The 144,179-nt window shown below is 42.4% G+C and overlaps 1 protein-coding gene and 1 non-coding gene across 6 annotated transcripts; both read left to right on the top strand.

Annotated features, from left to right (window-relative positions):
• The first annotated feature begins 37,763 nt into the window (after positions 1–37,763).
• OTUD7A (OTU deubiquitinase 7A) lies at positions 37,764–140,187 on the top strand. 5 transcript variants are annotated; one of them, XM_088656602.1, is made up of 16 exons: positions 37,764–37,904; positions 55,374–55,485; positions 65,663–65,794; positions 72,087–72,337; positions 78,504–78,674; positions 85,972–86,126; positions 92,847–93,032; positions 97,406–97,624; positions 101,504–101,605; positions 102,397–102,524; positions 103,958–104,070; positions 109,523–109,650; positions 110,449–110,598; positions 121,799–121,913; positions 122,843–122,927; positions 124,992–140,187. In XM_088656602.1, the coding sequence occupies exons 6-16, from the start codon at positions 85,976–85,978 to the stop codon at positions 126,414–126,416; spliced, it is 2,802 nt and encodes a 933-aa protein (XP_088512728.1). In that variant the 5' UTR covers positions 37,764–37,904; positions 55,374–55,485; positions 65,663–65,794; positions 72,087–72,337; positions 78,504–78,674; positions 85,972–85,975; the 3' UTR covers positions 126,417–140,187. The 5 variants fall into 5 exon arrangements, with proteins under 5 accessions (XP_088512728.1, XP_088512726.1, XP_088512729.1 ...); XM_088656600.1 differs by lacking the exon at positions 78,504–78,674; XM_088656601.1 differs by lacking the exons at positions 37,764–37,904; positions 78,504–78,674 and adding an exon at positions 38,115–38,556.
• Positions 90,204–90,315, top strand: LOC118093325 (U6 spliceosomal RNA). Its single transcript, XR_015946945.1, has one exon. It is a non-coding gene; the product is annotated as a U6 spliceosomal RNA (small nuclear RNA).
• Positions 140,188–144,179: the final 3,992 nt, after the last annotated feature.

Raw genomic sequence — 144,179 nt, 5'->3', positions numbered from 1 at the left:
ACCTCCTTTAAGCCTCCGGGTATACGACAGTATATAAATTCAATAAATAAATAAAAATAAATAAGCAAAGGGGTGGGATTGGCCAAATAGGCAGACAAGCTGCAATCTACTTTCCGAGTCTGGGTGAAGCTAAAAAGAGTTCACCCAAGCCCAGGAAAACCCCTTGCCTCCAGCATGATGGCTGGATCCAGGAGAGGTCCCACAACGGCACCCAACCTGGTGGTAAGTGTCATTTAGGGACGCGGGTGGCACTGTGGTCTAAACCACTGAGCCTCTTGGGCTTGCCAATTGGAAGCTCAGTGGTTCAAATCCGTGCAATGGGGTGAGCTCCCATTGCTCTGTCCCAGTTCCTGCCAACCTAGCGGTTCAAAAGCACCCCGGTGCAAGTAGATAAACAGGTACCGCTGTGGCGGGAAGGTAAACGGCGTTTCCATGCGCTCTGGCTTCCGTCACGGTGTTCCGTTGCGCCAGAAGTGGTTTAGTCATGTTGGCCACATGACCCAGAAAGCTGTCTGTGGACAAACACCAGCTCCCTTGGCCTGAAAGCAAGATGAATGTCACAACCCCAAAGTCACCTTTGACGGGACTTCATTGTCCAGGGGTCCTTTACCTTTACCTTTTAAATGTCATTACATAACAGATGAAACATGCACAATTTTTCAAAATTGTCTTCTCTTCTCTTCTTTATGCTTCCACCGCCCCCTTATTTTTATTCAACACCCCCCCCCATTGCACTGGAGGCTTCAATCGCCCCCCTGGATCATTCCAGTACTCCCCAGGGGGCAGAATCACCCACTTTGGAAAACACTATTAGAAGATAATAATGATACACTTTTGAGAGAAAAGGCCAGCAGGAATCACAATGGAACATTTGCTGCTTTAACTGAACAAAAACTGATTGTACAACCTAAAAAACATTATTAACTCTAGTAAAACCCCAAATCTGCTGTGAGAAGAAAGGAAACACCAGAAAAGAATTTTAACTGGAAAAGAAAGAAACAGAGCTCGAATGGAAGCAGTAATTTAAATGCATCTACTCTTGAGTTTGAGATTAATGAAGTTGAGTTTGAGAAAATGAAGACCTTGATTGGGTGATCTTTGTTGATCTTGAGAGCAAAGGACCACATTACTTCAGTCTGTTAGATGATGATGATGATTCCATAGAAGATTAAGGAGCAGTGTAAAAAGTCACCATAATTAAAATGGAGTCAAAAGCAGAGAATAGTTTTTGCATCACTTTCATCACTGTTGAAAGGCACTGTCAGAGGTTGTTACGGCTACTCTTGAGTAACGACTTTCCACATACTTGTCTTTAAAAGAGTCTTTATTGGTGCACGTTATTTACAGTGTGGTGAGCTGTCGGTTTCATGTCCGCTTATTCTGTGTCAGAATCCGGCACTGCCCCCTTTCGGGACCTGGACCAACAGAAGAGTCGCGGGACAGCGAATCTCCTCCCCTTTCTCCTCCTCCTTAATTCTGGTGCCGGGTGAAAGGGTCTGCGCTCCGTCTTTTCCCTCTCCCCCCTTTCCATCTCCTTCTCTTCCCGCCTGTGGAGCAGAGGCTCTCCCATGCTGCCGGAGACCTGGCTCTCTCTCTCTCGCCGCCTCCTGACTAGCCCCTTCAGACCCCGCACTTTCCTGGCTGCTTGGGGACGAACTGCTCCTGATGAGAGGGGGAGGTTCTCTGTAATCTCTCCCCCTTACAGGCACCCTGCTCCTTCTTTCAGTGGTCTTTTCAGATTTGCTCTTCAGGAAATGTTGCTGGGAACAGGCTTTTCCTACTCTCACCTTCCTGATTGGTTAAGATTATCCATATGGCCAACCTTAAGAACATTGGAAGAGCCTGCTGGATCAGGCCAATGCCCATCTATCCAGCCCTACATCCTATTCTCACAGTGGCCGACCAGATACCTGTGGGAAATTTGCAAGCAGGACTCAGTACAGAGCACTCTCTGCTTCTGTAGTTTCCAGAACTGGTATTCAGAAGCATTAAAGCCTCTGATTGTGGAGGCAGAGCAGAGCCATCAAGGCTAAAGGTAAACATAAATGTCACAGGGGATGCGTTGCGACTACTCTAGAGTAACGACTCTCCAGACCTTTGCCTTTTCATGCTTTTATTAAGTGCAGGCTATTTACAGTTCTAGAGCTATACAGGATACATCCTCTCAGTCTGACCCAGAACCCTGGAATGGCGCGCTCCGCGTCTTCTTCCAACATAAGAGTCTGAGCACCCCAAATCTCCTCCCGTGTTTCCTCCTGCGTAATTCCAGAACCGGAGGGGAAAAGGGTCTCCTTTCCACGTTTTCCTTCTCCCCCTCTTCCCCCTCTCTCTCTTCCTCTCCCAAGTGCAGTAGGAGCTCTGCTATCCTGCCAGAGCCCCGTCTCCTTCTTCCTCCTTCCTCACTGGACTCTTCCCCCTCCCCGCTGGCGCCGCTGCTGGTGGAGGAGCTGCTCCTCAGGATGGGGGGGGCTCTCTGTACTCTTTCCCCCTCACAATAAAGGACCTCTAAGAGTTACCGTAAGTCCAGTCGCGATAACCCTTTCTTCCATGAATTTGCCTAATCCTCTTTTAAAGCCATGCAAGTTGCTTTTTGAAGATGCATACAAGTATGCTGCCACAGATGGGGCCAGTGTGGTGAGTGTAGAATCACAGAATCATAGAGCTGGAAGGTAACTTAAGGTTCATCAAGTCCAACCCCTCCCCCTGCAGTGCAGGAATCACAGCTAAAGAGTCCATGACAGACAGCCATCTAAGTTCTGTTTAAAAACCTCCAATGAAGCGTAGCACCTCAGAGCCATTTTCTTGATGCTGACATCGCTGCAGGTTACCTGTGTAGCTCCTGGGCAGGGCAGGGCACTTGCAAATTTAAAGCTATACCTGTGGTGCACCAGCAGACCTGGCCCTTCACCTGAGGCATTCATGCAGCCCTGCCCTGTCCCAGCGCCATCACCAGGGTGAGGAAAGTGGCTCTGTAGCATTGCCCCACCCCACCAGCTCTACGGTGCTGCTGGAGTTGCTCACCTACTCTGGGCCAGCAGCTGAACTCCAAGTAAAATTCCACACAGGGGAACATGAGCAGCTGTGTTTAATGAAGCGGCTTGTTTATTCTATTAATGAATTACCAAATATGAACAAGTGATCGAAATCAGTTTCTTTCCCTAGGTACATTATTTGTTTCTTTTAAAATGCATCCTAGTTTACAACATCAAGTTCCAGTAGGGAACATCTAGCATTGATTAAACACCAAAAAAATGACTCAGGGTAGATTGATAAAAGCCCTATTGAGAAAACAGAATAAGTTAATAGCATCGAAGTAAAATTAAATTCTAATTAAGTACTCAGTTCAGTTTTTATTACAGCAAAAGCCAGCAATACAGAATAACATTATTCCAAACGAAAGAAAATCAGCAATAACATCACAAGAAATAAAACAATTACACAAAAGGGATTTGCAATGTGTCATTCAATAGAAGGGATTTACATTTCTTGATAGCTAAAGTGCAGAATTTAGCCACGTCAAATGACACTGGGCTTGAGGAATATTCCAGAAGGAATTTTCATAAGGGTTCAGGGGGATATTCCAAATAATATTGCAAGGGTGTAAATTTTGATAAAAGGGGTAAAATAAGTCGAGCTCATTCTTCACTATAAAATTCACAAAATAAAAGAATGTGAGTCACAGATTCTACCTTGTTAGACATGCAAGGGCAAAGGCGCTCATGAATTGGTACCCGCATAAATTTGCCGTACAGCACCGCTGAGGGCATTGCCTTAAAGCGGGCTCTAGAGAAGGCCCATCTATAAGCTCCGTTAGTAGTGTTAGATAAGTAAGGGGCAGCTGTAAAATTAGGCCACAATTTTAGACATCTATAATTCTCCGGGAGTAAGGCATCTTCTTGTTGTAATTCAACATCGTGAAGTCTCTGAGTAATAATTATTTTTGCCTTGTTCAGAGTTCCATTAAAAAGATCTTCAGGATTTAGGCCAATTTGTTTGATCTTATTAGTTATTTGCGTAAGCCAGGGACAGATAGGGAACTGCAGCCAGGAAGTGAGGTAACATTCCCTTTGGATTGCAATGGATTTTCAACCAGAGGGATATTGCTTGCTCCCAGACTTTTAATTCCACTCTGGGGAGTCCTGCCTCTTGCCTTAACACTGCATTAGGTGTGCTCTTTGGGGTACCGAATAGTGATCTAAATTTTTTTGATTGTACTGTTTCAAGGGTCTTAAGATTGGCAGAAGGTCCAATTTGAGAGCCATACAGGAGCTGGGCTAAAGATTTTGCCTGAAAGACTTTTAGGGCCATAGGAAGGAAGCCGGCGCCTTTCCTTCTGAATAATCTAAGGATGGCATTTGCACTTCTTCATGCTGAAGTAGCTGATGCGGTCAAGTGTGTTGACAATTATGGCGTTTCCCTTTATACTCCAATTGTCCTTCATTAGAGGTCTGGAGGGCGGCAATGAGAACCGGGCCTTTTCTGCAGTGGCTCCTCATTGTGGAATGCTCTCTCTGGCACCTTCACTACATATATTTAGGCACCAGGCAGAAACTTCCCTTTATATCCAAGCCTTTGTGGGATTTTTTTTTAAAAAAATGTATTTTTCTTTCCTCTTGGTTTTAATGTATCTATGTGGGATACATATGGGTTTTATTGTCTGTCTGTCTGTCTGTCTGTCTGTCTGTCTGTCTGTCTGTCACTTTGGGTTGCCTCAGACAAGATGAAATGACTAATGAAGGTAATAAATAAATGAGAGGTTTATGATACATGACAACAAAATAGCTCAGGGCACCCCCAGAACATAGCAAAGAAGTTGGTTTAACAAATCTAAAGGCATTGCTCTTTCTTAAACTGCTTCTGCATACTTCAAGGAGTGTCTTCTTCAACAGCGTTTCTCAACCGCTGTTCCGCGGCACACTAGTGTGCCGCGAGACGCTGGCTGGTGTGCTGCGACGTGCGGCGACGAGAAGGGCGATTTGCATTGTCACGTGCCTGGCGGCCGCCAATAACAAACACTGACCCGCCGGAAAGGAAGCCGGCTGGGTCACGACGCGGGGCGAGCGCAGCTCTCAACAGCCACCACCACGGGAGGGTGGTTTTAGACAAACTTAAAGAAGCTGGCTGGATGAGCTCAACCTGAAACTTGCTGAGCAAAGGATTGTGCTGGCAGAGAAATCAGCGGCTTGTGAAGCCTTATTACAGGAGATTGCAACCAACACAGCAATTGGCAAGTGTTTCTTACAGTCATAATTATATAGTCAATATAGGGCGGCACAGAGTTAATTTTTTTACTTTTTTAATGGTGGTGTGCCTCGTGATTTTTTTCATGGAACAAGTGTGCCTTGACCCAAAAAAGGTTGAGAAACACTGTTCTTCAACACATTCCTGCCCATTCAGCTTGGGGAGGCTTTTGTTGAGATCCACTCCTTTCAGGAGGAGTTAAATCTGGGGTTGCTAGCATGGAAACCACAAGCACAATGGTACCCTCTGTTCCTTCCCCTGGTACCCCCAAATCACCTGAGTCCCTCTCTTCCCCTGGTTGCAAGGTAGTAAAGGAGGTTACCATTTTCTTCCTCGAAAAGGACATAGAGCTGAAAGAGGAAGTGGGAAGGAGCTATTTCGCTCTTTCAGCTCTATGGGTTTTTCAAGGCTCAGATTGTTTCTACTCAATCAGACTCCCCCCCCCACACACACACACATTCCTTGGAAAACATGCACACATGTTCTCATTTTCTGTTTCTCAGGAAGGACTGATCTGGTGAAAGAGGAAAGGAAGTAATCAGATGGGGTGGTGATTCTAGCACTCATTCAAAAATCCATATTTGCCCACAGTACAAAACTTGATGGGAAACCCCCAGGGTAAATCAATTATCAGGTACAGTAGGGCCAGATCCAAAAGGAGAAATGGTTCTGTATTTGCGGGTACAAATATAGGGCACTCTGGACGACCAATTCATGGAGGAAAAGTCTATAGAAGGTTACTAGACACAATGGGTATGCTCTGCCTTTAGGTCATGAGAGTGCTCTTGTGCTTGGGTTCTGCTTGTGGGTTGCTCACAGGAATCTAGTTGGCCACTGGGAGAACAGGTTGTTGGGCTAGATAGGTCATTGGCCTGATCCTGCAGGTTCTTCTTATGTTCTCAGAGCCCCTCATCCAGCAGGTCTTGATGTCTTTTCAGCATCAGGCATAGGCTTTTTTTCTTTAGCTCTGGTGTCTATCCAGCATGTTTTATATCTGGCCTTAGTTCTATTTTTAGGGTTGCCTTCTGCTGGGTTTTGCTAACCTGTTTTATGGATGCTGCTTCTGTGATTTTTGTGTCAGCATTATGGTCCATTTTTCTTTTTGGTGCTCAGGTTGGGAGTGCCATTGATTAGGCAACCAAAATGGTAGTTTCCATGTGCATGAAGCTCAGTCAGCAAAAGTACTACAATGCCTTGCTCTGGTCCCATGAAGGCAAGCGAGGCCAGTTGTCTCAGCACCAAGGAGAGCTCCTAATGAGCCGCTTGCTCTGATGCAGGTCAGAAATGAACCAGGCCTTCTGAACCTTTGCCTCCCTCCTAGGCTCTGCCCTCCTTTGCAAACTAGAGTGTCTTAAAAAACTTGATCCTCTAGACCAGGCATGTCAAACCTGCGGCCCTCCAGATGTTTTGGACTACAATCCCCATCTTCCCCAACCACTGGTCCTGCTAGCTAGGGATCATGGGAGTTGTAGGCCAAAACATCTGGAGGGCCGCAGGTTTGACATGCCTGCTCTAGACTGAGGGTGTGTGTGTAAATTTCTTTTCTCCATGGCCTTCCACCTGGAGCGCTCTCTGCACCATTGCACTGGTGAGACACTCCATACCTCAACCCAAGGGTAGCCACCCATGATTATCCTGGCTCTGGTTCCATGGGCCCTGGTACTCTGGGATCTAGTTCAGCCAGCTCCAGCTAGCTAGTGGTCCCCAATCACCGCCATTGAGCCAGGAACCAAGTCTGCCTTTTTTTCCCACTGTAATTTCTAGTTTGGTGTCCTGATCACATCATGCTTCAGGGAAAAAATGTCTTTAGAAATTGGGGTTATGTGGATCCAAAAGCAGCCTAATGAGGACTGACTGTGGATCAATGGGCAAGGAATCCTGATTGGCTGTTGAGGAGGGGCACCTTATGAGACATGGAATGGAGTGTCCTGGATGACAGCATGACTGGCTGGCAAGCAGCCTGAACAGAAACACTCCACACTGCCAGTTTGTGCTGGTCCCATCTGTTGTTATCTTCTTTTATTTTCCTTGCAGAGTTTTATTGCATTTGTTTCAAATTGCGTCACACTCTAGGTGTATTGTTCTGAAGGATGGCTTATAAACCACCAAAGAAATATATAAAAACCATGTTCCAACCTCCCTCTATTCATTTCCAACAGCAAGTTGAGGCTAATCTGACTTCCTTAGGGCCCGGGACCTCTAGGGTGTTGCTATTTATGGACCTTAAGGTCCTCCGCGGGGCTTACCAGGATAGGCGGTGCCGTAGGTACCAGCACAGATTGCTGGGAACTTCCATTTGTGTATAGCTTTCACTTTTGAGACTCTCTCTGAGAAGACGAATGAGAGACGACATGTTTTCTTTGTCCTGATTTATGTTTAATAAATCTGCTTCTTGTTATGCTTTCACAAGCCTCCTCACGCTGCTCATGTTAATATAGTGTACTCAGACTTTTGAAGTCTGGGTCGCCGGTATATGTCCACCAGAGATCGGGGGGTCATCCAGCATGTCGGCTGGAAGGGCATGATCCAGCTGGGCACTAGTCAGCTGGCTTCTCGACCCCCTCTGGATGCTGACAGTACTACAGTGGTACCTCGGGTTAAGAACTTAATTCATTCTGGTGGTCCGGTTCTTAACCTGAAACTGTTCTTAACCTGAAGCACCACTTTAGCTAATGGGGCCTCCTGCTGTCGCTGCGCCGCCAGAGCACGATTTCTGTTCTCACCCTGAAGCAAAGTTCTTAACCTGAGGTACTATTTCTGGGTTAGCGGAGTTTGCAGTGGAAGAAGAAGAAGAAGAGTTTGGATTTGATATCCCACTTTATTACTACCTGAAGGAGTCTCAAAGTGGCTAACAATCTCCTTTCCCTTCCTCCCCCACAACAAACACCCTGTGAGGTGAGTGGGGCTGAGAGACTTCAAAGAAGTGTGACTAGCCCAAGGTCGCTCAGCAGCTGCATATGGAGGAGTGGAGACACGAACCCGGTTCCCCAGATTACAAGTCTACCGCTCTTAACCACTACACCACACTGGCTCTCTGTAACCTGAAGCGTTTGTAACCTGAAGGGTTTGTAACCCGAGGTACCACTGTATGAGTGCTTCATGATGTTACTGTGCTTTTATGGTTGTGATACAATAACTTTGAGGATTATATAGCAGAAACTGACAAAGAAATATCCACCCATACCAGTAAATGACTGGAGGCAGGGCAGTGTGCAGCACTCTGGGGTGTGCTGGGAGCCACAGAACGTAAGAGTAAATCAGAACCATGGGGAAGCCAGGAGTCAGGACCAAAGAACAACCAAAGGTTGCCAGAAGACCCTGCTACTTAAAGAATCATACAACTGTAGAATAGGAAAGGACTCCAAGGATCATCTAGTTCAACCCCTTGAAATGCAGGAATCACGGCTAAAGAATCGTTGACAGGTGGCCATCCAGCCTCTGTTTAAAAACATGAAATGAGAGAGTCCACCACCCTTCCATGTAGTCCATTCCACTGTTGAACAGCTCCTAATGTTCTTCCTCATGTTCCTCAATCTCCTTTCTTGACATTTGAATCCATTGGTTGGGATTCTACCAGCTGGAGCATGTGGCAGCCCTTTGGATAGTTGAAGATGGCTATCCTTTCACCTCTCAGTCTTCTCTTCTACCCGACTCCCTCAACTGCTCTTCACAAGGCTTGCTTTCCAAACCTTTTATCATCTTGGTCACCCTCCACTGATACATTCCAGCTGCAACCCTGGGAGATGGTTATGCAAGATCTCATGGAACGCAGATGGCCCTGCAAGCTCTCACAAGATCTTATGAGAACATCCCAGAGTCTGTGTGCTAAGTGGGCCTTAAAAGCTCTCCACCTTGCTGTCCGGGCAAAGCCTGCTCAGTGCACTGGCTGCAGAATCCGAAGGATGTTCATGTGTGGGTGGTTCCAAGGGTTTGAATATATGTGTCTTCGTGGAACTGAACCCCCGCATAAGATTCCACTGTACTGTACAGTATGTGCAACTTGGATGCTAGGCTAGGCTTGGTAAGGTTCTTCTAACTTGCATTCTGTTACCACATCAGGATTTCCTTTGCGTACTGCAGGTGTCCATGCAGTCTGCATACGAAGGAAGGAAAGGCATGCTGTTTCCACCAATGTGTTGTGTGCTAGAAGAATCTGGACACACAGCTGTGTGACTCATGCTATACTGTATAAGCAAGGAATAAGTGATTCATTATTGGCACATGGGGTGTGGAGGAGAGTATTTCTTCTTAGATACCCTATCTTAACGAGTACATTATGATCCAACCTGATAAGCCTCCCGGTAACCTCCTCACAGCTATTTTCTACTTCCTGCATGCTCTTGCGTTATAAATAAGAATCCCCATTTAACCAAACACAAAAGCCCTTTGGTTTGAGAGTGCTGTGATCCCAAATACATGGTGAACATTCACATTTCAAGGGTTCACAGCTTTTTGTTTCTTTTTTAAAAAAATCATTGTTGATTTATTAATCACCTTCCAAACAGGCTCCCCAATAAGACTGACACATAATATTAAAAACTGTTATTAAAAAAAACCCAGATGCCTTTAAAACAAGACTAAAACAATTCTAAAAAGCAGCCACACTCATGGTAAAAAGATCCATTTATCCAGCTTTTTAACTTGTTCTCTAGATCATTGAAGAGTTCCATTAACGCAGGTGTCTTCAACCTTTTCAGGTCCAGGACCCACTTTTCAACCCAAACATGCATTTGGGGAACAATTTATTCATATCTTACCAGATATTTGCATGGTGACTGTGCTCCTGGTGTGACCCACTTTGCATTAGGCTGAGTCCTGACCCTCTAGCTGAAGACCAGTGCATTAACAGTCCCTTTTTATCCATGGCTCCTTGGGCCAGTGAGCCAGCTTTGACTGATGAGTGTGGCTACTCACTTATCAATCCCTTGAAAAGTGATCGACATCTGTCAAAGTTCAAAGGAGGCTGCTGTTACCACCAATCAGCTGATCAAGTGGTCCAATAAAGTCCATTTGGAAGAAGCAACTTCAAAGTGGACTAAACAGCAGCCCCACCTTGGCTGGGCTTTAGCTGTAGATTGCAATTTCTCACAGTCCACAGCTTTCACCCCTACCAGCCAGCCACATGTCTCTGGCTCCCTGGCACCCTTGGGTGGCTTTCTAAACATGGCTCCTCATTGTTCATTGTCATCATGGTCCTATACAACAAATACTCCTATTAATCTTGGCTGTGTGTGCATGTTTGGTGGTGCAAAAAGGTGTGCCAGCTTCGCAGGGAGATCTGTGTCTGCTAGGCAGTTCCTGGAATCTCAGCAGGTAATGGCTCGCTACCACCACCCGCCCCACCCATTCTTTCTCATAAGCTAGCATGGTGCTAGCTTAACAAGGGGATGGGAAGGGAGGTGGTGAGTTGGGCATCCATTAGCTGCGGTTAGTTCAGAATGCTCCAGCAAGATTGCTGGCAGGAGGGAGACCTTGTCAGCATGTGACACCAATGCTTCGAGATCTGCAATAGTTACTGATTTGCTGCTGGGCCAAGTTGAAGGTGTTACTATTAGCATATGAAGCCCTGAACAACTTGGGACCAGATCACTGACTTGGGCCCAGTAAGTATGGGCTTACTCAATACTTACTACCGGTAATAACCTAGACTAGTGAAATTGGCAGTATTACAGATGCCACATTTTGCACATGTAAGAACTCGATCTTTTAGTGTGGCAGCACCAACACTTTGGTACTCCCTGCCTTTTGGTACTAAGTAGGTGCCTTCACTGTGCTCTTTTCAGCTCCGGCTGAAAATATTTTTGTTTAGGCAAGCCTATCCAGATGCTTAGAAACTTGATGCAAGTTCTCATTTGGTTTTGGTCTATTGTTATTTTAACTTTTATTTTTACTTTTGGTATGGCTTAAATTATTGTTAATTTTTGTTACTGATAATTTCATTGTTTTATCTTTTTTGTAAACTGCCTTGAGGTTTGTTGACAATCAAGCAGTGTGTAAATTATATTAAATAAACAAACAAACAAACAAATGCCACTCTTTTGAATTGTGTCCACTCCAAAAGGAAGTGTGAATGGAAAACCTAGCATCCGGTCAGAACATGTCTGAAAAAGGTTTGTTTTCTTTCTGTTTTTGACGGAGGGGGAGTTTGTACAGATGCGTGGATGAGAGGGGTCATAGTGACAAACCTCAAGAGAAGGGCAGGAAACCTTTGCCTTAGCCCTAGAGTGGTGTACCTCCACGAGCAACTTTCAGGCAGCCACATACCAGAAGGAGGCTGAGTGCCACATGGGAGACCAGCGTTTGAATCCCTGCTCAGCCTTGAAGCTCCCTGGGTGCCATCTTGGGCCAGTCATGGCCTCTTAGCCTGACCTACCTCACAAGGTTGTTGTGAGGATTAAATGAGGCGGGGCGAACCATGTACACCACCTTGAGCTCTTTGAAGAAAAAGGTAGGATACAAATGCTATGAATGCAATTAATAAATTTTTAAAATGCAGGTTGTTTATTCTGCCACCTGCACCCATACACCATCCTGCCTGGACCTTAAGATCTATTTCGAGGGCCCACCTCCTAGGAACGCGTCAGAGGAACAGGTGGGATTGGAGGTTGGTTAAGCAGACTCCCTGCCTGCTCCTCAGCAAGGCCTCTCCTCTGTTCATTGATTGCTCTGCAAAGGGACATAAGAACAGAGGAAGCTGCTTTCTAGCGAGTTGATCTTTGGTCCATCTAGCTCAGCATTGCCAACTTGAGGGTCTTTTCCAGCCTTACCTAGAGATGCCAGGATTTAAACCTTGGATGGCTGCATGCAAAGCAGATATTCTACCACTGGCCACAGTCATTCCTCACATCAATGATAGATAGTTGTAGTACCGGTAGTATTATGACATCCTTCCCTACTCCCCTTTTTAGTTTTCTGTGTAGAACATTTTCTGTGGAATTGCACCATCTGGTGGTGGAAGAAATATTTTCATGTTGCAGTCAGAGATGCAAAAATTGATAAAATCATAGAATTTTAGAACTCTAGAGTTGCAAGGGAGCACAAGGGTCCAAACCCCCTGCAGCGCAAGGATCTTTTGCCTAACGTGGGGCTCAAGACCACAACCTTGAGATTAAGAGTCTATTGACTGAGGTATCTTAGGGCTGATATATTTGGCACAAGGTCACCTTTTCTTGGTCTAGGAGAATGTTTTTTAAAAGATATGGATGTGGCAAGGGTTACTTTCCAGTTGAGGCAGCATGGGATGTATAAGAAGTTGATGTATTCAAAAGTAAACCATGTTGCATGGATTTCTTTGTTTCTTTCCAAAGTAATCATAGATGCAGAGTTAAAATTGTCTTAAGTTGGGAGGAATGGCCTGACTCTGTATAGGGAAGCTTCATATGTTCCATGATCTCTTGACCATGGCAACCTAGGATAAGCAACCTATCCTTGCCTCCTCAGGCAGCAAATTTTGGGTGTCATGAGAAGCATGCGAAAGGTTAGTTAATTCATTTATTATTGTGTGTTGATTTGACAAGCTTTGTATTGCACAACTTGACCTTGAGACAGGCACTATTTGTGCCCCAGGCCCCAAAAGGTCTTGGGCTGGTCCTGTGGAGAGTGTCAGAATAGCACTTTGCAAGGCCTGCTACAGAAAATAATAATACAATAAAATCCAAAACAGTAACAATTAATTAATTAATGATTAACAATTAATAAAATCTATCCATTCTGAAGGAAATCAGCCCTGAGTGCTCACTGGAAGGACAGATCGTGAAGCTGAGGCTCCAATACTTTGGCCACCTCATGAGAAGAGAAGAATCCTTGGAAAAGACCTTGATGTTGGGAAAGATGGAGGGCACTAGGAGAAGAGGACGACAGAGGACGAGATGGTTGGACAGTGTTCTCGAAGCTACGAACATGAGTTTGACCACACTGCAGAAGGCAGTGCAAGACAGGAGTGCCTGGCGTGCTATGGTCCATGGGGTCACGAAGAGTCGGACACGACTGAACGACTAAACAACAACAACAATTAATTAATTGCACATTTATTCAAAATCCAGTTAAAACTATTTCATTGAATCATAGACATACACAGTTGGAAGGGACCCCAAGGGTCATCTAGTCCAGGCCCTGAAATCCAAGAATCACTGCTAAGGAATTTCTGAGCTCTGTTTAAAAACCGCCAGTGAAGGAGAGTCTACCATCTTTTGTCAAACAGCCCTACCAGCAGAAAATTATTCCTAATGTGTAGTCAGACTCTCTTTCCATCTTCCATGTGACAGCCCTTGAGATATTTGCAGATGGCTATCATATCTCCTCTCAGTCTCCTCTTCTCCACAACTCCCTCAACCATTCGTCATAAGGCTTGGTTTCCAGACCCTTGATCATCTTGGTTACCCTCCTCTGCACATGTTCCAGCTTGTTAATATCCCTATTCTGGTGCCCAGAAGTGGTCACAGGACTGCAGGTGTGGTCTGACCAAGGCAGATTAGAGTGACATTATTATCACACCTTTGAGTTGCATTAAGCTTCGGTGTACTAGACTTCCGCCCAGGCGCCGTAGAAGATGGCTGACAATAACATCTCTCCAGCCCCCATGGGGTAATTAATGAGGCTGTAATGGGAGTATGCAGCCTCCCAAAATCTTCCCAGGGGGTACGGGAAGACGCAGTCTCATCCACAGATGCCCACCACCAGCTTCGACTTCGGAAGGAAGGAGGGGCTGGGGGCACTGGATGGAAAGCCCCTGTGGGAGTCTGGATCTCCTGGACGCTGATTCTACGAGCGAACCAGGCTCCATGACTTAAGAGAGAAATTGGATATGAGTTGTGGACATGCTTCAGACAAGGAAGGAGATTTATTCTGCAAAGCACAGCCACTGAGGAAACAAAAGATAACTGAGGAATGTTTTTCACCAGGGCAAGAAATGGTATGTGACGAAGCAGCAGGGGGGAGGCTAGAACTCTATAATTGTGTTTTATTGTTTACTTAACAAACCTCCCTCTGGAGGAGCTGTATACAGCATTTATAAAGCAAGCGAGATTGGATTGTTGGAAATTTATTGAGATAATATGGTTTTTTAAATACAGTATATAGACTGTGTGAATTGAAAATATAAATAATTAAAGTTTGTAATTTGGGACTTGCCTGGAATGTGGCTAAAGACTCCCTAAATTTATTGACATCAGAGAGAAGCAAGCTCATTAGCAGCTGGAAACTTGTCAAGAAATTTCTGAGTATGACGCAGTTACAAAAACAGCTTCTGCCATCTTGGAGACAGCTGGCAACAGAGCTGACAACAACTGTCAAAGGGGGAGGGAGCCATAAATAATGGTTGTGACCTGGCAAAACCTCCCCTGAAAAGGCTGCTTCTAGTAGTGGCTTGGAGAAAATCATCACAGAGGCTTGAAGATCTGATTTATTGGGATTTTTTGAAGATCGTGGCTGACAGCTGTGAAAAGGATTTCTGGATTTCTAGACGGACTTGGCAAGATACCAGCGTGTGAGGAGACAGTGCTAAATTTATAAAAGGGAATTATGGCAAAAATTCACACAGAATCATATATAGTTTGATTAAACTTGCTTGCCATTAAACATGCTTTCAAACTGCTAGGTTGGCAGGAGCTGGGACCGAGCAATGGGAGTTCACCCCGTCGCGGTGATTCGAACCACCCACCTTCTGATCGGCAAGCCCAAGAGGCTCAGTGGTTAGACCACAGCACCACTCACGCAGTGATGGAGCTTCATGCCCCAGCACCGGGGGGCGGAGAGCAGGCGAGGACAGGGTTGGCGCACGTCCTGGGGGCATGGCATGCCACCTGCAGGGGCATGGTGCCCAGCATGGGCAGGGGAGCAGCTGTGATGGCACCCCACTGGGATCGCACTGCCAGGGGCGGTGTGCTCCCCCCACTCCTCTTCCTCCACCAGTGCACCCGCGTCCCATATAAAACAAATAATAAACCATGAACAGTAAAACTACAATGCTCCTTATATACTACAATGAAATCTTAGAAAGGCAACAACATAGCAGCAGGATTGGTGCTTCTACAGAATCAATCTTTTAGTGTGGCAGCACCAACCCTTTGGAACTTCCTGCCTATTGGCAGTAAGCAGATGCCTTCGCTGGACTCTTTTTGGCACTAGACAAGCCTATACAGATATATAGAATGCTGGTGTGTGCTTTAAACTGTTTTTTAAAAGCACGTCAAAGTGCAAGTAGATAAATAGGTACTGCTCTGGCGGGAAGGTAAACGGTGTTTCCGTGCGCTGCTCTGGTTTGCCAGAAGCGGCTTAATCATGCTGGCCACATGACCTGGAAGCTGTACATCGGCTCCCTCGGCCAGTAAAGCGAGATAAGCGCTGCAACCCCAGAGTCATCTGGACTGGACTGGACCTAACAGTCAGGGGTCCCTTTACCTTTACCTTTAACATCCAACATTTCACCAGTGAAATTATGATGTTTTCGTAACTTCATTTTATTTGCAGGTGTATAGTCTGGGTAAAGGAGAGTGGGCAAGGATTTGGTGGGTCAGGGCTGGTCTGTCAAGTGGCATCAGCCCATCAGCATCCCCTCCCCACTCCTTTCTGCCAGGCTGCTGGACCCATTCAGGTTTCTGCCTCCTTCACTGGCTCCCCTTTTCAACTGCTAAAACATTTCTTTGCAGCTGGGCAAGCCCCATATCCAAGCAGGTGCACTGTGATATTTCCTTGATAATGTCTTGAAAATTTGCCCCTGAAACTGCCTTTTCTCCTCTTCCCTCTTTAACCCTTTTTTCCCATTTGTGTCGTGTCTTTGGCATATGCCCCAAGTCCCCCCCTTGCAACCATTTTATGCCTATATCTATAGGCATAATTTATAGGCATATCTATAGGCATCTATAGGCATCATTTTATGCCTATATCTATATCTCCACAACAGATATGTGAGATAAATTGTGCTGAGAGTTGCAGAAAGTCAGCAAAAACAATTACGATTTGAGGCAGTTTAAAACTTGGAATTGCACATTCTTTCTTGTTTAACAATGTGGGCAAAATGTCTTTACGTTTTATGGGAAATTGCAAAACTGCATGTTTTTGTCAGCCATCAAAGCTTATGCTGTAATTCACTAGTTTCTAAGGTATCACACGGCTAATTTGGTGGTATCTTGTTTCAAGTGTTCCTTTTGGATTGGGGGGGGGGATCCTACTTTGGGATCTCCACCAGGGACCCCAGCCATGTTAATTCAGCCTTGCCTGATCTTCTTCCTGACCCCATCCCAGGTTCTAGCATTTTTTAAATCCAAAGTTGCTGGCATGCATTCCAGGATGAATGGAGCAAAACACAGCAGCATATCCTGCACTAACTTAACATGTCCCTATTACTGGCTTAAAACACAAACTGCCAAGGGGATGCGCAAATGCCCTCATGGTCAGGGCATGCCCCCCTGAGCATCTTAATTTGCAGAAATTTGCTGATGCAAATGCACTCTTGGCATCCATCCAGAATATATTTATTGGTGCACTTCCCGAGCTCTGCTCCAGCTTGCCTAAGGTCTGCCTAGTCATTAGTTCATCATTAAAGCATGATGAGGCCTTGCTAATGGGTTTTTCCTGTTCCAGCTGCTGCGCTGAGAGCTTCTGGCTAGGTTTTGCTCTTTCCACATCTACGACTGATGTGGCAATGCTCGAGGTTGAGAGGGAATGTTCAAAGGGAACCAGTAGTCTTTCTTCTCCACTTTCCCCCATGCAATAATCATCAGAGCCAGCAAAAGACAGGAAGATGTGAGCACTTTCCTTTGACATTAGCAAAATGATGGGTTCAGCTTGTCCTGGCATCCCATTGGCAAAGTCCCACTGGCTGAGCCAAAAGGGGGTTGCGGCTGATCCCTGCCACTGCTGAGTCCTGTGCAAAGGGCATCTGTCAGAGATTTGACCTCTGACATACATTAAAAACCCTTTATGCCAGAACTTGTGAGCCCCCCTCCTCTAAAACAGATTTCTAATAGTTATAAAAGTTATACTTGAACAAAATAAGGTTCAGGGGTCTATTCCCTACTCAGCCATGACCGCGAGCCAGTCACTGCCTCTCAGTCTAACCTACCTTGCAGGGTTGCTGTGAGGATAAAATGGGGAGAGGGAAAAACATGTATGCTACCATGAGCAAAGTCACAGAATCATAGAGTTGGAAGGTACCCCCAAGGGTCATCTAGTCTAGCCCCCTGCAATGCAGTCACAGGATCCCAAGCCCCCTTGTTCCCTGGACACAATCACGCATGTACAAAAGGCCCTCAACGATGCCAGCTGGAATCACTTTTGGGCACAGGCAGGGGCAGAGGAAAACATTGCTCCCTCAACCTTGTAACAGCCGCTATGAGCAGGCAGAGTGGTGTCTGTTTCCTAAAGGGTGGTGCCTTCCTATAGGGGTGTCTGTTTCCTAAAGGGTTGGATTGCTCTGTTACTGAGCATTTGTGGAGTGGCATACAAATGCTGCAAATAAAAAAACCGGATGACATCCAGGGCCATCTTAACCATAGGCACCAGGGGTTGGGGCACCTGGGTGCTGGGCTCTCAGGGGTGCCAGGCCAAGAGTCTGGGGCCCAAGTCCAGGGAAGAGTCCACCTGTTGGTCGGTCGGAGTGCCACAGCAGGCTCTTCTACTGTGGGCAGCTCTACACTGCAAATTCAGGGGTGAGTGAGCCAGCAAGGTGCTGAGGCGGCCAGCCAGCTCCACTCTCCTGTGTGCCTGGGATTGGTGTAGGGTCGTGGAGAGGCCTGCCCAGTGCACACTGCTTACACCACGAGGTGCCCAGCTTTGCTCAGTCACCGACGCTGATGCCCTGGGCTGGTTTGTTGTGTTGGGCTCCATATGTTTTCTTTTTCTGAGCAGAGATAAGCGGGGTGTCAGCTCCTTGAAAAAAGGTCGACAACTCTGGGGAATGTTTATGATGTTCTATTATATCATGTTATTGTTACTTACTGTTTCTAAGCTGCTTTAGGATTCATTTGAATGAAAAGCAGCTTTAAAATATAATCAATCAATCACCCCCAGGTAACTATAAAGAGTCTGTTAAACCCATATAAGTAAATGGTTGTCATTCATGAGGCTTGGGTGTGTGTGTGTGTGTGTGTGTGTGTGAGAGAGAGAGAGAGAGAGAGAGAGAGAGAGAGAGAGAGAGAGAGAGAGAGAGAAAGACAGTTTGTGTGCATACATACAATCTCATTTTCAGAGATAAAACCTTTGCACTGCAGCTTGCATTGGTGATGGGAATCCCATGGCAACCTTGTTCGTGTTCTCCTATGATGTTTTCCTTTAAGCAGAATGTAGTGGTTAAATATAGCTTGATAGTCACCTGACATTTTAATGTTCCAAAGTTGTTCATTGCCAGGGAGATAAATATATATGAATTTTAAAAAAGGTCTGGAATACAACCCTGACACACTTAATGACTCCCCTTTGCTGGTGCCTCCTTTGATTGCCTTCTGTGTTGGAAAGGACTTGACTTTTCATTCCTGATTTCACTGCACCTCCACTACTGTGGTAAATTTCAGGTTCTTTTGATCCCTCCCAGCTGAGACTGTTCCCACTTCTCCCGAGGGTCAGAAAGGACAGACACTAAGCAGGTGAGATGATTGCTGCTTTCATGGAGGCGATGCCTGTGGGTGAACATTAACAGGAGGGCTTCCATGTTCTGTCTGCGCCAATTTTGGTCAACCTAAAAGAGGGAGTGGAAAGTAGAAAGAGGCAACCAATGGCAGAGGGCGTGGCCTGGCTCCTGGGTGCCTCTTGTATGGTCTTCTGCAGGCACAGGAAAACTCGGCCCTCCAGATGTTTTGTGACCACAACTCCCATCACCCTAGCTAACAGGATTAATGGTCAGGGATGATGGGAGTTGTAGTTCCAAAAACATCAGGAGGGCTGAGTTTGCCTATGCCTGGTCTTCTGCATAGCCCCATATCTGCTATGTTTTGTTAGGAAAGGAGCTTATGTTGTGGTCCATCACAGCCTTCCCCAACTTGTGTCCTCCACAACTTTTGTCCTCCAATGGCCATACAATACTGGAGCTGATGGGAGTTTTAGCCCCAAACTCTGGAGGACACAAGGCTGGCAAAGGCTGGCCTCGGACTGTGAGCAAAACGAAACTTTCAGAAGAGTTGGGGTGCTCCTAGGCAGGTGTTTATTGTGGAATCCGTACTGCCATTGAAAGCAGTTGATACACTGTTGGTACTCCAGAAAAATGGCTTCCCAATGTGAAAGCACCATAAGACTGCATCCATTGTGCCATACAGAATGCGATGATCTGGCAGCACCTCATTAGCACAGAATCACCTCCACTTGCAGTTTAAGTGACTGCATAGTCAGTGGCTTAACAGCCTTCTAAAGGTGAACCCTTATGATTCAAGAAGTAGCATGGGAGCTGCTTCTGTAGGCTCTTCCACATTGATCCAGAAATATTTGGACACATGAAGCACATAGGCAAGACCAAGAACATAGATGCCTATGACGTGATTTTTACTGGGATGAAAGTGATGTCTAGGTGATAAGAAAGAATTTCAAGAGTTGTCAGTCACAAAGAAACTCAGGAAAAAGTGAAACCTCAACAGCACTTCAAAAAACTTTATTTTCCATGGCAGGGACAAGAAATCATTTGGTATTGGCTGCGTGTGAGTGCTGTTTTTTTCTTTTTCTCTACTTAATCTCCAGAGAAACTCTGCAATGTTAAAGCCTATGATCATCAGGATCTCACAAAGACTGCAGGTGAAACTCTGTGTGGTCCCTCTCCCCCTTTTTAGCCCTGAGCGTCTAAGAAAAAGGAAAGAAAGGAACCCCTGCTGACAAAACTACAAAACTTCTGGTTTTCAGTTTTAAGAAAGAGATGGAAATGAAATAACGTTGAGAAGTGAGTCATCAGTGAAGCATGAAGCACCGTGGAATTTAACAGTCAGGCTTAACACTTTTTGCTTTTTGAGTTATTGGGAAACTGTTATTTTTAGCTATCACTGATGGGGATGTCAGAAAAGTTGGCTTGCAGATGACTAGATGAAAAGGAAACTTTTGTCAAAAGACAACACACCTGCTTAGAAACTCATTTGTGTTGACTTCTATATTCATTCATTTCCACAACACCAGCCAAAAAATATAAGGCTGGCTCAATATATTTTGCTGCCTGAGGCAGGGTGGCAAATGGTCACCCAAGGTCAGCAAAGTTATTAAAAACTTAGCAGGGTGTAATAACAATATTTAATATTTATATTTAATATTTATTTTGGAAACAACCTACCCAACTTTTCTGCCAGCATTTCTGCCAGTGGCTTACAACACAAACATCAAAGCAGTAAAAACAAAACAAAAAGGAGGAGGGAAAACCAGTGGCCCTCCAGATCATAGAATCATAGAGTTGGAAGGGACCACAAGGGCCATCCAGTCCAACCCCTCCAACTCCCATCAGCTCCAGGAAGCAGAGCCGGTGGCAAAGGAGGATGGAAATTGAAGTCTTGCAATAGCAGGAGAGATGCAGGTTGTGGAACAGTGCTGTGGAAGGGTAGGCCTGTTTCGTGATTAGCCATGTATGGAGGCAGTATATCTCAGGAACAGGCAACAAGCAGTGACTGCCACTTTCATCCACTGTTTGTGAGCATCTGTCTAGCCATTGCTTGATACAGAAGGTTGGGCTAGATCAGGCAGGGGAACCTGGTGCCCTCCCATCAGATTCAGCCAGCATGGTTGATGGTATCAAGAGATTATGGGAGTTGTGGTGCAGCAACACCTGGAGGGAACATATACATATAGCGTCTCTGCTTTCGGTTCCTAGAGTCCTTTCTACAAGTCAGTTATATTTGATGGGAGACACTAATGTTTTGGACAAGATAAGGTTGGGAAGGAAGAGAGGTGGGCAGAGAGAATGGGAGAGGGGTCGTGAACATTCATTATTTTCATTCTTAATGTATTGTCAGTGTCACATTGTGCGGTGCTCTTTCTATTCATTTATTAGTTTTCCTTGGCAGTGAGGTTGTTGGGTCAAGTTAGCCATATCAATTTATATGCTGTGGGTGGGTTCTTGTTGTTTTGTTCAGCTGTAAAAAGGAGGCATCCTCTTTTGTTTGTCCCATGCTAGTTTCAGTTTGTTGGTTAGCTTTTCTAGTAAGGCTGTTTCCCTTACAGTCTCCACTCCTGACAGGTCCCTCCATTGTCTAGATATGATGCTCCTGGCTGCTGAGAGTAGGTGGCTTATGAGTTCTTTGCAGTGTGAGTGTGAGTGTGAGTGTATGCTATTGTATTGGAAAATATTCAATAGGACTAGCTCTAGGGTGGCTTCTAATACCTGTTTTGCTATTTTGCATATTTCTTGTACCGTAGGACCTCTATCCAAAAGGTTTGGATTTGGGGGCAATCCCACCACAAGTGAAGGTATGTGCCTGTAGAGGTGCAACCTCTCCAACATTTCGGTGATGTTCCTGGGTGTATCAGTGTCCAATTCTGTGGTGTTAGGTAATGTCCATAGATAAGTTTCAAGGTGAGTTCCCTTCTTTTGGCTGAGATGGATTTCAAGGGAGGTTTAGACCAGTTTAGACCAGGGTAGGGTTTATTTCGTAGCCTATGTCATGCTCCCATTGTTTTTCGATTGAGATGAGAGGGGTTATGGGATTCTGGAGCAGTATTTTGTATATTGTGGATACCATCCACTTGCCATGTCCCTTTGGTGCCAGGAAAAGGTTTTCAAAGGTGGTCAGGGGCCTAGTGGCTGCTGTTCATACTGCTGGGTTGTTTAAGAAGGCATACAGTTGGTAGTGTAAATCAAGATCAAGCAAGCTTTTGCCCTTTGCTCCACAGGAGGTTTCTGTCCTTCCTGAGCTCGCCTAAGGACACCTGCATTATGGTTTGACAGGTGTGCCGCCCCAGTAAAACTCCCCACCTGATGCTGTCCCTGGAGTGGGTCACGCCTGGCATATGCTGGGCACTTGCAGCCAGAACATCATCGGTAGGGTAAAACTAAATTGTCTCCCCACGGAGCAGTTGGTAGTGTTTAACCAGGGTATTTGGGTGTCCCCTAGTTTGTCTTGTGTGAACCTGTTTAGCATTGTGGGGATTTTCCTTAGTTTGTTTTAGAGGAATGGGTGTGCTGTGATGGGTTTTTTCCCCCAATTGTGTCTATGTCCAAGTCCATTGTTCCGTCTTGTCTTCTAGCATGTATGGGATTATGTGGTGTACTTGGCCGGCGATGTAGTACAGTTCAATGTTGGGAATTGTCAGTGGAGACTAAGGTGCATAGGATACATGGTTTTATTTGCACATGTATACAACCTGAGCAATGGACGCGGGTGGCACTGTGGGTTAAACCACAGAGCCTAGGGCTTGCTGATCAGAAGGTTGGCGGTTCGAATCCCCACGATGGGGTGAGCTCCTGTTGTTCGGTCCCTGCTCCTGCCACCCTAGCAGTTCAAAAGCACATCAAAGTGCAAGTAGATAAATAGGTACCGCTCCAAGAGGGAAGGTAAACGGCGTTTCCATGCGCTGATCTGGTTCACCAGAAGCAGCTTAGTCATGCTGGCCACATGACCCTTTACCTTTTTACAACCTGAGCATAGGATGGAGAGGGGCTCACAGCATTAACACCCCAATAGATATTCCTTTCCTATTTAGTTTCCAGGGAAGCCCCCAAGCCACAGTGTCGGAGTCCAGCACACAGCAAGATAAGTCTGTCTCCCAAACTTCCAGCATCAGCAAAACTCCCCCCCAGCCCAATTCTTCCCCCTCCAACCTAGGATGACACAACACCCAGCCAGGTGAGGTGAAAAAAGCCCCCCCATTTGTCTCTATAAAGGTAAAGGTAAAGGACCCCTGACAGTTAAGTCCAGTCACGAATGACTCTGGGGTTGCGGTGCTCATCTTGCTTTACAGGCCAAGGGAGCCAGCGTTTGCCGGCAGACAGTTTTTATGGGTCATGTGGCCAGCGCAACGGAACACGGAAACCAGAGCAGCACACTGAAATGTCTCTATAGTGAATGGTAAATGGCAGAACTTAGCTGGGCAACCAACCTTCATGAAGGAACTGGTTTGGTTGGTTTCCTCTAATAGAGTTTAACCTCACATACACAAGATCACAGGTTTGGGAGGCTCCCGCGGGTATCATCTAGACTGACACACACACACCCCAACTCATAACAATAGCTTGGAGGATATGGTCTCTGTTGTAGATGGGGTGGATGCTGTTCAAGGGCTGTGATATGAATGTTGCCTTATTTTTATGGCACAAATGAAATGTAGCATGATAGAGTCACAGCAAGATTCTGTTGGGAAAAGTAAGCACATTAAATGAATTGATTAGAATACTTTATTTTAGCTAAGTGGGACCGATAATGTGCAGAAACTCTCAGTCTGTGCAAGCTGTTAGGAAGACAAACATTTTGGTAATTAAATATTGTGTTGCGGTAATTGATTTTCTGATAACTGTGCCGTGCAAGATAAATTTGGAAATATAGAACCTTAAGACTATTTGCATGGGATGTGGGAGAAGGATATTTATGGTTTGTGGGTTTTGTTTTGCTGCTTAAAACTTTTCAGTGAGGTTTGCATATTAAAGCTTCCCACCCCACCTACACACTCCCAAATTTAGATGAAGACATTATGAACACTGTTGCCTCAAAGGCATAAGCAAGGATAATTAACTATGAACCCCAACATTTAGGTTCCCTTCCAAACCTGTGCCAAAGGTTTGCAGCTGTTTTGCAGAATTTTGCAGTGAAAACTCCGTGTTTTGTGGTAATTGACCAGAGAGATATTGCTTGCTCCCAGACTTTTAATTCCACTCTGGGGGGTCCTGCCTCTTGCCTTAACACTGCATTAGATGTACTATTTGGGGCACCAAACAGAGATCTTAAAAATTTTGATTGTACTGTTTCAAGGGTCTTAGGATTGGCAGAAAGTCCGATTTGTGAGCCATACAAGAGCTGGGCTAAAGATTTTGCCTGAAAAATTTTTAAGGCCATATGTCCAGATGTAAAACCTGCTTGTTCAATTTCTAATAAATCATTATGGTCCAACCATTCACACAATTTTAGACACAGATGTTTTGTATATAGTTTACAGATCACATTCAGAAGACTGATTAGTCTGTAATTAGATGAATCAGAGGGATTACCCTTTTTAAATATAGGAACAATTATAGCCAGTCCCCAATCTTTAGGAATTTGAGCTGTCATGTCTATATATGAAAATAGATTTGCAAAAACTGGGGCCCACCAATTTATTTGCGCTTTCAAAAGTTCAACAACAATGAAATCACTTCATGGGGCTTTACCATATTTCATTTGTAAAATTAACGAAGTGATTTCGGATTCAGAAATTGGGGGCTATGGTGCAGCATTATCTAAAGAAATGTCAAGAGGCACGGGATGCCATTGATCCCTAAACAACACTTTATAGTGCTCTTCCCATATATCTGCAGGGATTCTTGTGCCCTCATTATGTGATTTGGTTTGGCTAGAAATAATTTTCCAAAAATTAACATTGTCTTTTTCTATGGAGGCTTTGATGAGGGCCTCTCTCTTTTTTGGTTTTTAATAGCTCTTTGTAATTCTTTTTTTTTAGTTGTAATTCAAATTTAGTAATTGGATTAGGATTTTGCTGGAAGACCTTAAAGCATTCGCTGAGTGTAAGTATTGCTTGGATACATTCGCGATCAAACCATTTTTTGTTAGTAAGGTACTCATCATGGTTAGAGCTGCTAGGTCTCGAAAATAGCGATGAAGTTTTAGGGTTAATAAATTATATTGATTAATTGGAGAGGTCTCTTTGGCATTGTTGGAGGTCAGATTATTTCAGAGGAGCTGACCTGCTGATTGTGTCCAAAGGCTAAAACTGTTATTGACATGAGGGGACCATTTGATTCTGGTTCTACCTCTTTGTTGTAAATCGTTAGATTCGAGTGCCTGTGGTCCCCAAAATTCAGTCCTTTTAAGATTTAGGGGTAAATGGTCACTTTCGGTTCTTATATCTACCATAAATTTGATATGTTCGTCAAAAAGATCTTGTGAGATAAGAATATAATCAATAACAGAATGCCTCAAACCTGACCAATAAGTAAATTGACCTGGGCAATCACCCAATGAGAGGCCATTTAAAATAACAAGGTTTAGTCTAAATGCCATTTGAACAAGGCATGCACCAGCAAGATTAGCAACTGGATCAAGTGATCGATGCCTGAAGAGGGGCCAAGATTCATCATTTGCATTTAAGGCACCTATTCTGCATTCATTAATCAACTGTTCGTCTGAATGGCCTAACCTTGCATTAAAATCCCCACCAATAATTAAAGAGGCTGAGGGAAACTTGTCTATGACAAAAAGGATGCTGTCTTCCAGCTCGTTCCAAACATTTTTGAGATCGGATTGTTTCATAAATGGATGAATATATACATTGATGCACATGATCTTATAGTGGGCAGAGAATATCTTGACCGCCAAAGTCCATTTTTTATCAATTTTCAATTGTCTAGGGGAAGTTCCTAAGTCTGTCAACACAAAGGTGCTCAAGCCTCCAGCAGGTCTTCCTCCTTTCGGACTGATTGAAGCACAGGAATGGAAAGCAAAATAATTATGAAGTTCAAACGGGTTTTGCATCCAGGTTTCTTGGAGCAGGATGATCTTAAACTGTGACACGTAGTTAATAAAATCTTTATCCATTGTTTTCGATCATTAGTCATTAGTTAGATTAATGGTCTTTAAGAAGCTTAATTAGCTAAAATAGTGACCTGTTTCAAGGCAGATTTTTTTAAAAAATGATGGAATGCAATGGAATGCAAGTGCTTGTAAAACTGCAGATACTTAAAAGAGGCACAACCTCATTCTAAGACATGCATATTTAGCATCTAAAAATAAAGTATGTTTCTTGCTTCAGAACTATTGTTTTTAACCATATCAAAATTTCATTTATAATCAATTAAGTGGCTAAAGATGCAATCTTATACTAAAGAACTACCAAAGTTGATGGGACTTACTTCTCCGTATTCTTGAACAGAGCTACACGGTATGGTGGTAACCCTATAACGCTTTCCTTGGAGTAAGTGGAACTCGATGAAAGGACTATGAGTTCAGTTCTGGTACTAGGTCCAAGGGTGCTTCCAGACTGTTGTCATGGGGGGGGGGAGGTCAGAATCAAACACATACTGGCAATTTTAAGCTGCATAATTAAAGTTGATTTGGTGTTCTTGTATAGCAAACCTGCTCCCCCGGCTTAAACTTTCTGTCATAAGGAAAATGAGAATAAAATGCACGACAAAGCATGGGATAACAATTTCTTGAGGCACTATCATGTAACCTCCCAAACCAATATGTAGCTGCTGTCATCTAGCCTCCTCCAAACTCTATGCTAACAGATTATTATTATTTATTTCATTTAATAAGATTTATATACTGCTTGATTGCAAAACAACAACCTCAAAGCAGTTTACAAAAAGAAGAAAACAATAAAATTATATCAGTAAAAACAAGTTATTCAACGATAAACTGAAAGCAGATTAAAACGTGTATCAACATCCTGCACATCTGGGGAGGCTTGCCCCAGCCGAAAAAGCTCAACAAGAACTTTGCTCAAAACAAGAAAGTTTGCTCAAAGAAACAGTGAACGAATGGTGTGTCCTCCCCACTGAGTGTGTGTCCTCCCCACCTGCAGCTCGCGTGGCTCTCGCGGGGGCCCTTCCTGGATCTCGGTATGATCATACTGTGTTTTAGGAAGCAATTAGGCAGGCAAGGAGCACTCTTGACTCGAGATGCATCATGGGCCTGACAATAAAATTCACAATCACTTTGTGGAGCTGCCAACATTTTGGAAAACAACTCTTTCAAGAAGGGGAATAAAAATATGGAGTTGGGAAGCTTCTTATTAATAGACGTTTCTGCACAAGTCTGCTGAATTGTGAAAGCAAGGCACCTGCTTTCTTAACATGGTAGCTGAAATGTATGTGGGTTTCTACAAGATCAGATGTAGCGATTACAGCAAGAGACTGTATTGCGCCGATGGCGAACTGAACTGAACTGAACTGAACTGCCAAACAGGGGCAATGCAGCTGCTTTTATGCATTTCTGAAGGCCTGGGCCACTCCCACTCTCAATGTGACTGGCTGTCGAAGACCCCTTGCTGTGAATCATAACCCAGAGTTTAAGAGCCTATGCCAGTAGCCAAAGCCATGACAATACTATGTGATTGGATATCTTTTACTGATTGGATATCCTTTACTGAACCAAACACAGGGCTCAGGATCCTACTCCAGACTCCGGCTCAGGCAAACACAGAAGACTGCCTACATAGCAGTAGCCACACATTTTGAAGGACGGGATCACCAAGGCTCTACCCCCTCTGCTTTCCATCAGCTGCTTTCCCCCAGCACAAGCTCTTTGCCATGCTTGCCTGGCAAGAACTGAACTTGTCCAGGCCCTCTGTGCCCAGACACCTTTCTTGCCCTCTGCTTACTGCTGCAGGCAGTGCTCTGAGAAGGAGCCAGAGGAGGGGATATAGTGACTGAGGAAGGGGGGGGAGATGAGCTCAATTATTTCCCCCCCCCAAAAAAGATTAAGGAAACGGGGCCTGATCTGGGGGCCACAGGTCAATGCATACCCTCCAAGTCTCCCTATTTTCCAGGCACAGTGCTGGAATTGCAAAAGCCACCCCGGCTTATGATTTGATCCCGGAATGTCCCTACTGTATTTCGCTCGCCAGCGCTGCTGGGCTTGGGGAGCAGGATGAGCCAGCGTTTGTCCTGAGTGACAGCAAAGGAGCATGGTGTTGCCTCTCCATGGCTTCTCCATGACTGCCACTGCCAGCCTCCTCCCTTGGCAGCAAAGATCCCCTGTGTTGTGAACAGAAAAATCTAGCAACCTAAAAGCAACACGACAGGCTAATAATTTGATTACAACACTTTATATAGCTACAAAATATCTTCATTCATTGTCAAGTGGCATACAATATAGACAAGGTAACACCAACTAATGTGACTTCAGAGAATTTCCCAAAAGTAGGACCTCTTATTTGCTGAGGAAAAAAGTTTGAAACAGCCAGTTATCCAGGAAGGACCGTCCTGCTGCTGCCTCTGGATCACTAACTTCTTTCATTGTGTTCACTGCTAAATATATGAATAAGTCATGAATATAACCCATGCTGGGGTTGAGACTTTATACTTATTTTGGAAGGCATGTTGCCTCAAGCTTGAATCATTCTGTTTGATACACCATTGAAAAAATCCCCTACTTTGGGAAATTCTCTGAAGTCACATTAGTTGGTGTTACCTTGTACAGAATGTGTGTGTGTGTGTGTGTGTGTGTGTGTGTGTGTGTGTGTGTGTGTACACAGTGGAACCTCGGTTTACGAATTTTCGGTTTACGAATGCCGCGGACCCATCTGGAACGGATTAATTCACTTTCCATTACTTTCAATGGGAAAGTTCACTTCAGTTTATGAACGCTTCAGTTTAAGTACTCCGTGGACCGCCTGGAACAGATTAATCCACTTTCCATTACTTTCAATGGGAAAGTTCGCTTCAGTTTATGAACAGACTTCCGGAACCAATTACACCCATGCTTCGGGTTAAGTACGCTTCAGGTTGAGTACTCCGCGGACCCGTCTGGAACAGATTATTCCACTTTCCATTAATTTCAATGGGAAAGTTCGCTTCAGTTTATGAACGCTTCAGTTTATGAACGGACTTCCGGAACCAATTGTGTTCATAAACCGAGGTACCACTCTATATATATACTGTATATACACATACAATTCCAGGCCTGTGCCTGGAAAATAGGGACATTTGGAGCCTGTCGTGTTGCTTTTAGGTTGCCAGGCCTCCTCCCTTGGGCAGTTCATAGTGGCTGCTGGAGAGCAGGCGATGAAATGGGGAGGCTGCCACCACAAGGCCCAGCCCTACGTGATGCACCAGCTCTGAGGGGCAGGCAAAGGGAAGGGCTGCCCTGGGCAGGAAGAAAGGAGAAGCAGAGGGGAGCACAAGGAGTCTTGATTTGCTTTGTGCATCTGCGTCTAATCTTGTCCCTTTCTAAAATGTATTTATTGATGTGTGGTTTTCTTTTTGTAAATCTACAAAGAGTAAAACAAACTCTGATCTGGATTAAGGGGTTTTCTCTGGGCAAGGGAGGGTCTGTGTGCTGTGTTCCGTCCTGTGGGTGTAGGGGTGGTAGAAATGCTCTGGGGTTGAGGTGGGGACAAAAATGTGGTCGAGGAGGGTGAGTTGTGGGGGAGCGGGAAATGTCCCTATTTTCATCTGAGGAATGTTGGAGGGTAAGGCACAGGGTTGCTTGAGGGAGGAGGAGTCTATGTGCACAGCGCTATTGAGAATTGGGAATAATGCTGGCAAATGCTGCTTTTGTATTATGTGACTAATTCAAATGGATCTGGATGCACTTTCTCTGTTTCCTTAAAATATGTGATAGCAGCCTGCTTTTTTTTAATAAAAAAAATGCACTGGAGATGCAAACCCTGGGATGTGTGTGAGTGAGTGAGTTTGTGTGTGAGAGTGTGAGTGTGTGTGTGTGTGTGAGAGAGAGAGAGAGAGAGAGAGAGAGAGAGTCCTTGAGGCTCTGCTTTGAATGAAAGATGTTTCAGTATTTAGGGATTAGGCCTTCATCTTTGCCAGGTATGAATTCTAAAACAGCAAGGCTTAAAAAGAAAAGACAAAAACACTTCCTTCCTCCCCTGCATGGACTAGTTCTGCTACTTTAAATGCAGAGAATTGTCACAGAATATGTTCACATGGTTCCAGTGCAATAATGGGGAAATGGCCTGTTCATTCATATAATTGCATTCTACCTCTGTGTAGCATCTCTGCACTCCATTCGCCACCTGAGGTTTTGCACTGGGCTCCCCTGTCTAATGAGGTCTGGCAGGTAGGCACAAAGGGCAGAATGAAAACTCTCTGGAATTTTATTTTATTTGCCATCCCCCTGGCCTCAACATTTACAGACCACTTTTCTTTCTTCATTTATTAAATATATAGCCAGCTCTTCTCCCAAAGAATCCCAGCAAAAAACAAGGATAAAACAATAAATAAAAGTAAGTTGCTTGGAATTAAGAGTAATGGCTTTCCGGAAATTTATGCTAGAAATTTAACACTGTATGTCATTTGCCATTTAACTGTACAGGTGCTATTAATTGGCTGAAAACCTCTTCGTTCTGCTTAGTTTAGAGGGCATTCTTTTCCTTGCTAGGGCAGGGCAGACACCATGGACGGCTGGTGTCCATTGCTGCGGGGATGGGGGAGGGAGGTCAGAAGGCAAGGATGGAGGCCAACACTAGGTGGAGCCAGAGACAATGATAAGCAGAGCCAACCAATTCTAGTTTTGCACCCATCCTCATCCAACCCTTGCTGAGTTCTGCAAGTGACAACAACCTGACACTACCAAGGAGGAAATGGATCATCAGTCCTGCCCACTGGCCTGGCTGTAAGTAAGTAAGAAGGCAGGCAGGTGGGGGCTGGTTGACAGTACACTGAGCTTGGTGGGGCGGTACCCCACTTGCCCTAATAGTCTAGGCTCCATTAGTTAACACTGTTGCTGGGCTACAGCTCTCATCATCCCTAGCTGTTGACCATGAATAGGGTTTCCGCAGAAGAACTTTCTGGTGGCTTGTGCCCTGCTAACTTTCTAGGCTGGTGGAAAGATTGTAGTTGTAATGATGAAACTGCAAAATTAGTGTTTAGAGACTCCAACTGCTTTTTAAGGGAAAGCATTAGTCAGCCTACTGAGAGGATGCACAGTCCACTTGATTGAACTGGATTCTTTTGGCTTTGTTCATCCTTATCTCCTCAGAACAGCATGGAGAATCCACACTCTACCTGCCCTCTTTGCACCAAAATGCATACATTTTTATTTTTTATTTTGCACAACTACTTACTGTTTCTCTCTCTCTCTACATCAAAGCTTCTGGGATGACAGAGCTCAATTTGCTATGCAAGGATGTATTTATTCATCAGCTCTGCAGCTTTTCCCTTGGGGTCCATTTAAGGGTCCCTTCCACTATCTTTCTGTGGGCACCCCTTTCTGCTGCTTACCTCATGGAATGAATATTAATCTCAAAATGCTGCCTGTGGGCTTGAATCTTGCCTCACTTGGGGCAAGAGTACAAAAAATACCATTTTACAGCAGCACTATTCTTGACATTTGATCCATTTTTTGGATCCCTTAGAGTGGCAGCAATTTGACATCTGTGCAGGCAAGGAGATTCCCACCCCCCAACTCCTATCTTTCAGGGCTGCAACACACTGTGGATTCGTGTTCAGCTTGTAGTCCACCAAGACCCCTAGATGCTTTTCACATGTACTGCTAGTAAGACAGGTGTCCCCTATCCTATATTTGTGCAGCTGGTTCTTCCTGCCTAAGTGCAGAACCTTACCTTTGTCCCTATTGAAATTCATTTTGTTAGTTGGGACCCAGCTCTCCAATATGAAATTCATTTTGCTAGTTGGGACCCAGCTCTCCAATATGTTAAGGTCATTTTGAATTCTGATTCTGTCCTTTGCGGCATTAGCTACCCCTCCCAGTTTGGTGTCATCTGCATATTGGATGAGCATCCCCTCAATTCCTTCATCCAAGATGAAGGCCAAGTTTACCAGCTTCCTCACTTTACCAGCTTCCTCACAAGAATATCATGGGGGACTTTGTCAAAGCCTTACTGAAACCAAGATACATTCTGCTGATCCACCAAGCTTGTAACTCCATCCATGAAAGAAAGAAAGAAAGAAAGAAAGAAAGAAAGAAAGAAAGAAAGAAAGAAAGAAAGAAAGAAAGAAAGAAAGAAATGAGATTAGTTTGGCATGACTTGTTTTTGAGAAACCCATGCTATTTCTTGGTAATCACAGCATCCTTTTTTTTCTAATTGATCACAGGCCAGCTGTTGAATTATCTGTTCTAGTACCTTTCTCAGAATCAATATCAAGCTCACTGGTCAATAGTTACCTGGGTCTCCCCCCCCTTTTGAAGATGGGGACATTTTTCCATCTCCAGTCTACAGAACCTCACGTGTTCTCCAATAATTCTCAAAGATTATAGAGAAAGATTACAACCTCAAGCTCCTTTAGTACCCTTGGATGCAGCTCATCAGGCCCTGGATATTTGAATTCATTTAAAGTACCTAGATGTTTCCTTCCTATCCCTTTTCCTATCTTGGGCTGCAGCTCCCGCCTTACATCATTTATTCTGTTATCACCAGGTTGGGCATCACTTTCCTTTCAGGTGAAGACAGAGGCAAAGTAGGTGTTGAGTAGTTCTGTTTTCTCTCTATCACCCAATAGCATTTCTCTGTGTTCCCCATGCAGAGGACCTCCCACTTGCTTGTTCTTCCCCTCACTTCGAACACAGCCAAAGAAACGTTTATTATTGTTTTAACCCAAACCCTCTCTTGCAAGCCTGAGCTCATTCTGAGCTTTAGCCAGCCTGACTTCCCCCCTGCAACTGTTGACTACTTGTGTATACTCCTCCTTTGTGATTTCCCATTTCTTCCAATTATTATACATACCCTTCTTAGCTCATCTGTAAGCTCCTTATGCAGCCACACTGGTTTCCTTAGATGCCTCCCACTTTTCTTTCTTGTTGATATTGTTTGCATTTGGACCTTCAATGTTTCTCCTTGGATTCCCTTCCCTTTTAGTATTTCTGACCATGGGATCTCACCCAGTAGCTCCTTCAGGTTTTTGTTTTTTGAAATGTTGAAACCTTCTTAAAGTCCAAGAGTGCATGTCCGACTACATTCAGCTTTTCCTTTTTTTTAATTAATTTTTTATTGATTTTGCATAATAAAATTTTACATTATAACAAAGACCATACACATACATAACATATTTTTCACATTCTCCTACCCCCCCTCCCAGAGCTCTCTCCTCCCACAAGAGAACCCCCCGAGAGGAAGGCAATCCAATGTGGTTCATTTTATAGTTGGGTCTCTATCCACCTCCCCTGAACCTCCCTCTGCCACCAAGAGGTCCCAGGATGGCAAGGATAGGAACAGGCGAATATCCACCCAGCTGTTGTCTAACTTTAACATTCAAAAACGATAAGGAAAAAGAAAAAATAAAATAAAAATAATGACAAAAAAAACAGAAGGAAAAAAAACCACAACGTATGATAAAAATAAAAACAAAACACATAACATCAAAAATTCAAATCTTATCTAATTTCCTAAACATTATCTATTTGGCTTCCCCAGACCACCCCCCCTTTGTTGATTTTCATTTGCCAACTCCATCTTTACAGTTTTCACTATTTACCAACCATTCTAATCTCATTTAATTTAAAATTGTCCATTTAGCCAATTAATCAAATTATCAATAATTTTTATTTATTTATTTACTTATATATCTCCTTCCATTCCCCTCCTTCTCCCCACACCCCAGAACTCTCCCTGCCACTGAGAGCCTCCAGGGTACGGAAGATAGGAAGAGATGGCTCTTTTTGCAGCTGGTTCTCCCCCTCCCCCCCTCCCCCCCATTCCAGGAGTCCCCCTCTGCCACCAGGGAACCCCAGAACGGAGACGACCACGGGAGGAGGATTAGAGAACCCCGCTATCCCATTATTCATTCTTCCCAGCTATACTAATAATCTTCTTTCAAATCTAAAAAGAAAAACACACACATCTCTATTCTACTTTCCCTCCCTTGCCTGAATTTTCCTGCAAGAACTTTCATACTTTCATACTTTTATAAAATCTATATATCATTTTCTTATTCCATTTTAAATCTTATCTTCTAATTTTAGCCTCTTCCCCCCCTGTTCACGGCACCTCCCTTCTCGGATCAACAAATTCCATGGTCCAAAAACCAGTTTCAAACCGTTTTAGCCAGCCTTTAAACAAGAAACCTTTTTCCATTTACCCCACTCCCTTTCTGCGAAATTTTACATGTCCAAATTTTCCATTCCCTCGCTGTTGCCCCTTTATTGTTTGTATCATCCACTCAATGTAGGTAATCCTCTCCCACGGTCTTTGTTCCCTATGGGTATTCTGAAGTCCAGACATAGTTTCTGCTCCCCCTTCCATGGGAGCGTCATTCCCCTGATTCACGTGCTCAAAAACTTTTTCCTCTTTCTTCTCATTGCAGACTTCCTCTTGATCCAAAAGCTGACATGTTTCTCGCTTTCCTTCTGTTTCTTGTTTATTCTCTTGTTCCAACGTTTTTTGTCCCTTGTCCCCTTGAAGAAGTCGATTTGTTTCCTCTAATTGAGCAATCTGTTTATGTGTTCCAATAGTAAGTTCCCATAAGAGTTTCAGAGTTTTTTCTTTAAATCCAACTGTGTAATCGTATGTTGACATTTTTGTACTCCTCTCAAGGACACAGTGCAATCCCAGAGCACAGGAAGTGTTAGCATTTTTCATTCGATCGCCATTTTTTCAAACTGGTTACAATATATTCAGAAATTAAAATCCATTACTTGTTTCTAAATTGTAATCCAAGGGAGTTTTCGTAAGCAACTTTTACAGCTCAGTTTATCAACATTGTTTCAAAACTCCCTATTACACAAATCTTGCTGAATCCGTCAGGACCGCTGATTCCAGCGGTAGTAAGAGACTCTTCTCTCTTATTAAATCTCACACTCTCCCCTCTACCTTGTCACCAAGGGGGATTTCAGCACAGTTCTTGCAGATGCATAGATACATTCAGCTTTTCCTTGCCTGTGTATCATGAAATCCAAGCTTCTGAGTACGTCCACTTCATCATCCTCCCTGTTGGTGAGGACCAGGTCAACCACAGTTCCACAACTCTGCCACCTACATTTTTTATTTCTTCTACCTCATCAGCCCACCCACTATACATCCTGGCAACCCATATGTTATTTCATAGTTGAAGTAACTATGTATATCTTAAGAAGATGTGCCTTCCCAGCCTCAAGCCAGATAAGATCAACTGGTGACATGAAAGACTCCTGCAATGCTAGGGAGCTGTTCATGGTGCTGGAATAAGATGCTTTCAGCTTTCATTGCCAGTTTACTAGGTCCATCTTGCTCTATGACACCATGGTTTCTTTTCTCTGGCTATCAGTTATTTATTCATTCAAGTGCTTATATACCACTTAATATAGCAGTGAACTGTAAGGCAGACACAGAGATCTAAATGGAGACCATTATTTGTGGTGCGACACCCCTTTGGCTTGTATTTATTTGTATTTATTTTTGATTCTGAATTGTCATGTCCAATGGCTAGTACGTACAATAAAGTCATTTTGATTGCATTTATATCCCACTTTTCAAGGCAAAAGACTTCACAAAGTAGCTTAGTATAGCTTAAATCCCATCCATAAATAATATTCAGTAAAATCAGCCTTTACTTAAACATAACCTCAATGCAATTTTATATATATATATAAAGTTTAAAATAATACAAACCTGACACAACACTTTACGAACAGGCGAAAACCCAGCACAGCATCTGAAGTAGGCCAAGGTGTTCAGCTTTGAACATACAGTATAGGAAAAGCAGGCCGCAGCCTTCCTTAGACTTTAAATAATGATGATAATATTGAAAACCATCTGACTTCCCTGTGAAATTTCCCCTAAAATGCAGCCAGAAACTGCTGGCTTTCATAACTACTGGCACAACAGCACTACAGATTTAAGCCATTATCAGACTGATTTTCTGTCAGGACTTGCTTCTCAGCTCATGAGAATGAGCCCCAGGAGCACGATTTCAGGTTTAGGTAAAAGGGTATGAAGAAAAGATTAACGGAAACCAACTCAGGGATCCATTCAAGATGAAACTGCAACATAATCATGTGTATTTTTAAGAGCATTTGTTGCATTTGCATTTTAATATTTCATTATCAGCACAGGTCACACAGCAGCCCCCCCCTCCCCTCTGCTTGTTTGTTTTAAAATACTGTAAAAGGATTCATGCCTTTGGCATTCATATGTAGGTAGTTCATAAGCCCCTCCAATGTTTATAACAGTTAGGAGAATGATTGACTTGAGCAGAGAGAGAGATGCTTCTGAGAAACAAACACAGCTGGTCTAAAACATTTTTGAGGGGGGGTTCCCCCTACTCTTCCTAAATGGCACCCCTTGTTCTGTTTCTTTTTTCCCATTTTGCTTATTCACACAGCCACTTTTAGGACTTCCTCTGCATCTATTCAGATTACGCAAATGCACATACAATTTGAAAAGCTCTGTCTGCCAGATGAGTAAATACATGTGAACAATTTTTACCATGGCATTGAAAACTGCTAGAACTGGGGCAGTGCACAGAAAATTTGTGTGCTGCCAGCAATAGCCCTATCATGAGATAGTGTGAGTTGGATCAGGGGGTGGATTTGTGGCACCATTTATGGGGGCCAACTTGGAAACAAACAATTTACTACTGGGATGTTCTCCTGTCCAAACCTTGCTAAAGTGAATGGGAGGCAACTTAAGAGTACAGCGAGCCGTCAAACCCATTTCTCTTCTTTCAAGTGTTCACTCTCCAACATCCTACCTTGCAGGGGTGACATGCCACAATGGAATGTAAAAGATCAAAGTTCAAATTCCTGCTCAGACAGTGCACAACTGCCAATGCCACTGATGCAGGATGGAGTAAACTGCCACCCACAAGTGTGTATTGACATATCAAATCAGAGTTTGTAGTCAGCATTATTGTATCGCCTATAAAACCTCTGCCAAATGGTGCCCCCCCCCCATTTTGTGCCATTAACCCTGGGTTTCTGACACCACCAGCAAGCATGCATCCAGTTCTCACCAGGGCAAACCAGATAACCTGTGGGAAACTATCAAGCAGGATTCATGCACAAGAACCTTCTCCCCTCCTATGGCTTCCAGCCACTGACATTCAGAAGCATGGCTGCCTCTGACTGTGGAGGCAGAGCAGAGCCACCCTGGCAGGTATCCCTTGATAGCCCTCTCCTCCTCCATGAATTCATCAAACCCTCCTTTTAAAGCCATCCAAGCTGGTGGCCATCACTGCCTCCTGGGGGAGAGGAACTGTCAGCAACATCACCGCAAGCGAGTTTGTACAACAGGTAAAACCGTCAAGCTCCCTTGTTGTTTTTGCCATTGCCGGGTGCAATGCTGCTGAATTAATCTTGTTACATTTACATCCCTCTCTTTTTTTCCCCACCAAGGAGCTATAATTACATCTTAATGGTTGCCTTTTCCAATTTTTTTAAAAAAAGCCTTCCCCCTATTTTATGTGTACACATTACATTGCATTACATGGTTGCCCTTTCCATGTACCTTTTCCCAATTTTGTGTGTAAGCCGCCTTGAGTCCCGGACTGGAGAGAGAGGGGGGTGGAAATAAATATTTCTGTCGGCCGCCTTGGGCGCCCCTCCCTGCCTCCCCCCTCCGCACGAGGCGCCTCCACCTGCGCCCCCTCCCCGCCTCCCCTCGGGCGCCGCCTCAGACCCCGCGCCTTCCCCGTCCTTGGGGTGTCCCGGCCGGCCGGTAGGCAGGCAGCGGGCCACGTCTGGCGCCGGCGAAGGCGGCGAGGCGAGGAGGAGCCCGCCGCCCCATCGCCTCGGCGGGGCGTCGTGGAGAGCGGGAGGCGGCGGCGGCGGCGGCGGGTGGGCCGGGCCTGGCTGGTGCGCCGCGGCGGCGGGCGGGCGGCGACTTGATGGGGACGGCGGCGGCGGCGGCTGGCAGCGGCGGGGGCGAGAGCTGGGCGGAGGCGCCCGCAGCAGCCTCGTCGTGACCGGTGGAGCCCTGGGCGGCCCGCGGCGTGGAGGCGGCAGCAGGTGAGGAGGGGCGCCTCCTCGGCTTCTGCTCTCCGGCTGGAGGCAGGTGACTGGGTGGCGGCGGCGGCGGCGGCGGCGCGTCTCCTCCCCTGGGCGCCGCTCCTTGGGCGCAGCCTGCAGGGTCGTCCCCGCCGCCGGCCTTCCTTCGCGGCCGAGCCCAGGAGGAGGAGGAGGAGGAGGAGGAGGAGGCGGTAGCTGCAGCCGCCCCGGTGGAGAAGGCGAGCGAAAGGGCCCCGAGCGGGAGGGGCAGAGAGAGACCGGGGGGGGGGTCTCCTTCGCGGCCGCCGCTTCATCCAGCCGCGCGCCGCTTCTTTCCTCTCCTTCTCCTTCTCCTTCTCCCTCGCCTCGCCTTTATTTTAAAAAGAGAGACGAGGCAGCAGAGAGCGAAGCCTGGCTGGTTTGCAAGGGGAAGAAGGAAGTGTCTGCATTGCAGAACCTCCGTCTCCGTCTCTCTCTCTCTCTCTCTCTCTCTCTCTCTCTCTCTCTCTCTCTCTCTCTCTCTCTCTCTCTCTCTCTCTCTCTCTCTCTCTCTCTCTCTCTCTCTCTCTCTCTCTCTCTCTCTCTCTCCCCCCCCCCCCCCCGGCCTCTCGCAGCTGCTCGGAAATGCCTTCCTGAGCCGGGATGCTGGAGCTTGGCTTGGCTTGAGGAGCAGGTAAGGGGAAAAGATTCAGAGTCTGCTAGACCCTGGTTGGTTTTTCAACAAACAAACAAACAAATGGGAGATGTACAAAGGTGTGTGTGTTTTGGGGTGTATCTAGTAGGTTGCTGGGCTGATCATGGCTCCCCTGCATGTGAGAACACCCTCCGTATAGTGGAGGTGAAGGGGGGGGCACTGGCAAAGAGGAGACCGACCATGAGAAGAAAGGATGCTAGGCCATCCTGCTGCTTGTTGCCTGCACAACCAATGCGTTTGTGCTGATATGTATGTGGGTCCCCATGCACATATGCACACGGGTTGTATCCTGTTCTCGTCTTCTGCCACCCCTCTGCTGCCTGCAAAAGACGACCTGGCAAGGATCAGTGTGAATAAGCACCTGACAGTTATGAAGAGGGGAGAATAGTGCGATGAGCTATCATGTGCCTGTCGAAAGTGATGCATCTGCAACAGCAGCTAAGAGGGAAACTGGGTTTTTGGTTTTGTGTGCATGTGTGCTTTGGCATGATGGTGATTTCTTTGAAAGTGGCACTGGATCACTGCAGAAATGTCACACCTGTAGATGTTTCTATGGAGACCCTCCTGAAGCCGGAGGCTGGGGTGGTAGCCTGTGCTGCAGCTTCCCACCACATGCCATAGTAACGCCACAGGAGGATATGTGGCTTCACAGAAAAGGAATATGGTCCTATTTGCTACAGAAATGGCACTGGACTCTTTGGTCTTCAGTGGCACTCTGGCAACAGAGTGTGGGGAAAGATGTTGTCACTTGACCCTTCAGATTTGGCCAGGGCCGATGATGTCATCTTGTAACAAACTTGTGTCTCCGTCAGCCTCTTCTTTCTCCCCCCCTCCCCCACAACAGTGCAGTAATTAGCAACACTTAACCTGGGCCTATGGCATACAATTAAATGCAAATAGCCAATAAATTAGAACAAAATTAATATGTGTCTTATGTCTTTAAAACGGTATTTCAGAATGCTTAAATTATGGAATGGATATTTGGAATGGTGTGAAACAACTGAAGAAATGATTGGTTTTAACCAGTTAGCTGTTGACTGAGGCTAGCATTCTTTCACCCTAGCAATACGAAAAAAGTAGGTCCATTCTATATGAGAACCCGTTTGTTTTTATATCTTGAAATTTTATTTAACTATTAAATCAACTGGTAGTTAAATGTTTGCTTGTTTTGCACTCAATCTAGAATTATTTATGTCTAATATTTGTTAACGTATATAGATAACGTCTCTCTAGCAAAAGCCCAGATTCCAGATAAGGTATGGTGGGCAATTGTGCAGTGTAGAGGACTCTCAATTCTTTTTCTCTCTCTTGACCCTTGCGAGATGCTTCTGGTAGGCCAGTGAATATTCCTGTAGTTGTTCGGCTTTTTTCCTGGAGGATATGAATTCGGTCCTGGCTCATTACTGGGTGTCAAGGTGCCTCTCAGGCTCATTTCCCACTCTGTTAAAACAGGGGTACAGTATTATGAAGAGGAGCAAGAAATCTTATTATTCTTGAGTCTAAAAATATAGCAGATGAGAAAAAAATGTTACTTGCTCTTTTGATTTTTTAAATTATTTTCAGTGCAAATTGATCACATTGTTCCTTAATATTTTTTTAGTAATAGGATCAGAATTTGACCTCCACATGCATAAGTATTTTGCACTGTAATGGAAGTATGTATCTCTAAGTGTAATATGTGTGTTTCTGTGTTGTCTCGTGCTTTATTTGCAGTGCTGCCTATTCGTGTCATGCACATCATGCCTATAATCCTGTAGCTGCTTTCTTCAGAGTAAGCCCCATTAAACTCATTGAGACTTGCTTCTGAGTAAATGTGTATATTGTACTTCAGCTGCCTGTTTATGTCAGACAATATTCATGTATCTGTCCTATAGCTAGGGTATTTGGGCCAAGAAGGAGATACACTGAGTTGCAATGGAGGCATTTAATTCAGTCTGTCAGAAGGCTTTTATATGTTACAGGTATTTATTTTAAGGAGCATGTATATCCCATTGAATTCGGTGGTGCTTACTCTGAGGTAGGTTGTGGGATTACAGCCTAAGAAAATAAGTTGAGGGAAAATCTGTATTTTATCATTTGTATTTGTTTTCGTTAGACCAATAGGCCTGATTCTCACCACTGTGTTTGGGTGTCAGACAAAGGAAGTTGTTGTATCTTCATTTTCAATCTGGTGGCATGAAATAAACTTTCAGACTGTAGTAGAGATAAACCATTTTCTCAGATATTACATTAATATTTTTGTTTTTGTTTTAAATGACACATTTTCAGTTATTGATATGGCTTTAATGGTCTGCAGTGATTATTGTTATGAAGCAAGCAGAGTCCATTAGAAATTACAGTTATATTTCATAGAAGGTATAGTCGCATAACACCCCCTCTCAGCTCTTTGTCTGTGTTTATAACATTTAAGCTCTCAGATGGAAGGAGTCTGGAGCTGTGGCCAGTGTTAGAAACTCAAATATATAAGGCAGTTGCCAAATGGCACCTTAAACCTAGGTTACAGTTGCCACAGAAGAATGTCGTGCCATTTCTCCCCCCGCAATGAGCCTTATTGTTATAATTATTTTTCATTTCATTTCTATATCAACACATTAAAAATAAAATAATCCCAAATAAAACAAATTCAAGCTTCAAGGAAAATATTTCAGATGCTTCTCTAAGTGACATTTTGCTTTTTCAATAATAATAATAATAATAATAATAATAATAATAATAATAATAATAATAATAATTTATTTATATCCCGCCCATCTGGGCGGCTTCTAACAGAATATTAAAATATTAAACTTTAAAAGCTTCTCTAAACAGGGCTGCCTTCAGATGTCCTCTAAAAGTCTTTTCTCTTTGAGATCTAAGCTGGTCTGTGACCGTAAGAATAAATTCAATTCAATTCAATTCTCTTTGACATCTGGTGGGAGGGCATTCCACTGGGCAGGAGCCACTACTGAGAAGGCCAGGGCCAGCTCTAAGGCAAGGCTGGGTGGCGCAAGACGCCAGGGCGCTGGGCCTCCAGGGGGCGCCATGCTGCTGTGCCTGTGGCAGCCGTGCTGCGCGCTGCACCCGCCAGACAGCCGTGCTGGGAAACGGGGCAGGGGGGCACCGGAGGGATCTTCGCACCACGGTGCCAGGGCGCCAGATACGCTTAAGATGGCTCTGGAGAAGGCCCTTTGCCTGGTTCCCTGTAACTTGGCTTCTCGCAGCGAGGGAACTGCCAGAAGGCCCTTGCGCTGGACTTCATTGTCGGGGCAGAACAATGGGGGTGGAGACGCTCCTTCAGGTATACTGGACTGAGGCCATTTAGGGCTTTAAAGGTCAGCACCAACAGTTTGAATTGTGCTCAGAAATGTACTGGGATATAGCTACTTAATTTATAGGGCTGCCCCATAGCAGATGTATTCTAGGAAGCCAGTGTGGTTAGAGTGTTGGACTAGGACCTGGGAGATCAGGGTTCAAATCTCCACTCAGTCATGAAGCTCACTGGGCCAGTCACAACTTCTTAACCTACCTCACAGGGTCGTTGTAGAGGTTAACTGAGGAGGGAGGAGAACCATGTACTCCTTGGAGAAAAAGGTGATATATAAATGGAATAAATAAGTTATTCTGCTTACCTGCTTAAGAAAGAAGAGGAGCCAGCCAGGTGCAGATGTCAGTTGCCCACCTGGCATCCAGGTATCTCCAGGTTGCAGTTGGACCCACAGCAGTTGCAAAACATGCCAGGCTAATTTTGAACACTGGCTGGGACTCCTCAACAGATCCTTGGGAGGTTTGAATAGGAGAAAGCATTCCTTTACATATACCCTTTCATTATGTAATGGTGGAAAGATCAGTCTGTTCAGCCAGACTTGAGTGGATAAATTATAGTATAAGAAAGTTGTGCTTACTTTCTACTCCAGCCACGAATATTCCATCACTAGTGCTTTTCTGAATGGTGAAATGGGACCAATAGCCTCACAGGCTTATTTTCTGTTGGGAGGCTGATGCTAAGACTGAAGTACCTCAACAGACTCCTGTGTAAGCTTAGCAGTCATGGGATAAATGGAGAAGCAGAGAGTAGAACTCAATGGACAGTTCTCCAAATGGAGAAATGTTGAAAATGGAATCCTTCAAAGATTGATTTTGGGACCTGTGGTTTTTAACTTGTGCGTAAATGATCTAGAGTTAGGGTAAGCAGCAAGATAACCAAGCTTGCTGCTGATAAAAAATTGTTCAGAGTGGTTAATGCAAAAAGCGATTGTGTAGAGGCCCAGCAGTAAAATGGCAAATGAAGTTCAGTGTAAGCAGTGAGAGAGGGAGAGCAGGATCCATACTGGGGTCAGAATCTAAGGGGAACAAAAATTGTGAAAGGTTGAAAAGTGGAAATCTAGATGGATGGTATCACGTAACAGTTAGAGAATTGGGGAGACAGCAGGGGATAAAGAAGGAAGTGTGGTGGATACGCTGTGACGGAGTGGGAGTGGGGTGAGGAGTAATAATGGATGTTATTTTCTGACTGAGTAAGATGGTCCGAAACTGGAATGACCTATGGAATTGGCTGAATCATCTGGGAGACCTCAAGTCAAGGGGGGGGGGCTGAATCAGATCTAAGTGTATAAATGTTATTAGGATAGAAGAAGCAATATCTGAATTTATGGATAATTTTTTGGAATAAATTCTAGGCTAAGGGGTGAAATAGAAGATAGATGGTTGGGAAAATAATTTCTGATTCGGAATAATTGATGATGAATTGTAGGTTAAGGTTAGTTGAAGTTTATAGATTAGGAATAGTTGAGAGACAATGAAAAAAAATGTGTCAAAATGATTTAAGATATAATATGAAAATTGCTTAAGTTGGATTTAAAAATGGACCCAGTGAGGGGGGAATTGAGGAAGTCTACAATGTCAAGTAAAAATTTGTTGTAATTGATATGTTTTTCTTTTTTATGTTTTTCTTTTTTGTTTTTGTGATGTTTTGTCTTTTGTATTGTTTTAAAATGAGTAAATATTATTTGAAGAAGAAAAAAGAAATTCAGCAAATGTAAAGTAATGCACATTGGGACAAAGTAGCTAACTTGACATATCTACCCATGGCAAATGAAGAGGAACAAGAGCTCGAGTTCATAATGCAGAGCTCAATCATGATGTTCATCCAGCTGTGAATTCCCTGTTAGGCATTATTAGGAAAGCAATATTTTCCCTTTCTTATCACAATCCTGTTATACAACCACATTTCAAATACAGAATACAGTTCTGGTTACCTCACCTCATTAAGGCTATTGCAGAGCTGGAAAAGTTTCTGAAACGGGTAACAAGAATTATCATGGGCTGGGAGCAACTCTCCTATGAGGACAGGTGATAACATTTGGTTTAGAGAACAGGGAAGTAAAAGGGGACATAAAGGAGGTCCATAAGATTATTTGTGATGTGGAGAAATGGATATAGAGAAGTTTTTCTCTTGCTCTCATCACACTAGAACACAGGGCCATCCAAAGAAGACTAAATTAAAGTACAGTGGTACCTCTACTTACAAATAACTCTACTTACGAATTTTTCTACTTACAAATGGAGCTCCGTCCGCCATCTTGGATGCGGTTTAGATAGGATTTTTTCTACTTATGAATTTTTAGATAGGGTTGCTTCGACTGATGAATTTTTTCTCCCAATGCATTCCTATGGGATTTGACTTACAATTTTTTTCGACTTACAAATGTGTGTTCGGAACACATTAAATTCGTAAGTAGAGGTACCACTGTACTTCTTCGCACAGTACATAGACTGTGTACTTTGCTGCCACATGATTCAGTGGTGGTCACCAACTTGGATGGCTTTAAAAGAGGATTAGACCAATTAATGGAGTATAAGGGTCTCTTGCAAATGCCATCTTATCAGGAGGTGCCTTGTGCACAATATAGGAATCAAGTCTTTAGTGTTGTAGAACCTCCCTTTCGGAGTTCCCTCTTGGTAAATATTAGATAGGTGCTGCCTTCGTTGTCTTTTCAGCACCTGCTGGGGGTCTTACTCTTTCCATAAGCCTTATAATTGGAGATCTTTTCCAGTATGCATCTGTATTGGAATTGTTTTTAGTTTCTTTAAGATGTTTTGTTTTGCTGCTTGTGTGTTTGCTACTCTAGAATCCCTTTGGGAGGAAGGGTGGGATATAAATTTAATACATAGAATAAAGAGTCAAATAATAAATATGGCTATCAATAACTACAATCAAGGGAGGTAATAGTACTGGTCCATTCCTCCTTGGTCAGACCACAGTTTAAGAAGAATATGGACAAGAAGAATATGGACAAGCTGGAATGTGTGCAGAGAAGGGTGACCAAGAGGATCAAGGGTCTGGAAACCAAGCCTTCTGAGAAGTGCTTGAAGGAGCTGGGTATGTTTTGTCTGGAAAAAAGGAGACTAAGAGGAGATACAATAGCCATCTTCATATATCTGAAGGGCTGCCACATGGAAGAGGGAACAAGCTTGTCTTCTCCTGCTCTAGAGGTTAGGACTCAAACCAATGGCTTCAAGTTATAAGACAGGAGATTCTGACCAAACATCAGAAAGAACTTTCTGACAGTAAGAGCTGTTGGGCACTGGAATAGATTCCCTTGGGAGTTTGTGCGCTCTCCGACACTGGAGGTTTTTAAGCAAAGTTTGGATGGCCCTGTGTCATGGATGCTTTAGCTGAGGTTCCTGCATTGCAGGGGGTTGGACTAGATGACCCTTGGGTACCTTCCAACTCACAATCAATCAATAAACTTTATTTGCATAGCCAACAGCCATAGCAACAGAATACACACAAAATAGAATTAAATCAACATGAATAAAAGAATATATGACTATGATTATCGTTTAAAAGGTAGCCCTTAATCTCATTGCACCCTCGATGAATCTGGCAACTTTTGATCTGATAGAAGAAAAAACAACTTTTGATCTGATAGAAGAAAAAACAACATGGCCTCAGTTGGGCGGCCTGGGATAGTTAGAAGTAGGGGTGTAACTCTACCATTCTATGATTCTACTAGCTATGCTGAATATGTTCTCTCTCCACTATTGGAGGTCGTATGCCTCTGTATACCAGTTGTATATTCAAGTAGGAATCCAAGTGGGCAGAATGCCACTGCCTTCTACTTGTAAGCTTCCAATAGGTATCTGGTTTCCCAGGGCTCTTTCTAGCTTCTTATCCATAGTTATGGTAGCACATCACAAACTATGGTGTGCTGAAGTTGTAGATGGTTTATCCAGTGCAAATGATTAGTGATGGAGTTGCAAGTGTATAGTATAAGAATTTTTAAAAACACGTTACATTGTGTAATAACCTCATTGTACTTTTAGGCCTGTGGTTCAATCTGTAATCTGAATAGTACTGGAAGGGGGAATTTTCTAATTTTTCCATCTTACTGAATGCTCCATTTTAATAAGAATTTGCTTTACTGTGTTGCCTTAAGTAAAATGAATTAATGCTTTAAAATGAAAAATCAGTGGTTTTAAAAGTCATTCTTCAAAAGAGCTGGTAGAAAGCAGCTAAAGCAGCAATTTGTATTTTTCTAAGGAGGAAAGTTGGAACTTGGTCAGTGAATCTTTCAAAATTGAAGGTTGCAGATTCCCTTCTTCTTTTCAATTTTTAAAAGACTTTTTAGATCAGTGTTTCTCAACCAGTGTGCCTCCAGATGTTTTGGGACTACAACTCCCATCATCCCTAGCTAGCAAGACCAGTGGTCAGGAATGATGGGAGTTGTAGTCCCAAAACATCTGGAGGCACACTGGTTGAGAAACACTGTTTTAGATTGAGATATTGGTCATGTAACATTGAACCACAGCTTAATTAAACTTTGTTTTGATTTGAACAAGACAATGTGACAAAGACCATGCTTTGCTCCCCTGTTCCATTTCTTCAGCCCACTGAGAAGGAAATCAGAGACTGGCCTGCTAAGTGTGAAGCAGCACTCATGGTTTGTCTGCTAACAAACCACAGTGTTAATCCAAGGATTGTTGGAAGACGAAGCTAATAATGAATGCCGGTTTGCATGCTGCTGTAGCTCCTGGCACGCTGATGAAAAGAGTGGGCGAGGAGCAAAGTGCACCTTTACATTATTTTATTTGTCTGCTGTCCTTAAAATGAGTCAAGAACAATGAACATCAAACATATAAAATATACAAAATGTTTTATACAATACAGTAAGCTAAATTATATAAAACAAAACAAAATAGCACCTTTAAGAATTGTAATTGATCATTTAAAACAAATATATGTAAATTGGTAATGAGGAGCTATCCACTTATTTATCAGATTGTGGCAGCCTGGGCAAGTAACAGTGTTTTCAGTTGGTGTATGAAACCTAACTATGTGTGGGACAGATATGCTTCTAAATGTGGGTCGTTCCAGAATTGGGACCCTAGAACAGATAAAGCTTTTCTACACATCCCCTCAACCCCAGACTTGGTGGGGGATGCAAGCAGAGCCCCCACCCCCTTAGGTTTTGAACTGGTTGGTATTGGAGGAGGTAACCAATTGGAGGAGCGAACCAGAGCAGCACATGGAAACGCCATTTACCTTCCCGCTGTAGTGATACCTATTTATCTACTTGCACTTTGACGTGCTTTCAAACTGCTAGGTTGGCAGGAGCAAGGACCGAGCAACGGGAGCTCACCCCATCGCGGGGATTCGAACCGCCAACCTTCTGAATGGCAAGCCCTAGGCTCTGTGGGCCCCAAGCTGTATATCGTTTTGCAATCCACCATTGACACTTATACCAAGCCTAGTAGCATACAGGCAGCCATTGCAGAACTTTGTAAGGTGATCCTACTTCATTGATCCAGTTAATAACTTGGCAGCCACATTCTGTCATAGTTGCTGATTCTGGGCCATTTTCAAGTGTAGCTCCAGGTGGAGCACATTGCAATAATCCAAACATGAGGTCACTGGAGTATGGATTTCAGATAGCAGGATCTCCCATTCCAGGAACAGGCCAACTGGTGAAAGACTGTACTTGCCACCTAGACCTCCAATGACGACTGTTGATCATTGTCCACAAATGGTGAACCTGCTCCATCCAGGGGGAAGACAAGAGAGGAATCTAGGGTATAGAAGCATATCCTGATAAGGACACTCTGCAGTGCTGGGGATACACTGTACTATTTTATTCTTTTGATGAAGAGTGGTATATAAATTTTAATAATAATAATAATAATAATAATAATAATAATAATAATAATAATAATTTGTGTGTTGAGGCTTTACTTGTTTATTTTTTAAAAGCAATCTTTTTGTTATACACACAGGCTTAGGTCGAGAGACAGCGGAGTCTGCTTCTGGGGGTGAAGTCAAACTGCTGTGTTAGCAACACCCAATTGACCTCCCCAGCGTCCAAGCCTGGGCAGTGTGTATGGCAGTGCTGGGCTGCCCAGATCAAGGGTCCTCACTGCTGTGGTCCATTGGAAAGCAGAGCAAGATGTTTGGCACTAGCTTTGCAGAAGTACCCGGAAGGAGGCATGCAGGGCGCCATCCAACCCCCTTAGGGACTCCATTCCAGATTTGTGTTGAGTTTACTCCTGAGCTTTTTCTTCTCCCAAAGATATCCCACAAGGCAGTGGATGTTTCAGATAATAGTTTTTCTTTTCCTAGATGGGCTACTTTCCCAGGGCGATGAGCTGCATCTGCCCTCACATGCTCTATAGCACATGCAGCAGGGCTGAGCAATGTATGGCTTTCAACATTGTGATATATCACCAGTTAAGCATTGCAATATACCAGTATACAGTGGTACCTCTCTACTTACGAAGGCAATCCATTTTGCACCCCCAAAAGTCCGTAAGTAGAGCGCTGCTACTTCTCATGTGTGAAGTGCGTAGATCGCCTCTACGCATGTGTGCATGACGAACCCAGAAGTAAACACTGGGTTTGCTGCGTTCGTAACCTGAAAAGCCGCAATGTGAAGCAAATGTAACACGAGGTATGACTATCTTGATAGAACTATGGAGAGATGAACAGGGTAATGTCCTGGCTACTTAGAGGTCTAAAACTGAAACATTTTTTCTTACCCTTAGCATACTGCTACAACTATTATTTTATAGTACAGAGCAACAGGGGTGGCAGGAATCATGAGAAAAGCGATGACCGGATCCGCATTTCCCCCCAGATCATGATTTTTTGTGTAGCACACACATACATAGTGACTCGTGATATATTCCCATGTTGAATATTATTAAACTGTTACCATGGAATGGATTTCAAACAGATTTGGATGATGTATTGATACAACGCCCGGCCCTAATGTGCAGAAACTGCCTTCTTGAGCTACTAGTGGGCTCATCCACTCCATCCAACAGAGCCTGTCTTCGCATGCAAGGGAAGTTCCTAACTCACAGAGGGTTTGAGTCCCATCAGCTACCCACACCTGATTTAACTGGCCAGGCAAAGCCATTCCTGGGATTGTGGCCACTGTTGCATGTTGACAGTGCAGGGTGGGGCTCAAGGGTGGACAAACTACCCCAGAAGGAGCCCACCAGAGGTGCTACCCCTCCCCTAACACCCCATATATCCCTTGTTGAGCAACAACAGCTCTAGCAACTTTTGTTGTTTTTGAACATAAAGTTGTTATACCAGTGATTTAAAAAAAATACAAGTAGTATTTTTCTCTGATTTGTTCATTTTTAAATAATTGAACACAAAAGTATTTCCTAGGGTTTTTTTAAAAAACAAATATTCAAGTAAAACTAATTCATGCTTTGAATATCAAGATAGTAAATGGAGAAAATGTATGGACAACATTTCCGGTCTGAACTTCATGTTTCCATTGAAATAAATTGCATACTTAGGTCAACAGTATTTTTGAAGATCAAGTAAGCTATTACTTTAATCTTAATTGCCGCAAATAAATGCAATAAATATAATTACAATAATTTTTTAACCGAAGTTTTAATGAATCTTGTAACGAGGATAAAGAAAAACAGGAATTGCAGACTTTCAGACACAAGTTTTTAAGAATAATTAGTATTTGTCACAGCTTCATGCAGCCGTCGATTTTATTACTGGACACCTAGGCTGTTTTAGTTGTGAGAACTGCAACAATCACATGAAAGCTGCTCCTGCAGATAAATGGTAAACAAATCAATTGGCAATCTCAACTAATGATGTGTGTTGGCCCTTTGAGGCCAGGGCAGGTATTAATTGCCTATATAGCAAATAGTTATGCTTAAGAACATGGGTAGGAAAACTAAGGCCCGGGGGCTGGATCCGGCCCAAGTGCCTTCTAAATCTGGTCCGCGGACGGTCCAGGAATCAGCTGTTTTTACATGAGTAGAATGTGTGCTTTTGTTTAAGATGCATCTCTGGGTTATTTGTGGGGCATAGGAATTCGTTCAAACCCCCCATCCAGTCCAGCCCCCCACAATGTCTGAGGGACAGTGGATCGGCCCCCTGCTGAAAAAGTTTTCTGACCCCTGGTTAAGAAGGTCAAGGGAGTGTACAAACACCATGAAGTTCTTTTACTAAATCAGATGTATTCAATTTGCCTTTCTGGAGTGAAAATCCAAACCAGTTAAAATAACTTTAGTTTAAAATACTTTAAAATACTAGCCAAACAAATCTGAATAAAAATAAATACAAGCGAAAGGAGTGTCACGCCACAAATAATGGTCTCTATTTAGATCTCTGTGTCTCCTTTACAGTTCATGGCTATATTGTCCAGAGTCTTATTTCTCATCTTTTTGACCGCCCAAGCAGAAAAGGCAACTTAATGAGTCACTGAAAGAGACATCTTTCCTCTATGGACGGTAAAGTGAGAAATCGCCTCCTGGGTCCAAGGTATAGTAAGTAGTGCAAGATGTCTTCCCCGTGCAGCTCACATATACAGTGGTACCTTGGTTTGTGAACAGTCTGCTTCGCGTACATTTTGGATTATGAACATGTCAAACCCAGAAGTGTGTGTCCGGTTTGCGAACTTTTTTTGGATTACGAACAAATGTTTTTGTTTACGTACAATTTTTTTGGGATTACGAACAAATTTTTTGGCAAAAGCGTGCCTTGGGTTATGACCTGTTTTGGTTTATGAATGGACCTCCGGAATGGATTATGGTAGTAAACCAAGGTACCACTGTACTATGTCTTCATATGGTACCCTGCTGTATTGTCCATCCGGGACGGCAGACGGCATAGCTTTGAAAACACAGCTCAGTAAAAGCGAATCTAAGTGAGGCTGGCCAGAGATTTGACAAATAAATGGCTCTAAAATGGACCTTTTTTAGAAGGGGGAACCAAGGAGAGCATTTAGAGGATTTGATTGCTTGCAGATCATGTAGTGATTCTGTCCAGTGGCACCAATCTCTTAATTGGTGTGAAGTGGAAATGTAAAATCTTTTGAAACGTGGTTAAATTTAATACTGAAAACATTTAATACAGTCTTACCTTGGTTGTCGAATGCCTTGGTACTCAGACGTTTTGGTTCCCGAACGACGCAAACCCAGAAGTGTGTGTTTGCAAATGTTTTTTGGAAGCCGAACGTCCAACGTGGCTTCCAATTGAGTGCAGGAAGCTCCTGAAGCCAATCAGAAGCTGCGCCTTGGTTTTTGAACTGTTCCAGGAGTCAAACAGACTCCCAGAATGGATTACGTTCGACAACCAAGGTACCACTGTACTGAAAAATTTGTTATTGTGACCCACCTAACCTATTGTATTTTCAAATCTGTGAGTGCAAAGGAAGTTGTGAACCATGTGCACTTTGAACAATGAGCATCTTTTGTAAATGAGGGCTATGGGAGTTAGTCAAACAGTTGCTTCTTCTGGGTGAATGTAGTATGTCCGGGGGGGGGGGGGGGGAGGGTGTCGCGAATTCCTTCACGGCGCTTTAGCAGAGATGTTAAGAGTTCCAGTTTCTTTAGTGCAGTATATTTATTGTGAGCTATATACAAATATCTACAGGCAGTTTATACACAAGCAGTTCATACACTCTCTAAACCTCTCACTGACCACACCCTTCTACACCACCACCACACCAACACTGCTGGATAGGTTTCCCCTTTAAACCACTGACAGCCAATCAACTGACAGCACATTACTGCTGAGTCATTCTGACCCAGCACTTCTACAGAAAGTATTGCATCAGCCAGTTTCACTTTACTAGTACACTCAGGCCTGCAGACTTACTATTTCATACAGCATTCTGTGGATCCCAACAGCCCTTTTCAGTACAAAGGCCCTTTAATAGTAGTGGATAAGTTTTCACATTGTTCGTGAGTCTTGAAGTTCTCGAGATTCACACTTTCATGTTCATCATAATTTTTGATTTTGAGAGCGTGGTGATAAAATACAACTGTGATCTCTTTCTACTGGTGCTGTGAATTAGGGATGCAATGATATGGTGCGTCCAGATTTAACAGTTTTGCTCTCCTCTCAATCTTTGCTTAGTTAAATTAGGTCATTGAATATATTGGTTTCTAAATGCAAATGGAAGAACCAGAGACCCTTCAAATGTAGTTACAAATATCTTATAAAAACATTAGACTTCACCCTGATCTGTATTCAGGACTGTGTCCTTTCCCCTCCCCCTCCTTCCTTCCCTTCCCCTTGATCAAAGAGGGCAGGTGTCTTCTGAGCATTTCTCACAGTGATGAATGGCTGGTTCACATAGTTTTGTGCTTGTGGCCAGTGCCAGCTGACCTTGGGCATGCACACAGATGAATGGGAAATGAAATGTTATATATGAACCGGACAATCACAGATGTAGATCTGCAGCAATTCCTGTTCTTGCCACAGCCATTCAGTCTCATTCATGTCAGTGGATTGGTGAAATTGATTAGCCCAGCTAGCAATTGTCTTATATCCCAATCTGTGCCACTTTTTATGGAAAACTTCAAAAATAAAACTATTTTTAAAACAAATGATATATTAAAACTGCATGTTTGTTGACATGATGTCACCCTAAGAACAGAAAAGGAGTTCTGCTGGATAAGACCAGTCTAGCCCATCCTTCTGTTCCCTCTGTCCCTGCTCCCCAACAACTAGTATTTGGAGGCATGCTGCTTCTGATCCTGATAACAACATATAGCCAACCTGCTTAGTAGCCATTGATAGCCTTATCCTCCAAGGGTTAATGGCATAGCTTTTAATATCAGCTACTTATTGCCATCACATTTTGTGGTAGGAAATTCCATAAATTAACTGGGGGGGGGGTAGTGTGGTTGAAGTTATTATTTGATATAAAATGTGTATAAAGTATGAGGTCCTTTTTGTGGTATTGTTGCCCTTTACGCCAGAGGAAATGATTTTAAAAATGAGGGAATATGAAAATTGAGAGTGAGGAGCTTCAATTCTTTTAGGATCCTTGAAAGCATCTTAAAACCACTGTAATAAAAGCTTAAATGAATTGTATACCATAGGCTGGAAAAAGTTTGAACAATTATAAGAGGATGCCAGTTTGGTTAATGAACAGAATTAAGGAAGCTGTAAAAGGTGAGAGGGCTTCCTTTAAAATTAGGAAGTCATAGGAGGAAAATATGAAAGAGCATGATTTTTGGCCAAAAAAAAAGTACCGGTAAGATGACAATTGGGCAGTAAAAAAAGATTTTGGAGATTTATTACTAAAAACAACAAACAATACTACAACAAACAATAGCAAGAGTGACAGAATCACTTGGAGAGAACTAGTTTAGGATATATGGGAGACATGTCCATTGATCTTTCTAAGCTGCTTTTCAACTTTTCCCTCATTTTGTGATAAAGCCTTCTGTGCTAGGCTACTGTACCTTGTTAGTGTGACTCCTGGAAATGGGGGCAGTACCCAAAACCTCTCAAATGCCCCTCTCATGCCATTAGCTCTTCAGGTGAAATATTGCTCTTTATGCCTGTTTTCAGACGTTGGGTATTATTTATGTCTGAAGTCTTCTCTGTAGTGTGTTACTTTGAGGAATTCTGCTCATTCTTGATTTTAGAAAAGTGGTAAAGCAACCTTATTGAAAAGGGCTTTGGGTTTTTTGAAGGAATTGCAGCAGCTTTATGAATTTCTGTTACAGTAGTTGTTTTGTTCTTAAGTAGACCTGGGTGATGTATTGATCCATCGCCCTGGACTGGTATGAGGGCCAGAGTCTGGTGGCTGCTTCACCCAGCGGTATATTGCGGGTGAAGCAGCCACCGCTCCTGAGTCCCCCTGCTACTGGAGGGTGAAGTCGCCACAGCGCTCTGGCCCTCATACCGCAGAGGGAGGAGCAAGCTGCCCTGGTGAGGGACTGGAGCTGATACAGCTTGTTCCTCCCTTCTTTAAACTTTTCCACAGAGGGGTGGGCGACTTTAGCGAAACCCCCACTCTGACTTGTCTGACAAGCTGGAGGCAGGGCAGGGGGTTGATCAGCTGAGAAGCGGGCTTCCTTGAGCCAGAGGGGGGGCTTCGTTAAACTGCTCTGCTGAGGGGCGTGCAGCTGCCCATGCCCCTCAGCCATAGCTGCCAAGTCTCCCGTATTCCCCGGGAAACCCCCGTTTTTCCGGCTGTCCCCAGCCGAAAAAACGGATTTTTTTGTTTCCCCCCGGTTTATTCTGGCGCGGTGGCCATTTTGGAACTGGGCGGAGCATGCTCAGAAGCGACTTTTGATGCTGCTTTGCCCAGTTCCAAAATGGCTGCAGCGTGACTTCTGGTGCGGCAGCCATTATGGAACAGGGCAGAGCAGCATCAAAAGTCGCTTCTGAGCATGCTCCGCCCAGTTCCAAAATGGCGGCAGCGCTACTTCCAGTTTGCTACTTCCGGTCCAGTCCCTTATTTCTCAGGCCGGAACTTGGCAGGTATGCCCTCAGCAGAGCAGTTTAAAGAAGCCAGCCACCTGTGTCTCAACTGCTTTTGCATTGGCGGGCAGGGGGTGGGCAGGTTACCTCTTTTTCCCAGGAGGCAGAGGCAGCAGCCTGCCCGCTCGCCCCCACTTGCCCACCTGTGCCAAGGCAGTGGCAGCTGAGACAGCTGCGCAAATGGAGTGTTTGCCTGCCTGTCTGCCTGCCTGCCTGCTTCAGTCCCTTAGCCCGGACAGGACAGGGAGGTGCTGGAGGAGGAGGAAGCTTTGCCCTGTGCCTTGCGTGGCTGGGCTCCTTCTGTGTGCTGGGCGCTGGAGGAGGCTGCGGATTTGCCCACCTGGCCTGGACAGGAATAGGCAGAAGCTGCGCACGGTGATGCTAATGGTCTCTTTGGCAGGCAATTGCCTTCTTCCTCCCCGCTTCCTTTCCGACATTGTAATGTACTACCATATCGCAAAGTTTAGCTGGTGGTCTATTACAGTGTTGGAAAACAGACATCAGCCAGCCCTATTCTTAATATTGGAATTTTAATACTATAAGCTACTGAACTACACTATTGTTGTGCATTTTCATTGATTAACAGTTGCTTAGATGACCAGTGTGCTGGAGAGATAGGATATACTTTTAAAGAAATAAATACATTAATAGAGACTAAGTGGGAATGTGATGCAAAAAGCCAGATGGAAAGGAAGAGGGGTTGATTGTGTTCCTTATCCATGGTGTTTCCCTTTCTTTGTGTATAACTAGCAGAAAACTGATTTTTAAATTCTCTTGTTAGGACTGCTTTTTGTTTTATTATGCTATAAGTGGCAGAAAAGAGAATGTTGTGGGGTTGAGTTCAGCTCAGTGTGTAGAGAGAACACACTAGTTGAAATAGAAAGGGTATTAGGATTTGCACTAAACATTGTTTTTCATACCAATAACATAGCCCCTAGTCGGACATAAAAACAGAATTGCCTGAGCATTCTTACTGTGCTGGGAAATATAACTCTGCTTCTATATTACTGAAGACTGCATAAAAAGCAAGTACTTCTCTTAAATGCTTCTCTTATAGGAAAGGACTTTGACATCTTCAGATTCTGTGAGCAGCATGAGAAAGCAAGCTTGTTCTTGTGCAGATCTCAGATGGATAATATTCAGTGACTTTTCCTCCACAATCCTTTTCCGTAAGTGATGGACTCAATTATTGTAATTTTACTCAATGTGTACCATTGCTAGTATATTAGTGTAACTGACATTTTAAATGCAAATAATAAAATCAAACAAAGGCTGGATTTAGACACATCTAAAAGGTGTTTCAGGAAAATGCGTTGTAAAGCTCAAAGTGTTGGTGAAAGAGGGAACTCCACAGCGCCACCTGGTGTCACAGTCTTATAATGCAAATAGAACGATTTTTCTTTACTAATGTACCGTAGCTGAGTCCAAAATTTAATCTTTACAGATTGCCAGTAGTATGCACAGAGCTATTGGGGAGCACTAACTGGTTGGCCATTAGCCAACCACTGAAAGAAACTAGCAGTAGTGATAAGAGTAATTCATGCCTTTAAAGATAGGCTTCTGATACTTCATTCCTAACAACCTGTATCAGTAGGGGATATACGTAATGAAGATCACTTTCACCTGTGGTTTGCAAAGCTTCCATTGACATATGCATCAAATAAGTGTGCCTCTGTTTACTGCCTGCCCTCTATAATTGTATTTATAGACAGGTTTTGAAAATGATAGTTTAGCAGGAATCTACTACAACTAACAACTCTTCAGGCTTCCCTATAGTTACCCACCTTGCACTTTCACAACCGCCTCACTCTACAAAGAATAGTATCAAGGCCAAGATGGAGAAATTGAACACTAATATCCAGGAAAGGCTTGATGCTGGTTCAGCAGTTGTTCACCAGAGGTTCCCCTTTGACTTAAAGCTATGAGCAGCATATAATAAAATCAGGAATGAATTGTACTGTTAAGAGTATTGGCAGGCTTATGTTCTCTGTTGGGTTCCTGTGAATTGTGAAAATTGTGAATTTTCACTGAACTTGAAAATATGGCAATTTAGAAGATGACATTTTGTTAATATTTTTCTCCCCGCCCCCTTTCTTTCTCTCTGGCTTGCAGTTGCATTGAGCTCCTAGAATTTACACTGTGCAGTTGAACGCCATAATTTTCTGGGGTTGGACAGATTCTAGAGAATGGCCCTTAAATGTTCCTTTGTATACATTGATTTTCTTTTGATGACTAAGCATGTGGTGTTCACTTCTGGTTGTTGTTTTCTGCCATTCCTGTAAGTGTGTGCTGTTTGATTGATTGTCCAAGACTGCTTTCCCCCTCATGTACTAAAGCAAATTACTATTGATGCAGTATTCCAGAAACCGCTGTGCTCCAGGAGACAATGTAATTCTACAAATGGCTCCACAGTTTGTCTTTAGGTTCAGTTTGCTCAGGGACTGTTGTATTTTACTTTTTTAAACTACCTCCAGCTTCCTGCTCCTAGATCTGTACCTGTACGTTGATCCTTTCTGCATATACTTGGATAAAGGGAAGAGAAGGCCTTGCCTCATCCATGCATGCCCAGTGTCTCAGATTCAAGCCTCAACATCTCCAGAGGGCTGCTGCTAGTCAGAATAATAGACAATCCTGAGTTAGTTCAATTGTCTAACTTGGTATAAGGCAGCAGTTTATGTTCTTATGATGAATATAATTTCTCTTGCATATCACTTTAATTTTAAAACTCCATAAGATTAATCTGAAATAGTGTTGCTGTTATTGGCCAGAATGAAATCAAATGAACTGAAGAGATTGGCTGGTGTGATGCTGACCTCCCCTGTCAATGTATATCTCTTTAAAATTGGCTACAAGCCATCAGGAATATAATCCTTGATGGGGCTACAGTACATCTAGCCACCAAACACTGCCACTTGTGGCCAGGGAAATGCAGCCAAATAAACATTGCTGTCTTCTTTATTGCTGTTGTAGTTAGTCTTCTCAAGGTCATGCAGAAATATCTGGCCTTGATATTAATTAATTATATTAATTATGATAAATCTAAATCACTCTTTTGGAACATCAGACCTCAGGCCCAATTGTTTTTCAGCGTGACCTTGGGGATAAAGCTCAGGACTCAGACTCTGAGAAATCTGAAGGAATCTGTCTTACCTTTTTCAATTTAATATTCCAGGTCCTTCATATAATGTCCCCCCACAAAAAGATCAGTGGATGGCATTCCATCCTCAGCAAGTTTGTTTTACAAGCTCAAAAGGCCAGGGTTTCATCATTTATTCTGTACACGAAGTCCTGGTTGGGGGTTTGGCCTTCTACATACAGGCAACCCCTCTTTTGTGTGTGTTCAAAGAACATGTGACCTGTGTATGTGCAGGCTGTTTTTGGATCCGGAAGAGGGCATAATGGGAGCCCCATGGGGCAGGCTTCTGTGTGCTCCACTAACATGCTTGATTACCCAGAAAGCAACCCCTGTACAAATCAGGGTTGCCCCTACACAATTTTATTTTGAAGCTTTCCAAATCTATCAGGTAGTTCCAATACTGTCTCCCACAGTGGGTAGCTGTGAAGGAACTGCAATTACCTTCCCCACACTTGCAGTAGAAGGGAACAGCAAAATAATCAGCATAGGCATGATGACTATGTAGAACCTCCACTTTCAGAAACTGTAAGCCACAGAATACTACTTGCTGGGGAGAAGGAAAGGATATTTGCCTCCAATCTCTGGGGTTTTTTTTTATAGGCTACTCAGACATTGGTCACTGTGGGAAGCAGGATGCTGGTCTAGAGAAATCTCTGCTCTTAATCCATCAAGGGTCTATTTGTTTCTGAAAGAGAGAGTATTTCAAGGCCAGAAAAGGGTGAAAATAGGTCCCATGTTGCATGGTGGAATGAAAAGTGGTTCCCAGTTCTGAAAAGGTTGCAGACTCCTGCTCTAGACAACTGAGACAATTGCTTATAGATTTGCTGGGATAGTCCCAGCAAATCAAGCTCTCTAACTCAGTATTTATCTTCAGCACCCAGGAGGCTTTTTCTAGATAACACACATTGCAGCTGCATCCTTTCTTTTGTCTGTTTATATAATGCCACTTTTCTTCGTTTTCTTGGCATTTTAACTGGGATCCCCCCCCATTCACTAATGAAACCATGTCTGAGGCTACCCATTGCCTTCCAGTTTGGTCTTATACTTAAATCTCATGACTGTTTACTTGATTGCACAAGCTTGCGAGCCTGGAAAAATATTTACAGGCCAGCAACATCAAATTGTAGAAATCAGTGACACATTTTAGATATGCATAAGACTGAAAAATAAATTTCATTACTATGGGATCTGGGTGATTAGCTTGTTTTTCTATCCCTTGTAAAAATGCATTTACAGCATTTTGTTTTCAACATGAAATAACCCTTATACTGGTTGTTTGTGTCCAAATATATATCTGATTTTTTTAAAAAAAAAAATCTTCATTGTGTTATATTTTTTAGAAGAGGAAATTGAGAGAGGTAGTGGCTTGCAAAGCAAAAGGAAGGAGCAGAAAGATATGGAATGTCAAGTTATTAGCAAAAATGTTTTGTATTGAAAAGATTGGCAATAGTGGTTTGTTTCTTTAAGACTATATATGCTATCATGTCAATTCACACAAATCTCATGGGACTAAGATCTTGTTTTTCTGTATACAGTCAAAAAATGCTTATTCCATTTAAAATTATTTGTTAAGTTACATGGTGAACAGAGGGAATATATATACAGTATATATCACCTTCAAATTGAAGGACAACCAGCATACATCAGAATTAGATTTTAAGCTTTGCAGGCTTAAATTTCTCAAGAAGAGATTACCAGAGGCAGGGCTGTGTCTTTGAAAAGCTGTCATATGCCATATAAATCTTGGTAGTGATTGTAGAAAATGTCACATTAACACTTGTAACTCTGTGCTAACTTCTTCCTTCAGTATCTAGCTTGATGTTTATCTAACAAAAACTTACTTTTAGAAAAGATCTGTTCATTTCTGGTAAGATTTTTTTCTTTTAAAAAGGAAGCGAAGCTGAATTGAACTATGACTCTGATATGTGATGAATAAATTTCCTTAGGAAAAGGTTTTATGACCTCAGCAGTATCTCAGTGAGTCGAGCGTACTGTAAGTTAAAGCTTCAGTACTGATGAAATGGGTTTGGTTTCTTATTCTGGAATAGTGCCAAGAAGTAAGCTACAATAATAGTGGGCACAGTGGAGAACAAATGAACTAAGGATACAAGCTTGTAGCCAGAGTGCCACATTCAGATGAGTGCTCTCCACCATCCACCAGCCACCAGCCCCAGCTCTTGGTATTCAACAGATTCAAAACCACAAGCAATTTCAGGTCCTGAACTCAACATCCTGTTTTTTATATATATGCCAAGATAAATAAAATAACTAAATTAGGAAACCAAAATATTGACCTCATTTTTATTCATAACCGCAGCATTTTCTTCCCCAATACTATCTTTTATTTCTGGTGTCCTCATCATCCCCTGCCCCCTGGGTTATAAGTGTTAGACTTGTGCACACAGAGAAAATCTGTTTATCTTTCAGTTGGAAATTAAGTGTACCAAAGCCAGCAAAAAGTACTACCAAGATAATGGAACATCCATTGCCCATAGTAACATAAAGCTTATGAATGATGAATAAATATTTGTCAGTTGAATTGGTTCTTGAAATCTAGATGTGAAATAAGCTTAACCGTCTCCATATCACTACTACATTTAGTTGCTGCAATAGTTCTGATGCTGATCTGGAGCCTTCAATAGTCCTGCTTATATTGTACAGTATACTAAGGATATATGGGGGGGGGGAAACACCTCTTACCAATTTCATTTGATACTGTCAGTGTCAGTCTTCTAGTGCCTCTTCCTTTAGCTCATTATAATCTTGTAGTTGGAGAAGTGTTTTTTCCCTCAGGAGTCTGAGGAAATCATTTGCATTTTGTTTAATAAGAGGTTAAAAGCATTCTATTTGTTGCTTTTACCTCCTCTATGTGTAACATTAATAACTACAATGATAGCTGTTCTGCAGTGTGATAGAACCATTTAAAGCTGTTGCTATTATTATTATAATTTCTATAGTGCTTTAAGTGTACAGTATAAAATACCTTCTGTTTCTTAATTACAACCCCATTGCCATGTAAGGGAGCAGCTTGTCTAAGCTTAATGGCAGATTGTGGATGATTACCAAAACTGTACAACTATGTGACATAATGCATTTGAAAGTTCAAAGAATTGCTTTCATGGGGAAACATGCAAATATTTAGTAGTAGTAGTAACAATTTTTTTTGTTTAACTATAAGCTATAACAAAGAAAAAAGACATTCAGAGTTGAGCCCCATATTTGGCTCTTAACTAGCTGGTAGCCAATGCAGTTAGAGAAGCATGCAATGTAGCATAATTTTCCTATCTGACAGCAAAAAGCACACAAACTTACTTGATGTAACTTTATTTCTGCAGCTAAACTCAGATCATGAGAATGCTTTAAAAACATACAGAAACGCTGCTTCAAAGGAAATTTCTTATAACAGCCCATCTAGAAGGGCAGAGGCCATAACATGTCTTAATTCTGTAGAAGCAATTTTATGTGGAACCGAAGTAACTAACTACAGATAGTTAACTTTTTGATTGTCTTAATACAGGGGTAGGCAACCTCAGGCCCATGGGCCGGATGCGGCCCAATCACCTTTTCAATCCGGCCTACGGACGGTCTGGGAATCAGCGTGTTTTTAAATGAGTTTTACATCTCTGGGTTATTTGTGGGGCCTGCCTGGTGTTTTTACATGAGTAGAATGTGTGCTTTTGTTTTAAATGCATCTCTGGGTTATTTGTGGGGCATAGGAATTCGTTCATATTTTTTTTCCAAAAAATAGTCCAGCCCATCACATGGTCTGAGGGACAGTGGACCGGCCCACAGCTGAAAAAGGTTGCTGACCCCTGTCTTAATACATGGATACAGCCTGGAAAAACTAAAGGAATGGATAGTTAACATATCAGTCATAGAAGCTCTCTCATATTGAAACATTTTTACCTGAAATTTAAACACTGATTAGATCATAATCAGCTCACTGTCAAGTTCACTGACAACTGTATGAAAAGTAGTAACTTGCTTTTGAGAATTCATGGGTATGCCATCCTAGGGAAGCCAACATGAAGATGACAGAGATAGATAGCATTCCGTTACAAAAGTTTTAAGAGTCAAACTTGCATTCTAGTCTGGACAAAAAGCCAACCCACAGAAGGAATGCCAACAAAGAGGGTCAATAGTATCATATATAAATGTAGGCATTGCACATGCGGATGAAACAGCCTTCCTCCATAACCGCTGAACCGAATTGAAACAAATTAGGGCAGAACGTACCTTGCCCATCAGGGAGGGATCTGGCATAAAAATATATATCGAAAAACCACACCTTTCATACCTAAAATAATGATTAAACACACAAAAAGTGCCCAAATTAGACGTCACCACCAGAAGCTCTGAAGACTCCAGCAGCATCCAAAAGCTGCGCCACAAAATCCCACAGCAACCAACTGAAAACAGTCCTTTTGCAGCAACAAGGCCCAGCTTTTTCAATAGGCCGCAGCATTGCCAAGCAGGGAAAAACAAACAGAATTGGGCCTTTCACAACGGGGGGGGGGCAGGGATGAGGCACAACAAAGGGAGGGGGAAACACATAGCCATGGGGGGGGAGGACCCTGAGTCAGCCAAAGCAGTGGGGGGTGGGTTGAGACAGGAAAAACTGAGTAGGCCGACCGCCAAAACGGCCAAAGCCCAAAGCCTCTCCCGGCGGCTGCATTAATAAACGCCTGGCAGCATTAGGCAGTCATTCATCATTTCTGCTAACACGCACTTGGGGGCACGGCGAGGGGTTTTTGCTTTTTAATTTAGTGGGTGTTGTGTCACATGCGAGGCTACGGCAGCCATTTTAAGTAAGGGCAGTCATGCCCCTTTTAACCTAGGCTTTATACTATGACTGATTGCCAGCCTCTGTGTCTTAAAAAAAACCCAACAACCATGTACTTTCTCTCCCCAGTTTAAGTCCTCGGATATTTGCCGTGGCCAATCCCCCCCCAATTTACAATCCCCTATCTTCCCCTCACCACTTCCTGGGTTTTTTATGGAACCGAACAGCTCGGGTACTTCGGAACACGCCTTCTGTTGCTACGGGGCTGTGGGGCTTCGCTATTTGACACACACCCCCCCCCCCGCGTTGGGATTTTTAAAGTAGTTCTCTGGGTCCTGGGGTGCATCATCACCCTGATCCTTTTCTTTGCCCAAACAGACCTCTCCCCCCTGGCTTTGGGCTTTGCCCAAACGGACCTCTCCCCACCTTCCTCAACACCAAATACTCCTCAATTATACCCACAATAAAAACCATAAAAATGTTACAAACAACACATTAAAAAAAAACAAAATACATCCCATCCTACATTCCAAAAAATTACACCAAAAATAAAACAACCAAAAAACAACCACCCTCACCAAAATCATACACTACACGCCAAAAAAATGACAACCCCAAGTAGAGAAATAAAACATTGCAAACAGCACAATAAAAAAACCAGCGCCACATCCTACATTCAAAACACCTACTCCAAAATTAGAAAATCCAAATAACCAAACAAACAAACCACAAAACACACAACAATGCCCAAATCATACAACACCCACCAAAATAAATGACAACCCCAAAAATAAAATTAAACAATAGTAACTTCTGCTTCTCATGTTCTTATTTCAATATATATATATATATATATATATATATATATATATATATATATATATATATGTTCACGATGCGTGCGCAGGGGCCAATATATGGAGATACAGGGGGGAGGGGCCAACACTCCCCAGGGACAACCGAGGGCTTAGACAAAAGTGCATGCTGGGAAATAGAACCCAAAAGCTGACAGTTCCTTCTCCAAGGGTGGGGGCACAAGTATGGAAATACAGGGGGGAGGGAGCAACACTCCCCGGGGACAACAGAGGGCTCAGACAAAAGTGCATGCTGGGAAACAGAACCCAGAATCTGACAGTTCCTTCTCCAAGGGTGAGGGCCAAGGTATGGAGAAACATTCCCCGGAGACAACAGAGGGCTCACTTTCCATTTTTGAGCTAACAAAACATGGGCCATAGTTGTTGCATACATAAATAACCTTTTCTGACACTTTGGGATTTCTGTCTGAGTTATCAGACAGCAGAAAGGACTCTGTTTTTTGCGGGAAAGTAATTTAAAAATAAAATAAAAATAAAATCAGTTCATTACAAATCATTTCCCAATACTCTCTTACATGTCCACCACATGCAAAATAACGTTCCCCTCTCCTCTTTACACTTCCAGCACTTACCGTACCTGATTCTGTCTTGTGAATCTTAGCAAGCCTACTCAGAGTTAGATACCATTTATGAATCATTTTCTCTTTCAAAGAATAACATGCTGTGAATTTCAAGTCACTTTTCCAATGTTTCTCCCAGAGGAGAACTAACTAAAAAAGATTGGCAACTTAAGTTGACAGAATATGCAGAACTTGCAGATTGTGTCCTATATCTGTGGCCCAGTGTGTCATTGAGGCTTTAACTAGGTCGTGTTTTGTTGCCCATTCTAATAACAGGTTATACATTTTAGGCAAATGTTTATCTTTGTTTTGCAAGAGTTCTTTTTTGAATTGTGAACTTTGGTCTGAAAAAAACATTCTTTCTATCTAATTTCAACATATCATATTACTGATGATATCTGATATCATTAGATCCTTGCCATTTTTAAGACTGACTAAAATGTGTTCCCAAATCTATTTATAATATTTCATCTACCCTGTCAGCAATTCTTACCTGGCCTGTTATTATTATTTTTAAATACTCAATCACACAAAGAAAGCCTAGATGAGAGTAGTAGGAATACTCGTACTTGTACTCCTATACGTTGTGTATGGACTATTGGGGGGGGGAGGCTTTTTTAAAACTGCAGATTAGGCTTCAATTGGCACTACTGAATAAGGACTAAAATGCTCTCTATATCTCAAATTGCCACAGGTTTGATAAAAAATTTTCTGGAATCTAGTATTTGTACATTCTTAATTGTTGTATGCATACTTGCTCTCAAAAAATACTTTGAAATTACACTGGATTCCAATTTGTGCAACATTTATCCACAATATATATTTTTCATACCAGGATCAAGTCTAGAATTTGTGAAGTAATAGAAAAGAAAAAGACCTCCATGTGTGATCAGAATCCTTTACTATCACTGCCCATGTTCACAGGAATAGGAGCTGACCTCTTGGGGCTTTCATATTCATTTTCTCTCCTCCTCTCTTTGTTGGAGAAATCAAGTACTGAGTGTTTTAAAACTGAAGGTCTAATCCTATTGCTGTCTTTAATTAGCTTTGCAAAGTGAACGTAATAATCAAATTAGCGTTGGACAGAGAAAGCTGTCATGTGGGAGCGATACCAGTGAAGGATTTTCAGACATTATTTTGATGTACATGTTATTGTGTGAATATTTTTTCTGCTGTATTTAATAGGGAATAAATGCTTTTAGTTATCTAGCTATTGAGTGTGGTCTGAATACATTCAAAGCCCTCTGCATTTTTGCCCTGACATTATCTTATGGTTGCTTTTAACACCTGCTGCACTGTCATCACACAACACAAGCTGATTTGTTAGCTCCCTTATTTCTGGTTATGGAGAAGATGCAGGAAAATAATTATAGATCTCTTCCTGAGCCCAGTCCATACAAGTCCATGCAGTTCATAAATGTACACCACTAAAATTACACCTGTCACATCCTAATAAGTAGAGGCTTGACAGGCATATGTCAAGAATGCTTTGATGGTGTTTCCTGCTTGGCAGGGGGTTGGACTGGATGGCCCTTGTGGTCTCTTCCAACTCTATGATTCTAATAGATTTTAGAGGCCAGCTAGATTACAGTCTTGAGCCAGAAAAACTGGAACAGCTAGGAAAATGTTTCCTAGCCATTTGGTTCCGGGCAAATACCACATGAATGCACACGAAATCACCTGTCCTTGATGCAAGATCCCACAGCAAGCATTTGAGTCATTCACCTCTTGGTTTTTTATGCTTTCTTGTCTATTTACTCTTCTAGACAGTTGCCTCATTTATTGTTTGCATGCTGCAGTTGCAAAGAAAGAATTAAGCATATATTACTTGTTGCACTGGACAGCTAAACGAGCAAAGGCATGGCAGAGGATCAGTTATTCATATATGCAGCTGAATCCCATACGCTGCTTGTCATTAATACAATACATTCATTAAGCTGAATATGGTAGTGTGATGAATTTCATACTAACAGGCATTCTGTTTCCTTACAGATTTCTCAGGGGACGCAACTTATTCACACACTCTACTGTGATAAAAATGAACTGTTGTCTTCATTGAAAAGAAGCGGTATAAGGTCCACCTAACACATGCCGCCCAAAACTGTTACTTAAAGTCTACGGAAAGTAAGTCAAATGGACCACTTAACGATAGCTTTAAGAATCTCTCTAGCTATTTTGGGATGAAGAGCAGACAGCCTTAACAAGTGCACTAATTTTAGCAGGTTAAGACAGCTGCTGTTTATTCTTAAATAAAGCATATTGAAGAAATAGATCCTAGGGAAGGAAATGAACCCTTGTCCCATGTGACAAGCACTGTCCCAAACCATGTGACTGTAAACCAGTGGTGGTGTCTCTGTGTTAACTGTTTTATTTTGGTTTTTCTCCCCTGCTTTTCTTTCTGGGATTCTAATCTGCTCAGTGCATTAGATTGATTATTTATTTCTATATCATCCGGTCTCATCTTAATGATTTAACACAACTTGCAACAGTTTGGGAATCCTCAAAAATTAAACAAAAATGATGTATACTCTTTTTTGTTTTTATCTCTCAAAGTTATGTCATTTCTCACAGAATGAAAATGTTCACATATACACACACAGACACTCTTAATAAGAATAATATATCGCATTGTATCCCACAGAGTAAAATATAGCAGAGAAAAAGAGGCACATTAAGAAATGCTTCTTTGGAGGGAGAATTTTGGTGGAAACTTTATTTGATATACATCACAACCAATTCATATTATATTCTTTCCAGACACAGCATACATTTAAAGCATAATAATAATAATAATAATAATAATAATAATAAATTTATTATTTATACCCTGCCCATCTGACTGGGTTTCCCCAGCCACTCTGGGCGGTTTCGAACAAAAATATTAGATTACACTAATTTCTTAAAGATTAAAAGCTTCCCTAAACAGGGCTGCCTTCAGATGTTTTCTAAAAGTCTGGTAGTTGTTTTTCTCTTTGACATCTGGTGGAGGGTATTCTACAGGGCGGGTGCCACTACCGAGAAGTCCCTCTGCCTGGTTCCCTGTAACTTGGCTTCTTGCAGCGAGGAAACTACCAGAAGGCCCTCGGCACTGGACCTCAGTGTCCGGGCAGAGCGATGGAGATGGAGATGCTCCCTCAGGTATACTGGTCCAAGGCTGTTTAGGGCTTTGAAGGTCAGTGCCAACACTTTGAATTGTGCTCGGAAACGTACTGGGAGCCAATGCAGGTCTTTCAAGACCGGTGTTATGTGGTCTCAGTGGCTGCTCCCAGTCACCAGTCTAGCTGCCGCATTCTGGATTAATTGTAGTTTCCAGGTCACCTTCAAAGGTAGCCCCGCATAGATCATATTGCAGTAATCCAAGCGAGAGATAACTAGAGCATGCACCACTCGGGCGAGACAGTCCGCGGGCAGGTAGGGTCTCAGCCTGCGTACCAGATGGAGATGATGAACAGCTGCCTTGGATACAGAATTAACCTGCACCTCCATGGACAGTTGTGAGTCCAAAATGACTCCCAGGCTGCGCACCTGGTCCTTCAAGGGCACAGTTACCCCATTCAGGACCCAGGGAGTCCTCCACACCTGCCTGCCTCCTGTCCCCCACAAACAGTACCTCAATCTGTTAGCCACCATCAAACCTCCAACTGCCTCCAGACACTCACACAGGACCTCCACCGCCTTCACTGGTTCTGATTTGAAAGAGAGGTAGAGCTGGGTATCATCCGCATACTGATGAACACCCAGCCCAAACCCCCCGATGATCTCTCCCAGTGGCTGCATGTAGATGTTAAAAAGCATGGGGGAGAGGACAGAACCCTGAGGCACCCCACAAGTGGTGGCACCCCAGGGGTCTGAGCACTCATTCCCCACCACCACTTTCTGGACACGGCCCAGGAGGAAGGAGCAGAACCACTGTATGACAGTGCCCCCAGCTCCCAACCCCTCTAGATGGTCCAGAAGGATGTTATGGTCGATGGTGTCAAAAGCCGCTGAGAGATCCAGCAGAACTAGGAAGCAGCTCTCACCTCTATCCCTAGCCCGCCGGAGATCATTGACCAGTGCGACCAAGGCAGTTTCAGTCCCATGATGAGGCCTGAATCCCAACTGGAAGGGATCCAAATGGTCCGCTTCTTCCAGGCGTGTCTGGAGTTGTTCAGCAACCACTCACTCAATCACCTTGCCCAAGAATGGAAGATTTGTGACTGGGCGATAGTTGGCCATATTGGCCGCATCTAAAGATGGTTTTTTAAGAAGCGGTTTAATAACTGCCTCTTTCAGCAGGTGTGGGAAGGCTCCCTCACAGAGAGAAGCATTCACCACCCCACAGAGCCCATCGCCCAGCCCTTCCCGGCTAGCATTTATAAGCCAGCATTGGCAAGGATCAAGTTTCACTCATCCAAGCAGCCTGTCCACATCCTTGGAGGTAACAGATTGAAATTGATCCCACGCAATTTGACTAGACAGGACCCTAGCACTCCCTCGCCCCGGCCCTGCTCCCACGGTGGAGTCTACCTCTTCCCGAATCTGAGCGAATTTATCTGCAAAAAACTTTGCAAAATCATTGCAGGAGATCATGTGGCCCGTGCTGGGCCCCGATGGAGCAGGTGGTTCCGCTAAATTGCGAACCACCTGAAAGAGTCTCCTGCTGCTGTTTTCTGCAGATGCAATGGAAACGGTGAAGAAGGTCCTCTTCGCCGTCGCCATTGCCACTTGGTAGGCTCGACACTGAGCTCTAACCTGTGTCCCGTCAGCTTCAGAATGAGTTATCCGCCACCGGCGCTCTAGCCGTCTCAGTGATTGTTTCATTGCCCTCAGATCCGTGGAAAACCACGGGGCTGTCCGGGCTCCATGCAATCGGAGAGGGCGCTTCGGAGCCAAACAGTCAATAGCCCTGGTTAACTCCACATTCCAGCGGGCCACAAGGGAATCGGCTGAAAGGCCACCAACATGGGATAAAGCATCCCCTACCACTCTCTGGAAACCATTTGGATCCATTAAGTGGCGGGGGCAGACCATCTGAAACGGTCCAACCTCCCTGCAGAGGGGAAGGGTTGCGGAGAAGTCCAGTTGCACCAGGAACTGCTGTGACCGTGGCACTTCTTTAGTTTCACTTTTCTTTAGTGTCAGATCACCAGCATCCATAGAGGTGAACACCAGGTCCAAGGCATGTCCGCAGCTATGAGTTTGGCCAGACTTATTCAGGGACAGCCCCATGGAGGCCATGCTTTCCACGAAGTCCCGAGCAGCCCCTTGTAAGGTCCTGTCGGCATGGATGTTAAAGTCCCCTAGGACAACCAAACTAGGTGTCTCCAGGAGAACATCCGCCACAACCTGGAGCAGCTCGGGCAGGGAATCCTTGGTGCAGCAGGGAGGTCGGTACACCAGAAGGAATCCTGTACTGCCCCTATTGCCCAACTTCCAGAACATGCACTCAGAGAACTGGGTCATCCCAATAGGACACCTGATGCAAACTAATGACTTCCTAAAAATCACTGCAACACCCCCCCTCCCCACCCACAAGGCCTGGGTTGATGTGCGTAAGCGAAACCTGGTGGACAAGCAGCAGCTAAAACAGGTCCATCTGCTTCATCCAACCAGGTCTCCGTTACATATGCCAGGTCAAGTCCTCCATCCGCGATCAAGTCATGGATGGCTGTGGTCTTATGAATCATTGACCTGGCATTGCACAGCAGCACCTTCAGGTCATGTGGGTATGCCTTGCTGATTCCAGTATCCATCCGGTCAGGACCAGACCCAGAGGCAGGGATAGTCCTCAGACAATGGCTAAACCTGCCTTCTCGGTAATGACATAGTCTGGTCTTAGCATAACTCCTCCTCCTACCCATGATCACTGACATTTGTTGTCCCAGTGCATCCCCCCCTGTGGAACCTGCCCCAGCCATTTTGTTGGCTGGGACCCACTCCCAGGCAGCCCTGACCCCTCCCATTAAGAACAAAATAAAACTGATGAAGTATGCATGCACACAAAAGCTCATACCAAAATGTAGGTGCTACAGAAGGATTTTTTTTATTTTGTTTCGACTCAGACCAACACGGCTACCTACCTGTAAAATAAAACCTATATAAGCACACAACAAAAAACACAGTAAAACAATAAAACCAAAAACAATAAAAATTACAAATGTGCCAAAATTAAACAAATTCCCAAACCTGACTAAACATCCCTCCCATCCACCCCACCACAAAGTATTTAAAAAGGTAAAAAGAAAACAGTCATAACTTCCCCAAAAAATCATGAGAACTGTAGTTTGTCCACCACAGGGCTATAATTCCCAGCACCATTAATAAATTACAGTTCCCAGGAGTCTTTGGGGGAAGCCTTGTGCTTTAAAATGATGTAGCCATCTCCTATGAGTATGAATTTGAACGGTTTATATGTCCAGTCTCAGACTATCAGCGAGTTGCACTGCAGCTTCTCAGGGAAGGAGGTAGGCTTGTGTTCGGAATGGGTGGGATGTTGGTCCTTCTTCATTTGGACAGAGAGATCAAGATAGTGAAGGAAATTAAGCTCACACGGTGTGTCATATAAATCAATAGTCAATGCTTATATTTTATGTTTCAGAATAGTAGTTTGATGCATTGTAAAGCAAAATAGCAGGTTATTGCCTTTAGTTGATGCTTTGAATCTCAGATTAATTATCCCTCTGAAACACATGAACTCTACTGATAATGAAGCACAATAAAATAAGCAAAAGGTTAAAAATATATATCCTGTATTTAAATACAAAGAAGTGATCAGCATGTAATCTGAAGAGCAATTTGCTCTCATCAGGGAATGTAACTAATTTTGGAATATGGCTTTTTAAAGCAACTCTCCAGCAATTTATAGTGTGCCTGTTTTTGAAAATGGGTTAAATACCTATTCAGATGAATAATTTGAAGAGAAAATGATTGACTTGAGAGCTAGGAGGAATTTCTTTTAGCTCCTAGACATTTAAAAGGACAAAACACTGTTCATTGATACTGATTTTAATATACATTAGGATGAAACAGCATGAAGGTTGTAACTCTACATTGTTCCTATTCAGGGTTCATTACTCCACCAGCTCTTAACTAAGCACTCTAGCAGAGTTCTCAAACTTATTTGCCCTACCGCCCCATTCTCAGAAAAAAATTACTCTCACGCACACACACACGGAAATCTACCTTCTTTAAGTGAACAAACAAACAAAAAGATGCAGTGACAAATTTGTGTTCTTTTATGTATCTAAAACCCATGGGGAAGACTGGGATGAAGCCTGCCGCCTCGGTCCAATCTGCCCCAGGGCCAGGGCCAGTGCTACAACCTGCCAACCATTGGCTAAATAGGCAGGCAAGCTGAGATCCACTTCCTGGGCCTGGCTGAAGCCAAAAAGGGCTCACGGGGAAAACCCCTCACCTCCAGCATGACCGCTGGATCCAGAGGAGGCATTGTCGCTGCCCCACAATGGCGCCCGACCTGACAGTAGGCATCATTACAGAACAGGTGAAGCATGTACAAACAGGTTTTTTTAAATTCTCTTCTCTTCTTTATGCTTCCACCACTCCCTTATTTTTATTCAATGCCCCCAAATTGCAACCAAGGCTGCTACCATCCCCTGGATTATTTCAGCACCCCCTAGAGGACAGACTCACCCACTTTGGTAAACACTATACTGTAGTGTTGATGGCAATGTAGCTCTCCAGTTTGGGACTTGCTGCAACCCACGTAATTTTTGAAGGGTTCAGGGCTGATTTCTAATCCGAAACCCAGATGATTTTTGTGTCTTAGAGTGCAAGGTTTAATACCCCATAACAAAATCTACTCCTCCCCTCCTGCCAAATATCGCATGAATTCTAAAGTGCTCAGGTTTGGGTCTCGTTGCCTTGAACTTTCCTTTAGCAGTGTTGGTTTGAGACATTAAACCTTGCTCCCTTTTCTTATAGGAAAGTTGGGCCTGGCTACCAGCCTTATAGGAAAGTTGGGCCTGGCTACACAGGTGGCCTAAAAATAATGAATAGACGGCGAAGCTGTTCATGGACCACGTTTTTAGGCTGCATGCAGTAAGAAAAGTAAAATAATTGAGATATTTTTATTTTTAAAAAATTATGCCACTTCCATGTGATCTGAAACTATATAAGAAAATCTGGAACAGGGTGGAGCAGGTAAATGTGAAGGAGGGAACTATGTTGGGATGGATGAACAAGGCAACTTCTGGAAGCATTGGGCGCACAAAATGAAGTCAAGTTGTTCACCTGTATTCTGTTGTTGTTGTTTATTGGATTTATATGCCACCCTATACCTGGAGGCCTCAGGGCTCAAGACTTGCCACAGCTCTCTAAACTTCAAAATAAGATTATAGATCCCATTCATATGAATGGGATGATTCCTGCTCTGTATCTTAACTAAGACATTTATATTTTTATTTCTCTCTTTCAGGATTAAGATGGTACTATGGCTGCGTTTTATGTAGCGGAATGAGGAGCTCTGAGACTAAGCTGCCACTGCTGTCTGATGATGATGCCACCACCACCACCATATTGAAAACCAGAAAAAGTCTTTGAGCATTTTTTTTCCTGTATAAAGTCTTCACTTGCGGATGGAAGGACAGTTGAATGGTGATCTAACTGGGCTTAGTTCAGTGGTGGAGCACATACTTGCTTTCACTTCAGGATGAAGAAGGAAGGATGGTAGGTGTAAGTTTAAATCTACCGAAAGGGAATGTAATTGTGGTGAATATCTATGCCCCAAATGGATGTAAAAAGAATTTTTAAAAAAGAAATTGGGAAGGAAAATGGGGGATTGTATAACGGATGAGGAGATTATTCTTTTGGGGGATTTCAATGGGGTTATAAAATCTGAACTAGATCGAACAAAAGGGGGGAAGAAAGATAGAGGAAAATTACCAGATGTTTTCTTTAATATAACTCATAATTATGAATTGAAAGATGTTTGGAGGAGGGACAATCCAGAGGAGAAAAAAATTACTTATTATTCAGGGGCAAAAAAAAATCAGCTTCTAGAATTGATATGATATGGTTGTCATCTGGATTATTATCAAAAGTGGTTAAAAGTGAGATATTGGATAAATCAATAACTGATCATAACTCAATAATGGTTAAAATAAAAGAACAGGAGAGGGGAAATATTAGATGGAGATTGGATGAGAGAATCTTAAATGATGAAATATTCGTAAAGAAATGAAAGAATTGTTAAAAGAATTTTTCAAGAACAATACATCAGAAGAAATAGTGCTAACAATGATATGGGATGCAGGTAAAGCCTTTGTTTGGGGTATATATCTTCAACAAAAGAGCAGAGTCAAAAGAGAGAGAAAAAAATATGGGAAAAATTAAGAAAGAAATCGAGAAAGAAAAAGAATTAGTAGAAAATCCCAGAAACGAAAATTTGGTAATGAGGATAAAAATTTTGCAGAAAGAATTGTCTACAATGGTAGGCTATGAGATGGAAAATAAAATAAGATGGGCCAAGCAAAAAACGTTTGAGTGGGGGGGGGAGCTGGGAAACTTTTGGCATGGCAATTAAGGAAAAAACAAAAAGAGAGAATGATTATGGGGATTATAGATGGGGAAAAGAAATTGAGAAAATTAGAGGATATACAAAAATGCTTTGTCCAATATTATTTAAAAAATTATATGAAAAAGGGAATATAAACGAGGGAAAATTGGAAGAGTTTTTTTTCAAAACGGGGGAAAAACAGATTACAAAAGAGGAAAAAGAGTTGCTTGACAAACCAGTGTTGCTGCAGGAGATATATGAGGATATTAAAAAATTAAAAGTAGGAAAATCACTGGGGATGGATGGCTTGTCAAGTCAGCATTACAAAATATTTTGGGAAGAGATAGGAGGACTCTACCAAAAGTTAATAAATGGAATTTTGGAAAGAGGATTATTCCCTAAAACATGGCGGGAGGCCTATATAACTTTAATACCAAAAGGCGAGGAAGAAATAAAACAGGTGGGGAATTTTAGACCAATCTCTTTACTTAATGTATATTATAAAATCTTTACAGATATCCTTGCCAGTAGATTGAAGAAAATATTGAATAGGATCATTGGGCAGGATCAGCAGGGTTTTCTACCGGGAAGGAGTATGGCGAAAAATATAAGATTTTTTTAATTTAATTGAATATTTAGATTGGGCACCAGGTAAAAAAGCAGCCTTTATTTTCTTAGAAAAAGCCTTTGATAATTTATCATGGGATTTCATGGAAAAATCGTTAGATGAAATTGGAATTAATGGGAAATTTTTGAAAGGAATTAATGTGATTTATAATAAACAATTTGCTAGGCTAATCTTGAATGGGGATGTGATGGAGGAGTTTGAAATAGGGAAATGAACCTGATAGGGATGCCCCTTATCCCCATTATTATTTGTATTGTCAATCGAATCCTTATTGGATGATATTAAAAAAGATAAAGAAATCAGAGGGATAAGAGTGAGAGGGATTATTTACAAAATAAAAGCGTTCGCTGATGATATGATAGTAATGTTAGATGAACCAATGGAATCAATAATAAATCTTAAAAAAGGATTAAAAAATTCGGCGAAATATCAGGGCTTAGAATTAATGTAAATAAAACAAAAGTAATAATCAAAAATTTAAGGAAAGATGAAATATCTAAATTGGAACAATTCATGGAATGGGCAATAGTAAAAAAATATATTAAATATTTAGGTATTGTGATTACCGCAAATAATATAGATTTGATTGAAAATAATTATGTGAAGTTATGGAAGGAGGTAAAAAAGGATATGGAAAGATGGAGAGATTTAAATTCATCATTCTCAGGTAGGATAGCTACTATAAAAATGTCGATATTGCCCAGGATCTTATTTTTATTTCAAATGTTACCTGTAGTGTGAAGGAAAGAAATATTTGGTATATGGAGAAGGGATTTAAGTAATCTCATTTGTCTTGGGAAGAAGGCGAGGATTCAGTACAAATTACTCACAGATATTAAAGGAAGGGGAGGATGGGGGGGTCCCTGATCTTAGAATTTACTATTCATCTGCGTGTTTGTGTTGGCTCAAAGAGTGGATCTTACTAGAAGACGAAGAGCTTTTGGAAGTAGAAGGATTTAGGAATGTTATGGGGTGGCATACATATCTTTTACAGGAGGATAAGGAAAAATATAAACATTTTTTGGATCATGTAATAAAGAAGTCAATTTTTTAAATCTGGAAAGAATATAAAGATCTAATCCAACCCAAAACACCCTGGTGGGCCTCTCCATTAGAGATGACTGCAATGGGAGGAAGAGGTAAAAATGAAATATGGTTAACGTATCAAGACTTAATAGTAAGAGAAGATGATCAGCTGATGTTGAAACCATACGATCAAATTAAATCATTCTGTGCCAGTTGGCTACAATATTTTCAATTACAAAGTTTATTTAAAGAACATAAGGAGATAGGATTTGGAAAGGAGAAATCTAAATTGCAAGAAATTATAACCGAAAATAATAATAAAAAATTATCAAAAATATATAAATTTCTATTGGAGTGGGAACTAAAAGATGAAGAAATAAAATGTGTGATGATTAAATGGGCCCAGGATTTGGGAAGACCAATATTTAAAACACAGTGGGACAAATTATGGAAAACGACAATGAAATTTACGGCCAGCACGGGAGTTAAGGAGAACATGATGAAGTTAGTGTACAGATGGCACCTGACCGCAGATAAGATAGCAAGAATTTATAAGAAAGAATCAAAAAATTGTTGGAAGTGTAAAAACAAAGTGGGTGACTATTTTCATTGTTGGCGGGGGTGCATAAAAATTAACAAATTCTGGGGGGAAATTTATGAGGATATGAAAAAGATGTTAAGGATCACTTTTGGGGGGGAAACCGGAATATTTTTTTGCTAAGTCTGATACCTGAAAACATACCAGAAAACAGGAAAAACATCTTTCTTTATGCATGTGCGGCGGCAAGATTGTTGATAGGTCAAAGATGGAAAAAAGAGGAGGTACCTACAATCCAGGAGTGGCAGATAAAATTAATAGAATTTATGAATCTGGCAAGGATGACTGCGGCAATTAGAAATATATCAAAACAAAGATCCAAAATTGAATGGGAACATGTGGAAGAATATTTTAAGAAAAAAAGATATAAAAACAGAGATAGCAATCTGTTTAGACTAGGATAACATAGGGGAATACAGGAGAAAAATTGACAAGAAGGGAACATTTACAGTGTCTTTATTTGTGGGAAAAATAAAGGAAAGCAACGCAAGTAGTATAAAATAATTCTAAGGAAAGCGATATGTTATTGTTTGGAAGTGAATTTTATTTGTATATTATTCTTTGGGTGGCTTAAATTGAATTGATGGTAAATTTGCTTTTGTATTGGTTTTTTAAAAAGTGAATAAATAAAGGTTTTTTAAAAATTAAGCAACAACAACAACAAGAACAAGAACCCACCCACAGCATATGAATTGATATGGCTAACTTGACCCAACATCCCCTCCCGCTCTCACACACAAACAAAACTCCCTGCAGTCAACTGAAGGCAAGCAACCAGGCCCTGCCCCCCCACCTCTCTCACTGCCAAGGAAAACTAATAAATGAATAGAAAGAGCACCGTACAATGTGACACTGACAATACACTAGGATGAAAGGTTATGACCCCTCTTCTCTCCCCCCTCACTCTTCTCTCCCAACCTTATACTGTATACAGCATTAAAGTCTTACATTGATCTGTAGAAAAGACTTTATGATCTGAAAATAGAGACGATGTACGTACTTTTGTAACCCAAGAAAATATTTAATAAAAACATAATGATGATGATGATGCTAAGTTGTGTGTGTGTGTTGTACAGATGGGGGTGGGTGGGTAGAGAAGCCGCTCTTACTTTGCAGCTCAAGTAAAATAAATTCCAATATCTTAATGGGAAAAGATTGTGCTAGCATTTCCTTAGCTGTGACTATTAGTTCCATTAGCTACCTACACACTAGCCCCTATTCCAATGATTCACTGTCATATACTGGTGCGATTGCTGCTTTTCTCAGCAACTGGATGGTACAGACAGCTGACAGTAGTTGTTGAACACACATTGCATCACTTAAGTTGAGAACAACTAGATCATTGTGCACAGGAAACAGGACTTCCTACCTCTTCAGAAAGAACTCTGTGCACAGAATTTATTATGTCATTAACTTGATATGTGCACAGTCTGCACTCTTCTTATAAGGTGTTCCATTTATTTTAGGAAATTACTGAGGTTTTAAGCTTACTTAACTTTTTCTGTTCTATTTAATATGATTCATGTAAGTTCAGAGTTATACATGTGAGATTCTGGAAGATGTATAGTTGGCCACTGTGGTCCTGTTGGCAATTCTGGCCCGTAGTGTGATGATATAGCCTTTTCTGTTGTGGTGTCCAGTTGTGGAACTCCCTACTGCTGGAAGTACAGTCGTTTCCCTTGTTGGCAGTTTAAGATCAAGTGAAGACATCTTTGTTTCTCTTTGCAGATTTTCAGGATAGGTGAGCTAAAAAGCTGTTTGGTCTACTGCAGTGGTAATTTTGTGATAATTTCAGTTTTATAGTTTTAAAATTTATGCTGTTACCTGGTATATTTTATTGAAGTTTTGTATACTACTCTGGGATCCTTTGGGGGGGGGGGGAGAGTCTATAAGAGTGTAGCACCACCCCAGAATGCTGGACTACATGAATCATTGGTCTGATCCAGAAGAGCCGCTCTTAGGTTCCTACTAATTTGCTCTAAGAGTGGAAATTGCTATAGATACTATTTCTGTGCATAGTGGCAATATGACCACCAGTTTTATTTGCCTATAAATTCTCTTAATTGAAAAACACATGCTACAGTATCTGTTATCAGATTTTGAACAGTTGTGTGTTTGAGAAAGAGAAAGAATTAATTATTTGGTTTAGCCTTCATTGTGTTTTATTTGTATTTTTATAACATTTCTAAATTATGAAGATATTTATATCTTACATGTTTTATATTAAGGGAATATTAAGGGACTACCCTTGGTTGTGGTGAAGAAAAGCAATATATATATATATTGTGGCTGGAAAATGTGTTGCCATGGAGATTTCACTGAGAAGGCAATGATATGGCCTTTATTGCAAAAAAACATTTTTGATCTATCTGATTTGAATAATTATTGCCTAATATCCCAGATCCAGGTGCTCTTGGAGGAAACAGATTTTCTAGACCTGCTTCAATCAGAGTTTAGGCCTGATTTTAGCACAGAAGCTGCTTTGGTTGCCCTGTATATTGACCTCTGTCAGGAGAGAAATAGGGGAAATGTGTCTTTGCTAATACAGTGGTACCTCTACTTACGAATTTAATGTGTTCCGAACGCACATTCGTAAGTCAAAAAAGTCGAATCCCATAAGAATGCATTGGGAGAAAAAATTCGTAAGTCGAAGCAACCCTATCTAAAAATTCATAAATAGAAAAAAAAATCCTATCTAAACCGCATCCAAGATGGCGGACGGAGCTCCGTTCGTAAGTAGAGTTATTCATAAGTAGAGGTACCACTGTACTCCTCGACTCCTGAGCAGCTTTCAATACCATTGACCACAGTATCCTTCTGGAGTGACTGTCCAATTTAGGGGTGGCTGGCACTGCTTTGCAGTGGTTCCAGTCCTACTTGGATGGATGTTCCCAGAGGGTGTTACTTGGGGAATGCTTTTCAGCCCCATGGAGCCTTCAATGTGGAGTTCCTCCAGGCTCAATCCTATCCCCAATGTTGTTTAACATCTACATGAAACTGCTCGGTGGGGTTATCCGGAGGTTCGGAGTACGTTGTCAGCAGTATGCTGATGACACTCAGCTCTGTTTCTCCTTTACATCTGCAGGTGAGGCAGTTGAAGTGCTGAACCAGTGTCTTGCATTGGTAATGGACAGGATTAGAGCCAACAAAGTGAAGCTCATTCCAGATAAGACTGAGGCATTGTTGGTAGTCCCTAGACCAGATGGATGGAAGCTTGCCTGCTCTTGATGGGGTTATACTCCCTCTGAAGGAGTGGGTATGTAGCTTGTTGTTGCTTGAGGCTCAGGTGGCCCAGCTGAGACAGAGATAGCCTAACTTCTGTTGTCTATGCTCTGGTAACCTCTAGCTTAGATTACTGCAACACATTATATGTAATGCTGTCTCTGAATACGGTTCAGAAACTTCACCTTGTACAGAATTCAGCACTGGGCAAGATAGTTTGAGCATATAACACCAATCCTGGTCTGACTACACTGGCTGCCAATTAGTTTCTGGGCCCAATTCAAAGTGCTAGTTTAGTCCTATAAAGCCTTAAATGGCTCAGGACTGCAATAGCTCAAGGACCACCTCTCTCCATATGAACCAGTCCAGACCCTGCAATCATCATCTGAGGCTCTTCTTCGCAGCCTTTTCTGTGGTGGCTCCCTGCTTATGGAATGTTCTCCCTAGGGAGGCTCGCCAGGCATCTCCATTTCATGTCTAGGCACCAGGCAAAATCATTCCTCTTCTAGGCCTTTGGCCTATTAAACAATTGATGGCCTTCTAAACTGTATGTGTGAAATTACTCTTTTGTTTGTTATTATGATATGCATTTTTGTGCTTTTATTTTGTAAACCTCCCTGTGATCCTCAAATGAAGGGTGTGCTCTTCAGTTGTAAATATGCCTAAAGCCATCTACTGAGTTTATCTTTGAGCGTGAGAGTCAGATGCAAGAATTCAGATCAGAAGGTTCTTGGTCCACAGTTCATTCTCAAAGCCACTGAGCTACACCATCTGTGGTGTCTGTGTAATTCAAGGCTCTGCATATTTTTAAAGTTGGTGGATGATATTTTATATAACCACACATTTAAAGTGCCAGAAGTTTATTCTTTGGGCTTAATAACAAAGCAATAAAATACATTACTGTTAATAAGAACTGGACTACATAATTTGTCAGTAAAGAGCCCTACAATGCTTGGTTGTTGCTGTTTTGTTTTGTTTTGTTTTGTTTTAATAAAAAGGAAACCTTTTCCCTAAACAAGTCTACTCTAAATTCTAGAGTGTGACAATGGCTAGAGTTGTATCTTGAAAGTAGTTGGTTTCACTTCCCATGGTCATCACTGGGTGGCTGGGCAATTCCTTGGTAGAGAAGCAAAGCATAGTATCTTTCATGTCCTGACATGACATACCATCATATTGCTCCTAAACTTGATTGTGATGCAACAAGGGGAGTGCAACAATGGAACAAGGAGTGCTACCATGAGATAAATATCATTGTATACAGCATTGGGCTCTCAAGCTTGTCATCTCAATTACAAAGCCACCTCACACTTTTAATATGAGAAGCAGCAATCTGGGAATTGCCCTGGGAATAGTATTCACCATTCTCCTGATGATTGCTATCATTGTTATACTCCGAAGAGATTCCCTAACATGGCTGTATAGAAGTCTGGTGAATCTGCCCTCTCTGACAAAACAGACATCACCAGTTGCTTCTGAGGAAAACTCTAGAGAGACAGAAAGGCCTCGCGATGAAGGAATCAGCAGCTCTGCAATGGAAGAGGAAAACGATAGTGGTCATCACTCTTCAGCAGAGGTGGAAGGAAACTTGGAATCTGATGCAAGCAAAACATCCAGGCATGGACTGATAAACAAAATTATAAGATTGTGAGCAAGGCCTGTAGTTGTAGTAGTAGTAGTAGTAGTAGTAGTAGTGCCTGTTTTAATATTTCAGTAATCCCTACAAGAATTCTCTAAGGTTGTATATGGAACTATAACTGTGGAACTCTTTCAGAATTGATTTATGCCTATGCTGCTTAAGGAAAGTTCTAGAGCAGGCATCCCCAAACTTCGGCCCTCCAGATGTTTTGGACTACAATTCCCATCATCCCTGACCACGGGTCCTGTTAGCTAGGGATCATGGGAGTTGTAGGCCAAAACATCTGGAGGGCCACAGTTTGGGGATGCCTGTTCTAGAGTAATCTTCCTCTGCACTGCTGCCTTTAACTGGACCTGTAAATAGTGTGTGTATTTCAGAGCAGCTCACTCGAGATAATATGTGCATTTTTCTGATGTGCTGACTATATCCATTGTATCCTGAGTTGTAGTTTTTTTGTGTATGTCACTTTGAAAGGATGCAGCTCTAAAAAGCAGTTTAGAAATATTTTAGATAAGTAAATTGATAAGTAGTATTATCCCAGAATTGCAGTGGTAAGTCTGAGACAGAGTAGATTTCCAAAGACCACTTAGTGCAGGCATAGGTCATCCCTGACCACTGGTCCTGTTAGCTAGGGATGATGGGAGATGTAGTCCCAAAACATCTGGAGGGCCAGGTTTGCCTATGCCTGACTTAGTGTGCTTCCTGACTGGGGCTCAGGAGCCCAGCTATGTCACCCCTTGTCTGCAGAAATGGCAGCCCATCACCCTTTTTCAAACACCCTCCCTTACCACCACCACCACAACAACAACAGCAGCAACAACAACAACAACAACTTTATTATTTATACCCCACCCATCTGGCTGGGTTTCCCCAGCCACTCTGAGCAGCTTGCAGCATATCTAAAAACATGTTTTCATCAAGCGTTAAAAACCTGCTGGTACAGGGCTGCCTTAAGACGTCTTCTAAAAGTTGTGTCATTTTTTATCTCCTTGACATCTAAAGGGAGAGCATTCCACAGGGAGGGCACCACTACTGAGAAGGCACTCTGCCCTTACGGAGTGTTCCCTCAGGCTCCACTCCTCTCCCTTCGCCTTGGTCTCTGACCCCCCCCCCCCGCTCCAAGGAGAGGTGCCTCCTCACACTGCCCCACAGGGGCCTGGGAAGCACCCCTGGCCAGCCTCAGAGGCAGGGCTGGCTCTAGGTAGAGTCCCAGTGGCACGGGGTGTCAGGGCGCCGGGCCGGTAGGCAGGGCGCCGCACGGAAGCCATGCTGCGCCCTGCAAGGGCGGGGGCGCCGGAGCGATCTCCGCCCCTCAGCGCCAGGGCGCGCGACCTGCTCGAGACTGCCCTGCTCAGAGGCACCATTCGTCTGGCGAGCTTGTAGTCAGGGCTGCTGCAAAACACAGCTGTGCAAGCTGTTGGGAGGCAGAGACACCAGATGGCATCAGAGGAAGGGAGAGGAGGAAAGAGAGACAGAGGCCAGCGTTGCATGTGGCACCCGACTATCATTCAAGGTTCCCCAGGGTGCCACGGCACACACTTTGAAAACCACTGGTTTACATCATTGAACTGCATGATTCAGTAGAAGAAACCTCTCAAAGGCCTACTGTGATTTGTTTGCAAAACAATTTGAGAATGAAATCACTAATACCTGCTCTAACTGATGCTGAGGTTGAGGCAGTTCGTTGTCCATCTGGTCCAGATTTGCAGGTGTTGCCTGAGAATGTAGACAATATTTCTTGGAGGGATGTGGCTTGATCATTGGCTGGCTAGGTTCAGGCCATGATTCTTAAAACAAAAATAAAAAAATCATCATGACCATTTCCAAAATCACATTCATATTGAAATATACATTTCCACTGTTAAAATCTTTCTTTATAATAAAACATTAAACGACTTCCTTTCTTCCTCTTCCCTGGTTCCTTTGATTTTCCCACTGTTACTGCATATTCTTATATATCCATTTAGTTCCCTTTCTCCCCTTATTCTTCTTTTATCATATATTATAATGCTGAATTTACCTTAATCCTGCTAGCGTTTTCACTTGTTTACAGTTATTTTCCAAATATTCCACAATTGTTTTCCACTCCTTTTGGTATACTTGATCATCTTGCTCTCTTATTTTACTTCTTAGACCTGCTAACTCTGCATATTCTGTCATTTTTAATTGCCAGTCCTCCTTATTAGGGACCTCACTCACCCACCATTTTGGGGCTAACAGATCTGAGCTGCTGTAGTGGTATACATAAAAATAAATAAATTCTGCCACCTGGATACTTTGTTCAGGGTGTGACTCGTGTCTTTAAAGAGCAGGCGAGGAAGTGGTCCTGGCAGTGGATATATATATATATATATATATATATATATATATATATATATATATCAATCACACACACATATATATATACACACACACACACACACACACACACACACACACACACAGTGGTGCCTCGCTAGACGAATTTAATTCGTTCCACGGGTCTTTTCTTATAACGAAAAATTCGTCTAGCGAATCCCATAGGAATGCATTGAATTTTTTTTGAATTTTTTTTTTTTGCCCATAGGAACACATTAATTGAATTTCAATGCATTCCTATGGGAAACCGCAATTCGCTAGATGAATTTTTCATAAAATGAATTCGTCTAGCGAGGCAACCTCTGCTCGAAAAATCCTTTCGTTAAGCGCAAATTTTGTTAAGCAGGGCATTCGTTAAGCGAGGCACCGCTATGTGTGTGTGTGTGTGTGTGTATTCAAATGATATAGGTAAAACACATATTCTGGCATCTGAATATTCTGGTATCTGAAGAAGTGTGCATGCACACGAAAGCTTATACCAATGACAAACTTAGTTGGTCTCTAAGGTCTCTAAGTTGGTCTCTAAGGTCCTACTGGAAGGATTTTTTTATTTTTTGTTTTGAATATTCAAATACTGTAAATAAAGCACATCATGTTTTCTTCGCCTTTAACATTGAAGTTGTATATCCAACTTCAACCAACTCTTGTTAAACCTTTCCCTTTCCCCATGTACCCTTGTGACTCCCCTCCCCACCTCCATGCATGGCTTCTTTGATTCTATTTACTAATAGCACTATTGTGTTTATGCCTACTATCTAACTTATTCAAAATTCCGTCTTCAATGTCACAATTCTTGTCTTTGTGAGCTCAGTCTATGCTCACGGTATTAATAAATTACTGTCGGAGCATCTTTGTACCAACAGATGTCTTTAGCAAGGGCAGACGGTCCCAACAGCCCCAATTTTACTGGGACATCCTGGATTCACAGAAGCACTCACAGCTTCCATTTGGATCTTGGATTGTCCTGCTTTCCAGAACCACCCCTGAGCTCTGGAAGGAGGGTGAGCTGGCCGAGCCTCTCTGTGGCCGCTGCTGCTGGCCTCCTCCCTTTTGCTGTTCATAGCAGCTGCTGGAGAGCGGGCAGAAGAGGAGAGGCTGCCTCTGCCAAAACCCAGCCCCCAGTGACGTGCCAGAACCAGCAGCTTCAGCTTGCCCACTGCGGGAGCTGCTGGCATGGCCAGCACCGCAAGGATGATCTCCCTATAGGGGCTGTCCTCGCCTCCCTCGCATACTGGAGCCCAGCAGAGGAGAGGTGCAGCGATGCTGCTGCAACTATTCCTGCTCTGCGCTGCTTCCACCCCTGGGTCATGCCTGACCTGGGAGTGGAACTGTGGCCTAGCAGCACTGGCCTGGTGCTGAGGAAGCTGCGGCCACAGTTTCCTCGCTCACCAGAGCCCAGCAGAAGAGAGATGCTTCTCTCCCGCCCCCCATCACTTCCACCCCTTTGATGTCCTGGATCCACAGGTAATAATGTTGGCGGGTATGCAAGGTATTCGAGTGGTGGCTGTGCAACTCCTGGGTCTGTTCAATTAAGTTGATATGCTAGACCTATTCCAATCAGGTTTCAGGCTCAGTTTTGATACAGAAATTTCCTCAGTAGCTCTGATGGATGGTATGTACTTAAAGAGACAAGTGTTGTGCGATGGTTGATTCTCTTGGACTTCTTGAGGGCATTTAATGCTACAGACCATGGCCTACTCTTGTTCCAGTTACATGAACTGGGAGTACCAGGAGGTAATTTACTTCTCAGAATACCACCACCAGCAGAAACTGGCAACTAGAGGTCTTTTTTTTTATCAGCAGCAATGACATAATTCCCTCTGCAAGGAAGTTCATTTAGTTCCTGTAGTCCTTTGGGTGCCAGGTTAAGACATTTTTATCTTCTCAGGCATTGTAAATGAAATGATTTTTTTTAGATCTGTTGGGGAAATAAACTTTCTTTTAAAAGCTATAATTGAGTGATGCATTCTGCTGCTTGAATTGATTGTGAAATTGTGGTAAACTTGGAAAGTTTTTAATTGTATTTCTTGTAGTAGTTTATATAATCATATTTTATTGGAATTATTTATTGTGATAAACTGTGAAATATATATATGAGGTGTGGATATACAAAGAAACAATTATATTTTACCAGTAATTGTACAAATTTTGCAATGTCAGCATTTTAGAAATGTAAAATAAATCCAGATATGAGATTGTGTATTAGTAAATGCCTTTAAAAGATGTTGTATACTAAAGTGTGTGCATTCTACAGAGTTATAGAATTGCTATGGCAATGTGGAATCTGGCAAACGTTTTAGCAACCTGATAGTATCAGTATTCATTTCATTCATTTAAAGCAAATAGAAAGGTTTGGGAACACTTGGAAGATGGTTGGCGATACCTCAGTCGCTAGGCCAAAAAAAGTCCCAGTTTTGAGGGGAAAGCTTGATTGGAAAGAGGATAATAATATTAATGTAAAATATACATATTTATAAGCTGCTATTTAGACATGTATTTACAGAACTTGGCTTTTTTTGGTGCAGAGCACACAGAGATAAAAATAAAGCCCTGAGTGCTGGACAAGCTGGAACGTGTCCAGAGGAGGGCAACCAAAATGGTCAAAGACCTAGAAATGATGCCTTATGAGGAACGGCTTAGGGAGCTGGGTATGTTTAGCCTGGAGAAGAGAAGGGGTGATATGACAGCCATGTTCAAATATATAAAAGGATGTCATATAGAGGAGGGAGAAAGGTTGTTTTATGCTGCTCCAGAGAAGCAGACATGGAGCAATCGATTCAAACTACAAGAAAGAAGATTCCACCTAAACATTAGGAAGAACTTCCTGACAGTAAGAGCTGTTCGGCAGTGGAATTTGCTGCCAAGGAGTGTGGTGGAATCTCCTTCTTTGGGAGGTCTTTAAGCAGAGGCTTGACGGCCATATGTCAGGAATGCTTTGATGGTGTTTCCTGCTTGGCAGGGGCTTGGACTGGATGGCCCTTGTGGTCTCTTCCAACTCTATGATTCTCTGATTCTATGGATTTGTTTTGCTTTTTGCCTCAAAGTCCCTTGTTTAAATCTGTAGGGCTACCTCTATGCATGCTTAACAATTTTAGGATAATTTATTATTGCAGTTTATTTTCACCAATCAATAACAATCTTGTGGGGTGGAAGATGTGAGAATGTGTGCATGATGGGTTTGGGTATGACAACATTGGCTAGAAATGGAACAATGACAGCGACTGCAGCAAGAATGCTTGAAAATGTAGAATGATTGTCAGCATTCCAAACTTAGAAAGTTGACGTGGCACCTTTCGACAACCTTTTCTGTTTAATTACTTTATTTTTCTCTTTCTAGATGGATGACTTGTAGCCTATTGCCAAATCCTGGCACTGCTGCACATCCAGCAGTACTTCTACATGATCCCATGACTCTTGATATGGATGCGGTCCTGTCAGACTTTGTTCGGTCCACAGGGGCAGAACCGGGTTTGGCAAGAGACTTGCTAGAAGGTAAGCTCAAGACTAATGGACCTCAGGAAATGATTCGTCATCATCGCTATCATTTATTAGTGACTTTAATAAATTATAATTCATAATATTAGCTTTCCTCACAAAAGTGACCCATTGCAACTTACAAGCACAGTATAGAGACTAAAATCGATTGCAGCAGACACAACCAAATCAATAGGTTTCCTTCTCTCCATTCTGTGGAAAGATTCTTATTTTATACACTCCTGATCCCATGATGTAGGATTTCCTTCATCAGGTCAAGATGGAAGTTGGACTTTTATGAAGGATAGCTTTTTGGTTTTGATTCTGTTATCTCAGAGATCTCAGGAAGTTTCTTGGCTTGTTTTTTCACCTTCTTTGAGAACAATGTGGAGTGCTATGGAATGTGAATAGGTTCCTTGATTTAAAAAAATTCTGTACAAGTTTTGGCATTGATGGGTTTTGCTGCTCTGCAGAGGCTGAATGGCTGTTCCCATTCATTGGGTTGGGGCTTGCACAGAAGAACTTTAAAGTAAGCTTTGTCCTCGTTTAGTGAGAAGTGGTGGTATTGTGTAGACAACACTGGATCCCCGCAGAGAACATCTTAGATTGGACTCAATACTGGCAGTACACTTCTGAAAAAGTGTCCATAGCAATTTAGGCAACCAGTTCATGTTTGTGGCAAAGTGGGCTCTCACCCATTAAAGTATATGTTACAATAAATCTGATAGTCTTGTGTTAGAGTTGTGTTAGTACAGTGGACTATTTTGGCTACCCTTCTGGAATATTTGTGGTGCACATGTTTAATGTAACTATTGCTTATATCACAGACTCTGGTAGATAATTATTTCAGTATAAAACCAGATTATTTTAGCAAATGTGATTAAAAATGATAATTCTGAAAACTTCATCTGAACTTTGCTGTGTTTTAGGAATGGAATGTGGCCCTTTAATGACTTCAAGTTTAATCATTCAGGCTTCAATCCTGTACCTCCTTGCCTGAGAGTAAGCCCATTGAACTCAGTGGGAGGCCACTTTATGGTCACCTACAGCAGCGTTTCTCAACCGCTGTTCCGCGGCACACTAGTGTGCCGCGAGACACTGGCTGGTGTGCCGCGACGTGCGGCGATGAGAAGGGCGATTTGCATTGTCACGTGCCTGGCGGCCGCCAATATCCATCACTGACCCGCCGGAAAGCAATATTTCTCCTCCTCTTTCCCAAAGCTCAGTGCAAACGAGCCTGGCGGCCGCCAATACACAGCACTGACCCGCCGGAAAGCAATATTTGGCAAGTGTTTCTTACAGTCATAATTATAATATAGGGCGGCACAGAGTTAAATTTTTTAACTTTTTTAATGGTGGTGTGCCTCGTGATTTTTTCACGGAACAAGTGTGCCGTGGCCAAAAAAAGGTTGAGAAACACTGACCTACAGAACGTGATGGAAGGTTGAAATAAAAATGAAATGAAATGCAAACCGAATATTGCCATTTCTGATATCAGATTTGTGTCCTAAATTCAAATTCCCAGTGGGGGAAGCATTTTAACCTCCCAGGACGGACCTAATGACCTAGGAGTAACTATCCTTGGCATACCAGTGTGTTCGAGTTCGAGTTATTATATATATATATATATATATATATATATATATATATATATATATAGCTACTGTGAGTTATGTACAGGCGACTCCCCACTTACGCGGGGGTTACGTTCTGGGCCTCATGTACATCAGTGAAATGCACGTAGGTGGGGAGCACCCTGGAGAATCCTAGTGGCTTGCGAGGAAACCCTCCCTAGAGGCAATAGAGGATGTAGCGTGTCAGGGCTGGAGCCAGACACAGGTCAGCAAGCAAGGAGCAGACTTTGTCAGAGAAGTTAACTCTTTATTCAAATAAATGGCACACAACTCTGCAACACTTCCCAGTAACTCATGCCCCTATAGAGCAATAGCTAGGACTGATGGTCCCTGCTTTCAGCCCCCTCTAAGCTCTTCCTCTGCTGGATGTTTCCGAAGCAGTCTTAAACTGTGCCTGGGCATCTCTAATCTCTGCTCCGCTCTACACATCACTCTGTGTGACCTTGGAGACGAGGAGAGGAGCTTGTCACAGTAGGAGAGGCAGGCTCCCTGTCTTCTTCTGCAGCCTCTTGCCCCATCTCCTTTGATTCAGCCTCTGAGTCAGAACTGCTCCTTGTCACAGGCTCTCCCTGCTCACTAAATCCTGTTGCTCCCTCGGTATCTAACAACTCCTACCACTCTTCTCCCTCTGACCTCTCCTCGGTGTCCCACCACCAATCTTTGAGCTCTGAGCCTTCCTCCTCTGGGGTTTCCCTTGGCAGTTCTCCAGCTGGTTCCACTCCTCATCATCCAGCCAGTCCCTGACACAGAGGGCTTTGTGGAGGCTGCTCAGCCTCCCCACGTAGCGCAGCAGCAGTAGCCACTTCCCCGTGCATCAATGCCCCTCCAGCTCACATGGAGACCCTTCCCAGATCCCAAAGAGCACATCCTCTGCAGACTCTGGGGTTTTGTGAGGAATGTCACATTCTAACAAACTTAGTGAAGAAATCACTGTGATACTGCAGCATTAAAAAAAAAAATCAAAACATTAATTTTAAATGGCAAAAAGAGCACATTTATCTAAATCAACAAATGATACATTTGTTCTTTTTTGTGCTAAGCCATCTGTATTAGAACTATATCGCCACCTGCTACTTAGAATAATTATCACCCACCTCCAGCTTGATATATTGCTTAATTGAGGTAGGTACAATTTGCCACAAGGGAGCCTGAATGACCAAAGTCAGAAGCCAGGACAGGGCCCTGTTTCAGTGTCTTTAACCTTCATCAGCTAAGTTTAAGGAGGTCAACGTGTACCCACTTGTTCTCTGTATACGTTGGGTACACGTTCCTTAAACTTAGCTGACGAAAGTTAAGGACACCGAAATAGGGCCCTGTCCTGGCTTCTGACTTTGGATTATTGTGGACGCTACCTTATTTTAGAAGACTCTTACATCAAACATGGTATCGATATATTCTGACTTCGGATTATTGTGGTCTCTATCTGACTTTAAAAGACTTCTACACCAAATGCCATATTGATATTTTGCATCAAAAGACTCTTTAATGGAACTGGAACCTGAATTATTCAATTAGATACCATTGAACTGAGAAATTTTCAGTCTGTGAATATTATTTAAACATTAAGTTTATTAGAGAAATTGTATGGTTGCATGTAATTTTGTTTTCTATGTTCACAACTGGTTTGTTAATAGGGATTATTCTCATTATTGAATGATATTGTTGGCCTGAGTTCTTGGTCTGATTCTTATTGGTGTGTCTAACAACAAGAACTCCAATTTATCTAATATTATTACCATGGTCAAATGGTGAACTTACTCAGCATTATTTAATACCTAAGTAATCCATCTTTGTATACCCCCAATGAACACACACTTGATAGGCACAGGCCCTGTTTTCCACCTATAGGTAATGGTGCATATTATTTCCATATATGCAGTCCTTTCCATATATAAGACTAGGGTGGGTTTTTTTTACTAAAAAATAATGTTAAAAGGGGGGGAGTAGTCTTATACATGAGGGCAATCTTCCCCCATTTTCTTAATGTTGAGTCCTCAAAAATAGGGGGTGTCTTATACACGGGGGCGTGTTATACACAGAAAAATGCGGTAAATCGTTCCCAACATTGGAGTTATTCTGCTAGCTATTCGGGTGATACAGACATTTTCTCTTTCTTAAGAAATGAATGTTAAAACTTGGCTAGAATTTGAACATTTTAAACAAATGAGATATTTGCTAAGACAGTGGACCCTCTTGTTACATTCCCTTCAGGTAACGTAACTTTCAGGTTGCGAACGGAGCAAACCCAGAAGTGTATACTTCCGGGTTTCGTCGTGCGCGCATGCGCAGAAGCGCTCAATCACTCCGTGCGCGTGCGCAGAAGGGTGCCTCCATTTACAAAGATTTCGGGATATGGCTGGTCCTCTGGAACGGATCCCGTTCATAACCAGAAGTACCACTGTAATCAGAATGTACACATTTTTAACATCTTAATGTGAAATGTTCCTTTTTGAATTGTCAGGTGCTCGCTTCGGCAGCACATATACTAAAATTGGAACGATACAGAGAAGATTAGCATGGCCTTTTTGAATTGTCAGGAAACCTGTAGTTTGACATAGATGTAAAAAATTTCTTCTACTTCCTCAACCTACAGAAGTGGTTCATCTGTTCACAACCATAGTTTGTGAATTGTATCTTCATTTACAAGCCATAAACTAATGCTCTTTTCTCATCCTGTATTGTCAACACAATAACCAGTTGCTTTCTGCCAGTTGATATCAATGAGAACTAAAAAGTGTGTCACCTTTCCCACAGAGTAATATTTCATGTTCTTTTTCTGGTCAAGATAAATTGAAAAGGCAGCCCTCCTGGTTATTTTCATAACCTGCCACCTGAAGAATTTCGGGATAGAATTTCCATTGTATTTCTCTAATTTGGGATCAAAATAAATTTAAATTATTGAAATGAATCTAAATATATTAAATGATTAATCAAAACATGTATGTGCAAAACATTTCTTTTTTGCTTTTTAAGATGAAAATGTTCATTATAAAACCTAGAGCTCAGGGCATGTTATACACAAATAGGTTCTGCATTTACTGTTCTCATCTCTTTATATATTTATTAAATTAAGCCAGTTAACATTTTAGGCAAAAGTTTCTGAGTCATTTAAAAAAAATTGAGCTAGAATAGGTGGTACAGAACATTATACTTCTATTTTTTTCTCTTATTCCTTTTGACTGTCAACAATAACATATGTTGTATTTGTACTGCATGTTCATTCCATTTAAATGCCCTGCAAAGTGATTTGGGAATAAATGTTCCATTAAAAAAAAAAAATCCCGAGTGAATACATACTGATACTGTAGTAGGATCCACTTCTGCCATAGCTGAACAGGTTTTACAATATCAAATAATGATAAATCCTAACCAAACAGAGCCAGATTGAAATAATAAAAAGAAAGATGGTTCCTCTTTTCATCATAAAATGCAGAGATGACTTATCATTACAAGGCCCGTCAGTGTCACATTTCATTCTTACAAGTCTTACACATAGAATATTCTCTTGCTGGTGCCAATAAAAGTACTATGCAATCCTCAGCGTATGTGCTTTCCCTGAGGTGTTTCTTTAAAAATAAAAATCTGGAGAGGCTATTAATATCTAGGGTTAAGATAATTCTAGAATGAAATGAAAGTAACATTTAAATAATAGGGGCTTGAAAAGAAACAACCTGATTGCCTGACGTCAGCCAGCTTTTAAAACATTGCCATTTAAAACATTGCCGTTTAAAATGTCAGCATCTAAACTGGTGTTAAGGATCGTCTCATTGTCAGCCTCTTTTTTGAATATGGTGTTCTCATGAGCATGCATTGAAGGAGTTGGGTGATCTCTGACTGTGCTTTGGAAGGTGGTTAAGTGCTTTCATCCTTCTGGTGTAAATGATGCCCTAATTCAATAGAGGAAAATGAGAGGCATTATGCTTTGATGAAAATGAATAATCATTGTATGGTTTGAGAGCCAAGGATTACTCATAGGTCCTTTACTCTGACTGCTTTTTTGGCAGAGGTAGCTTACTTATCCCATGCAACTCTGCATCAGTGTCCTGTTCAACTAACAACGCTACTTGAGTTCTTTCCTTAGGCATAACGAAGCTTTTGTTGTGATAAAAGAAAATCAAGTGTTGTTATTGTTACATGTTAAATAATTATATAAATGCCATTTTTCTGCAACAAAAAAGTCTCTCAAGGTAGTTGGCTTAGGCTCCAAAGTATGTTTAAAACTATCACTTCGTGCAAAGTTCCATTATCATTATTAAAGGAATTGATTTTTAAATAACCTTTCGGACACACATTTTCTGTTAAGCAGTTTTGTAGCGCCATTCCCTAGCAATATGTACTCTAGAAATGCTTTGCAGAGATATAAACCTGCTTTAGCTGTGTGCAACCTTAAAGGCACTCCTTCTGTTCCTGTCATAGCTACCTGAAAAGCTGAAATATGCTTAATGGTGTGCAAAACCTGCTCATCATAATTTGGAATGTGCTGAGTCTTCTGAGTATTCTTAGAGAAGTCTTATAAAAAGTTCATACTTCTGACAAGAATCCTCCAAAGTCTGAGAAGATACAGCCAGATCCAGAACCACAAAGCTGGTAATGGTAGAGATGCTATAGTCTGTCAGCTTTCCTTCTCTCTCTCCCCTGCCCCTCCTTCCCAAATGTACCATTTTAAAACATTTAGAAGAGATAAAGTGCTTTGATTTCTCCCATACTCTTATTTCTTTAAATAACTTGTTACTGGTGTCACCAAATATCAGTAGGTGGTCTCCATTGCCATTATAAGAGAATAAGGGAGGCATTCATTGTGAGTTCCAACCCCTCTTTCTCTAGAAAGGCAGCACTGGTAACAGCTATGTCACTTCTGGTCTCACAAAATTTAGAATTTCTGTAGGTGACATCTATAAAGACAGGGCTTTCATATTCACTTGATACTCCAATTTATAAGAGAGGTTTTCAAGCTGAAGCTCCACAAGCAGACACTTCAGTGGGCAGGCAGAACATGGAACATTTTTACTCCCGATTAATTAATACAGAACAGTTGCCACTGCTTTGATACTTGCAAATACCAGTCACTCTTGTTAACAATGCTCTTATGATGTCTCATTCTTAGGCAAAAATTGGGATTTGACAGCTGCCCTGAGTGACTATGAGCAGCTTAGGCAGGTTCATACAGCTAATCTGCCACAAGCGTTCAACGAAGGGAAGTATCCTAAGCCGCAGCAGGAAACGGATCCTTCCCAACAGGTGAACAAGAGTGAGCGACCATCACTTCAAAGACAGGATGACATTGCTCAAGGTACAGTGCTTCTAGCCAACTTTGATTGGCAAGCTGCTGCTGTAGGTTTTCTGTTAACCTAACACAGGTAAAAGGCTTACTACTGAGATGCCAAAAAAATAAAATAGGTAGGCCCACCCCAAAACTGCCCTGCCCTTGATATACCTTCATAAATTCAGCGTTGGCAACATACAAGTTTGTCAAAACTATGGATGTTAGGCTTTCATGTTGTTGGACATATATTGTAAGGTAGGACTCTCTTTTTCTCCGTTACCAAAGAGTTTCAGATTTCTGCCAAAGAGAGGGTCGGCATAAAAACCCAGAACAAACTATTATGTAAGCTAGCGATTACAAAAGACATTTACTAGCTTCTGATGCCATTTACTGGGGTATTAATAGGAACAAATTTTATTTACATGAGCCTAATTGGTTTATATAAGTAGAATCCTGACTCTCCTTTTTCTATCAACAAAAAAGCAGCAGTAGTGGTCATTGCCAACAGTACTAGTAATAATTATTATTTATATAGTTATATTATTATATTATTAAATACCTGTACGAAGAGTCGGACACGACTAAACGACTAAACAACAACAACAAATACCTGTTGGTGTTCAGGGTGCTTTATAAAAAAAATAGTGAAATTCAACTCGGTTGGTATGTTTAAATTCTACTTAAAGCCACTTTTTAAAAAAAATTGGGGAAGAAAAGAATTCACATGCTTTTGTAAAGATAAGAAACATAAGAAACCGAGTGCCACAGTGAAAAGCCCACCATAGCAAAGGGTTAATCTCACTACCTCAATATACACTGCTAGGATTCCCAAATGGCAGGCAAGGTCTGAGTGAACATAACCAATGCTTTGGATGCCATTAGTTCAGCTGCTGAGATGTTAGAGAGGAGCTTTAGAGCAGGGATGGGGGACCTCTGACCCTCCAGATGTTGGACTCTAGCTCCCACCATCCTATAATACTGGCTCTGCTCATACTGGGAGATGGAGCCCAACAACAGCTGGAGGGGTGCAGGTTTCCCATCCTTGCCTTAGAGTCAGACCATGCAGCTATCGAGTCAGAGGCATTTGAGAATTCCTAGACCCACAGACAATCTTTGCACTAAATAAAATGGCACTAGACAATTTTTATGCCATGGGCTTTCAGATCCTTGTGAAGGAAAATCAGTTGAGCAGGATCAGAGCATTGCACTAGAAAAGGTCAGACAACAGTTGCTGTGGATATTATGGGATGTACTGTACAGTATTTTCTCATTGTCATGTATGTGCAGATGTCATCCGAGTCCACAACATCAGGCAAAAAAAACAGAACCTGCCTTCAAATTTGAGCACAATTATTACTTCTACTCAACTATTTGCAGATTAAAGCCAGTTTTGGTCTGTTTGATGTTGTGTTGGGATGCCAGAGAGTGACTCTGTGATGCATTTTATTTGATCTGTTAGGAAAGTTGAAAGTGAATTACTGAATAATTATTTAATATATTTCATGATCAGCTAGTACCTATTTCTTCCAGAAAATTATGATAACTCTGAAGCCAGATTTTGCAGAACCAGACTTCTTTCCCTATCTACATATATAAAAATGTTCCCACTGCGTGCACGGATGCCCCAGCCTTTCACCGTAACCGCTTAACTGAATTGCATCAAATTAGGACAAAGCATACCTTGCCCATCAGGGAGGGATCTTGCATAATTTTTTTCCGAAAAAAGCACACCTTTCATACCTAAAATAATGATTAAACACAAAAAGTGGTGCCCAAATTATACATCACCAGCAGATGCTCTGAAGACTCCAGCAGCATCCAATAGAAAGGCAGATTGCGCGCTATCACCAGCAAAAGCTCTGATGGGCGGTGCCAAATAATGATGTCATCAACCGAGCAACTGAAACCACCAAGGCGGCCATTACCAGACAACCCACAGAGTCAGGCTGGGGCCAAGGAATGGAGATACAGTGGTACCTCAGTTTATGAACACAATTGGTTCCGGAAGTCTGTTCATAAACTGAAGCGTTCATAAACTGAAGCGAACTTTCACATTGAAAGTAATGGAAAGTGGATTAATCTGTTCCAGACGGTCCGCGGAGTACTTAAACTGAAGTGTTCATAAACTGAAGCGAACTTTCCCATTGAAAGTGGATTAATGGAAAGTGGATTAATCCGTTTCAGATGGGTCCGCGCGTTCGTAAACCGAAAATTCGTAAACTGAGGTGATCATAAACTGAGGTTCCACTGTACAGGGCAGAGGCTTCAGCTCACATTTAAATACTAGCCCAAGCCAAGGCCGACAGACTAGGCCTCGTCTCTACTTTAAAGCCTACAAACTAGGGCTCTGCTCTATTTTACAAACTAGGCCTCGGCTCTACTTTACAGCCTACAGACTAGGCCTCGACTCTACTTCACAGACTAGGCCTTGGCTCCACTTTACAGACTAGGCATCAGCTCTACAGCCCTTTAAATACTATCCCGAATGGAGCCCTGGATGGGGTGGGGGGGAGGGGCCCAAATATGTCATGGGCTGACGTGGGGTGGGGGGAGGAGGGATAGGATACCTCATGGGTCACTACAGGATGGGAGTAAACACAGGGATGAGACACAACCATGGGGGGGGGACACATAGTCCAGGGGGAAACGGACACATCCTCCCCCTTTCGTGGGAAACATTGACCCTGAGCATAGCTGTCAAGTTTTCCCTTTTCTATTCAGCATAAGGGAATTTCCCTTAAAAAAAAGGGAGAACTTGACAGCTATGATCCTGAGTCAGGCACAGCAACGCGTCATGGATCGTCACAGGGTGGGGGCAGCCACAGGGATAACCCACAGCAACGCGTGGGAGGGTCAACTAGTCTTATATAAAAACAGGATCCTAACTAACTAGCAACATTTCAAGGTAGGGATTAAGGGAGCAGCTCCTCAGGATTTCCAGTTTGGCTTACTGGGAGGTGGGGAAGTTCAGTACTTGTGTACTGATTTTCCACTGCAATTTATTCCAGACTGGAGCTGTGACATATGCAATATAATCTCAGGGAACACAAAGAAAGTGATAATTCATCATAAATTTGGGACTAGGTTACAAGAGAGACTGCATTCTCCTGTTCAGACCTTCTTGGTTGCCGATGTAATCTGAGGAGCCCCTCTTAGTGCCGCTGCAAGCCCTTGAAATTTGTATTGTGGCCACCCAGAGTATGGTCTTTAAATCTGCAATGTAGAATGCTCTATGTTGTGTATTAATTCAAATATTCTGTAATCTGGTGGGAGTACTGTTCATTTGTCTGTTTAAAGGGGACAAGCACAATCCTCAGCCTGATTGGGTTCCGCCGGAAAGTTAGAGTTCTATTGGTTTCCGCTTAAATGTATCTTTCTTCACCCAACCCTTGTTCCTATAAATACAGCTTCCCTTTACCCCAGTCCCTAGTCCTGTTTGCCCTAAATAAAGAACTGTTCTCATGAAGATGGTATCTGGACTCTTAAGCCACGACACAACACTCTACCCCAGGCATCCCCAAACTCGGCCTTCCAGTACAATTCCCATCATCCCTGACCACTGGTCCTGTTAGCTAGGGATCATGGGAGTTGTAGTCCCAAAACATCTGGAGGGCCGAGTTTGGGGGTGCCTGCTCTACCCCTTGAAATAAGGCATTCACTGATATTCCAGTTTCTTTCCATTTCACACATACAGCTGTTGATGATGTATTTTATGATATCTTACTGGTGGTCGCTGTGAAGTTTTAGCTGTATTTTATGCTGTTTTATTGTAGGCATTGTATACTTTTTATTCTCTAACAGTCCTTTTAATAAAATCAAAATAAAATAAAATAGAAAACTTCCTTTCAGTAGCACCTTAGAGACTAACTAAGTTTGTCATTGGTATGAGCTTTCGTGTGCATGCACACTTCTTCAGATACCTCTTCTTCATACCAATGACAAACTTAGTTGGTCTCTGAGATGCTACTGGAAGCAATTTTTCTATTTTATTTTTATTTTGTTACGATGGCAGACCAACATGGCCACCTACCTGTAACCATAGCTGCCAAGTTTTCCCTTTTCTCGCGAGGAAGCCTATTCAGCATAAGGAAATTTCCCTTAAAAAAAGGGAGAACTTGGCAGCTATGCCTGTAACTAGTCCTTTTAATAAACCTACAATCAAAGGTCATGGGGTTCTATTTCATTTTGCCTTGAGAGCAAGCATATAGTACAGATGAGAGAAGAGATCATTGTCTCCAGCAGGGTAAAAGTACTTTGGGAGTACACCTTTAGACTGCAATCTTAAAGGCACTTGCTAAGGAGTAAGCCCCATCAAGCTCAGGGGGATTTACTTCTGAGTAAAAACATTTAGAATTGCTATGGTTGTCTCATCCCCCCCCTTTTTTTTTGTTCCTGCACAGAAAAGAGGCTGTCTAGAGGAATTTCTCATGCCAGCTCAGCCATAGTCTCCCTTGCTCGGTCCCATGTGGCCAGTGAATGCAACAATGAACATTTTCCTTTGGAGATGCCCATCTACACATTCCAGCTCCCTGACCTTAGTGTTTACAGTGAAGACTTTAGAAGCTTCATTGAGCGGGACTTGATTGAGCAAGCAACCATGGCTGCTCTGGAACAAGCTGGTGAGTAAATACTTAAGACAAGGGAGTCTGGCTTGTTTGACCTTCTTGTTTGAGTACCACTCTTTTAAGTCCATATTATTGTTGGAGCTGATTGCTTACATCTTAGATACATACGCTTAATTCAGATGGCTTAAAAAAGATTAAACAAATGTGTTTTATATGACAGCAGAAATAATAACTCTCTGAAATAACTGCAATAGCATGCAGGTTGGCTAGTACAGTCAGGGCCATCACACACACAGTGATCCATGCAATGGTCACCTCCAGGTTTGATTACTGTAATTCGCTCAGCGCAGGGCTGCCCTTGAAGCTGACTCAGAAACTCCAGCGGGTGCAGAATGCCAAGGTGAGGCTCCTTAAGGGGTCCTTGCCACGGGACCACATTCATCCAGTGCTTTACCAGCTGCACTGGCTCCTGGTGGAGTACAGGGTCAGGTTTAAGGTGCTGGTTTTGACCTTTAAAGCCCTTTGCGGCCTAGGACCCTCGTACCTATGGGACTGCCTCTCCTGGTATGCCCCAAGGAGGACCTTAAGGTCCATAAGGTCCATAAATAACAACACTTTGGAATTCCCGAGCCCCAAGGAGGTTAGATTGGCCTCAACCAAGGCCAGGGCCTTTTCGGCTCTTTTTGCTAGCCCATGTAGGACCAGCATGGATAGTTGGCCCCGGTGAATATTTGACGTTTTCTACCCTTATGGCTTTGATCTATAGGCTACCACTAAAATGCATTGTAAGCTGCATTTTAAACTGTATTCTTACTTATATTTTAATCAACTCTTTCTTTTGTTTTGTTTTAATGTTTTTACTGTATTTATATTCAGTGTTAGCCGCCCTGAGCCTGGTCTTGGCTGGGGAGGAGGGGTATAAATAAATATATTATTATTATTATTATTATTATTATTATTATTATTATTATTATTATTGATACATATATTGTTCAGTTGTTGTTAGCCATGATAACTGTGAATAGAAACTTCATTTTCAATGGAACAGCGTACCTTAGAGTACTGGATGGGCCACTCCAGTGGGTGGCCATTGCCTTTCCACCCTGTTTGTCCCCAAAGCGTCCCCCCAAAAAAAATTTAAAATTGCCAGTGGTCTCGACAGACCACTTAATGATTTTTCTGCCTGTTGTAGCCATTGCAATGGGCTGTGCTTGATGCTGTATTGTTTTTAATTGTATTTCTATTGCTTCTTTTGTTTCTTACATTGCTTTTCAGTGTAATGCAATTTGCAATCTATAGAATTCAAGCTGCAATACAATGCAAAACAATAGAAATACAATGTAAAAATCAATGTGAATATATAATGTGGACATGCAGTGGACCACCTGAATGAAGATTGTGAACAACCGCTGGTCCACATACCACCTTTTGGGAATGCCCGCTTTAGAGGTTCTGTGGCCACTATTGGAGTAAGAAAATTATTATGCTCCTGCAGCTTCTGTTGAACTTCACTGTAGAAGAATATCTAAATAATTTAATTAGACAGAATAATAGATTAAAAGGCTTTTATATAATCTATATATATCTATGTTGTTCTGCTGTCTCAGCAAAGTCGCAACATGCCATAGCAGCAGGCATTGGCAACACCTCTGCACTCTCCATGCCCGGAACAATTATTGAATACATAGAGGCTGTTTATTGAAAGTCCAGCCTAGGGATGAAGATGATGAAGACAGGATGGATTCCTGCAATTCCCATCATTATTATCTGGATAGATTCCAGTGAGCTTTGAATAATGTCAATGGTATATGCTGGTCTTTGCTTAGAAGATGACCTACAATTGTGAGGTCTCCTTCATAATTTAGGGTTTATATGTAAAGTGATAACTTACTGAAGATCCGCTTCTGCCAGTTCACAGAATTGTTGGCATTTTAACTCCCATTATTAATACTGTATGAAACAATGTGTCACGTAAACCACAGCCTGCACAGAGATTCTTGCTGTTTCTGCCTATGTATTTTGCATGGCATAATGGGGTATGCAGTTTGCATGAATGACACAACTCTGAATGTTATTGTGCATATGTAGGACCATCAAGGCCACTCTCTACTGTTCTGAAGAGTCGTCTGGGGCAAGTGGGGGTTGTCCAAACCCAGGTCAGCGTTTTTCCTGTTGAATTCAGGTGTTATTCTGAACCCTAGGGCCAAACTCACCCTCAATTTAGCAAGGTGCCTCCACTCCTGTTTATGTCCAGTCAACCTGAGCCAAGAGATAATCAGGTTGTACACTGGACATCCTCAAGATTCCAAGGAGCAAGAGCTTTGTTGAGTATTTGTTGTCATCAGTGCCGGATTTACGTATAAGCTAAACAAGCTATAGCTTAGGGCCCCACTCTCTTGGGGACCCCAAAAAAATTTAAAGGGAAAAAAACCTGGATGTACATTTCCAATTGTATTTCAGTTCAACAATTACTTTGATAAAATACATATTTTGTTACATGCAAATGTTTATAGATACCTATTAGGTCCATAAATTACCATATAGCATATGTTGTTGTTGTTTAGTCGTTTAGTCGTGTCCGACTCTTCGTGACCCCATGGACCATAGCACGCCAGGCACTCCTGTCTTGCACTGCCTCCCACAGTTTGGTCAAACTCATGTTCGTAGCTTCGAGAACACTGTCCAACCATCTTGTCCTCTGTCGTCCCCTTCTCCTAGTGCCCTCAATCTTTCCCAACATCAGGGTCTTTTCCAAGGATTCTTCTCTTCTCACCATGGAGTTTTCTTGGCAGGGATACTGGAGTGGCTTGCCAGTTCCTTCTCCAGGTGGATCACGTTTAGTCAAAACTCTCCACTATGACCTGTCCATCTTGGGTGGCCCTGCATGGCATAGCTCATAGCTTCTCTGAGTTATTCAAGCCCCTTCGCCACGACAAGGCATTGATCCATGAAGGGGATCAATAGATACCTATTAGGTCCATAAATTACCATATAGCATATATTCAACACAAAAAACAGCGACAATTTGTTGTGGACAAAGGACAGCTGGACGTATAAAGGGCCCCATTACCTCCAGTAGCTTAGGGCTTCATCAAACCTAAATCCGGCCCTGGTTGTCATGTTTATGCTTTTAAAATTGGGAAGATTTGCTATAATGTAAGCGCCACCATTTAAAACTTTGAAACCATTTTTGCTAAGTCAAAGAAGGAATGGACATTGCTGGTATGACCTCTTTGGAAAACTATTTCTTAACACAAGAGAATTGTCCTTTATATCTACTCTGAAATGTAACAGGCAGCCCACCTTAGGTTTGTTTTCTTAGCTATTACCTTCTTCACTATAAAACTCATATCAAGAAATGTATAGCTTTTATATGGATTGTATACGTCTCCTTGATTTATCTTGCCACACCTACATTATTGTCAAAATCTTCTGCATGGTGCAGGCGGTAGTCTGTTATTTCACCATGCCTGCAAGAAAGGAGTTGCTAAAAATGAGAACATGTTACTTCCAGTTTTATCACTCCCAGAGGCAGCCCAATCCACTTTAAATTATGCTTCCCGAGTGCGCTCTTGATTTAGCTTTCATAAGAATGGTTAGGCATGTGAAGTGTGTGCCAGCTGCTGCTTCTTGAATACATGTGGCGATTACCAGGAGTTTTTAATAACCCAACCTATTAATATAGCTACAATTTATATACTTTTTTGGATATAGGGAAAATAGACTTACAGTAGGATCTGAAATTCTCCTGAGTTTAAGTATAGCTACACATTTTCATGTTATAGGTTGCTTTAGCCTAATTTCAGTTTATTATGACCACAACCATTGATTTCAGTTGAAAAGATTGAGCTATTTGTTTTTAATATCAATAGGACTCCAAAGTGCTTAATGTTGGCAGTGTCCTTATATTTTAAATTAATTTTCATTTTTCAGGTCGGCTTAACTGGTGGTCCACAGTGTGTACAAGCTGTAAACGCCTTCTCCCACTGGCCACCACAGGGGATGGCAACTGCCTGTTGCATGCGGCTTCCCTAGGTAGGTCTTCCGATAAATAATGCATTCTGAAAGAATAGGACAGCTCTATCTTGCTTACAATGTTTAGATTCAACCTTTCTCCTTCAGAAGGATTGAAAGAACCTCACTTGAACAAGATGTGGACCCCATAGTGTACAAACACAATGTTAGGCCATCTCCTCTTATCCATGTTAGCAAATGATACCGTGATATAGTAAGTGACAAATTGCACTGGGTTCTGTGAGATCTGTATTTGTGCCTTTCATTTTTTTGGCCCAAGTGTAGTACTTTACATTTCTCCTTGTTAAAATTCATCTTGTTTGCTTTGGCCCAGTTGTCTAATCTGTTAAGGTCATTTTGAAGTGTGATCCTGTCCTCTGGGGTATTAGCCACCCCTCCCAATTCATCCCTCTCTTGTGCGAGTCAGCCAGACCTTAGGTTTTTGGGTCATTATTTCTGAAACAGTCAAAAGAGCCCCCAGTGATCATTAGTCATTCAGGGCCCACCAATAGTACTCCAAATTTCTGAGGCTAAAATCAAGAACATTTGTTTCCTTCCGGCAAAATTGTTCACCAGGCAACTCAATTCTTCCATTGTTTCTAAAGAACATTTCCTAAAATTTGCTTTGAATTCAGTATTGCCCTATATTAACCTATTTAATGTTTGCACCTATTATTTGAAATGCTTAAACATAATCAAAGGGAATTAAACTCATGCCAAGGATTAAACCTAGTCTTAATTCCTCTTCATGCGTGTTTTGTGCTGTCCTTGTTTTCGTTCTTGCTCCTGTCACACTACTTCTTTGCATTTAGGAATGTGGGGGTTTCATGACCGAGACCTTGTATTACGGAAAGCGCTTTACACAATGATGCGAAGTGGAGCTGAAAGGGAAGCCCTGAAGAGAAGGTGGCGCTGGCAGCAGACACAGCAGAATAAAGAGGTTTGTACAACATCAAGAATTTATCTTAATTTTGAAGCCATACTCACTACCGTGTTTCTCATAAAATAAGACGTGCCTATAAAATAAGCCATGGCACGATTTTCATGTGTTGAAAAAATATAAGACATACCCCGAAAATAAGCTGTAGTGCTAAGTGCAGTTCTGGAGGGGCTCGCCAAAACACCCAGCAGCGTGCGCCACATGGAGCCCTGAGCCAGCGGGACCCAGCAGAGCGCCCCAAGCCGCAGGAGGAGGAGGATTCAAAGTGCTACAGAGAACTGCTGGGTCCCGCTGGCTCGGAGTGCTCCGTGTGGCGCTGCTTGGCACTTTGTCGGCGCTTCAGCGGGGCGCGCTGCTGGGTCCCGCTGGCTCGGGACTCCACGCGATGCGTGCTGCGGGCCCCGCTGAAGCGTCGACAAAGCGCCCAGCAGCGCCATGCGGAGCGCCCCGAGCCAGCGGGACCCAGCAGTGCTCTGTAGCACTTTGAATCCTCCTCCTCCTGTGGCTCGGGGCTCCATGCGGCGCGCGCTGCTGGGCGCTTTGTCGGCGCTTCAGCAGCAGCAACAACTTACCGGTAATTAAATAAAATAAAATAAGACACACACACACACACACCTGAAAATAAATAAAATAAATATAAGACGGTGTCTTATTTTATGAGAAACACTGTATGGCTTCCTCATAGAGTCCCTTCTTAGTGCCAGGACACATAGCCTGATGCTTGTGCCAGAATGATGAAGAAGAATGACTTTGAGGATGGGCAGGGTGCTTTTCCCACCCACTGGATATCTTCAGTTAGTCCTCATCATCCGTGGAGGGGGGGGGATGATTTGCAGGACAGACCATAACCTTGCTTCTTTCACTTAACATTGAGACACTTAATTTATACCACTCAACTTTCAGTATCAGAAGTGTTCCCTCTCTGTTCTGTTCTAAATTATTTTGTACGATGTCATTGTGCTGTTTAAACAAACATTTTGGGAGGTACATTTGGTTAAACACTTTGTGCAAATAGGCATTTTTGCACAGCAAAGTCTGGTTTGACAACCACTGGAAGTCTGAGACACTGACACAATTTTTTGCATGTTTCCTAGGATATCAATGTCACTATATGTAGCAGGACTTACTCCCAGTAGTGGAGCATAGGATAGCAGCTTCCACACATGCACACACAATTTAACCTTTTTTATTCTGCCCTCCTTCCAGAAGAATATTTACAAGAGAAACCAAATAAGATTGTTTCTATGATAACTTGATTCAAAGTGGGATGGCTTACTTTGGTAATTAAAAGCAGCTGAATTAATATACAATTGTGCTCTCAGGTTCCAGAGAACTTGTGCATACTTTATTCAGAAATAAAGATACAAATCAAGGCACAATGTATAAGTTACAGTTGTCTCCTTGTTCCTTGAACTGCCTTCTCTCTCTCCTAGTCAGGGTTAGTTTACACAGAAGAAGAGTGGGAGCGGGAATGGAATGAACTGCTCAAACTGGCTTCCAGTGAACCACGAACTCACTTCAGCAAAAATGGAGGCACTGGAGGCGGGTAAGTGTGGGTTGCCCTATTCCTTTTTCTGATTTATTAACCTAAAAGGTAAAGGGACCCCTGACCATTAGGTCCAGTCGTGACCGACTCTGGGGTTGCGGCGCTCATCTCACGTTATTGGCCGAGGGAGCCGGCGTACAGCTTCCAGGTCATGTGGCCAGCATGACTAAGCCACTTCTGGCAAACCAGAGCAGCACACGGAAATGCCATTTACCTTCCCGCTGTAGTGGTACCTATTTATCTACTTGCACTTTGACATGCTTTCAAACTGCTAGGTTGGCAGGAGCAGGGGCCGAGGAATGGGAGCTGTGACATCACTCATTTTAACCAATACTGACAGAAAGAAACAGCTCAGCTGGCTCATTTCACACAAATTGCTAAGAAGGGTACCTGTAAATTATGCTTCATAACTTTCTTTCTTTGAGGCCTAGAGACTTATTTTTTAAACAAAATGAAAACTCAGAGTCTGAAGGCCCTTCAGTGAAGGGCAGTGTTGGTGACCACAGATGTAAATAATTTTAGTTCTCACTCTCTCTGTGGGGTTGCGTGTGTTAAAAAATAATAATACTGTGCTGTTTTTGCATTTACTTAAATTTCTTCAAAATTGCTTTTTTTTATATAAAAAAAGTGTCTTAATCTGCACTACTTTTGTATTCAGGTCCTTATTAGTAGTTCTTGCAACCTCATTCTGTCCTTCTCAGGCGGTTTATGTCTCCTGCTTTTGCACAGCTCACTGTACTCCAATTAGAGATGTGCTGAGATGTATTTGCCAAAATAAAAGAGCTCAGTCCTTGAAGAAGTCACATTTGACAGCTCTGCTTCTCTGGAAATCAAAACAAAAGCACCCATCCAACTAAGAAATATTTTAGATGTCCGATACCACAGTTTTCAATGTGCAAATCAAAACTCCTTAAAGTGGAGCTGCCAGTCACCAGGGTGGGATGTTGGCTCCCCACCCACCGCCAGACCTTTCTAGATCATAATCTGCAGGGAGTATCTCTTGCACAAATGTGAAAGGACGATGACTTTAGTAAATATAGCATGGAATTAAAAGACCATTCTAAAAGCAGTCCAGTGCTTTAGAGCAATTGGGGGGGGAGGGGAGAGAGAGAGAGAGAGAGAGAGAGAGAGAGAGAGAGAGAGAGAGAGAGATGGAAGTCCCGACCACACATTATTCCCTGGGAATAAACCTCAACTGCTTCTTGCATATGGTGTGGACAATGTAAATAGTGAACTATTCTGTACCTTGTACATTTGAGTTTAGGAACGTTCTGACCCTGGGGTACCTCCCTAGATTGAAAGGATTTCAGGGCAGCCTCTTCTCTCCCAGAGGCAACACTCTGGTTTCACTTAAAGCAGGGATGAATAAACTTTTTAAACTCAAGGACCACATTGGAAACCATGTGCTCTCTCTCTGTTTACTAATGGTGAGGCAAGACAGGGGAGCTTCCTAGAACAATGTCCCTTTCCATCTGTCAATCCAGCTTCCTTCTTTCTAGAGACCCGTAAAATCTGTGGCCAGTTGGGATTTTGGTTTGGCACCACCCGGTGGTCAATAGGCAACATTGCAGGCTTGCAATAATAATAATAATAATAATAATAATAATAATAATAATAAAGAATTAAAACAGGAAGCTGTCATCTAAGCTCCTCTCTGCTTCTTCGGTTTTTAAAATTTGCATCACAGAAAGCAGTCATTTCTTCCTGAGACTCCTGGTGTTCTCCTTTCAGGCTAGTTATTTCCTTGTTTCTTCTGCCTTCGGGGATGTGTTAAAAGGTGTCCTAGTTGAGTCTATGGACAAGAAGACATCCATGCCTAAGGAAAGAGATGACAAGTAGACCTGGGTGTTGTATGAGGGCCAGACCACGATGGCTGCTTCACCTGGTGGTACATTGCAAGTGAAACTGCTTTTGCTCCTGAGTCCCTCCGCCGCTAGCACCCAACGCACCAAGCAAGAAACAAGCTGCAGCCAGGCGCTGGTGGTAGAGGGACTTGGGAGCAGCAGCAGTTTCGCCCGTGATATACCGCCGGGTGAAACCACCATAATGTGCTGGCCCTCATTCCACTGAGGGAGGCAACTCCTCATAACTCCATTGAGAGGCACGTGGCTGTCCGCCCCCAGCGGAGAAGTGTAATGGAGCCTGCCCCTCACCTCCTGCTCATGCGAGTCAGTGGCAGGGTGGGGACTCCATTACACTTCTCTGTTGAGGGGCATGCAGCTTCCCAGTGGAGAAGTGCCGAGCAAGGTGCCTCGTCCCAGGCACCATGAGGTGCTGGGGGTGAAACTGCCTCAGCTCTGAGTTGAGGCAGTTTCACCCCGGTGCCTCTCAGGGCCGGAGCCGAGGCAGCTTGTTCCTTGCTTTCAACACTGTGATGTTTGGCTAGTGATCCATCGTGATGTTGTAAAGCTAACATCGCCCAGCCCCAGTGACAAGTCTTTCTCACAACATCATTTCCATTGCTACAAGCCAAAGTACTCCTGTCGAGACTCAAGGTCCACCAGAGTCGGGGATTTTCGGTCCCCCCCAGCCCACTGAAACAGGCAGTGTGGAAGATTCAAAGGAAATCCACAGTCTTGTTCCTGCAATGGCCAACACAACAAACCGTCTCTCAGCAATGTGGGCACAATCCTCCCCCATTTGGCAGCAGACCATGGCAGCCCTATGGTTGCTGGACATTTTCCCCAGTGGTCTCCACCTGGAATTAACCTGATCTCCCCACAAATTCTTACTGCCTCCAGTCTCATCAGATCCCCACAAGAGGAATGTATTTCTGGATGCAGTCCCCCTGGGCTGTCAGCAGCTGTGTATTCTGATGAGCCTCATCGCTTGCCTACTTTTTCTAATAGTTCCTCCATTATACTTCTCTATCTTTCCTACCAGAGAGTCTCAGTGAATTTTTAAAGCAACCTTTCTGTTGAAAGCCATCTCCATGCTATGCTAGTACTGAATCGCCTCACTTTCTGGCTTGTTGCTTAAGAACTGAAAACGGAAGGAGCTAAGATGCCAGCTTCCTGTTTGAATTCTTTATTTTATTTTTTGCAATCTTGATTTATTGCTTCTTGATTGTTGGGCTTCACCAAACCTAAATCCCAATCTGGCAGTAGCTTTTACAGTATCCAGAAATACCTTTCATTGTAAGTATAACAGGTTTTCTCTTTTAAATCTGACTTTTCCTTCAGAAAAGCCTTTTCAGTATCATACCAGCCACAACTAATGTGCACACCACCTCCTCTAAAATCTTATTTACTGCTCATGTGTCAGTGCTTGAGCTCTCCCTTTCACCTCCACCTCTGCCTTGCTTGGCTAATAAAAGGGCAAAGGGAGGCATGGTTTGAGAAATCAATGAACAGGATCTCTTACCTTTTCTATAAGATCAGGGCTACTGTGGGACAGCATTGGTGCTGTGGCATGGCTTACGGGTTCCTCTTCCATTGTCCTCTGCAGCATATTTCTCAAAGTTGCCACCCAAAGCTGTTGTTTTCCCTGTGGGGGGGGGGAAACATAAGGGTACTGTACTTGCTTTCCAACAGTGTAAGTGCACTAATTCTGTTTGCAGATCAAGGATTTGATCTGAATTGCAAGGGCTCCTCATACATTTTATTCGTATACTTGCTCAACAATGGAAACTTAATTAGTCTACACTCTGGGCTGGGCTGTTAGCTACCCCTAAAGATGTCCATGTGTGTGTTGCTGTGGGTGGGGGTGGGAATGGCACCTACATAAGGAATTGATTCTGCAGCCCCTTCCTTGCCAGGATCCAAGGTGGCGTGGGGATAGATATGGGAGCCCTCAGTCCTTGTCTCTTTTTGGGAAGAGAACATTCCAAGAACACTTCTGAGCCCAGAACCTCCCAGTTATTTCACTGGGCTGTTGCCACGGACAATTTGCATGATGCCCTTTGAATTATAGATGAGCTAGTTTCCTTTGGTGCCAGAACAAACTTGAAGCATTCAAAGTTGTGTCAGCTTCAAAGCAAACTGTTTTAAAAAGAGGAAATAATGGGTTCTGAGGTAGACTGGGTTGCTGCTGGTTTCATCTTAGGTTATTTATTATTTTGCAAGCAAACATGTTCTCTTTTGAAAAGTTAAATACAAACATTGTCAACTTTCAGAGTTCTGAAGAATTAAATCAGGAAATATACAATGACACAAAACTGTCAACACAGTTGCCTGGTGGGAAGTTCCTAAAGTGCAAGGTTTATTTACAGGTAGCATAAGGCTTCTAATCCAGCCATTTCACTGCTAACCATTTAGATGCCAGAGAAGGTGTGGGGATAACCCCCTGCTGTTTCCCGCAGTATCTGGCAATCAGAAATCCTGCAGATGGCTCATGCATCTATGTTCACTTGTTGGGTGGTGGTGTCTGAATGAGCCATCACTGATCAAACACTACAGCTAGAACTTTCACATCCCCTAGAATCTCATGCCGCCTGCAGCGCCATCTTGACTTGCACAGTGGCGCACACAGGGGTAGTTTCACTCAGCTGCCGGTGCAAAAAGTGTAAAACTAAGGAGACCCCCCTCTGGACGCTCCCCAAAACCTTTCTGCCCTCACTGATCTTTTCCTGAGAAGGATGCGGGAGCAATTTTAGGAAAGTGGCTCTGGAGGAGTTGAGGGGAGGAAAGGAGGTAAATCCACAAACAAAAAAATCTATCTCGCCCCCTTGCCCACTCACAATTGGCCGAGGGGGCAGATCAATTTTTCAGGGCAGGAAGCTCTCCTGTTGGCTTTCCCTTTGGATCACCCCGGGGGGGCACTGGCCTGCAACCTGAAAGGTGCTAGAGCTGCAGTCTGGTGAGCTCCAGCTGGAAAAAAGCCCTGCACACAAGCAATGTTCTTGCTCTTTAGTATATTCATACCCCACTTGTCAGCCAAGATTGTCTCCTAAAGCCATTTACAACTAAAATAAACAGAAAATTATAATAGATCCCTAAATATGTTAAACTTTTGTTTTGTTATTCATTTACTGAGATTTTTGTAAGGTCGTTGTAAACTGCTTTAGGAAATAATCTTGGCTGAGAAGTGGGGTCAAACTGCTGACAGTTAATGACACAATCCAGGTTATCTCCTGCAGTGAACAGACAAATTTCTCTATAAAATGCAGCTGGCGCTTCAACCCTTTCCTAGTACCTGCTTTGGGGTTGGGATTCCATTCTTTGTGTGTTGATGCCTTCCTTAACTGATGAACTGTGTGGATTTTGTACTCTGTTATATATACCCCAAGTTCAAAATTTAGCTATCCTGAGTTTGTGTCTTCTGGAAACTATGTAAGCATTTATTTATATTTACATTAGCTGTTAGGAATAAAAATGGCTTCTGTGTTTTTCATTATATCCGATTTGAGTTGGAAATGCATATAAGCAGTTTTGCATCAGAACAAGTAACTGTAAGGAAAGGGGTGAAAACATCTTTAGTTCTGAATTGTGTGCCATTGCACTTGGTTTTCTAGAGTTGACAACTCTGAAGATCCTGTGTATGAGAGCCTAGAGGAGTTCCACGTTTTTGTCCTGGCACATATATTAAGGCGACCGATTGTTGTAGTTGCAGACACAATGTTACGAGACTCGGGAGGAGAAGGTGAGTCATTTTGCTGGCGATTGTTTATTTAAAATGTTTTTAATGCCACCTTTAATAAAATCTTAGGTTGGTTTATAGAGTTAATATTAAAAATATTAAGAAATTTTGTCTCATTTAGATTATGACTGGTTAGCAGTCATAAGCAGGACAGGCGCAAACTGCTTATGTCACTAGTTTTGCAAAAGCCTGAACAATGAATTTCTCCTGCTCTTCTGGATATTAGAAAATTCTTATCTAAGAATCAGTCATTTACGATGTGTAGAAATTTACACATTTCACCTCAAAGTGTATTTTATTTGTGTCTTGGGCTGAATGAGAAATGGTAAATAAGTTCTAAGTGCATCCCCTCTGGAGTAATCATGGAAACTGTGTGATAAACAGAATAAGCCAAAAGAATGTAAGATTCAGCAGTGCACATTTGTAACCAATAATAATTTTTTTAATTGCTGAAAATATTTTGGTATTAGACATAGTTTACTATACTTTGTGTGTCTTATGAATACAGTAAAGACAGCAAATATATATAGATCACCCCTGGTTTAGGGAAGGCCTACACAACTTGCAACGCTCCAAGATGAGCATAGTCCAGCAGCAATTCATTTTGGCCTGTCAGCTGCTAAGCAAGCTCTCTTGCGGTTCTAATCAAACAGCAGCATGCCCAACAGGCCACTTTGCCTGACTGTGATGTGATGGGAAATGAATGAAATAGTACATCAATATTAAGATACATTGAGGCTGCTTAGGCTGCCTATTCCTAGCTTCACAACATGTTTGCAAAATCTTGGTTTCTCTTCACAGCATTTGCACCAATTCCATTTGGTGGAATTTACTTGCCTTTGGAAGTCATGCCTAACCGATGTCATTGCTCACCTCTAGTCCTTGCCTATGATCAAGCGCATTTCTCCGCTCTTGTGTCTATGGAGCAAAAAGATCAACAAAGGGAACAAGGTATGTCAAGTAGGAAAGAAAATGGTTTTCTTTTAGTGGAAAGGAATGCAGAGCTATTGTCTATGGGCATGCCATCTGTATGTGCCTATCATAAACACCGTGCTGAGTTAAAAATTATATCAGCCAGCGGCCAATGTTTTGTTAGCCCCAAAATGGAAAGCGAGCAAGGCCCCAACCAAAGAAGAATGGCTACTTAAACTGATGGAATACACACAACTTGCATATTTAACATCTAGAATAAGAGAAGAAGAATACTGTATACATTTATAGAAGACTGAAAAATGTTTACTGAATATATGGATGAAAATTGTGTTCATTTACAAATTCTGGTAGCATTAAGATAAATTTAACAGTGTAAATAAGTTTTGATGGACGTAACAATGGTTTACTGGCTGGATGTTTGGTATGCAAAATGAACCACAGAAAGAGAAGGGAAGTCATTGGTTTAAGGTTGTTTAAATGAATATTTTGAAATGTATATCTGTTCATATGAATCTCCGGAAGGTGTATTTTATGGGTCATACTGTAGTATTTTGAATCATTGCCAACATAGCTTATATAAGTGGCAATTCCAAGTTAACATTGTACTAATCCATTGTTGGTGGTGTGATTGGGCAGCGTTTGGTTCTTCCATCTCCCTTGCTTTTTTCTCTGATCTGTTTTCTGCGTTCTGCCTTTCTAAAAAGTGAAAGGTATACCAGGTAAGTCATTGGTGTTTTGAGGCACAGCACCCAGACTCCAATTCCAAAGCATGGTTTAAGACCTTGACTTGTTCTGAAGCTGGCACACATGGTTTCCTTCTTCAGATGAAATATTGAGCCAATATATGATTGTCTAAATGTGGCTACTTCCTTCCTTTCCCTCAACTTTTATATTTCTTTATTTAATGGAACCAGAAATCTTCATTAACCCAGCATCCATGCCAGATAATTCCAGAGAGTTATTGGATATGCCACAAGTTCTCCTCCGCTATGGTTAGGGAAGATTGGTTTAGTCTTTGGACCATATTATGCAAAGCACTGTGTTAAAATACTAGCACCTTCGGGAAAGACAACTAGGTTATTTTGCACATGCTTTCTGGGCCTAGGCTTGCTGCTAATGTGGGGTCCTTCCAGTGAGCACTCAGGGCTGATTTCCTTAAGAATGGATAGGTTTGATCTTCTTGCAGTCCATGGGACTCTCAAGAGTCTCCTCCAGCACCATAATTCAAAAGCATCAATTATTCGGCAAGGGATACCCACATGACCTGAAAGTGTTGCTGTGTAATGCCAGGTCAATGATGAACAAAACGACTGCCATCCACGATCTGATTGTGGATGGAGGATTTGACCTGGCATGTGTGACAGAGACTTGGTTGGACGACGCAGATGGGCCTGTCCTTGCCTCTGCTTGTCCACCGGGTTTCTCTTATGCACAGCAACCCAGGACATGTGGGCGGGGAGGGGGGGTTGCAGTGATTTTTAGGAAGTCATTAGTTTGCACCAGGCGTCCTATTAGAAAGACCCAGTTTTCTGAGTGCATGTTCTGGAAGTTGGGCAATAGGGGCAGTACAGGATTCCTTTTGGTGTACCGACCTCCCCACTGCACCAAGGATTCTCTGCCCAAGCTGCTTCAGGTTGTGGTGGATGTTCTCCTGGAGACACCTAGTTTGGTCGTCCTAGGGGGTTTTAACATCCATGCCGACACGAACCTAGAAGGGGCCGCTTGGGACTTCGTGGAAAGCATGGCCGCCATGGGGCTGTCCTTGAATAAGTTTGGCCCAACGCATAGCCGTGGACATGCCTTAGACCTGGTGTTTACCTCTATGGATGTTGGCTTTTGACACCATCGACCATAACATCCTTCTGGACCGTCTAGAGCAGTGGTCCTCAACCTTGGGCCTCCAGATGTTTTTGGCCTACAACTCCCATGATCCCCAGCTAGCAGGACCAGTGGTCAGGGATGATGGGAATTGTAGTCTCAAAACATCTGGAGGCCCAAGGTTGAGGACCACTGGTCTAGAGGGCTTGGGAGCTGGGGGCACTGTCATACAGTGGTTCCGCTCCTTCCTCCTGGGCCGTGTTCAGAAAGTGGTGGTGGGGGATGAGTGCTCAGACCCCTGGGGTGCCACCACTTGTGGGGTGCCTCAGGGTTCTGTCCTCTCCCCCATGCTTTTTAACATCTTTATGCAGCCGCTGGGAGAGATCATCAGGGGGTTTGGGCTGGGTGTTCATCAGTTTGCGGATGATACCCAGCTCTACCTCTCTTTCAAATCAGAACCAGTGAAGGTGGTGAAGGTCCTGTGTGAGTGTCTGGAGGCGGTTGGAGGTTTGATGGCGGCTAACAGATTGAGGTTGAATCCTGACAATACAGAAGTACGGTTTTGGGGGGACAGGAGGCGGGCAGGTGTGGAGGACTCCCTGGTCCTGAATGGGGTAAATGTGCCCCTGAAGGACCAGGTGCGCAGCCTGGGAGTCATTTTGGACTCACAGCTGTCCAGGCAGGAACAGGTTAATTCTGTGTCCAGAGCAGCTGTCTACCCGCTCCATCTGGTACGCAGGCTGAGACCCTACCTGCCCACAGACTGTCTCGCCAGAGTGGTGCATGCTCTGGTTATCTCCCGCTTGGACTACTGCAATGCGCTCTACGTGGGGCTACCTTTGAAGGTGACCCGGAAACTGCAATTAATCCAGAATGCGGCAGCTAGACTAGTGACTTGGAGTGGCCGCCGGGACCACATAACACCGGTCCTGAGAGATCTACACTGGCTCCTTGTACGTTTCCGAGCACAATTCAAAGTGTTGGTACCGACCTTTAAAGCCCTAAATGGCCTCAGTCCACAATACCTGAAGGAGCGTCTCCACCCCCACCATTCAGCCTGGACACTGAGATCCAGCACCGAGGGCCTTCTGGCGGTTCCCTCATTGCGAGAAGTGAGGTCACAGGGAACCAGACAGAGGGCCTTCTCGGTAGTGGCACCCGTCCTGTGGAACGCCCTCCCAGCAGATGTCAAGGCAATAAAAAACTACTTTACATTTAGAAGACAACTGAAGGCGGCCCTCTTTAGGGAAGTTTTTAATGTTTGATGCTGTACTGTTTTTAATATTCAGTTGGAAGCCACCCAGAGTGGCTGGGGAAACCCAGCCAGATGGGCGGGGTATAAATAAATTATTATTATTATTATTATTATTATTATTATTATTATTACTATTATTATTATTACTATTATTATTATTATTATTCGGCGATCAGCCTTCTTTATGGTCCAGCTCTCACTTCCATACATCACTACTGGGAAAACCATAGCTTTAACTATACGGACCTTTGTCAGCAAGGTGATGTCTCTGCTTTTTAAGATGCTGTCTAGGTTTGTCATTGCTTTTCTCCCAATAAGCAGGCGTCTTTTAATTTCGTGACTGCTGTCACCATCTGCAGTGATCATGGAACCCAAGAAAGTAAAATCTCTCACTGCCTCCATTTCTTCCCCTTCTATTTGCCAGGAGGTGATGGGACCAGTGGCCATGATCTTGGTTTTTTTTATGTTGAGCTTCAGACCATATTTTGCGCTCTCCTCTTTCACCCTCATTAAAAGGTTCTTTAATTCTTCCTCACTTTCTGCCATCAAGGTTGTGTCATCTGCATATCTGAGGCTGTTGATATTTCTTCTGGCTTGGGATTCATCCAGTCCAGCCTTTCGCATGAATTCTGCATATAAGTTAAATAAGCAGGGAAACAATGTACAAAAACAGTGTACCACCACTATAAAAACAAATTTAAAACACACTAGTGAAAGATTCAAACTATGGAAGTTCCTCAAAGAATAACAGCACCTTAGGATGTGTAAAATAAACAAAAACCTTGGCAAAAGTATTTTCCAAAGATTAGTCAATACCTGGTTCTGTATCCAGAATGGCAGCACTACCGGCAAAGAGACATGCCTCATAACTGCACCAGCAAAGCCTCGTGGGGGAGCAGCACCTGTAGCAGGGACTCCTTTCCATAACTAAACAATTCAAGTTCATATGGGGACTGTCACTTCCCAATTTATTCCGGGCCTTCCACTTTAAATGAATCCAGAAGCATAAGACAAAAAAAACATGAGCAAAGTTGGTTAAAGATTAAAATTACCGTATTTCCCCCAAACACTAATGTGATAGAAATATAGTGGGCAAAGATATGGGACAAACAATATCTTTCAGGGTTTTAAGAAGTCTGATTAGCAGCCAGCAGGGGAGGTGACTGAGAGCAGGAGCGCAATACTTTTAGCCAGCACACAAATAAATGTGTGTTGTTTCTCTGGTCTGAATCCCCATCATCACCAACATGGCTGCTACTTAACTTTTTAAAAATGCATGCAGCCAGGACCCCTTGCCGCAGATCTAGTTTGGCCTTTGTTCTTTTAGCCACAGATGTACTGGAGATCATGGAAAAAGCCTAGCACAGACTTTGGATAAGCGCCTCCCAATAGTGTCAGGCAAAATTGTTAAGCAAGCAAAGAGAAGAAAGTGGGAGGAGTTTGACATTGCTAACTAAGAGAGGATACAGTATTCTCCCTGGGGCTTCATGCAGTCATATGATGGAACACGGGGATATTGCAACAATTTGTTTGTTTTGTATACTCCAGACTTCTGCTTTTACATATCGGAAGGTGCTACATTCCCACATGAAGACATTGTATGCCTTCTAACAGATATTTTTCGTTGAAGATGCTTTTTTCTGTACAGAGCAGAACAGCTAGAAGCAGGCCTCTTGATTTCTAGATCTTGCTGTATAAAGTAAGCAGCTGCTATGCTGATATTTTTAAATCCTTAGCTGCCTTTATTCATGAATTTGTTGGTTCAAAGGCACAAGTAACTCTTTCCGTCAAAGGACTGCTTTCCCATAAATGGATAAGTGTGATGGCTTTATTCCAGTGTTGCTCAAAGCATGCTTTGATTTCAACAGTACAAGGAGACACTATGAATGAAAGAGATGCTGTGATTGTGGGTGCCTACTCAGTAGACATTTCCTAATACATTTTAAAAGATTAGATGATATTAGATGATATTCCCTGGCAGGTTGTGGGAGAAAGATGGAAGAAAAAATCATTCTATATTTTCATTGGATCTGGGACCATTTACAACCCCCTTTCCATATAGGAATGTGGGCCTTTATCTTTGTGAGAGTCCACTAGTGATTGCAAAGGTGCATCTCTCATTGTTAAAAGGATGTCAGTCCTTTCCATGTTTGAATGCAGCTTTCAAGTAAAAATTCCAAGCTATAATCTTCCTTCAAGTGCTGTAGATTAAGCTGACAATTTTTTTGCTGCTGCTTTTTTGCTAGAAGATGTGTAGCCCTTCCAAAATTTATCTCCTACCTAATATCATTTAGTTCTGCAGCATTGCTCTCTATAGCTTTGAAGCTATTCTGACTTTTGGCTAATTCTCAGAGATGAGAAACCCTCTAGCCAGCTGCATCTTACTGATTAGTGTAATTACCTCTGTGGAGGCTCTACTGAATATGTATAAGATACAAGGGTTGTTGCCATTGAATTTCCACTGCTTCTCAACGGTTCTCACCAATTTTCAATCAGACTCCCAGATGTGAAGTTGCTACTTCTTTTACTGGCTGTTCTCCTGCACATTTTAGCAGCTGCCTCATGCACAGAAATTTACTGGTGAAGCTTTTTTTTTTACTACTTCATATCACAGCACACTGAATGTACAGTGTGGTTCATTGAGAACAACTCAATAAGAGCTCAGATTTTCATTCCTGCCCTTTCATTCTCTCTGGTTTTTAATCTCCCAACAGAAACTCAGTATTCTTTTCTCATTGTACATGCTTGGTCCTCACTGCACTGCTTTTTTGGGTGGGGGCTACCGCCTTAGGGGTTCCCCTCTAGTTCTGCACATCTTGCGATTTCTTCAAACATTCTGATACTTCCCTTTTGTTTCTCGGCAGCTCCACCTTAGCTCCATTGGCATTGCCTTCATAACTAGGTAAACTGAGTTAACTACTGAAGAGTCTTCAGAACAGCAATAAAACTAGATACACAGGGGAAAGGAAAAGCACAAAGAGACAAGTAAGAACAGTGGAGCAGGAAAGAAAAAAGCAAATTAAAACATCTCAGTTAATTAGGGAAGGAGTAGAAAATTATATATTTCATGAAGTGCTTCTGAAAGAGTGGGAGGGATCAAATCCTATGAATATCTAGAGGCAATGAGCTTCGAACTCTGCACTAAAGACTATTTTTTAAAATTCATATTTTGTCACTAAATCTTGTTACAGAGCAGATTGAACTAAATGAATCTTAATGCCTTTCCCATTTCAGAACTGCCTCATGGGATGCCATTTACTTGCTGATGTCAAGAGCAAGTAAGGCAATGTGATTTTGGAGGCTTTTTAAGGTAACAGAGAAGGAGACAAGCATAAATTTTACAATTATGGCATGCCAAGCACTTTCCCATGGTTTCATTCCTTTAAAGGTCTGCAAACATCCATGTGGCACCTGGTCTTTTAAATGTTATGAATGTGGAGATCACCTCCCACAGTGTTCCAGTAATGTCTGGGGTGCGGTTATGATTGGGGTGGGGGGTGGGAGAAACAGAAGGCTTTCACCTAGTAACTGGGGCTGGGGTCAGGCACCCCTCAATGGAAAAGTGTGACAGAGCCGCAATCCGGCTCCTGCTTGCAGGGTATTTGGGTCTTACTCTGCTGGGGGGTAGGAGCCTTCCTGACCTCTGGCTGAGCATCACAAGGGAGCCCGATGTCCCCACTGTTTGCCAGGACATTGGGGCTTCCACAGTGCCCTTTCTCAGCATTATATAAGACTCCTAAAACTCTCCTAGGTTTAAAAAACAACAACTTGCAGGCTGGGGTGGGGTTAGTAGAGAGCTGCTGTTTGGGAAAGCCAGCATAAAAACCACACATTATATCTGGCAACCCATGCACCCACTTACGAATTGTTAACAGCAGCTTAACAAGGCTGTTGGAGCAATGTCTGCCATATTACATTTTAGATATTTAGGATTTTATTTATAGGCATCTTTCCAGTGGAGTAATTAAAACATAAATGTGAAGACACACAGCCCACACAATTATTTTCAAGTGCATGCAAATTAATATGAAACAAACGTTCTATTTAAAATAAGCCGTTGAAAAATGCTAGCTCTCTGCAGCAGTGGCTGTTAATATTTTCATAACTCTTCTCATATTACTATGAAGCAAACAGTAATGTGAATATCTTGAGAGAGAGTTACACAGCAAACCATCCCTTTAATGAGAGGAGAGGCTGAATACATTTCTGTGTTTTATTCCTGAACAGTTTGAAAGCAGCTGTCCCATTGCATGTTCTCATAGGCAAAGCCCAGTTTATACTTCTTTTAGCGTGAGACACAAGAGAGGTTTGTAGAATAATCCGTACATCACCCCTTCAAGAGCTGCTGTGTGCAAACACAGGAGAGCTTCTGCAAACTTCTGGCTTTTGACGCAGTTAACTTTATAACTGGATCTAACTGCCCAAGCTCAATAAATAGTGAATGCCATTTTTGACAAGGTTGGCCTTTCCAAAGCATATTCCCTACTATGCTCCTGAGCTTTTTATGCAAATAAAAACACGTTGAGTTCTTTGCATCTTTGACTTCTAGCTATTGACTCTAATGAAGAATGTAATCACTTATGTTTTCCTTGGGAGAGAGAAATAACCTGAAAATACATTAGCTGTAGCCACTAAAAGAAAATAGGTTGTTTCTGTTTCTTTTGTTTTGGTTGTCTTGAGATAGAGAAATCTGTTTTTTTGTTTAAAAACATTTATCATCTGTTCTAGGAACTAGGAAAGGTCCTAGAACAGATAATTCAACAGTCGGCCTGTGAGCACTTAGAAAAAGTGTGCTATGATTACTAACACCCAGCATGCGTTTCTCAAAAATAGGTCATGCCAGACCACTCTCATTTCTTTTGTTAACAGTGTAACAAGCTTGGTGGATCAGGGAAATCCTGTGGACATAGTGTATTTTTATTGCAATAAGGCTTTTCACAGTTCCCCATGATATTCTTTGAGGAAGCTGGTAAAACGTGGGTTTAATGCCACCTGGTGAAACTTTACTAATGTTACAATCTGCTACATCTTTACCCGTGACTGCTATCTTCACCAATCCTGGAAAAATACTTTCTGTTGCAAGAGGATTTTCAGTAAACTCTTATAGTATTCTATTTTTTAAGATTCTTGTAACCAATTTCTATATAAATGTAGCCCTGACATTCAAATATGTACATCCAAAAATGTGTAACCTTTTGAAATAGCTTATTTTGCATAGTGACTAACAGGTAAAGGTAAAGTGACCCCTGACCATTAGGTCCAGTCGTGACCGACTCTGGGGTTGTGGCGCTCATCTCACGTTATTGGACGAGGGAGCCGGCATACAGCTTCCAGGTCATGTGGCCAGCATGACAAAGCCGCTTCTGGCGAACCAGAGCAGCACACAGAATCGCTGTTTACCTTCCCGCTGTAGTGGTACCTATTTATCTACTTGCACTTTGACGTGCTTTCGAACTGCTAGGTTGGCAGGAGCTGGGACCGAACAACGGGAGCTCACTCAGTCGCAGGGATTTGAACCACTGACCTTCTGATCAGCTAGCCCTAGGCTTTGTGGTTTAACCCACAGCGCCACCCGCGTCCCTTTAGTGACTAACAGACTGAGCTACAAATCAGGAAGTTCCTAGGTCAAATCTCAACTCTCCTGGGAACTTCTTGAGGGCCCTAGGGAAGCCACTGTTTCTCAGCCTGTTTCCGCATCTGTAATATGGGAGATAATACTACAGGGGTGTCAAACTCAAATTCATCGGGGGCCGCATCAGCAGTTTGGTCACCCTCAAAGGGCCGGTTGTATCTGTAGGACTATGTGTCCACTCTTTATTATCAGAAATGATTGTCACTGCATTCAATTATTACTGTTTTTTTGTAATAATGTAAGTAATAACTAGCTCTGAAAGCAGAAACATAGTCAGAATAATGGCAAATAGATATTCAAATGTACAATTATTGTACAATTTATTAAAAAATGATTTTTGGTAACTGCACTGGGTGGTGGAGGCTTGCTAGGGTTTCATGCAGGACCTTTGCAGAGCTACTAGTACCTGGAGATGCTGGGGTCCTTCTGCATGCAGGACAGATGTTCTGCCAGTGAGCCACCACCCTTCACCAAAGGGACTGGCTGAGGTTGACTCACTGGAGCTGCTCTCCTGGTTCCAGGGTTTAAGGGCCAGAAGTATAAAGCAGCATCCTATGTTTCTGAGGAGAGGGAGGGGAGGGAGGAAGGAAGGAAGGAGGGAGGGAGTGGGAGGGAGAGAGGAAGGAAGGAAAGAGGGGAGAAAAAGAAGAGTAGGGAATAAAGAAGGGAATAAAGAAGGAAAGAAAAAGAAAGAGGGAGAGAAGACGGAAAGGGAGAAAGAAGGAAGGAAGTAGAGGGAAAGAAAGAATAAGAATGAGGGAGAGGAAGAAAGATGGGAAGGACGGAAGGAAGGAAGGAAGGAAGGAAGGAAGGAAGGAAGGAAGGAAGGAAGAAAAGAGGGAGCAGGAGGGAGAGAGGAAGGAAAGAGGTGAGAGAAAGAAGAGTAGGAAAGAAGGAATAAAGAAGGAAAGAAAAAGAAAGAGGGAGAGAAGACAGATATAAAGAAGGAAGGAAGGAGAGGGAAAGAAAGAATAAGAACGAAAGAGAGGAAGAAAGAAAGGGAAGGGGGGGGTCGCCGCCTTGATTCAGCGCCAGAAAAGAGTGTGAAGGGACCCAGGGGCAAAAAGCATTTCCTGTGCAGCGTGAGGCAGCGGGTGTCCGTTTTAGGAGAAGTGCGTAAAGCCTCAGAGTTGCACGTTCGTGAGGCTGAGCCACTGCTGAGCTCACATTCATGAGGCTGAGCCGCGGCAGGAGGAGGAGGTGAGGCAAGAGGAGGAGGAGGCTTGCCGGGTCGGTGCCCAGCAGCGCCGTGCGGAGAGTCCCGAGCCTCTGCGACGTAGCAGTGCTCTGTAGCACTTTGAATCCTCCTCCTCCTGCCACGGCTCGGCGCCTGGAAACGGCTGCTGCTGCTGCTGCTGCTGAAGCACAAAGCACCCAGCAGCCCCGTGTGGAGGAGGAGGAGGATTCAAAGTGCTACAGAGCACTGCTGCGTCCCAGAGGCTCGGGACTCTCCGCACGGCGCTGCTGGGCACCGCACGGCGCTGCACTCTAGCCACCTCAGTGATTGTTTCATCGCCCTCAGCACTGGGGGAAACCATGAGGCTGTCTGGGCTCCATGCAATTGGAGAGGGCACTTCAGAGCCAGACAGTCAATAGCCCTGGTTAACTCCACATTCCAGCAGGCCACCAGGGATCAGCTGAAAGGCCATCAACATGGGATAATGTTGCTAGATTTGTGGTTGCAGCCTAAAAACTGAGAAGAACATTCATCGAAGACAATGCAGTAGACTGTAAAGTCTGATCAGCAATGTAATATTAGAAAAAATATTTGTGTGGGGGGTGCATTTCAAGGTATAGGTGTATAACTTGCTTATCGCTGTATTTTAACGGTGTCCCTATGCATATTCTGCACAGGTTGCATAGAACACTTTTATTTCCTTTTTAGTTGAAATGACCAGGATGGTCACAGCAACTAAGATTTAGTGTTCAGAGGACTTAGTAAATTAGGACTTAGTAAAATCTGGAGTGAATAGCCTACTAATTATTTGGGGTTATAGTCCACTTTCCTTGGAGGTTGCAGGTGAATGACAGTATATTGTAAATGAAAGTGAAAGCAGAAGTGTATAATTTCAGCTTTCAAAACATTTGCTTTAACCCTGCCCACCAAACCAAAAGAAAAGGTTTGTGCTGCTTTTGTCAAATGCTTTGGCTAGAGATGTGGTCAGTCTGAGATCTACGAAAGAGGCTATGGTTATCTCATATTATTAAACTGATGTTTAATATTATTAAACTAAAGAACACACACCCAGAGAAATATCCTAATTGCCATCTCTGAAAGCTGATGACTATTTTTCTTCATCATGAAAAAAAAATCACATGATATACAAAGGTGTCACTGTTTGCAAAATAAGCAATTTCTTATGAAAAAATGGCAACATGGTATATATTAGGCACAGTGTCTTGAACAAATGCTTCTAAAATGCTTTTCCCTTTTCTTCAGCCAATTCTTGTTTCTCATCCTTTTCCCACCTAAATATATTTCTTCACTTCTGATCTTTTCCTCTTTCCTTCAGCGGTGATCCCTCTGACTGATTCTGAACACAAGTTACTACCTTTGCACTTTGCGGTTGATCCTGGGAAAGATTGGGAGTGGGGGAAGGATGACAATGATAACTCCAAGCTGGCCAAGTAAGAACTCTTTTAAATAACTAAAACTTCAACACCATGTGGACATCTGTGTGCCTAAAATGCCTGGCGACCTTTGATTAGCCTGCCCTTTTAAAATCAGTTTTTAGAACAAATAATTATATAGTTTTTGAGCCACATACCTCCCTCGCATAGTTCACTAGCTGGGTGTGGAGTTTTGCCATCTACAAAATGCCAGTTGGTTGCCCCAGTCTGGCAAGACCAATGTGAGGCTGCAAATTTCCCATAGCCAGCCCAGTGTAGTACTGTTTCTTTCCCCCCTATCTTATTTCCTTAAGAGAGCATGGGGATCTGTAACTGAAAGTACTCTTGTTAAACCTGATGGGTTTTTTTCTGTTTCTCTTGATTAAGTGTGAGTACAGTGGTACCTCGGTTTATGAACACAATTGGTTCTGGAAGTCTGTTCATAAACTGAAGCATTCATAAACAGAAGTGAACTTTACCATTGAAAGTAATTGAAAGTGGATTAATCCATTCCGGACGGGTCCGCGGAGTACTCAACCTGAAGCGTACTTAACCCGAAGCATGGGTGTAATTGGTTCCGGAAGTCTGTTCATAAACTGAAGCGTTCATAAACTGAAGCGAAGTTTTCCATTGAAAGTAATGGAAAGTGGATTAATCCGTTCCGGACGGGTCCGCGGAGTACTCAACCTGAAGCGTACTTAACCCGAAGCATGGGTGTAATTGGTTCCGGAAGTCTGTTCATAAACTGAAGCGTTCATAAACTGAAGCGAAGTTTCCCATTGAAAGTAATGGAAAGTGGATTAATCCATTCCAGATGGGTCCGCGGCGTTCGTAAACCGAAAATTCGTAAACCGAGGTGTTCATAAACCGAGGTTCCACTGTACTCTGTGGCTGTAAATTTTCAGTGATTATATGGTATGTGGTCTTTCCTCTTTTTCCTTTCTCAGTTTGATTCTGTCTCTGGAGGCAAAGCTTAATCTTCTGCACAGTTACATGAATGTAACCTGGATACGCATACCATCGGAAACACGGGTAACCCTTTTACTCTCCATAAGTAGCTTGAGAGAAATAGGCCCCAACTGTGTGATCTCATGAATGCAGATGATCCTGTGTTAGGCTTCCATCACTAGTGCAACAGAATCCATTGCATCCTTGCTGTGTTGCTATTGGGCTAGCGGTTCAGGGAAGGCCCTTTGGGAAGCTGGGGCAGGGAGAGGCAAGGTCCAGGTCCCTGCCTCCCTAGAATTAATGCAGCACTTTCTGACACACAAAAATGGCCATGCACTACTGTAACTGTAGCAGCAATGGATTAGACTGTTGTTATGTTTTTTATCACTGATGTTTTGTAATGTATTTCTAGTGTTGTACACCACCCTAAGATCTTTTGATAAAGGGTGGTATATAAATTGTAGTAGTAGTAGTAGTAGTAGTAGTAGTAGTAGTAGTAATGCTGCCTTTGGTTGGAAATTCTGCCCTCTGTCAAGGCATATGAGATGGTCAAAACTAAAGAGTAATTGACCATCCATTGTCTAGGGAAAGGGCTGAAAAGCAGAATTTGTTCTGCTCCTTGCATTTGTGCAGTTCCACATTTGAGAGTGTGGATTCTCAGGTCCAAATATCAGAACACTCTAGTGGTTTAACAAAAGTGTAGCGACTATCAAATGTGAGACTGCAAAGCTGATACCCAAGGTTGTCAGTCAGGGGTAAGCAAATTAAGAGTTCAGCCAAATTTTCATGGGCACAAAAGGGAGCTTTGGTGAACTGAATATTTTCTCTGAAATATCCCACTTACCTTATCGTACTTGTTAATCATGCCTCTCAGAAGCTGCTCCAACACTAGTTTTTTCATAAAGAAGGAAGTTATTATTGCTCAGTCATGCTCCAGCCAGTCATGAGTTATGTAGCCTGCTATGTGCTTGAAAATTTATGTGTTAATTCAATGTCCAGGATCAGTTCCCATAAAGGTGATCATGTCTTAGTTTAGCTCCTGGTGATTAGAAGTACTTTTTATTTTACATGATAGGACGGCTCTCTTGTCATTTCTATATTAGCCTGTTCAGACTAATGAAATAGTCAAGAAATAGCACACATGATCTAATGAGAAATATGGTCAGGTTAACTGATTTTCAATCATTGCCCATTGTGAATAATTTGCAAGATTAATTTCATAGGGTTGGCTGAGATAGGAGGATATTTGTTTAGGAGTCTTGGAAATGAATGTTTTGAAATGTACTTCTATAGTTACACTGAAAATTACTTGCACTACATCCTATATTTTCAGGTATAAATGTGAACATCATTGATAATTGAATTATTGCACAATTTGCTTTTTAATCCCAGATCAATTATTGCCATCCTAATCATTTTTTATAAAAAAAATCCCTTGCTAAATACCCAGAGATTGGTTTCTGCATTTGTGTTATGTTTCATTTTGCACACATTTCCACACAGAATGGTTATCAGGACTGAACTTTACTATCACTATCCTCAATATAATCCAAAACATTGTCCCATAAGCACTGAGCAGGAGTAAGCAAGAAACAACAGACCAGATTGTTTCAGATATGTTGAGCAAGAGAACCAAGCATGGTGTATAAAAAATTCCAGGTATACTAGCTGATCTATTTGAAGAGAGAAATTCTCTCCTAAGCCATCACCCATCAGAAAAAAATCAGAAAACTTGTAGTGAAGAGCATATCCATTCTATCTAACATCATATTGCAATGGTTCCTGATGTTTCAGATATAGGAAAGCATACAAAAAGATGCACTGTTTTCAGATTTGGCTTTTACCATCTTGAATATGCTGTGGAATTCACAGCAAACATCTGACGTTTCAAGAGAATGACTTCCCAAAAGGACAGTCAGAGAGATTTGACAAGCTATTATAAACCTGGATCTAGGAAGTTTCTTCCAAAGATTAACCATCTGTTAATGTAATTGTGACCCCTTCATGTGCAGAACCATTCTTTTGAAGACTTGCATTTTTCAAATGCTAAATATCCTGAAAAACTGCATTCAAATGTAGAGAGGATCTTACTGCAGGAAATCATTGTGTAAGAATAATTTCTAATTGTTAACTTACTTCTCTTAATAGGCTCCTCTGGCTCAGCCAGAATCTCCTACTGCGTCAGCAGGAGAGGATGTTCAGTCTCTCGCTGATTCCATGGACTCCGACAGGGATTCCATCTGCAGCAATTCTAATGGCAATAATGGGAAAAATGGGAAAGAGAAAGAAAAGCAAAGGAAGGACAAAGAAAAAAACAGGGCTGATTCAGTTGCTAACAAACTTGGGAGTCTCAGTAAAACTCTAGGCATCAAGCTAAAGAAGAATATGGGTGGGCTTGGGGGACTAGTGCATGGCAAAATGAGCAGAGCAAATTCAGGAAATGGGAAAAATGGGGAGATCATTGAGAAAGTCAAAGAGAAGAAGTCTAAGTCACGCAAAGGAAGCAAAGAAGAATCTGGCCAGTCTGCAAGCACTTCTCCATCTGAAAAGACAACCCCCTCTCCCACGGAAAAGACAAGCATTTCGCCTGTTGAAAAAATGAATTCTAAATCCCCTTCAGATAAACAGTCAGACCCATGGAAGTACAGTACTGATGTGAAGCTGAGCCTCAACATCTTGAGAGCTGCCATGCAAGGGGAACGGAAGTTCATCTTTGCTGGCCTCCTCTTGACCAGCCATAGACATCAGTTCCATGAGGAGATGATTGGCTATTACTTGACCAGCGCCCAGGAGCGCTTTAGTGCTGAACAGGAGCAGAAGAGGAAAGAGGCAGAGAAGAAGGCTACTCTCAATGGATCGTCATGCAGGAAACTGGAGCAAGAAATGTACTCAAAAGAGAAGTTGGAATCATCTCCTCAGGGAAGGGCATCACCAGTCTTGCCTCAAAGCCATACGACTCAACTGGTTTTAAAGTTTAAAGACCGTACTAGTCCCACACCAGGGTCATTTTCGTCACCTACCATTGGTGCCAAGAAAAGTGGACCCATTCCATTGTCTGCCCACTATAGCCATACACCCCCTGTTCAGAGGCAAAGTGTCATCCACTTGCACGATGTCAATTCCAAGCCATCAAGCTTCCAGGATGATACCTACAAGCCAGTGGTTGGCACCTTAAAAACATGTGCCACATATCCCCAACAGAACCGGTCATTGTCTTCACAGAGCTATAGCCCAGCCCGAATAGCAGGCATCCGTACGGTCAACACAGTGGAGTCACTGACCTATGTTATGCCTACGGACCACAAGTCACAAACATATACTAATGGGTTTAATACCAGTGACATCAGAGACTGCTTGGAATATGCTGATGAGGATGCACCACAGACCTGGTTGAACAATGACAAAAATCGAGGCAGGAGCACAATTAGCCCAATATATTCAATCCAGCAGAACCGCTGCAAGAAGGAAAACTGCTCTTTTTATGGTCGCCCCGAGACTGAAAACTATTGTTCCTACTGCTATAAGGAGGAGCTGAAACGCAGGGAGCAAGAAAGTAAGGGGCACCGACATTGAAGGTGATGGAGCTCTTCCCGTGAATATTTATTTCCTCCATTTTATTACTTGTAAGGTATGTGGCAATGGATTACAGGAGGAAGGAAAAGAGAATCCTGCAGAGGGATCTGTGGGGAGAAAGGTCCAGCTTATTTGTTTTCCCCCTGCAGCAATGAAAAACTAAGAATTTATTTATCATAAAGAGTTTATTATTTTCCATTTTGTCAGTGTCTTTTTTACATACACTGGTAAGCTGAAAGGTTCTTTACTCCTTTGTCAGTGCTGTGTATACGTTTGGTCAAAAATTTTCTAATGGTGCCTGAATTTACACTGACATCACTCAGGTAGTAGGAAGATAGGGAAAAAGTCATAATAACTGGAAATGTGGTATTGTAATAAGATGTGTCTGTCTCATTCTTTAGAGCCATCTCAGTTGAAGAAATATAACTTTTTCATAGCTCTTTCCTCTTCCTTTAAAAATTGGGGGAAAAATAGTAATTTGCGTATAGTTCATACTAACATGCTAACATCCTTGCTTGTATTATTTTAGTACAGTGGTACCTCTACTTATGAATTTAATGCGTTCTGAACTCACATTTGTAAGTCGAAAAAAATTGTAAGTCGAATCCCATAGGAATGCATTGGGAGAAAAAATTCATAAGTCGAAGCAACCCTATCTAAAAATTCGTAAGTAGAAAAAATCCTATCTAAACTGCATCCAAGATGGCGGAAGGAGCTCCGTTTGTAAGTAGAAACATTTGTAAGTAGAGCTATTTGTAAGTAGAGGTACCGCTGTAGTCCTGTTTTCTCCACAGATACACAAATGAAAGCCTGGATTCATTAGCAAGCTTCTCTTACAAAACACATATTCTTGGTTTTATTGATGTAAGCAAACTCCAGTTTTGTACTGCACAGAATGTCCAAGAAAGAAATGTGCTTATCCTCCAGATGACATATCTCTTTCATTTTTAGACAGGACTCTGGCCCTTATGGTTGAAAATAAGTACTTTACAATTCAACAGTTGGGCTATTGGATGACCAAACAACTGCCTCAATAGCTTTGTCTTACACCTGTCTTAAACCTCATTCAGAGCAACCACATAGCCAAGGGCCCTGTATCTCACTGATCATATCCTTTCCTTGGTCGTTTTGGCCAGTTTATCGACACTGCTTATTGGAACCACATTATTTAGCTATTAATTCCCAAGAATTAAAGAACTGAAATATTGGCATATGCAAGCCTTCATATTTTTATTATTCATATAGCACAATGTAGAGCTGCTACCTCTTTGCAGAGAAGACAAAAATCGTTATTGTTAATTTGCACATGTGTTGCAGGCAACTCCCTGTTCGCACAGGAGTTGTATTCTGGGTCATTGCGCACATCAGCTGAAAACGAAACATCAGCAGTCACACGTCAATTGGACATGCACAAAATGGTCTTAAACACTTACAAGGACAGCTCATGGATTTGTGTTTAAAGTCTGCTCCAAATTTGGCCCTCTGAGATGAGTACTAGACAGTGCAGAAGATGAATTCTAAACACCATTGCAAAGACAAAAATGAAGCAAAGATTGTAATAGAGTTCGAAACTAGACAGAATAATTTAGATAACCTCTATGCCTGGTGCCCTTCAGATGTTTTAGATAAGAGCTGAATGTAGCACTGGTGTCTATAGTAGGGCTTCAGTTGGCATTGATATAAACCTGTTTGCCTTCTACAGTGGTACCTCTACTTACGAATTTAATGTGTTCTGAACACACATTTGTAAGTCGAAAAAAATTGTAAGTCGAATCCCATAGGAATGCATTGGGAGAAAAAATTCGTAAGTCGAAGCAACCCTATCTAAAAATTCGTAAGTAGAAAAAATCCTATCTAAACCGCATCCAAGATGGCGGACACAGCTCCATTTGTAAGTAGAAAAATTTGTAAGTAGAGTTATTTGTAAGTAGAGGTACCACTGTATATCTATTTTGTTTCTAGCAAACCACTTGCTGCCAGCTTGGGCACCAAATAGCATACTTCATAATTTCTTACAGCCCTCAGACCTCCGGTGTATACTCTGCATGAAAGTCTGCTCTCAGTGCAAGATTCAAGAGCACATTTAAGCTGAGAGAGTAGAGTATGGTGCCATAGCCATTAAGAACCAATATAGAGCAATCCCAATGTTGGCTGGCTCCCCCAGTCAGCATTGTTGCCTTTGTATGATCTGAATTAAATTTCAGAATGAAATTTATCCCATTCATCCCATTACTGAGGCTCCTATCACATCTAATGAAAAGGGAAGAAGAAATACGACAGTGTCATTAACCTAAGGGCACCACTCTGAGCCCTCAAAGTGACCCTCTTTAATTAGGAAAGTTCATCACTAGGAACGGCCTATATTTTTGGTTCTGCTCTTTAGCTCTAATATTTTTAGGTAAGCTAAGAAAATATTCACTCATAGCCACATCTCAGTTTACATAATGAACTTGGTTTCTGCATCCTCAAATAGAAAGTACTTGAGACTCCTGTCTGTTCACCACTCGCACACACCTTGAAACGCCTGTTTTTGAAGTACTTTGCGGTAGCAATCACTAATTGATGCTATAATTCAGTACAAAATGAAGTCAGAAGTGATACTTGGTATTAATTAATAATAAATTTTAAGTTTGGTGGGGCGGGGGAGGCACACCAATATTACTTAAGAACAGCTCTTAATGAATCCAGCCTTGTAGTTCATGTATCTCCGAGAATATGTCATGTTTCTGAATTGGTATCTCCTTTTACCCCAGAGGAAGATGTGTTACCACACTTAAGGGTGCACTCACACTGCAAGATGTTACAGTGATGGTGGTGGTGCCAAGCTGGTCCCCATTCTTTTATGGGTAGTCTACTCAAGAAAGAGGACCAGCTGTGTCATTAGTGCCGCCTGACCCTGCAGTGTTCTTGTCCAGCTTTGCCATTCATTTCAAAGCAGGAGGAAAAGGCACCTTCCTAAGGGCCTCTACCCTTGCCTGTTCTGTGCTTCCAACATAGAATTAAGGTGCAAAGCAGATGTGGTTTGATGGCTGCTGTGTGGATTAGAACACAAGTAACCTTTGGTGTGGTTCACTCATAAGAATCTCAGATGTTCCAATTTTGTCCAATACTGTATGCCTTTTTATGTTTTTCGTTCATTGTGAAAAATACTCCTGTTTCTTTGGCCAAAGAAATCTGTGGTACCAGATGGACTTATCTTTGATTGTATTCATTAGAGAGAGAGAGAGAAAGAGAGAGAGAGAGCAGGGATGATATTTTAAAAGTTTAAGAAAGAAAATATTAGTACTTACTAATGCATTACCGTAGAACTCGGCCAATAACGCGAGATGAGCGCCTCAACCCCAGAGTCGGTCATGACTGGACCTAATGGTCAGGGGTCCCTTTACCTTTTACTGTAGAACTACCCTTTAGCATGCCTATAAATGCTTCTCTAGGTGGAGGTGGATCATGGAGGTAGGCATGAGCCACTTGCTGTTAACAATTTATGCTTTTCCATTTTGATATAGTCATCATCAGGAGAATAAATTTTAATGGACACAATAATTTCATATATTCACATGGTACTATTATCATTTTAAAAAAAAATACACTGAACTGAATGAAAATAAGTTTTGCCCAGATGATAGAAATGCTCTAATGAGTTGCTCAAATCAATACCCCACTTCCAAGAACTGTTTTCTGGCACCCATGCTCTAATCTGATCCTTGTTTATACCCTACTCTTAGAAATAATTCACTAAACATTAGTTACTTAAAAGGTAAGGTCCAGTCGTGACCAACTCTGGGGTTGCAGCGCTCATTTCGCTTTATTGGCTGAAGGAGCCGGCGTACAGCTTCCAGGTCATGTGGCCAGCATGACTAAGCCGCTTCTGGTGAACCAGAGCAGCACACAGAAATGCTGTTTACCTTCCTGCTGTAGCGGTACCTATTTATCTACTTGCACTTTGACGTGCTTTCGAACTGCTAGGTGGGCAGGAGCAGGGACCGAGCAACGGGAGCTCACCCCGTCATGGGGATTTGAACCGCCGACCTTCTGATCAGCAACCCCACAGCGCCACCCGCGAGGTCATTATTTACTTAGGGAGCATCTAATTCTTACTCTGTGTAAGAATCTAATTATATAGCAGAGCATCTCAGAAAAATCATAGCTCTGAGTGCCGCTTTCCATCCCTAAAACTTCATCTGCAGAAGTTAGGGGTGAGGCCAGTGCCAATTAGACCTGCAATGAGGGGCCTCTAGAGTTCTGGAGATCAGTTTGGCTAGAGTCAGAGCTGGACTCTAAGTGGAGAGTCAAAAGATATTAACATTATTACTGCTTCTTTGACCAGGAAATGGCAGAGGATCAAGCTCTGAGTGTTTATATCAGGCCTGGTATGTACCCAGAGGGTTCGTGCTGACATTGAAGCTCAGGTGTCAATGTCAATTCCTCTATTCCTCTGTGTGCCTGAATAGTGTACATACAGTCATTGGTATCTCACTGGGCTAGATCTCAGTTTCAAATTGTGCAGTTCTTGGTTCCTTCTAACCCAGGATGAGTTAGCACATTCAAATTGCTGTGATTCTATCTAAACCACCACAAAATGGGAACCAAGGTAACAAAGAGGACATGGTCTGTGGGGTGATCCTTGCATTCCATGCTCAAATTGTATAATGATCATTCCAAGCAAATTGTGTGGGAATGTTCAAGGTGGCAGGAGAGGATATATTGTTTATTAATATCCTTCCTAGCTTGTGCTAGCAAGTTCCTTTACTTAGCAGATTGCATTCCCCTTTACACAGCAGAAAACTAGTTGCAATACGCAACTCAATCTGGCTTGTCCAGATTGAAATGTGTTCTAATATTTTCCTGGTAAGACCCCTTGAATCCCTCCTAAAAGAATAAAGACGCCACAGTCTTATTCATAAGCAATAAAAAGAGATTTTACTACGATCAGGCAGAGCACAGTATGATTCTTGAAGGCAGGCCTAAGGCTTGAAGTTGCAAGCATATACAAACAGATTTACCCCATATGTGGGTTAACCTAGTGACTGGGAAGTTAGCAGTCTGGGAAGTTCACAGGACGAAAGGAAGATGGAAAAGAGAGAGAGTGGCGGCTTGCCTTGGAAAGGTCACACCCACCCACTAGTCACATGCAAGGAAGGATGCTCCAGGCCAGGAGGAACAGGAAGTTTCGACTGGCCGGACCAAACATTCCCTTGCTGTATGTATTGTATTTGACTGAATGTTGTATTTGACTGCTCCCAGTGGATTAAAGGTAAAGGGACTCCTGACCATGAGGTCCAGTCTTTACTGACTGAGGTTGTGGTGCTCATCTCGCATTATTGGCCGAGGGAGCCGGCGTACAGCTTCCAGGTCATGTGGCCAGCATGACAAAGCCGCTTCTGGCAAACCAGAGCAGCAAACGGAAACGCTGTTTACCTTCCCGCCAGAAGGTCTTGCACTTTGACGTGCTTTCAAACTGATAGGTTGGCAGGAGTAGGGACCAAGCAATGGGAGCTCACCCCGTCATCGAACCACTGACCTTCTGATCGGCAAGCCCTAGGCTCTATGTGTTTAACCCACAGCGCCACAGCTCCCAGTGGATTACATCCCACAAAAAAGTAGTAGGCAATTATGAATGACCTTACCCTCAGTATTTTGTTCCTGTCTGTCTTATCTGAAAAAGAGGCAAGAGTTTGAATGAAGCCTCAGTAAAAACTATACAATTTAAAAGGTCATTCTCACTGGAAATTAAGTCGAAGTATATAAGAAAAAAAAATTGTCCAGTAACCTTAGAGACCAATTAAGTTTGTTCTTGGTGTAAGCTTTTGTGTGCTTTCGTCTCTAAGGTGCTACTGGACAATTTTTTTATATATTTTGACTGTGTCATACCAACACAGCTACCTACCTGAATCTGGAAATTAAGTGTTTATGAAACTTCTTGTTCCAGGGATTTTTTTTTTAAGGCCAAAATGTGTTTTGCCTGAACTCCCTGTCTCTTGATCTCTCTCTTTCTCTCTCTCAATATAGCTATATATTGTTTCATCCAGTTCAGCATTTTCTTGGGTTGTGGGTTGGTCACTTGGTGGGTAACAAGTGGATATTGTAGACAATTCAGTATATAAAGGGCTAAGGGTTTGTGGGCAGTTAATTCCAAGTCAGGAAGGCTGGGCTGTGCAAAGACAAAATTTGATTGTTGAGATGGGAATTTGAGGCTTGTGTCAAAGCTTCTTTTGCGAAATACGACACAGTTCTCTGGGAATTTCTCCTGCACAAGCGTTGTTGAATTGAACAGTGCTCTTTCACTGGAACTTTTCATTTCCTTGGGCTTGTGCATAAGGGGGCTGCCAATGGGCTGTGCCCTTTGTTTGGTATTTGAGAAGTACAAAACATGGAACAGTGGTTGAATGTAATAAGTGTTGCTAACTGTTCTGGGGTAAAGTGATGTTTTTATAAATGAAAGAAAAAATGCTTTATGGTTTCAAATAAATTATCATTACTCTGCTAATAGGCATCAGAAAAAAAATGTGTTGGGGGGGGAAGTAAAAGGCTGTATAAATTGTTCAAGCCACTAATCCAAAACTTGTCAAAGAAAATATGCAAAATGTTTGACTTTTCTTTTGTCTATGGAACAAAGGGTCTAAGGGTTATTTCAAAGTGGTATTTAAGCATTCTCATACTTTGTAATAATACATGAAAAAGTAGTATAGAAAAGGGCTAATGAATGAATAAAACATGATACACTTTGTGTTTACATATAAGTTGTGTTGTGTGTTGTAGGTGGTTCTAAGCAAGTCTGTGGAAAGTTTTGCAGGTGATCATAAGCCAGAACAAGCAAACATTTGGACTTGGTAGCAGAAGCCTCTCTCTGCCACTGTACTGCCCCAAGTCCAATCAGTTACTCATTGGTGTTCTTTCAAAGCAAAACCAAGTTGTATTATTGTGCTACTGGAATCCAGATAACAGACAAATCTAATTCAGCATGAGTTAAATGTGTAATAAAGCACCCCTTGTCAGCTGAAATGGAGTTCTTGGGGGAAGGACTGGTGTAATATATCACAGATAATGTATGTCTTAGGCTGCAATCCTTTACATTTACCTGGGAATAAGCTCCACTGAGCTCTGTTTTTGGATTAGGTAAATGTGACTTTGGATTAAATGTGTTCTGCACTCAGCTTCTCATGAAAACAGACATGTTTTGCCATTCCTGCATTGCAATATATTTGGTAAGCACCACCATATGTTTCATAAAAGTCAGAGGTAGAAATATTGATCAGTAGCTGTGTTTAGTTACCCCTTTCTTTTCCTCGCCACCCTGTGTATTTCATGCACTTAACTTAATGGGGGTGACCATTTAAATCAGCCCCTCTCCTTCTGAAAAACAGGCATGAATGATCAAGGTGAAGGGCATCACAGTGTTTTTGCTGGCAATAATGTTCCTGCAATTTTGTGCAGAAAAAGCAGCAAGCGTTGTACTGAACACAAAATTCAGCTTCCTGAGAATCTCAGCACCTTCTTTATCTCTCCCTGCCACCCTTTTATGGCTGCTGAAACAATATGCTTGATACTCTGTTGGCTAGTCCTGCTGAAATCTCAGGAGCCAAAGAAGGAACTCTGTAGCTGTAAACTCCTTACTGTGACTAGCAAGACCAGTAATATATATGCAAAATAGTTTATAAAACCAAAATCGAAAGAAATTACACACATTTGTTAAATTTGCATTTATAGGAGAATTCAGGATGCAGTACTGAAATTGCATGAATGCAGAATTTCAGTCCTTTCTGCACAGAGTATATACAGTCCTCTTTAGAGTGAACATACATATAAAGTAAAATATTGTCAGGTAAGGATCGTCATAAGAGACGCGGGTGGCGCTGTGGTCTAAACCACTGAACTTGCCGATCAGAATCCCCGGGGTGAGCTCCCGTTGTTTGGTCCCTGCTCCTGCCAACCTAGCAGTTCGAAAGCACGTCAAGTGCAAGTAGATAAATAGGTACCGCTCCAGCGGGAAGGTAAACGGCGTTTCCATGTGCTGCTCTGGTTCAGCAGAAGCGGCTTAGTCATGCTGGCCACATAACCTGGAAGCTCTACGCTGGCTCCCTCGGCCAATAAAGCAAGATGAGTGCCGCAACCCCAGAGTCACTCATCTCTGGACCTAATGGTCCTGGACCTAATGGTCAGGGGTCCCTTTACCTTTACTTTTAAGGATAGTCATAACAATGGAAGGCCCTTTAATGGTACAATTTGTCCCAGGAACAAAGTTATTCACCCATGGGAGCACTCATTTAAGATAGATGGAAGCCTTGCGTTTTGTCAATAGGTGTTGATTACATTCTCTTCCCCATCCAAAAGAATTAATACATTTCTAGTTCCAAAAATTGAGAATGTGTTGTATTGAAACGTTGTAAAATGTATCATGAAATAATTGATTATAGTGGAGAGCCAGGGGTTACTTCCTTTCCCTTGTATAGAAAAGCAGACATTATTGTGATGGCAGAACTACATTGGAAAAATTGATTGCAAGTGGCTTTTCAGCTCAGAACACATTCAGTTTTTTTGTAGTGTACTCTGCAAAACAACTACTTTTTTTTAGAGTATGGCAAACTTTGTAGAATTACTGCCAAATAAAACACGGTGTAGCGTTTAACTGACTTTAGTAACTTGTTGGCACATTTGCTTTTTTATGGACATGCTTGCTTTTACACACACATATATACACACCCACACCCATAACGAAAGATGTTTGTAAGTGCAGTCTGTTTGTAGACATAAATGACTGTATTATGTTTCAATTTTCCAAACCAAGTTTAAAATATAGAGATTATTTTTATATTACTTTCAAAATATGCTACAAAGCAATATTTTGCACCTTTATTATAGAGAGTTGTTGTCAATTTAGTAGGTTCATGTGGGAAATGTGGTACTAACCTTGTGAAGAAAGCTTTGTAAATGTTACAATACATTCTGAATGTTCATTGCCAGTGTCTGTTGAAGGTTGGAATATAGAATGATTTTTACTGAAAAGCTTTATACGGTGGTTTATATATTTTGGTAAAATGACATGTTCCCCATTTTATTTCTTTGTGGAATCCTCTTTTATAGGACATAAAACATTGAGGAGATATTTAACAAGACTCAGCCAAATAATATAAACAAAACATCATCACGAAAATCAAACTTGAGATTCCCCCACTGCAAATTTCATGAAAAAAAATGACCTGATGTTTTTGAAGCAAAGTAAGATTGAATGTGAATATTTTTTCTGAATAGAACTATAATCACTTATAGAATATGCAGCTATTCTGGCCTATTGTCATCTCTTGGGAACAAGTTCTGTAGATTATTGCAGCGCTACTAAAACCTGATATTCTTCTCATCTTGTTTAGACTACCGTAGTAGGTTTTTTTTATGTGCTCACCAAAATTAAGAAGTCCATTATAAATTTTTCAAATAGAAGATCTCTTCAGTTTTAGCAAAGATTCAAAAGTTCACTTCATCTTCTTCATTCTTATTATAGCGCTCCTGAATGGGATCTCACATGCGTCACCCAAGGACTTGATGACCTATTAAAACAAGCAGATCTCACCTCAAAATCATCCCCCAAATCCCTCCAGTTCATAGAAAAATCTTCATCTTTCACACTTTATCACAAATATACGGCAATCTAGGACCATATATGTGACATATGAAAGAATTAGATTCCTCAGTAGCAACAATGCATTATCTTCTTATGCAGAAATCCAAATGCTGCCAATAAAATCATAATGTGGCATATAACAGAAATAAACAAAAATGGCCACATATTTGAATTAACTGACATTTACTGACATTACAGTCAATTTAATATATGACTGAAACCATCGACTAGGAGAAAAACCAAAAAGATTATATAAAGATTCCACAAAACAACAGTTTTGTTTCCACATTTGAATGTTGTGATCATAGCTGCCAAGTTTTCCCTTTTCTTGCGAGGAAGCCTATTCAGCATAAGGGAAAATCCCTTTAAAAAAGGGATAACTTGGCAGCTATGGTTGTGATCCAGTTTCATTTCAGTTTTTCTGGTTTTAGGATCCAATGAGCAGCACTGTTACCACATTTTCTCTTACAAATTGCTAATAATAAATGACAGCGTTGGTATTTTGTTTAACTTGAACCAATAATCCACAGCCTTCAACCTGGAAACATGCAACATAGCAGATGGATTCCAAAACTGGGTGGGGGTCATTTAGGTCTGGATCAATCTTTTTGAGTTTATTATTTATTCTAAGTACTTATATATTGCCTTTCAGAGCAAAAACCTCCCAAGGCAGCTTACAATAAGTTTCATGCAAATACAAGACAATTGTCATATTTATCTCAGAGACTTTCAGATGGAACTCTGTCTAGGCAAGATGCAGAGAAGTGCCTGAATGCCTCTCTCTCTCTCTCTCTCTCTCTCTCTCTCTCTCTCTCTCTCTCTCTCTCTCTCTCTCTCTCTCTCTCTGGTGGCCTCAATGGGAGCTGCTGCAACTTCTTCCCCTGATGGCCCGTTGTTTCCCATCTGCATAGTTATGTGTTCCCACCCACCTTCAGTGTGTAGTTGCTGTATCACTTTCATATAAATTCCTGCAGACTGTTCATAGTCTGGTTAGTTATATATTGCTATTCAGTTTCCTTAATTGTGTGTTGTTTGAAGATAATTTGTTTTGAAACCTATGACTCTTTGATGGCTGCCAGAATGGCTGGAACCCCCAGTGAAAATGAATAAATGGAAGAGATTCATAATAATTAGGGAGATCATTCTGTATCTATAGCAACAAGGCGTATTAGTGGAGGCAGAATTCTCAATATGAAAGGCCATCATCTCTTGTGCTCTTGGCCAGATTCACGAGGATTTTAGCTGTTATTCTGTTTAGTTGTGGGGATTTCTTCATTGCAAAAACCTATTTTAAGTTGTGGAGGTGGATTGTTTTCTGCAGTTTTATTCAAACATTTTTTTGGGAGGGGGGGAATTGGCTTCGTGTGGAGACATAAGAGAAACATACAGTAAAACATCAAGAACAGCAGCCCAGGAGTTTCATTTAAAATATTTTAATTGCCACCTACAACAAAGAGATGCCATTCACTTTAATGAAGCTGCTTCTCCAGAAGTCATTGAAGAAAGACTTGAGAGTGTTTGCATTTTTCTAGCATGAAAAGTGTGTCCCTTTGTCATAATTTATGTACTATTATTTTAACTCTTTGAAAGTCCACCATCTAGGTGACTGGAATTTCTTCTCGTAAATATGTGGTCCCTGACATAGGCTGATCATGGACCGTGTTGTTCAGATTCTAAGCTTCCCAGAGCCCTCTTTAGCTACTGCAAGCGCTTGGCTGTGGGCTGGCAAGCCCCCTCTGACACCAGAGCACCTAAAGCAAAGACAGACAGAGGTGTCATGCGAATGCAAGCGGCGGATTAGTATGTCAGAGAGAGAGAGAGAGAGAGAGAGAGAGAGAGAGAGAGAGAGAGAGAGAGAGAGAGAGAGAGAGAACCAGCCAAATGCCACTCAGTGAAAGATCTGGAACAAATGTGGTGCGCCTTCAAGCAAAATATCTGGAATTTCAGGGGGAAACTGGAGATAAAAAAGGTAGAAAAGATGACTAACGAAACTTCCTCTGGAATATTTTGCACATTCCCTAGCTCAAAGGTATCAAAAGAAAGGAGGTAAGACCTGAAGAAAATCTGAAGTGTATGGAGTTTGGGACACAGAGAGCCATCAGGAGGGAAGTATGGCAATCTGCCATTGGTATATATTACTCTTACTCATTATTTTTGAAGTGGAATTAATTTTTAGCAAGATTTAGAGACCTTTCCCTCAAGACAGGACACTGCTTTCACAGGAGAATGCATTTGCATCCAAAATTCATGCCTAAATTTATCATTCATGTGCCTATATTTGCTGGGAGATAGGTATCTAACGTCTAGTGCTGCAAGTGGATACAGTATTTGCCTTACATCTTGCCACCACCAAGACAAATGGTGTGCACTGTAGTTGACTTATCACCCTTCCACAACCCTTTCAACAAAGGCACGACTTGCAAATCGCTGTGACTTTGAAAAGGTAATGTGAAAAGTGCTCCAACACTTATGTCTTGAGCAAAAACGGAACATTATTCAGTGAGCAGTGAAGGAGGGTCAGACTCCATCTCGTGCTAACCATACTTAGGTCAACCCTTTGCTAATCCTGATCAATAGAATTCCTTTTTCATATACTGTACCACATTTGCCATGGCAGCAATGTGATGCTGTGGAAAACTCCCTTGAAAATATGCCTTCAGTTCAATTTAAACTGTTGAAAGATTAGTTTTTTCTGTTTATTTGCTACCTTGTTAACAAATAATATATCCCACCTTTCATAGGTGCTATAGGGCCGGTGCCCCCTCAGTATTTGTAGGCAGGGGGCTGAGCCCCCTCCCCCAATGTTGAGTGGACGGAGGAGGCATCCTCCTACAAATATTGAGGGGGCATCACCCCTATTCTCTTTGTACTTCCCACCCCCCCAAAACTGTTCTTCATGACAGATTTCTAGTAATATTGGTCTGAGTCTCCATATACACTTATCACCAAAGTTTTTTGTCGCTTTATGCAAGAAGGGTGTTTTTTTACAGTGACCAATGGTCTTTGCAAATGTATAATCAAATTGCAGAGTGCAAAAAAATGTTCCTTGGTTCTTTTAGAGCAATATTTGACCATAACTTCCAAATATTTGCCTAGTTGATAATTTTGCTATTCTGTAAAATTTTATACTTCCAGCATTGTATTGCAACAAAATACATTAAAATGACTAGAAGAACAAAGGAGTTTGGTTGGTTCTCATTTTTTCTCTTGAGCCCTTATCCTAAACATTTATCATTATTGTTGTTATTTTTTATTAATTTATTTACTGCTTAAAGCCTAGTTGTTTATTTTTTTTTTAAAAAAAATGTCAGTACAGCACCAATGAATCCCTGTGAATGCCCAAGCTATGCTCTAAGTAGGCCCCTAATTATGCATTTATTTTCTGCTACATGTCATTGGATTAAACCTGTCAAATGGTTGCTGTTCATGTTTATAGCAAAAGTGGAATCCAAAGAACTACTTTAGGCAAACCATGGACTTAGGCATGGCTCATGGAATTTTTGACTTTCCCCCTCTGAATGACAGACCCCTTCACACAATATCACAAGCTGCTTTTGAAACTTTCCTCAGTTTCTAAAGTGGTATGTCATGCAGCATTGGGAGCTGACGTTTACGAAACAAAAGTCCGAGACTTCCTTGGACTTGTGGGTCTGCTCCTGTGCAGCTCTTTGTATCCTGTCCAGAGTGTTAGTTTTTTAATTTACCCGTCGTATAATATTTAAAGTGATTGTTAGAAGAAACAGGACCAGTAAGTAACTTGAACAGGTAACAAATGTTTCTCTTCTTATTGGATATGTATGTCCTTGAAATTTTTTCTATGTGCAATCTTCCTTCCAGTTAAAATTAAATGTTATTTTTATATGCTCATTATTTTACTAAGAAGATGTGTAAGGGCCATTTTTAGCAGTTGGGTTGTTATTTTGTAAAGTATGAAAGCATTAGACCAATTTTTGCAATAGTTACTACTAAATATGGCTTCTGTTATGACTTCCAGTTATGACTGTCACTCTTTTTCTAGAACTGTAATTAATTTCTTTTATGAAAGAATGCTACAAGTTACTGATAGCTCTGTAATCTGTGTGATTGGCTCCTCCATTGTTTGGAACAGAGGGTAGCTCGGATAGCTATTCAATAAAATAAACTTAATTTGTAAAATATCAGTTTGTCTGAATTTTTGTGTAAAACTGCCATTTTGCTTCTTGCTCCACTGTTTTTTGATAATTCATGATTCGATCATCATATGCCTTGTAAGTAATTAATCAATTCATTAAACTGAAATTTCATTTTTCAGAAACATCACCATAGATTTTTGAGATTTTGAAGGATATGTGAGATAATTTACAGTGTCAGAACCCCTGCTTTGCAGGCATAAGATCCAAGTTTATTATTCAATATCACTAGCTAAAAAGATCTCAGCTGGGCTAGGAGAGACTTCTGCTGAGCATAGCTGCCAAGTTACCCCTTTTTTTAAGGGAAATTCCATTATGCTGAATAGGCTTCCTCATGAGAAAAGGGAAAACTTGGCAGCTATTGCTGCTGAGGAAGCTGACACTGGACAGTAGTGGACTAGGTGGACTAAGGGTCGGATGCTGTACAAGAGTCCTCCTCCTCCTCCTGTTCAAGAAGGAAGTTTATTTTAAAGCTAGCGCTTGCAGTAAACTGAGCGATGCAACAGAACTGCATCACTCCTGTTCACAAAACTGCATCTCAGGTTTAGGAAGGGAAACAATGTGCCTTTAAGGTATTGGTTCCCCCACTACTCAAGCATTCCACCTTGGAGACCAGCTCAGAGGAGGATACAGACGCAGCAAGAGAACATTTGCACTGCCTATTATATCAATAGTTAAATAGTTAATATATAGGGTGCTTGAAATGCTCTCTGTCTCTTGTCTTTCCTTATATTTGTGCCCACTACTCAAAAGAATACTCGATCCATCTCTGCTTGGATGTTTGTCTCTATCTTTAGAAACTCCCAGCTAATTTCTGCCCTGAAATGATGAAATGGGAGATGTAAAAATGATAATAATAATAATAATAATAATAATAATAATAATAATAATAATAATAAAGCAGCTGCTGAAAAAGGAACTGTACTGGAAAAAAAACTCTACCCCTGTACAGTCACAATGTGCTTTGGTGTCTAAGCAATAGCTTGCCCTGAGCAACCCTGGGTGGAAGAAATGCATTGCACCATAAATCGAAGAGAGAGTGAAAGAGTGGTCAGCCCTTGAATGAGTTAACTGGCTGTAAAGCTTTACAGGGAGGGATCTGTTTGATGCATGGAATATCCCCTTGAGGTCTGTGCAAGGCTGTTATTAAAGCAGTGCCAGGAGACTTCCCCATTCACTGTAGAGAGGCATAGGCACTAGGAATTAGCATCAAGCCTAGGATCAGCTGACCTGCTCAGACTGCTGACGGCAAGGAAAACCTGCCTTCCTCCACAAAGAGTCCTCTTGGAGTGGGGTGGGTTTGAAGATTATATATTTGTAAGTGGGAAGCTGAAGAGAGGCGAGGCAAATATTTCTCTTTTGAACTGTTCTGGGTTTGTCTAATGTGGGACAAGCACACACTGATCTGCCTCCCCCCCCCCCCCGGCAAGGTGCTATAAACTGGTGACACTCCAAATAAATTTGTGAGGCTGGCTCCACCAGATCAGAGTTAAGCCTGTGGCAGATGAAATTGATGTTTTGAACTGGAAATATTTGCTCAGAACTCTGATGAAAAGATGAAAGAACACGATGAAGGCAAAGAACTGATAATATGTTCCATGTTAAAAGCCACTTTTAAAAGCAGAGTTGTTGAAAGCTCACCCACTCTCATGTGTCTTAAATGGCCTCTCTTTATGCAGTTAAGAACATTCATTATGCAGCAGCAAAAAATTGTCCTAATAGCCTAACCAGATTGGTTCCCAGCTGCAGTGTGCCTGTGTGGTTTTTTTTCTTTTTAGCTAATGGCAACTCCAGGAGGGGAACCATTTGGATCATGGCTGCTAAGTAGGGGAGTGGAGGGTTATATCCACCTGTCCTGACCCAAATTACATGCAGCACCAAGTTTGTTTTTTAAAAAAGAAAACTACATCTTGAAATCACAAATCTCCTGCAGGTAATGTGCATCTAAGGAATAAGGAACCACAAGACAGAGAAACCAGTAGGAGAACACTTCAATCTCCCAGGACATTCTATACAAGATCTCAAAGCAGCTGTTTTATTACAGAAAAATTTCAGAAACAGACTGGAAAGAGAAGTTGCTGAATTGCAACTCATTAGCAAGCTTAAAACCATGGAGCCACCTGGAATGAACAAAGACATAGGTTTCTTATCTCATTATACATGATCAAGCTTTCCTTAGCACCTCAGCCCTTGATCCCCCCCAAGACCAATTGTAGTCATTAACAGTAGTTAACAGTCATCAACAGGTTTACCACTCCTATCAGCCCATCACCCATTCCCATCACCCCCACCCTCTGAATATACATAAGGGCATAGCTGCCAAGTTTTCCCTTTTCTCGCGAGGAAGCCTATTCAGCATAAGGGAATTTCCCTTAAAAAAGGGGGAGAACTTGGCAGCTATGCATAAGGGTCTGGTGGATTCTGTTTCAGTGTATCTGACAAAGTGTGCATGCACATGAAAGCTCATACCAAAATAAAAACTTAGTTGGTCTTTAAGGTGCTACTGAAGGATTTTTTTTATTTTGTAAGGAATAAGAGGCAGCATATGGGACGGCTGCATTTGTTCCTGTTGGTGACCGTTTGCAAAGTTGCCCTCTGACTGAGTCACCTCGCCAGAGACTTGCCACCATAAACTGTCTGAACATGTATACGGTCTGAACCTGCATGTTAAAACATCTCTATTTAGGGTGAGCGTGCCATTGCCTCATTTGCCACATGCAGTGAGGCAAAAGGTGGGAGCAGCTGCTGCAAAAAGGTGATTCCTAGATCCTGGGAAGTGATAGGTTTATTTAACAGGGTTGTGAATCCAGCTTTTGGTTACACTTGAATTGTGTGAATATTTTGATCTTGGATTTCAGTGGCTGGACTCAGATAGTTCCAGCATGGTGTTTGGCGGCACTCTGGTTATGCATTATATATTGTAAACTTTATGAGAGCATTGAAAGAGAATCTTAGACCTGGTCTACACATGCAACAGAATGAATTAAGAGTAAGAAGGTAAGAGCCCTCAGGCGATAGCGGTCACCAACTTTTGGGGGCCTGCAAGCACATTTACAGACTAAAAAAAATGTGGGAACTGCACATACCCCACAATACACACATCACAACCCCATACATGTGCGGCTGTCACACAGACACTTAAACCACCACTCTGACTCCAGCGGTTAGGCCTGGGGGACATGTGCGTGCTTTTGCTGAAACCTAAGTGGTGATCTTCCTGGAGAGTACAGGTATTAATCTTCTCTCCCCAGCAATAATCTCCACTGTAAAACCACCTCTGATACATGTCAATTAGGCTTTGAGGAAAACCTTTTATTAGAACTAGAAGAAGGTTTCTTCAAGCCAAATTGTGGTAAGGGGACTTTCCAGCAATGAAGAAGGACTCTGGCTGGAAGGGGCAATCTTTATCTCCCCTGCTAACTCCTCCTTCCATTGTAATTATTGTCTACACAGGAGGTTTATTTGAAGCCTAACTGTAGCAAAGGGGGGTCATAGCTGGGGAGGAAAGAAAGGAATAATTGCTCCCTTTATGGGACTCCCCCCAAGAAATGCCCCCTCCATTGCAATTACAGTGGTACCTCGGTTTATGAACACAATTGGTTCCGGAAGTCTGTTCATAAACTGAAGCGTTCATAAACTGAAGTGAACTTTCCCATTGAAAGTAATGGAAAGTGGATTAATCCGTTCCAGACGGGTCCGCGGAGTACTCAACCTGAAGCATACTTAACCTGAAGCATGGGTGTAATTGGTTCCGGAAGTCTGTTCATAAACTGAAGCGTTCATAAACTGAAGCGAACTTTCCCATTGAAAGTAATGGAAAGTGAATTAATCCGTTCCAGATGGGTTCGTGGCGTTCGTAAACCAAAAATTCATAAACCGAGGTGTTCATAAACCAAGGTTCCACTGTAGTGTCAAAAGAAGCTTGCTATTGTAACCAAGTACTGTAGAAGCCTTCCTTGAAGCTTACACTGCAGTGGT

The sequence above is a fragment of the Zootoca vivipara genome, chromosome 13 (assembly GCF_965207765.1).
Source record: "Zootoca vivipara chromosome 13, rZooViv2.hap1.1, whole genome shotgun sequence".
Lineage (NCBI taxonomy): Eukaryota > Metazoa > Chordata > Lepidosauria > Squamata > Lacertidae > Zootoca > Zootoca vivipara.
This window is presented reverse-complemented; position numbering and strand designations above follow the sequence as displayed.

Bases quoted from the DNA above. Each gene is read 5' to 3' on its own strand.
- OTUD7A (XM_088656603.1), top strand. From the start codon at position 85,976: ATGACTTGTAGCCTATTGCCAAATCCTGGCACTGCTGCACATCCAGCA. The intron at 97,625-101,503 runs GTGAGTAAATAC...TTCATTTTTCAG, and splicing joins GGCTGCTCTGGAACAAGCTG to GTCGGCTTAACTGGTGGTCC. The intron at 104,071-109,522 runs GTAAGTGTGGGT...TTGGTTTTCTAG, and splicing joins AATGGAGGCACTGGAGGCGG to AGTTGACAACTCTGAAGATC.